Genomic DNA, 144,179 nt, shown 5'->3' on the forward strand with positions numbered 1-144,179 from the left:
CAATGTGCCTGTTGTGGAGAGTAGGAAGGGGTTAAAGTAGTAGGCACCCTGGGCAGTAGTGACCATGTAATTTTGGAATTTACAATCTTGGGGAAAGGAGAAACTGTGCATAGTCAGACATATAGATTGGACTTCAGGAAAGCAAATTTTAACAAACTTTGTGACTAGTGGAGTGACTAGTGGAGTGCCTCAAGGGATCTATCCTGGCCCTGTGTTGTTCAACATCTTTATAAATTATTTGGATGAAGGAAACACTTATTAAATTTGCAGATGATACTAAATTGGGAGGGGTAGCAAATATGGTAGAAGACAGAGCCAGGATATAGGATGATCTTGACAGGCTGGAGACTTGGGCTAGAACTAATAAAATACATTTCAACAGAGATAAATGTAAAGTTCTAAATTTAGGTAGGAATATTCAAATGCATAATTATAGGATGGGGGAGACTTGTCTTAGCAGTAGTGTGTGTGAAAAGGATCTTGGGGTCTTAGTAGACCAAACACTGAACATGAGTCAGCAGTATGATGCGCTAGCTAAAAAGGCAAATGCGATCTTGGGCTGTATCAACAGAAGTATAGTGCCCAGATCACACAAAGTGATGGTATTGCTTTACTCTGCTTTGGTTAGGCCTCACCTAGAGTATTGTGTTCAGTTTTGGGCACCACAATTTAAGAAGGATGTAGACAAGCTGGAACGTGTCCAGAGGAGGGCAGCAAAGATGGTGAGGGGTCAGGAGACCAAGTCCTATGAGGAAAGGTTGAAGGAGCTGGGTGTGTTTAGCCTGAAGAGGAGAAGACTGAGAGGGGATATGAGAACCATCTTCAAGTACCTGAAGGGCTGTCACATAGAGGAGGGTGCCGAGTTGTTTTCTGTTGCTCCAGAAGGTTGGACCAGAACCAATGGGTTAAAATTAAATCAAAAGAGTTTCCCTCTAGACATTAGGAAGAATTTTCTAACAGTTAGAGCAGTTCCTCAGTGGAACAGGCTTCCTTGGGAGGTGGTAAGCTCTCCTTTCCTGGAGGTTTTTAAGCAGAGGCTAGATGGCCATCTGTCAGTAATGCTGATTCTATGACCTTAGGCAGATGATGAGAGGAAGGGCATCTTGGCCATCTTCTGGGCATGGAATAGGGGTCACTGGGGACGTGGGGGGGAGGTAGTTGTGAATTTCCTGCGTTGTGCAGGGGGTTGGACTAGATGATTCTGGTGGTCCCTTCCAACTCTATGATTTTATGATTATGGAAGGTGATTGCAAGCTGCTTTGAGACTCCTTACAGTAGAAAAAACGCAGAATATAAAAACCAACTTTTCTTCTTCTTCTTCACCTCCCCCATGTCCATGCGATTAACTATTCATACTTAATAGTACTGTACAGTATAATTAGTTAGCTTTTCATGCATACACATTCTCACAGTGTGATGGCACTCCTCCTCCATTCCATGTATTCTCATTGATCTAAATTTACATGACTGGTAACTTGACATGGACATATGAGGGCGTAATATTATTTCTCCTTTGTTAGGATTGCCATTTTTGGCTATGGGTTTCCCTGGACAAAACATAATAGGCATGACCAGATTAATTTCATCACCCCTGTGGAAGGGGGCAGATGAAAAGGAATGAAGGTAAGACTGAGCACAGAAGAGAAGAGTGGAAGAAAAGGGATGGGCCAATGACAGGAATGTCCTCCTCCCGCCAGACATCCGGAATGAATATCAGTAGCAGATGGGAGGTGTGAGAGAGGGGGCTCAGGAGTGAGTGGCTGCGGATTGGGAGGAGGGATTTTCCCGATAGAAATCTTTCCCTTTTCAGCCTTTTCCATCTATCCTCAGCTATTTATTTTTTTTGCTCCCAGATTTCCATGTTCCACATAGAAGCCCTCCTCATATCTCTGGAAGGGGGAGTTCTGGACTGAGTCTCCAATTTTGAATACTTACTATTAAAAATATAAAAAGGAAACAGATACGCAGTAATTTATCTCAGCGTTGGCCTTTTTCTTTTAGGACTGAAGTCTAAATACATATTTTTATATGATGTTGCAGCCGGACGTAACTCTGAGCTCTGGCTTATGTAGTCATGGAAATCACCACAAGACATTTCAAAATTTAATTTGCACTGATGTTCAGCCTTTACTACATCAACATGATTCATTTGTCTAAATATTGCCTATTATAGAGGACACACGCTCCATAGAGTCACTGCTAACAGGCACTGACATTATGTGCAGCACAATCTTGTAGTCGTTTGGTACAGAGTTAACTCCACATTTGTTGCACCTACAAATGTAGGTGCACGGACCTCGTGTTTTAAGGAAGGCAATTATTTCACTTCTGTTACTTCTTAGAGGTGATTGGTGCTATGAGATTTATGCTTCTGAGTCATGTTCTGTGGGCATTCTTATAGTGCACATTGGCTGTAGGGAGGAAAGGTACAGTGCTCTTTCTTTAAGTTGCCAATAGGGTTTGGGGGGCGAGGTAGGCCTGCTAACCTCCAGGTGGAATCTGGCGATCTCCCAGTGTTACAAAACATCTCCAGACTACAGAGATCAGTTCCTTTGAAGAACAGGACAGGTTTGAAGGGTAGAATCACATCCCCGCCTTCCCCAAACCACACTTTCCCCATGCTTCTCCCCTAAATTTCCAGGAATTTCCCAACCTGGAGTTGGCAAACTGAGATCTTGCCCAAAGGCCCATAAAAACCTGCTTAGATAGCTTTTTACTAAGGATTAGACAAAATTAGAGTGGTAAGGTACCACAACTATTCACTATGATAGATAAAATAAATATCCATATCTAGAGGCAATATACCTCAAAATACCAGATTCTTAGAACATACAACAAGTGACAGGGATATAGCCTTCATCCCTAGCTAACAAACGTATCTAGTGCTAGACAAAATAAAATCTTGGTCCATCTGATCCTACAGAACTTCTAAATTCTTAACTAGCAACTGGTCCTCAGAAGTGAGCCTCATTTTGTTCAGTGGGTCATTCTCCAAGGAAAGTGTTCTTAGAATTGCAGCCTCAGTCTTCTATCAGGCAACATGAGCAAGTAACAGCGGAAGGAGGGACCAGAGAAGGAAAAACATTTCCATAATCAATCTTCTTCCTTGGCTATCTCTTGCACTCTCTGTCCTGTTCCTCCCTCAGGATCTCGAGTTGTAGTAAAACAGTGTAAACAGCAACCCTTTGGAAGTGAGTCATGTGACTGCAGGGGAGGGCTGGGTACAGCAGGAAAAAACTGCCCTCACCAGTGGGCTGTCTTCCACTGTCATTTCTAGATTTTTGAGTATATATCACACACATGCTCTGGGCAACAAACATATTTTATCCTTGTATAGTCTGGATGTAAAAGGGACACTTGGCATCCTCATCCTTAGCCCAAGTGATTTTTCTAGGCTTCATGTGCACTAAAAAGTATCTGTTTTATACCACTAACTCTTCTAATCCCCCCCACCAAGTAATCCTAAGAATTGCATTTTGGTGAGGAACTCAGAATTCTGTGTTAGACATGCCTAATCTCTCCTCACAGAACTGCAATCCCCAAAGTTCCCTGAGAAGAGGAAATAACTTTTGAAAACATTTTAGCCTTCCTTTTCAGTTCAGAATTCTTAGGACTTACTTTGCACTGTGTAAATATAATAAATACAGTAATAGGTGGCAAATAAATAAGTTTACCAGGAGGTTGAAATAAGTAGGTACCCCATACAACAACACACTACAGAACCTCTCATATATTTACATATCATCCCATGTCTCTCATTCACTGCTTGAAGACAGTAATTAAAGATCAAAGGAGAAACAAGGGCAAAAATTATTGCTTTTTACAAATCTGTCATTCAGAGAAAGCTTAGTTTATAAATGTCATGGAAACAAGCTGTTCCCACTTTAAAAAGAAAACACATTACTTTACATTTCCCCATCTTTTAATTTTAATCCTTTTGATACAAAGGTTAAACAAAGGCAAACAAGTTTTTAAAAGCAAATGGTTCTATGGTAGCAGGTAATTGTCCTTCAGTTTTCCTGGTAATTGCTTTTTATGAAACATTTCCATTGTTGATCCTTGTACAGACACCCCTACATTGAGTATTAGCCAGACAACACCAATACTAATTTCGTTTTCAAACTTAAGCAGTTTTCTAATTGTGCCAGTAAAAACGTGATCTACCTCGTCCGGTGCCCCTGTGGATTTTTATACGTGGGCAAAACAAGACGCCCCATTCGACTTAGAGTAGGTGAGCATAAATCACGAATTAAAAATCACGTGGCAGAGGCTCCACTTGTTTCCCATTATCAAGAACTACACCATTCTGAAAATGACATACAATTTTTTGTCATTTGGCAGTATAAACCCAAACCTTTCTCTAGGCAAAATATTGATAGAATTCTTTCTCAAGCTGAATCACGCTTCATTTTTCTTTTTAATACAATTATTCCAAATGGATTAAATTCTGCTTCAGATTTAAGTTGTTTTTTGTAATTTTTGTATTTTTTGTAATATCACAGCTATAACTGTAATTGCTAGCTGGCTTGTGTAGTGCTAACAGTTATGCAATTCCTTGCTAAGAGTTAACTGTCCACTCAAGAGTTAAGCAATCAAGAGGTTATATCCCATGCCTGAAAAGGTGAAATTAAGCACCTCCCTTTGAAAAAGTTCAAAGTATAGACTATTCTACGACTCTGCTCAGCTACTAAAGTTGTAGACCTGATTTTAAATACACAGGGGAGGTGGGGTAGGCATAGAATTGCTAGCACTGCCTTGGCAAATGCCAAGAGATTTGTAGGGTTGGAGAGTGTAGAGTTGGAGAGGATGTCACTTACATACGTTGCTCTAGGAATTTCCCTTTATCTCTATGATAAAGATGATAAAGACATGAGGAAAGTCCTAGAGTGTTACTACAGAGGCCATATTCTGGCCATTTTTTTCTCCTGCTGCTCAGTCTCTCAAGGGAAGGGGATTGGGGCTGAGGACAGGGGTTTACCCACCATGTGTGAGCAAATGGAAAGCCTAGATTGGCAAAATATATACAGAAAGCAGCTCTTGCTCCACGTCTCTCAAATTCACCAGTCACCATGCCTTAATAGGGAACATAAAATCATGAATGTGGGAGACATCTAATCAAAATTTAAACGATGAGTCTGAAGAAAACAAAACATTTAAAACAACAACATATGGATGCTAGTATGGTTAGGAAGCGTAAATCTCAATGGTAGGGAAAAGTTTAATCAGGGCAAGATATTTGTATAAAAATAAAAAGGTATCAAAATTGCTTCATTCACCTGGATTATAATTTTTTTAGAACAAATAGTTAGCATTGTAGAAAATGTAAAGGATAGTATCTGATCCTTACAGATTCAGTAAAAGGAAATAGTACTAATGTATACATCTATAAAGCTTTCACAATTAATTAGGGAACGGAAGAATATTTATGTGATAGAGGCTAACCTGAGATGCTGAGCCAAGTTTAGCTGGTTGAGTACAGTTGAAAAGTGAGAGTTCTCTAAGGCAAAGACCTTGAAACCCTATATAAAGTTCATGGAGTATGAAGCAAGTTGGATTATTCTACTTGGTCTACTTGACACAACGGGTGCACTAAATACCTCTTGTGTGTCTTGCTCCAGTTGGATACCCACCGTCTATTTCTCTTGAATTTTTCTCTCTGCCCCATATGAACAATCTTGTGTGTATGTAAGGTACCATTAAGTTGCAGCTGACTTATGGTGACCCCAGCAAGAGGCTTTTAAATTAAGTGAGAAGCAGAGGTGGTTTGCCATTGCCTTCCTCTGCAGTGTCTTCCATGGCGGTCTCCCTTCCAAGTACTGACCCTGCTTAGCTTCTGAGATCTGACAAGATCAGGCTGTACCATGCTGTATTCCTTCCCAAACAATCTTGTACATCACAACATTTCATTCAAATGAACTTTCTTCAAATTATAAGACAGAGATAACAAGGCAACAGACTACTTTCTTCAGACCAACATCTTCAGAGAATACAAAGCAACAGGCTCCCTTTTTCCTGGAACTCATGAGGAGGTCCGGGCAGCCCCAGCATGAGTAGATGAGCATGGTGGTTTGAGTGTGTATATACTTGTGTATCCTTCTCTTCTCATATGTCATTTGTTATTCCATACATGCATGAAGTAAACTAAAATTACATGTTTTTTTCACTCATTTCTTAGCTAAAAGATCTGTCAGTTTATGACAAAGACTGCATACATACTATATGCTAAATAATATTAACTCATTAATAGTACATTCCTAAACAGAGTTGTGTGTATGCGTCTGTGTCTGTTATGTGCCATCAAATCATTTCAGATTTACAGTGATCCTATGAATTAACAATCTCCAAAACATCCTATCATTAACAGCCTTGCTCAGGTCTTGCAAACTGAGGGCCGTGGCTTCCTTGATTGAGTACATAGTCTATTAACTAGTAACAACATGTGCAGGACATAAAAACTGTCCATAAGGTAAATGATGTATTATTCTTTGTTCTTTGGCAATATAAACCACAGCCCTTCCACAGAATTGACATGCATAAACTACTCCTACAAGAGGCCTGGTTTATACATTTGCTTCAGACTGTCCATCCTGCTGGGTTAAATGTAGTCTTAGATTTGAGCTGCTTTATATAATTATAGGAATAGCTACTATTCTTGATAATGTTGGTATCACTTTAATGCTGTTACTAACCTTTTCAATTTCTGTATTGGTTGCACCTGTTGTTACTAGTTAATAGTCTATGTATTATGACTTTTAGTTAGGCAGCCTACGCTAAAAGCGATGCAGTAGAAATGGACTCTTAAGGAGTTTCCAAGAAAAAAAACATGGAAAACATTGTATGTATTACTATTTTCTACTGTTTATATTTACATTGTATGAATTGGCATAAGAAGAATGAGGATAGATTTAACTGTAGAGGTACTTTATTTAGGTTACTTGAGGATCAAGTAACTGATGAAGCTAACAGCGTAAACGGAGTATAGCTTTCATCCGGAGAGCCCTTCTTCTTGATCTACCTCTTGCTGGGGGTCTTCTGGAGACTATATGTACCTGACCTTCTTGGCTTTTTTTGTCCTTTGACAGAAGACTATCTATCCCTTTACAACATAAAAACAGACTTACCTCAGGTTCACTTTCACCTCCGTTGGGGGTTGGGTTTTTGCGCTATTGCACTCATTATCTGTATATTATATGTAATTTGCTTTCTTGTCACATTGATTGTCATCCATTGTGAATATAGCTCATAAGACTTTATAGCCTAGTGTTGTTTTGTTTGGATAACTTGATAGCTTGCACAACACTGATTTGTTTGATTTTATCTAACTAGGCATTTCTAGGCATATAATCACAATAGCATGTACCTCATTCAGTTGAATGGATTAGGGATATTGGGCTGGACCCAATAATTCCCTTCCACTAAGTAAGGGGTAGGAGAGCCAGGTCTTTTGCTTCAGTGGGAGACCTCCCACCTCTGCTGGCTTTTTTCACTACCACTCAGCTGAGCAGCAGGAGTAAGGGAGGAGCAAGAAATGGAGGCTGATCAGTGTCAGGGCAATGCAATAACATCATTTCTGGGTCAACCAGAAGTGATATCATCATATTGCTGGCAACACTGTAGCATTTGGCTAAAACTCTATGGTTAAACCATAGAGTTCTGACTGAATGCTAGAGTGTTACCGCCGATGTGATGATGTCACTACTGGTTGCACCGTCCATAGAGTTTTGGCTGAACGCTAGGGCATCATCGGTGATGCAATGTCACTTCCAGTCTTGCTGGAAGTTATGTTGCTGGCAAAAGCCCTCTTCTGACTGGTAAGTCTCTTGCCAGTTGCCAGCGTAATGATGGCAACCCTAGTGAGGGGTCTGGCTCTAGATGAAGAAGTTTTGCTCCACTGGAGGAAGACACCTCATTTAGCAGAAAGAAGTTACTGGATCCACCCAATGGTATGTGGACCTTGAGAACTTGGGATAAGTATTAAGGTTTAAATAAGTTCTGTTGACTCATGAAACATACAATATATTTGGATGCCAAGACACTGTTGGTAAATGGGGACTTTCTCTTACACGAACATAAATATATGCTAATCTTGCTTCCCCATTCCCCATATGAACACACGAGGAGGATTTTAAAAGGACTAATATAATATACATCAGCGCCTCCTTCAATTTCTGATAAACAACTATTGTCTCAATCTAGGATAATATATGGCATGCGCATATTTGGAGCTTAGGAGCAAGAACGTAAAGGCCTATAGCAACAACTACCAGCACCATTTGTAAAATACACTCACACTCATGTAAAGTGACTGGTCAGTTCATCTCTGCAAGCTGCCATATGTAAAATGGAAATTTAAGATTCTGAATGGACATGCAGACTTGACACACATGGCCAAGAGATTGTGCAAACAGGCTGGAATCCCATGGCTAGTTACTCATGTGTAAAACTATTAAGATCAGTTGGAGTGACTGTGTGTAAATAAGCGCAGGATTGCTGCCAAAGAAAATTAAGCCCATTCTTCTAAATCAATGAATATTGCATGTGAATCTTTTTTCCTGTTTGAAGAATGTATGTATTGAGTTCTTACTGAATAATAATATAGCATAAACTCTTATAATAACGAAGTCATTTTCACCATTTGAGGAAACAGTATTAAGAATTAGGAATGTTGAAATCAAAGTGCAGAAATTAACCCTTTTATTATATTGTATACGGTAGTAGTAAAGTTTGTTGGAAGTGCATGAATAAAAAGTTAATTACAGGAGGAACAATCTATATAGCAATAATAGGTGCATTCACTGTGCATCTGAAAGAAAAAAGAGTTTTCACTCATTTTGGCCTAAAACTTTGTGTTCAGGTTTCCAGAATTCTGACATCAGAACCCAGATAACACTGATTAGAACCATAAGGCTTTACAATAAAAGCTAAAATATTGACCATATGATGGCAAAGAAGTCTTTATTTTCTGGTTAACTTATTCTCTTCTAGCTACTCTCTGATGAAGTGGGTGGTGCTGTAGAGGAGGACCTCCTTCTCCTGGACAATGACCTGGATCGCTCTGCGCTATAGGTCACATGCTTGTCATAGTTTTGTATCTGAGCTTCAAGGAAATCCCTTTGTTGCTGGCTGATTGTCTGGCTAATCAGTCCTGGGAGAGCTTGAATGCTACCAATTAATGTTTCCAGTTTTGTTTCCAGGGTGACGATCCTCTTCTCAAAATCTTCGCTTCTTTCGTTTAAGTCAGAAATCATATCATACATGATGTTTTGTGTCTGAAAAAAGGAAAACAGAAAAGAATGGAGCAAAAATGGACCCTTTCTGCTGCTTTTCAAACATTTTAGTCATCTCTTTTGAACCCCATACAATGACAAAATACAGAGGGAGAGTGGTAGAAAGCAGCCTGTTCCTTCAAGGGAGTTTATTCCAGGTGACATTACATCGGGATATCTTAGTGGACCTCTTCCAAATATCAAAGCAAATGGTGATCAGGAGTGCTCACAATGTTCTTCTGTAATATATGTATTACAGGAGTGGTCAGAATGTTCTTCTGTAATATATGTACTGATGGTATGTATGTATATTATTTCATATAGTTTTATTACATGTGATTTGCAGAAATCTACAAGTTATATGTGCATATAAATATGTGTATGTGTGTATATATATATGTATAAAATTGTTGCTAGCTGCCTGCAAAATAGGTTTTCTTAATACAATCATCCCTCATTTGAACTACTTCCATTCATTTCAACAATTTTGCTAGTTGCCACACCTTGGCTATCCAAATTGTAATACTTAACCTAGTTGTTAACCTAATAGCAGTTGCCTGCTATTACTATCATTGCTGCAGTAAGCATTTCTTGCACTGTTGTCATATATTTAAATTTAACATAATCATCCAACAACCCTAAGAAAACTTAGAATCTAGTCAATTTCTTCCAATGCTTTTCTCCAAACATTCTTAATCAGAGCAACTCTATCATGTATGTTTAAATTCTGTTCTTTGTGAGTAGCACTTCCAACAATGACATACATCACTGTTGTGTATCTGATTCAATCTAGTGGAGTTAGATACCACTGAATTACCTTTGATCTCGAACCTAACACTGCATTCCTGAGCGGAAAGCCTGCACCAGGCTTAGGAGGGAATGCAGCGGCACTGCCTCCTAAGGAGGTTTCGGCCTTGCCGAAACCTCTGCCTGGCCCCAAAAATCTGTGCAACCCTTTGCACGGGAGATAGGTCACCTAAAAGATGGCATATGTCAGCCTGAAAAAAAGGGGGCGTTCCCAAGCCTTAAGGCTCAGAAGGCCGCCTAACAGTGGCCCTGCCCCCAGGCTAGCGCCATGACGCCCCGGGAACGCCCCTTGGGATGACAATGTGGCCTTTGCTGGCGTCTGGACGCCGGCGGAAGACTCCATTGGCGTCCGGGCCCGGTGCTGCTGTGGCAGCAGCCGACAACCAGCATCTGGGCCTGCACGCTGGCGCTGGGGCCACAAACGCTGGCGTATGCTGCCTGGATGCCGGCGCTGTGGGCCCTTGCGCCGGTGTAGGCCTTCGCCGGCCTCCTGAGGCCTTTCGTCCTGGCTGCCAGCGTGGCTCAGGAATGCACTGTTTGAGGTTATTCAGATGTGGTCATTTTACGAAAGCACATAAACCCATTGATGCCCCTTGTTAGATGCTACACCAACCTTTGCCAAGTCCACCAAAGTGTTTGCCTGATCATTCAGTTTCCTCTGTTCCATTTTAACACTTCTTAATCTAAAAGATGAAAATTCAAGTTAGATAACTGCTTTTGCCAGCTCAACAAATTTTCATACAGCATGCATCTAGACAGATAACTGCATGAACAATGTCTTGAGTACTTTGTGTACAGTTGTAATTGCTTATGTGTCTGGTACAATGGAAAGCATGCTTCCTTAACACCGCAAAAAAGAAAGAGAGAGCAAGGAAATGTGATGTCCCCGAGACTACTAATTGCCATGGTTAACGCTGAATTCAAAGTGGGAGATAAGGATTTATTCATAGTGTATGAAAGAAAAGCCAAAACATTCCTTAAAGCTCCAGTATCGTGGCAAGTAGGCATAGGAAATAATGAACAACAATGAGCTCTTATTCTTATTGCCTTAATTAAAAGTCTTTCTTATGCCTACAAGATTAGATACAGGTATAAGCCCTCTTCAGTCTGAAATGGATTTGGTTAGGAGGCGTTTGAACCTGATGAAAATACAGTGATAAGTGAGTTCCTTGTTAATTTTTTAAAATGTTGTATCTGACCAGCAGCTAAATAAAAGAGCTTACTTGTTAATATTACTACCCTTAATGTTGCTGACTTGGCATTTATTACCGTGAATATTTAAAATTTGCATGCACAAAACCGGCTTCTTAATTGGTTTTAGTTGGACTGTTTATCTGTCCGTGATTAAACTAGAACACTCGGAAGAATCACATATGTATACTATAAAAGAGACTCATGGGTATATTCTTCCCCTGAAGCCTAAGAAATTCCAGTTGTGCTAATTAGCAGAGCATAATAAGAGAAGGGAAAACAAGATGAGTTTTTTTAAAACATTGTAATAAGAAAAATTTAAAGCCTTTGTTTACAAGCTTGTACCCAACTACCGGTAGTCTCACTTCGTGAGACCCGGACTGGTTTTCTCCGCATTCAAAACATATAAAGACAGCAATGTCTCTAATCTCTAATATCAATGATAGAAAAAAAAAGCCTTCTACAAACTGTGAATGGACCAAACAAAATGGTTGTCATTTTAAAAAGTGTATTTTTAATGCATAAAGTAGCCCAGAACTCCACAATATTTCCAATATTCAGACACTAGGTCAGGTGCAAGTAGTCTTTCCCATTCATTTTAATGGAGGAGGTTAACTCTACAGGGGACAACCTTTGATTTTGTGCCTCCATTGAAGTGAATGTGAAGCCCTTGCACGTAAGGCCACTTGGTGCGCCCATTGGGAATCCACACCCACAACTGCTTGTCTCCCTTGTGACAGCAGTCTATCACCAGAAAGCCATAAAGGCAATAAAGGCAGCTGTGTGTCCAAACCAGCAGTTTTTGGCACAAGGGATTGTATCCTACCAGTCATTTAGACCTTCCCTGTGCACACTTTCCTTTCACAATCCCCTTTGATCTCTGAAAAGCTGGTGCTGGATATTGTTCAATACAGAGGAAGGATTGCACAAAGTCAACCACTCTATTTTGCTCCTCTGCACTGCAGGTTCAAACCCAAGTGGCTTTTTGTCCATGTGGGTCTTTGGATCCCCAGAACCAGTCTTGTTCTGGCAGTCCTCCATTGAAGTGAATGTGGCGCCCTTGCAGGTAAGGTCACTTGGTGTACACATTGGAAATCCACACCCACAATGTATTACTAATAATGGTGTGAGGAACTGATGAAGTCCATAACACATCCCATTTGTCACTAGTTAGAGGACCTCTGACATGAAAATCTGTACCTCACTAAATAGGTACAATGTGTGACTGGACAGAAATCCAACATTGCCACAACCACAACCACAACTCTTTTTTTGGACTCTTTTTTAAAAAAGTGCATTCTGAATGTGCACCATTGTAGTTGTGCAATACTTTCGCCAAAGGTTCTTTGCAAATTTCTAATAAATTTCACAATGCCAGAAAGCAGCTGCTTCTTGATTCAACCTTGTGTCCTACCCCTTTCAGCACGCTGCATTATATGTATCAGAATGCAAGAAGTGGAACTGAACATATGAATGGGGTCACAAATGCAGCATTATTTTAGTTGGGGTGGGTAATCTCCAGACCGCAATTACAGGAAGAAGAAAAATGTATATATACGAAGCGTGAATCATTATTCTGAGGGATTATGAGGAACAGCAATGAAATGAAATATAACAGGAGTGCTGATTTGGCCATATCCTTAGGCTCTTTAGAAAATTGATTTGCCTATACAAACATTTGAAAGAATTTAATAGCAGGATCATCAGTTATCCTTGGAAGACTGAAAGCCAATCAGTGACATACTGGGCTCAGAACTTTTTCTTTCTTTTCTCATAAGCATTTTTTGAGAGCCACAGTCAGAAATAGCAGCCGGGCGAGTATTTGACAATGATATAAAATGACAAAAGTAAAGGGGATTATTCTTTAGACCATACAGTTACGTGCAATCTGTACAAAAATAGTTTTTCAAAAAGTGCTAAACATCTAGTTTTGACTGTAACAGTATACTTTGGTGGACTAATCCTGAAATGTTGATCTGTGCATGGAAACATTTTCAGAAATGGATCCATTTTTCTGGGCATCTCTGGGCAGGTGACTATCATCTTCTACAACACTAGTAACTTGTCTGGAGTGTGGGTAACTGAATCTAGGCACCCTTTCCCCCTTTAGCCCCAAAGAACAAGCAACCAGCACAAGGGAGAGAAGCAACCAGCACCAGTTCATTGTATGGATAATTTATTCTGCAATGGGCAAAGGAGAAAGTCCTTTTATACCACAGGTAGGGTTATCCTAACTTCTCCCTGAATTTTGATTTCTGCATCACCTAATCATGCACTGGAATGCTAATGAATTAGTAATTCCTAATTTTTACATTTCTGGTCTTTGTTAAGATAATTGCATGTGTCCAGTTTGTAGGGCTTCTTTTTAAACACATTTATGATGTGCTCCATTGCATACATATTGCATATACAATATTGATTATATCACATGACAAAAGCAAACCTTGCTTTTGTTGCATGACCACACTGGGCCTCCATTGTGATTTAACTAACACACATGAATTAAATCACAGTATAAAAAAGGGAATCCTGATATAATTCACATCAGCTGGAATGCATCAATAACCTGTAAAGAAAAAAGGGCACTGACTGAAAATTCTATCAGTTCTGAAATTAATTTTAGATATTCACCAAGTAGAATCAGAAATGATATGGAGCAGAACACAGGGCAGAGCAAATCAACCAAACAAAAACAGAATGGAATGAGGAAATCCACTCATCTCTATTAGGCAGGTCATTTCTCCAAAAGAGAGCCTCTGGATTGGGTTCCTGGTATTCTATTGCCTGTTTAAAAGTAAAACATTTTGCCTGGGATCCAATCAGCTATGTGTGTGTACAGGGCATTCATTGAAACTGTAACAAAAGAAAAGGATTTGCTAATGCTGTGCATGCATTAAAGTATAGTGCATGGTCAGCAATAACTACTGACTTGGAAACCCTTCTGTGTGGGGGGGTGGGGGAGTTAGGTAGACAGCTATGGACTTGGAATTTCTCCTGCCCTTCCATAGGGAAAGGGGCACCGCTGTGCTCACCTGCTCCCCCATAGAGAGCTCATGTTGCCATCAATGATGCTTCCGTTGGGGCTCTGAAGTGAGGCATTCTTATTCTTTTGCTTCAAAGGAGTATGTGTCTACACTTTAAATTAAAGTATATGCCGCACACAGCATATACTTTAATTTAAAAAGATTCCCCTCACATTGTATGGGAGAGAGATGAGGGGTGATAGTTGTCTTGATGAAGAGGAGAGTACTGTGTTTCATTGAACACTTTTATCTTGACCTTAAGTAATCCCATTTGAAGAGGGGAGAGGATGAAACCAACAAAGCTTTCCCCTTGTTCTCTGCATTTAGTTCAGCTACTTTTCCAATGCAACATCTGGAGAAGATGCTTGTATAGGTAAATGTCAGATAGGATTTTCAGGCATTGCAAAGCAAAACACGAAAGAGGCTTTTAGAGGAGTCATGTTGCAACAAAGACCAAAGTGATTCTTAAAGCCCCGCAAAGTGTAACATCTACTGGAGCATAAGCTTTAATGGGCTAGGTGCCACTCACAAACGGCTTCTGATGTTGACCATGAAACTACTAGACCATGGTGCTACAAGAAATATGATAATCTTCAAAGTTTTCAACACTTTTTAAAACTTTCAGACGAGGTAAGGGCAAAGGATAGAACATAGAAAAAGCAGGATTACACACCATCAGCAATCAAGCCAGAAACCACACCTCCAGACCAGGCAAGAGTATAATACTAGAAATGAGTGTGCTACAATTGCAATGGATGCTCCAAAATTGCTCCCAATTAGCGATTTTAAAATCCAGAGCAACAGTTGGGGAGAAACGAGAAGAAATGTAATTTTGATTCTCAGGTATAAATGCGCTAGTGATAGAGACAATACCAGAGAAAAGGACAAGAGTAGATGTAGCCAGGGATTTGGCCATTTTAACTTCTAATTATAGCTGCTTGCATTGCATTGGATGCTGTTTTGGAAGACGCCCCAGTTTTCAGACCTGGCTTTTGGGAGGTGCATGTGGGACTGCAGTGAGAAGTGAGCTAAAAAGGTATTAACATACATCTGTACACAGCCCTTTGCGCCCTGGTCTGTACTTTCTGATTTTCATAACTATAGACTTACATAGTCTGCATGGGGTTTGATTCAGACTAAATCCTAATATTCAGGTTTAATTCGTTTGTGTGCGTGTGTATACTATGCTCATAGATGATCCACTTTGTCAAATACCACTGATTTTCTGCTGACCTTTCTATTTTGGAAATGTACATTGAGGGAAAAAAGTATTTGATCCCCTGCTAAATTTGCCCGTTTGCCCTCTGACGAAGAAATGACCAGTCCATAATTTTAATGATAGGTTTATTGTAGCTGTGAGAGACAAAATAACAACAGGAAAACCCCCAGAAACCCAGAAGACAAACGTCAGAGATTGATGTGCATTATAATGAGTGAAATAAGTATTTGATCCCCTATCAACCAGCCAGATTAGGGTTAGGGTTAGGGTTTGGCTGTCGACAGAAGCAATCAATCCATCAGATTCTAAACTAGCCACCATGACCAAGACCAAAGAGCTGTCCAAGGATGTCATGGACAAGATTGTAGACCTGCACAAGGCTGGACTGGGCTACAAGACTATTGCCAAGCAGCTTGGTGAGAAGGTGACAACTCTAACCCTAACCCTAACTGTCAACCTCCCTCGGTCTGGGGCTCCATGCAAGATCTCATCTCGTGGAGTTGCAATGATCATGAGAACGGTGATGAAACAGCCCAGAACTACACGGGGGAACTTGTCAATGATCTCAGGGCAGCTGGGACCATAGTCACCATGAAAACAGTTGGTAACACACTACGCCGTGAAGGACTGAGATCTTGCAGAGCCCGCAAGGTCCCCTTGCTCAAGACAGCACATGTACAGGCCCGTCTGCAGTTTGCCAATGCACATCTGAATGACCCAGAGGAGAACTGGGTGAAAGTGTTGTGGTCAGATGAGACCAAAATTGAGCTCTTTGGCATCAATTCAACTCGCCGTGTTTGGAGGAGGAGGAATGCTGCCTACGACCCCAAGAACACCATCCCCACTGTCAAACATGGAGGGGGACATATTATGCTTTGGGGGTGTTTTTCTGCTAAGGGGACAGGACACCTTCACCGCATTGAAGGGACGATGGACGGGACCATGTATCGTCAAATCTTGGGTGAGCACCTCCTTCCCTCAGCCAGGGCATTGAAAATGGGTAGAGGATGGGTATTCCAGCATGACAATGACCCAAAACACATGGCCAAGGCAACAAAGGAGTGGCTCAAGAAGAAGCACATTAAGGTCCTGGAGTGGCCTAGCCAGTCTCCAGACCTTAATCCCATCGAAAATCTGTGGAGGGAGCTGAAGGTTCGAGTAGCTACACATCAGCCTCGAAATCTTACTGACTTGGAGAGGATCTGCAAAGAGGAGTGGGACAAAATACCTCCTGAGATGTGTGCAAACCTGGTGGCCACCTACAAGAAAAGTCTGACCTCTGTAATTGCCAACAAGGGTTTTGCCACCAAGTACTAAGTCATCTTTTGCAAAGGGATCAAATACTTATTTCACTCATTATAATGCACATCAATCTCTGACCTTTGTCTTCTGGGTTTCTGGGGGTTTTCCTGTTGTTATTCTGTCTCTCGCAGCTACAATAGACCTACCATTAAAATTATGGACTGGTCATTTCTTCGTCAGAGGGCAAACGGGCAAATTCAGCAGGGGATCAAATACTTTTTTCCCTCACTGTATGTTGATGAAGAGACATCTGTTAGTATTCTTTGGGAAATATAAATAAGCAGTGGATATGACTTGGCAAAGGCAAATGTTTTATAAATTGATCATTTCTTAGCTGCAGCAGTCAGATTAAGAATGAGACTGGCCAGATCTTTCTCTTTAAATTAAGAAATATTGGTGCTCTAATTCCTTCCTTATGAACTTCACTTATCACAGAAGAAACTCATGACTTTGGATCGCAGTTCCACAGTAGCAACCAGACTATTGAAATTCACAAATAAAGGATCCATTTGTTGCATGCAGACAGTGGAAAATTCTGCAAATTTGAAAGGAACAGCCCACACAACTTACTTCCGAGCTCTATTTTCATTGATGAAATAAAAAGACAAAACAAAAGAAAAGAAACTGTAAAATAGACTAAAACAAATCAACACAAGGGGTGATCGTCATGTGAATGCAATGGGCTCCATTGGGTAGCTTGCAGTTCACACGTTTTCCCCATAGAGTTCTGTGGGATAGTGATTAATAAAATTTGAATCCAACTCAGATGTAAGATAATGCAGCAGTATCAGTTTATATCAGTAAATTATCATCTTCTGTACCACATTTTACAATTTCAGAAAGTAGCCAGTGTCTTCTCATACAACCTTGATGCAAACATGCAGTGAAATATCCACACGAAGTTCTACCCCATCTTGCTTTTCATATATGGGTGGATTAGAGAGCCATGAAAAATTAACAGGATCGTCAAATGGACCGCATGATTGGTATGAACAACCTGTTTCTTCCTAACTTGCTAGCAAGTGGGCTAATACTGAAGCTTTAAAAAGGAAATAAGGGAATTTAAAGGAAAACAATTAATGTGAATGAAGAATATATTGTCATTTGATAAAAAAGAAATACATTGGACTCAGTAATATATAAATTGAAAATAAACATTAGTGTTTTGAAGTTACCAACCGAGTATGATTGGATATAGACATGGGGCAGTTTCCCATTTTATCAGTATACAGAATCTAATTTTACCCATTCATTTGACTCTGAGTAAACTGATTTCAGACAAAGGAAAAGCCATCAGTAAAAGTGAATGCTGACAAGGCATGATAAAGAAAGATGACTACCATGGGGATGGCTTTACTGAGTTTCTTGTTCAACAGCAGATGCAGAATAAAGATCTGTAACCTTATGCAGCACTTTTTCAGATTAATAGTGTAAAGCACCACCACTTATTTTCAGAAAAAATCCCTACCAAACAAATAAACAAACAGATCCAAATATACTATTAAAAAAGTTCAAAATATTTCTAACAGGGAGCACCTAGAAAGTAATGTTAGTAAGCAAACTAAGCCAGTGTGGTGTAGTGGTTAAAGAGCGGTGGACTCTAATCTGGTGAACCGGGTTGGTTTCCCCACTCCTACACATGAAGCCAGCTGCGTGACCTTGGGCTAGTCACAGTACTCTCTGAACTCTCTCACCTACCTCACAAGGTGTCTGTTGTGGGGAGAGGAAGGGAAGGAGACTGTAAGCCGGTTTGATTCTTCCTTAAGTGGTAGAGAAAGTCGGCATATAAAACCAACTCTTCCTCTTCTTAAAAGGCACATAGCCTAACTTAAATGAGAACCATCAAATGACAGTCACCAGTCGCTTGCCTATCAGTATAACTTTGGTATCTATTATCAGGCAGGGGAGCTTCTACCCTGACACCAACAGAGATAATGAACTGTGGAGACTGATTATGTGACAGCCCATGACAGATGCTACCTAAACCTAAACCATGTCCATTCAGAAGTAAGCCTCACTGAAGTCAATGGATCTTATTTCCTACCAGACGCATTTAAGACTGCATCTTTAGGCTATCATGTAAATTATATATGTGAATCTAACACAAATGTATTACTTTCTACAATTCAAACACAAAGACCCACCCTCCAAACTGGCAAAGTAAATGCAATTTACAATATGTAAATGGGGGGGGGGGACTTAACACACTACTTTTTGTGGAATTTCCTCCCAAAGCTTGTTTTATATTGCTATTTTCCATAGTCAACTGCATTTAAATTCACAGCTTTGCTGAAGTCAGGTCAGACATGCATTGATCTTATATTCACTGTGGATATTCAATTTTATAATATGTAATAATTAATTAAGTAGGAAGGGAACCGCACTGCAACCACTTCAAATCAATAGGAGGAAAAAAGAATCACGAGTCATCTGTGATCTTTCTTTCCCCACTCTTAGCCTAATGTGACTTCAGATCCCTGTAGTTAGTTCTAGAAGTTCCATATGTATCTTTGAATCCACACATCTCTACACAGGGAATGTCTGTAAGTCCCACTAGACATAACACACCAAAAAGTGTCAAAAGAAGGAAGTGATAGAGAAATAGTATGAGTAACTCACATTTCTCCCTTAACCACTTGTTTCAGTGCCCTCTTAGGGTCAGATTCGAGGTGATGCTGTCCTCAGGTCTGCCACAGAGATGCCACCACCACTTTAAAGCCTAAAATGGGTGGGGGGAGGTTTAAAATGCTGCGAGGGATTGGGTCCACAGAGCAGCAGGACTAGGCACTTTTGTGTCATCCCCCCCAGGGGCCTTTTCAAGTGCCAAAACAGCACTTGCAGCATTTTCAAACTGCCCATTTTAGGCATTAAAATAGCGGAGGCGTCCCCATGGCAAACACAAGAATGCCATCACATCTCGTTTGGCCCTTAGTCCATCTCTTGGATATTCTCGATATATTTCTGACAACAGCACCTTACATCAACTCTGGGTCAAGCTAGATGTGAGGGAAGAAATCCATTAGAACCTCCCATAGTTTTAAAAATGCTTGTAAGCAGCCTCATGCAACTGCTTTCTTTTTTCAAAGAAATGTGAAGAGTTACTGAAGGAAGGAGTATTTAATGCTTTCCTCCCATTTTTCTACCATTTTAATAGTTTCTCCCAATGCTGCTGTTCACTTTTCTGTTTCTTTTCCCTATCTCAGTCCTGGCCCTGGCCTGGTGGAACGGTCTCTCCAGTGAGACCAGGGCCCTACGGGATCTGGCACAGTTCCACAGGCCCTGTAAGACCGAGATGTTCCGCCAGGCCTATGGGAGAGGGCAGCAACGGTTTCCATCATAGCTGGCCTCCCTTCCCCTTCTTTCCACTTCATGTGAGTTCTCTGTTGGGGATAGGCTTGCCAACTGCCTGGTGGGGGTGGCCAAATGCCCGCCAATCCACCAGGCTGCCCGCCGACCACCTGAGGGTTGGCAGGCAAAAGACAGCCAGGGGGAGGGGGAGGCGCACGATGTGCATGCATGTGACCCACATGATGCACTGGTCTCGCTTCCGGGTTTACCTGGAAGCATCGCGGACGCTCCAGCAACTTCCACAGAAACTCTATGAAAACCACGCCCCCACAAAGCTCCCACTGGTGGAGCAAGGGACCTGGCAACCCTAGTTGGGGACCCTGATTGCTTTTCCCCCGGGCTCGGCATAGACCTGTGTGCTGATAAAGGGGCACCCATTTGATTTTATCATTAGAAATACTTTATTTTAAATTTGAATTTGAAATTAATTTCTATATTTGCTGTGTTATTGTATTATGTTTTAATGGATGTTAGCTGCTTTGAGCCCGGCCTTGGCCGGGATAGAGAGTGGGATATAAATCTAAATAAATAAACATGTGCGGCACTTGCAGCAGGTTTTTTTTTCTTGCAAAGCTGCAATTAGCTTTGAAGGGACAATTTAAATTATTGAAGAAGCATGAGAGGAAAGAGTTAAGCACCCCAGTGACACTCTCAACAACCCTTCCTAGTTCTTCAAATCAGCCACGTGGAGCTGCCAATTAGCTTTTTAAAAATTGCAGGTCATTCTAATCATGGATTTTCGTGTCATCTCTAGTACGATCCTCAATGAAGGCTACATGTTGACTTAAAATTCCTGCCTGGGACTGTTTAAAAACAATACACACTGTTTATGTTTTAGTTTCAATCCAGATTCTAGTATTATGGTGTAGTCCCAAGCAGGACAACAACCATAGGTCCCCCTATCCTATATAGGGTTGCCAACCTCCAGGTACTAGCTGGAGATCTCCCGCTATTACAACTGATCTCCAGCCGATCAGTTCACCTGGAGAAAACGGCCTCTTTGGCAATTGGACTCTATGGCATTGAAGTCGCTCCCGTCCCCAAACCCCACCCTCCTCAGGCTCTGCACCCAAAATCTCCTGCCAATGGTGAAGAGGGACCTGATATCCCTAATCCTATATGACCCTGGGTTCTGTCCTTTTATTCTCTTGCTGTCCCTTCCACCCACCCTGAGGTCTCTCGGCTTGCTACACAGCAGGCAGGCGGAGGGGCGAGTCTTCTAGTGGTTCCTGCCTGCCACCAGTTTCCTATGGCCCAAAGTTCTGCCTTAACAAACACTGGACACTGGCTGCTCTGCAAAGGAAATCCTGAGGAATCTACCTTGTCCCTATTTATTCACAGATTCTGCAATTCATGATTATTCAACATAACTTGATAAATATTCTTTTACTTTGTGATATGCCACAATGAAGCAAATTATTCTTTTACCACCTTTTTACTAAGCATAACATGTAGACATACTATTCATGTGTAATTGAACTAATATGTCCTGAGCCACGGCCAGATGGCCCTGGCTCAGACCTTCTCCACCCCTCCCCATTTACCAGCCTGCTGCCAAGGGGGGGGGGAGATCCGGGTAGCAGCCCCAGAGCTCCCACTGATGCCTTCCCAGCAAGCGAGAAATGTCGCTTCAAAGCCCTCTCGCCGCTCAACAGCTGAGAGGCGGTGAGAGGGAGGAAGGAGAGGAGGACGCGCCCGATGCCAGAGCATGCGCACAGGCAGGGGAAGACGCCCGGGCCTCGGAAGGCCTTTTATGGACTTGGGGTGGGACTAGGGAGGTTGGAGAAGGGAGAAGCTTGAGAGGGGACAGGCTGACTGCTCTATAAAAAGGGCAGTTGCGTGGAGGCTGAGGAAGATTGCAAGGGTTGTGGCTCCACGCAGCCTGCAGCCAGGGGACTAGCCTGTTTGAGGCAAAAATAGCGGCTAGTACTATTCTGAGGCTGAGGAAGGGCTGGGGCAAGGCCCTGGGGGGACTAGAGAAGGGCAGGAGGGGCGGCGGAAAAGGGGGCGCCTCAGTACACAATCATTGCAATATGAACTGATTACAATATTTTGCTAAAACTGGCATGTTGTTAGAATCCTTGTTTTCAAAATTGTATTAATTTTAATTTAATTTTAATAATGAAATCTTTAGTAATTAAATATCAAATTTATTTGCCTCATAACAAAGGACTACTGCATGATAGCAAATAAAATAAGTTATTCCTTAGACATTCCTAAAGCTTTCTAGAAAATTCTAATTAATTAATAATGGTGCACATAATGAAATACACAAACTGAAGATATACATGGAAATTGTTTCGGGTCATTACTGTGTTTGCTTTTCTGGTATGGCATTAGGAATCTAGGATTCTCAGTGAAACGAAACTACCCTACCCGAAGAAACTCATGTTGTTTTCAAGTTTGGGAGCTGCTAGCTGGGTATAGTGTGTGCTCGTGTTTTTCCTAGATTCTATGGGTTTCTTGAGCGATGGCATTTCTCCCTTCCAGCTGGATCCTTGCAAGCACAGAATGCTTTCACCCAGTCACCTTTGGAGACAAGTCACAGAGAGCTGCAGTTCTCTTTCCTTCCTTCCTTTTTCGGGGTAGCATAAGTGTTCTGGGACTAGAATGACAGCCCCCAGAGAGGAATGCCAGCTCCAGAACACTTATGCTACTCCCAGGAAACATCATTCCACTCTGGGGGCAGTCACTCCAGTCCCAGACTACCAATTCTAGTCTCAGGGACAATAATTCCATTCTGGGGGCTGTCATTCCATTCCCAGAGCACTGACTCCAGTTTTAGGGACTATAATTCCAGTCTGGGGGCTGTTATTCCAATCCCAGAGCAGTTTATCTGGGCCTAGGGACCATAATTCTGTGCTGGAAAATTCCAGGTCTAGGGTAGGTTTCTTGAAAGTAGGGTTGCCAGGTCCCTCTTCGCTACCAGTGGGAGGTTTTTGGAGTGGAGCCTGAGGAAGTAAGGATTAGGGGAGGAACTTCAATGCCAATTGCCAAAGCCGCCATTTTCTCCAGGTGAACTGATCTCTATCGGCTGGAGATCAGTTGTAATAGCTGGAGATCTCCAGCTAGTACCTGGAGGTTGGCAACCCTACTTGAAAGCCATTTCACATTTTCATTACAACTTTTGTGTGCTGTAATGCCATTGATTCATAGGGTTGCCATGAGTCGGAAGAGACTTGAAGGCACTTCACTCGAGTTCACACACTGTAGTTCAATGGAACCCATGCAAGTCAACTGGTATCCCTGGCTCTCATTATATCTAATGGGCCTTCAAGCCTCTCCCATTGTTCCCAGTAGGCATTCCTGACATTTGTTTGAGTACATTTCCATAATGGCAGACTGACAGAAACAGATGGGAGGGAAGGCATTTTTACTTCGTGAAAGGAAATAAACAGGCCACAACAAGGAAGGATGGCAAATGCAAAGTTTTCAGTGGAAAGATAAGAAATGTTTATTGTCAGTCTGTCACTTTAAGAATAGGAAAATGCAGACCTTTCTTTTTTAATGCCATGACTGGCCAGAGTTATCCTGCTAGGCTGCTTTGACCACCATTTTAGCAATCAGTGGAGAGAACAGAGTCTGTGCCAAGAAGCATTTACTTCGGGGTCTGTAAAATTGACCTCCTTCATCCAATTCATTTGAAACTTGGGGGTGCATCTTTAGATTAGAGGGGGGAGAATGTTCTGTGCAAATTTGGTGACTTATCTTTATAGACAGCTGCCCCAGACACTCATATATATTCCCCATTGAAAATAATGGTCCCAAACTCTGAAACCATACAGATTTGAATCCCGAACCAGTAATATCCTATCCAAAAAATAAGCAATCACAGTAAAAATCCCTCCCCCCTGCTGGAATCTGAAGTTATAATGATTTTTCCCCTGGTGCACACCCCCATTAACATTGATATGTGTGCTATATAATGTGATATACTTTAGCAAAGAGAATCCATTCTCAAGAGATCAATTCTGAATAAGGGGTGTGGATTGCACTTAAAAGATAGGGAGTAGGAATGTGTGAAATTGGTCCCTTTAATTCAAGGCAATTTTGCACTTATGTACCCCAACATTTCAAATATTCACAGAAACTCCATGCAGTTTTTTGGGTTGTCTTTACTTACAATGAACATGAAGCCAATGCACACTGGAATGCATCTGAATGCACATCAAATGAAAACGGTAACCTTTGCTTTCAATGGAATGCACATGCAGAGGCACATCTTGGTACACATTCAGACAGCAATATTTTTTTCCTTGACAGAAAGCAGATTAGGTAGAATCAAACAGATGGTAGATTTGGGATTGCTGCCCTACCAGAAGAACTAGGATATCTGTGATGGAAATCAACCCTGATTGATTACTTCAGTATTCCTAATTGGGAGAAAAAAGACATACCAAAATTGTACTTACTGATGAATAGCTTGCAAGAATTTGCGCTGATGTTTCCTTACTTTTGCATGGTCTATCTTTTTTACCAGCTTTGTATTTTTATAAATTAACCATGTTTCCCTGAGTACATTGGCAGCTGCATTTTTCACCTGTTTGACAAAAGAAAACACCGGGCTGACTACAATAGCATTAAATCCCTTTGAGTCTTCTTTGGCACACTGTGTCTATTATAAATATTTATAATAATGACTGCTCCTGAGATCGAATGCTGTAGAAAGCTAATGCAATGATAGCATAACCATCTCTGTTCTCTGCCTCTACTTGGTACATTCCTTAGCAACTACCAATATTCAACACCGTAGGGAGCCATGAGATCTATACATTTATGGCTGCGATGCAATAGCTCTGACGCTTACACACACACACCCTGGTTCACTCCTATGCAGAAATTTCCCCTTTCTATTATGCTGTCATCGATCAGTGTCCCTTCATAGATGAAATGTCAAGATGTAGTTGGATGATTAGTTCATGTTCAATTTGTATTTGCAGAGAAAAATAACTGTACGCAATTAGAAGTATAACTGGAATGCTGAATATACAATAATGAGACTTCTTTTCATCAACTTTTTAATCTCAAAAGGTGATTCATCACATCATTCCAGAGACAGTAAATTTCTCCTATTTGTTACAAATTAAATCTCTCTCATTAACATATTGAGGGACTATAGGAAAGTTGGTCAACCGAAGAAAAAACAGCCAGATTAAACTGGCATGTGATGGTACGTGTACTTGAGTCTAATTCATTTCCAGTTTATTTTCACCATGCTACTCTAGAACAAATCATCAACTCTGTTACCAATTGACCAAATATTCAAAGATGATGTTAAGTTTGAACATTGGTTATGGAATCCTAAACATAGTTACACCCTTCTAAACCTGTTGACTTAAATGGATTTAGAAGGGTGTAACTCTGTTTAGGATTGCATTGTAAAATTACTCAAGACTCAGTGTCCTTTGCTAAATTAATTATTAAACTTATTCATGTTCAAAGAAGAAAATGGAGCAGTATAGAACACAAAAAAGTCAACAGGTATCACTTACTCTTTTAGTTAGCTGGGTATCCATCATGAAATTATGCACATGTTTTTCAGCTTTGGTAAGTTCTAATTTCCTTGCAACCACAGCTACCACCAGTGCAGTGCACCCAGCACCCTGAAAAATATGAATTAAACAAACCCTGAAGTGCTACAATATATCTTTCAAGAATGGACCTGGCATTGACAAAATATAAACAGAAATCAGGTTAGCTCCCAGGTGTGAAAATGTTACACAGTACATCACTTTAATTAAAAAGTACTTAATACGGGGACTACCATAGTTGGTGTTAATCAGGGGTTTACTGGTATAATGGCACCCTCCCCGTCACTCCCCATCTGCAATTCTTCCTTCTAGAACAGGGCTGTAACCAGCCTTCCTCACTAGGTGGAGTTGCCATATTTCCAGGAGGGATTTAAAGAAATAAATGGTAAAACACTTATTTACTCATAACTATTTAACAGAAAAAGAACCTATTTAACTATTTAAGAGTTAATTATTAATAACCATTTAACAGAAAAACCTGACCTGAATAGCCCAGGCTAGCTTGATCCTGTCAGATCTTGGATGCTAAGCAGTGTCAGCCTTAGCCAATATTTTGATGAGAGCCAACCAAGGAATACACAGAGGCAGGCAATGGCAAACCACCTCTGAATGTCTCTTGGCTTGAAAATCCTATAGGATTTGCCATAAATCTGCTACAAATTGATGGCAACGCTCCCCCCCCCAAACAGACATGTTTATACCCAAACAGACATGTTAACACCAAACCTTAGAGTCTATGTGTATTTTCTCTGAACATGGTGAACATCAGCAACATGTAAGCTGAATAAGTACGTCTACTTTTAAATTCAAAAATAATCTAACCACCTTTAAGCAACTTGCTATACTTAGTATTAAAAAGGGGGATTTTTAAAGGTCACTTAAGTGTGATAAAAGTATCTTGAAAAATCCACCATGAGGCAGAAGATATCTTGGGTGGACAGAGCTGGAGAAGTCAGCTGGGTGGGGTCTGGAGCACCAGGGGTCTGAATACCAGCTGCCACTGGCTACATAAACTACCCCAGAAACATTCATGTTATAAAAACATCTCATTCTTCAAATGGAAGAAGCCACATCTACCTTCGGATTTTTTAGCTGAGGTGAATCACAACAGGTGCACCTACTACCCTATCCTAGCAATATCTCTGTGCCACATTCCTAGCAGGAAGCACAGGAGCAGAAAATCTTCTTGCTGCAGTGGTTCTGCAGGGTATTCATTTCTCTTCAGTTCAGTTTCATCTCCTAGCTGCACTGAGAAACCCTTAGCAGCGTGCAACTGAGAAACCCTTAGCAGCGTGCCACTACTTCAAGGTATGAATGTTTCTTCCTGAGGCAGAACAGGACAGGACTGGAGATTACAAAAATGCTGATGAGAGAGAAAGAAGCAGGACTTCAAGGCCCAGCAGGAGAACAACACAGGAACTGGTATTATGGTAGAAGAAGTTGATGTATGGGTTATTGGTATCCAGCCGTATGTTAACTACGCAATCTTATTGAAATCAGTGTGCTTAAACTGGAGTAAGCTTACATAGGGTTGCACTGTAGAGCTGGAAAAAGAGCACAACATTTTAAATATACAAGAACCTCTGCTATGTATCTTTATTTATTAAAAACTAACAAATGACTGTCAATATCTTAGAGATTAGGGTTTTTCAGGTTTCTCTACTAGGCATTAAGGCAAATTATGGACATTAGAACAAGTTGCATTATTAATAGCAATGTTAAAAACAGCATTTAACATTTACACTACAGCAATAATGAACCTAATTGAGCCAATTCATAATACTTGATCACTGTGTCTGCTAAGAAAGTACAATTATATTAGGAACAAATGCAATAAAAGTCGCAGCCTGTTTAAACTTTATCTTTGGACTTTAATAAAACTCTTACCTTAAATCTAATTAAGCCACGAAAGGTGAAATACAGTGTAATTTGCTCTTTCCACTACCCACAGGGGAAAGGCTGACATTCTGTAAGTAATAGTTTACTAGAATTATACATTAAACTTTTTCTCAAATTAATACTTTCTATTATACTACATTAGCATCCCTTCAAATACTTCTAAAGACGGATATTTGGCATGTTCTTCACAATGCATTTGTGAACTCTTATTTTGCAAACTTAATTCAACACATTAATAATTAATAATAATTTGACCTAAGATGAAGAATTTGTTGGTCCCATTGATTGGGTTGAACAACTGCTTAATTCATGCTAGTTGTGGAAAATGCCCATTATATGTAGAATGAAAATGTGCATTAGTGGTCACCTATTTTAAAACAATAACCTGATGCACAATAAAGATAGGGTCTATAATCCTGTGAGGCTAAAATATGGTTGGTCTCTCCAACAGTGTGTTGTGGCAAAACCATCCAAATTTCATGGTTCTTGATACTTATTTCTAATTTAGATCATGGCCAAGCCTGGTACTTGCACTGCCTAGGGGACAAGTAGGGATGTCATCTTCCCATTGATGGCAGGAGATCTTCCACAGCTTCCTGCCACTGCTTCCTGCTCTGCTCAGCTGGGTGGTGGGAGGAAAACGTCTGTTGAAATGGGGGGGGGGAATCAGCATTCTGACATGATGATGCAACTTCTGACATGACCCAGAAGTAATGTCATCACACTGGATGGTGCCCTAGCATTTGCCCCAAACTCTATGATTAAACCATATCTGGCAATCCTAAATGACAACGGAAGGAAAGAATATGAACAACGGGTGATAGACATTTGCTCTCAATTCATGGCACCCCAAAAGGCTAAACAAAATAAGTGGGTTTAGCCAAGAGGCCACTACCTAAGAGTGTCCCTATGTAGATCCCTTCATCCTCAGATAAGGGCCCAGCATTGGATAAGAAGCAAGTAGATTGAGGCCATGAGAAAGCATGGGTGCAAAAGAGAGGATGAATGCTTCTTGATGACTGATGCCCAGGAGTATTGTTAACATCATGAAATTTGTGAAAGGCTTAGACCAGGAAGTTATGGATAAACTGTTGAAAGAATGGTGGGTGGATGGAATAGCATCATCTTTGAAAACCTACCCATGTCCACCCTTACTAACATTCCATAATTGGTACCAAAAAAAAAAATGCACAGAGAATTGCATATCAATATATATAATTCTCAACATGACCTCCTCTGTGGACACCCCCACCAAGAGTGTTGCACTCTATGAATAACAACCTCTTGGTGGTCCCCGGCCCAAGGAGTGTGCGGCTATCCTCGACAAGGGACAGGGCTTTCTTGGTCCTAGCCCTGGCCTGGTGGAATTCCCTTCCCAGTAATGTCAGGACTCTGCTGGACCTTAAAGAGGTCTGCATGGCTTGCAAGTAGGGTTGCCAACCTTCAGGTACTTCAGGTACAATGTGATTGTAAAATATACCACAGACTACGAACTGAATTTAGCTGAGCTCTGCCAGCATAAGCTACAATTTGTATTTGTCTTGGAACTTTGTTCTAATGTTATATTTGTTGTGTTAGAAGTGGTTCTGTTTCTAATGTTCTAATACATTATTCTCACTGCAAGTTTTGCATTGTGATTTTCCTGAATTGGATATTTTTGTTTAAGTGCTATATTTTGAATTCCACAACCTTCAGGTACTATCTGGAGATCTGGTAGGTTTTATGTTGGAGGATATCATATGGTTGTAGCACAGGATGCTCCAGCTCCTGTTATGCTTTTGAAAATTTTAGTTTGATTCTGGAGTGGAGAAAGATTAGGGAAAGTGCTGGTAGTGCCAATAAGCTGCACTATCTAGATGATTTTCTTGTTTGTCAGAGAAGCAGCAACTCACAAATATAGAGAATAGCTAGGTGAGTTCCATGTACTGGCAGCTGAGTTGGGGGTTCCATTAGTCTTTGAAAAAATAAAAGGTCCAGTGTCGTCACCGCTCTTTGGGAACTATAAATCAATACTCAGCAAGAGTTTCATCTGTTGCCTGCAGGCAAGCTAAGTGCTATGAAAGAACTGGTTAATGGACTCTGTAAAGCCAAGAAGACCATGTTCAAAAGATTTGAGGTCTTATGGAAGATATGAATATTGCATGTCAGGTTGTAGCCCCCAGAAAAGACTTTTGTGGTAGCTATGTGCTGCTACTAAGGATGCACATCTTTCTCATCATGACTTTGTGGGTCAGTGAAAGCAGACTGAGACACCACATCTGGTTGGAAATCTTGGCTCAATACAGTAGGTCTTATTACAGAAGTAGGAAAGATTGATGGAGGTCAATTCCAGCTGCGGTTAGATTAGGACTGCCAGCTCTGGGTTGGGAAGTACCTGGAGATTTTGGGGGTGGAGCCTGAGGAGGGTGGGATTTGGAAAGGGGAGGGACTCAAATGGTGTATAACGCCATACAGCCCACCTTCCAAAGTAGCCCTTTTCTCCAGGTGAACTGATCTCTGTTGCCTGGAGAGCAGTTGTAATCCCAGGAGATCTCCAGCCCCCCTCCCCCACAGAGGTTGGCAGCTCTAGGTCAGATGTTGAGATGGTTTAGGGGTCTTTTTATAGGGAGAATGGTGCACCCAAACAAGAAAACAAGCAGAATGTGAGATCCTGAAAGATCTGCTATTTCCCACAGTCGCAGCAATGTACATTTGTCCGCGGATGCGTAAATAATGTGAGCCGACACCAGAGCTGGGATAATAAAAGGGCCAACTTTATTTAATCATTCAATAGGGATCTGCAGCGCACAAAACCAAAATATCCCCAATAACTGACTGCAGTGCGGGCCATTGTGGGGATGCTGAAGAGTCAGGCCTCCTCTTGCTTTTGCATCCCCGCTCTAAGGGCGAGACCCACCCTGGCTCTGAGCTCCGAGCCGTCACATGTGGTACGGCTCCCGCTCTTCCTTGCCAAGCCTTTTTAGTGCTCGAGGGAGGTGTGCCGCGTCCAATCCACCCTAGCCGCGAGGTCTATAGGTAAAGGATAGCGGCACCCCTCAAGGAGTTCCTGTCCCAGTTCCCTGCCAGGCACCGAGGCCCCAGTCCTGGTTTGAGGGTTACTCCTTCATCTTCCCAAGTGATGCCTCAGGGTGCTCACCGGAGTTGTAAAATGAACCATGAAGCCACCTTTCTCCCGCACTGCTCCCGCATGCTACCTACCACTTTCAGAGCAGGGTAGGCGAAAAAACCCCTTCGGCTAGTTGCCAATGGTGCCTGGGGGGTAAAAAATTCCTACCCGGCCCCCAGACGGGCGACCAGCTTACGCCTACTCTGAAACACGGAGAGGGAGGGTGGGATGTCTGCTCCGTCCGCTTCCAAAAGAGGGAGGAAATTTCCACCCCGGCGCTCTTAAGCCCTTTCCCCCAGGCCCGCCCTCTTCCCCACGTCAGGCAAAGATGCAAGAGGACTGGCTCTCCTTTCGCGCCCGCAGACAAAATGCGCCCCTCCCCTCAATTCTTTGAATGTGGGGAGGGGGCGGTCTTGTCCGCGGATGCGTAAATAATGTGAGCCGACACCAGAGCTGGGATAATAAAAGGGCCAACTTTATTTAATCATTCAATAGGGATCTGCAGCGCACAAAACCAAAATATCCCCAATAACTGACTGCAGTGCGGGCCATTGTGGGGATGCTGAAGAGTCAGGCCTCCTCTTGCTTTTGCATCCCCGCTCTAAGGGCGAGACCCACCCTGGCTCTGAGCTCCGAGCCGTCACATGTGGTACGGCTCCCGCTCTTCCTTGCCAAGCCTTTTTAGTGCTCGAGGGAGGTGTGCCGCGTCCAATCCACCCTAGCCGCGAGGTCTATAGGTAAAGGATAGCGGCACCCCTCAAGGAGTTCCTGTCCCAGTTCCCTGCCAGGCACCGAGGCCCCAGTCCTGGTTTGAGGGTTACTCCTTCATCTTCCCAAGTGATGCCTCAGGGTGCTCACCGGAGTTGTAAAATGAACCATGAAGCCACCTTTCTCCCGCACTGCTCCCGCCACGGGGGCGGATCAGCCCAATGCTTGGTCCGCCCCCAGCCCCCACTTGCGCTCTAGGCTGCCAGGAGGCCCCGCTGCAGATCCCTCAAGAAGATGTCATAGCCCGCATCTGAAAGATGGACCCCATCAGGTCTGTATAGGTGTGGAAAGCAATGCTTGATTTCCGGATGCGCAATATGCAAGCCATCCCCCGAGACTACTGCACGCCGTATTTCACCATTCACCTTTGCCCGAGCCCTTTCCAGGTGCCCTGGGGCCAATGCGCCCTTCCAGACCCGTCTCTGGAGCATGTCTGACCAAACCAACCGTACGCCGGGCACCAGGGCCCTCAGGTGCTCAAAATCCGCCAGGGCTTGCAAAACAATAGACTTTCCAGGCCGCTTTCCCATGTCATTCTCGCCCAAGTGGATGACGATTACTTGAGGTGGGTGAGACGCCTTCAGGTGATCGTGGAGGGTTGGCAGTAACTGTTCCCACTGCATGCCCCTTCTGCCCAGCCATGCAATCAGCATCGTTTCGCTTAAACCCAGCTGCGTGCCGAAACCCCCTGTGGCTGCCCTGCGGCTAGCCCAAAAGATAATGCTGTGGCCACAGATGAGCACCCGCCTCCTCCTGCGCTGGCAGCCTGTAAAGACAAAATGTCAGTGTGCCGGCAAAGAGGATCCCTGCCCCGGACCCACTCCTTGTAGCTGTGCCACCGCGACCAAAGGCCTGACATAAGACCTGAAGGCTGCTGATCGCCACCTGCCAACTGCCTTAACCATTTCATCCCCATGTCCCAGAGTGGCCGCTGTGGAGGCAGCCCCAATGCGAAATGAGTGAGTACCAAAAAGGTGAGGGGGGGCTCCCAGGCTGGCTAAAACTCTCTTCACCACCGCCCAGAACTGGTACCTAGTAAGTGGCTTGCCATCGGCATGCTGGAAAAAAGGCCCAGATCCCTGTCCCCGTGTTGCAACATAGCTCTGCACGGCTTGCACGGGGCAAATGGCCACTGATGCACAGGGGTACAATTGAAATACCACTCCCTTACCCTTCTGATCAGTCTTAGATGCTCGGAGCGTGACCGCCAAACCCGTGGCCGTTACGGAAACATCCCGCATATGCAGTGCCCTGCCTGATCGATCCCACTTGGACCGCACTAACATTTCACTAATCCGCAGGGCCCCAAAGAAGGCCAGGAGGGCAGTTGCACGATACAGTTTGACCTCGAAAGCTGAGGCGCAGTGCGCTTCTAGGCCCAGCGACAGGCCTGCTAGCAACTCAGGGGACACAGGGGCCCTGGCATCTGGCTTCCTTGGCTTTTCTCTGGCCCACCCCTCTAGCATCCTCCGCACCCTAAAGTCGCCTGTCGTGTCTGCCTTCCCGGCTGCCTTTGCGTAGAATGCCAAAGCTGACAGGCGGCCAGATATAGTGGAAACCGTGTACCCTGTGTCGTGCAGCTGGACGCAGTACTGCATGAGGTGGTCCACCGGTATAGGCCAAGCCAGCTGTAGCTGCTCCTTCCCCCTAAACTCCTCAAAAGCCCGGAAACTCCTGGCATAGCCATTCCGAGTACGCGGAGCCAAAGAGTTGTTTATGGCACGCCAGGCCTCACCCCTCCAAGACTCCACAGTGCCACGGGCATCTCCTCTGGTGATTCCTGGGCTAGAGGGGCCAGGCTCCTGAAGCGCTCTATCTGAAAACGGGATAGTGCATCAGCGCAATTATTTGTTATTCCAGGAACATGGCGAGCTGAAAAGAGGATGTTATATTTGAGGCACTGTAGTACAAAAGCCCGCACCAAAGACATGACTCTAGGGGAGCGGGAGGACAGTGTGTTAACGATGTGGACCACAGCCTGATTGTCACACCAGAAATGCACTGAATGATTGGCTAGAGCCTCCGGCCAGATGTGAACTGCCACAACCATTGGGAAAAATTCTAGGAAAGTGAGGTCCCGTATTATGTCACTGGCCTTCCATTCTGCTGGCCACCGCTCGGCACACCACCTGCCCCGGAAGTAAACGCCAAACCCATGGGCCCCCGCTGCATCAGAGTGCACCTGAAGTTCTGCCTCGAGCAAAAGGTCTTCCCTCCAGAAAGATACCCCATTGTAACTTTCCAGAAAATGGGCCCACATGCAAAGGTCCTGCCGCATGGCAGAAGTGACCCGTATCCTATGGTGGGCGGCCCACACGCCGGCCATGGCCCGGCAGAGGCGACGCAAAAAGGCACGCCCCGGCGTGACTACCCTGCATGCAAAATTCAAATGTCCCACCAAGGATTGGAGCTCATGCAGCGTGACTTTCCTTGCCCGCTTAGCCTTAAGCACGAGGCCCCGTAGCTCAGCAAGCTTTTGGACTGGCAGCCTCGAAAGCTGGCCCACGGTATCCAGTTCGATACCTAGATAGGTCAGTTTGGTGGATGGGCCCTCAGTCTTTTCGTGGGCCAGGGGCACTCCCAGCCCCTGGCACAATGTATGAAATCGCTGCATGAGCTCCAAACACTTCTGCGAATCGGGGGGGCCGGCAAAAAGGAAGTCATCTAGATAATGTGTTACACCTGATAGACCAGAAAGCACCCTAACTGCCCACTCCAGCATGGAGCTGAATTTCTCAAATGCTGCGCATGATATGGAACAGCCCATAGGCAATGCCTTGTCAAAATAGAATTTGCCTTGAAATGAGAAACCTAGGAGATCGAAGTCAAGTGGATGGACGGGGAGGAGGCGGAATGCAGACTTAATGTCGCACTTCCCCAACAGTGCACCCTCTCCAAAATTGCGTATCAAACGCACTGCATTATCAAAGGATGAATATTTGACCGAACAAAGCTCCTGGGGAATGGCATCATTCACCGATCCGCCCTTTGGGAATGATAGATGATGTATCAGCCTAAACTCCCCAGGAGCCTTCTTTGGGACTATACCCAGTGGTGAAATACGCAGGTTTTTTAGGGGCAAGTCACTGAACGGGCCTGCTACTCTGCCTTCCTTGACTTCCTTATCAATTTTCGTTTTAACTATACCCTCCATCCCAGTTAATGACTTCAGGTTCCTGGCCATGCTATGAGCCCTAGGGCCCACCGCTGGGATCCGAAAACCATATGTAAAACCATCCAGCAAATACCGTGCGTCTAAGTCCCTCGGGTAGGCAGCTAAAAGGCGCCGGAGTTCGAGAACTTTAATTGGACTGGGCGCCTTTTGGAGCAGCACCTGTGGCAGTTCCCCCACCTCCTTTCTGACCCCAGCCCCGGTCCCCTCGACCCCACCTATTGGGTCGGCCCTTGGGGCAGGAAGTGACGGGGTGGGGTTCCCTACAGATGGGGCATTCATGTCTGTATCTGCAGGGGCGATGATCACAGCGGCCGGTGGAACTGAAATCCCAGCAGAGCAAGCGGGGTTGAACCGCCTGGCCCCCAGGGGGCCTAGAGCTCGGAGCGCGATCGATGAGGTGTCCGCTGTGGGACCTCTCACCCTGCACAGCCCTTGCAGGCATCATGCACTGCATCCACAATTCACCCTGCGGGACATCCCAAGCAAGTGCCGGATTACGAGCCGCTCGCAGTCTGAAATTCTCATCGTACTGGAGCCAAGCCTGGCCCGTGAACTCGCTATAAGCACGATTAATGATGTCCAGATACTTGACCAAGGCCAAGGCCCTGGATGGCTGTTCACGCACAATCACCCCCTGGTAGATAAGGTAACCTACCAGCCAGTTGGGCCAAGTGCGGTCCACTTTCCTCCTCCGCCACTTATCGTCATCTCTATGCCCTTCCTTGTCTCTCCCTTTTGGCTCCTCATCCCCATTCAGGAGTGAAAACATATCCACATATTCCCCTCTAAGTATTTTGTCTGTGAGGGCCTGGGGAAGGTGGGATCCCAAAGGAAGCCCCATCTCCCCATGTGCCATCAACTGAGGTTGAGGGCCCTGGCCAAGCGTAGCTGCAGCAGTAGGCTGCCCAGCCACTGTAGCGGGCCCTGTGGCTCCCCCGTCACTGGCATTCCCCTGCTCCAGCGTATCCATACGCCCTGCAATGTCATCCATACGTCCTGCAATCACGGACACAATCTGGTAAATGGATTCTAAATCATGAGCCCCCTGTGGTGAGGCCCCACCCCGAGCAGGCGGCCTCCCTTGCCCCACGATTCCTTGCACCCCACTCACTCCTTGAAAAGCACCGCCCCGCTTCCCTTTCCGGGCGGTCGTGCTTCTGGCTTGGATGTGCCGGGCCACGTGGCCAGCAGCCTGCCCCTCCAGCACTTTCAGCGTAGGCTTACGTGCCCTTTTAGACCTTATGGCCTGTGAGGGCTGTGTGCCTTTCCTTGATCCCATGGCTGGTAAGGCCAGAGGTTGAGGGGTCAGAGAAGGAATGCAGGGGCTTCCGATTCAAAAACGTGCGCGAAGCAGGAGCAGATGCTGCAGCCGACAAAAGTTTCTGTTCTAAAACGTGCGTGAGTGAGAAACAAAAGCTAAGCCACCAGCCCCTTAACAATGGGGGCAGTAGGACCCTGTTGCCGGGCAGCCCGTCCGCAACCCGGCTTCCTAAACAGGACAAAGGATATGACCCTTAAAAGCAGAGGAAACAAAAGGAGCGAAGCAGCGTGCGGACAGCGGGAGCTGCTGATACCCTCCGTGCACAAGCAGATGCTTGCCACCCCCTTGGGAGGACTGTACTAACGGATGCCCCCCCCCCGCCTTTCTCCCTCGCTCGGATACTTAGCCACGTGTCCGGGTGTGAGTTCCTCTGTTCCTCCGACTGCCTGTCTGCTCCGTCCGCTTCCAAAAGAGGGAGGAAATTTCCACCCCGGCGCTCTTAAGCCCTTTCCCCCAGGCCCGCCCTCTTCCCCACGTCAGGCAAAGATGCAAGAGGACTGGCTCTCCTTTCGCGCCCGCAGACAAAATGCGCCCCTCCCCTCAATTCTTTGAATGTGGGGAGGGGGCGGTCATTGGTTGAGATGCTGAGTAATTCTGGTATGACATTGCTGCACTAGTGTGTGTGTAAAGTGCCGTCAAGTCGCAGCCGACTTATGGCAAACCCTTTTGGGGTTTTCATGGCAAGAGACTAACAGAGGTGGTTTGCCAGTGCCTTCCTCTGCACACCAACCCTGGTGTTCCTTGGTGGTCTCCCATCCAAATACAAACCAGGGCTGACCCTGCTTAGCTTCTGAGATCTGACAAGATCAGGCTAGCCTGGGCCATCCAGGTCAGGGCGCTGCACTAGTACAGGTGGTGAATATATAGATGTCATGGTTGTAAGAGTTATGAGACTGGTCAAGGTGTTTGTTTCAAACTTTTATAGATTTAAAAAAAAACATTATGTTTGTGGCATATTTAGTGGCGGCCCTACATTTTTGAGACCCTGAAGCTTGACCCTGAAGCTTATGGGGCCCCTTCGTAACCAGCAACAATAGAGCAACATCCAACAAGGTCCAAAGGGTCTTGCTGCCCTTGCAAGGACCTCATGGCCCAAATGGCAGAGAACAGGGTGGTGAGGTGGAGTCCTTGAAAATGGGCCATACAGTGAGCCCCTTCCCACCAGCAACAAGGTCTGGGTAACTGCTCTTATCTTCTTCAGTGGGGTGGTTCTATGGCAGATGTATTGGCTCATTCTCTAACAGAGAGGCAGAAGGTCATCAGAGGGGGCTCGTTAGGATAAAGAGGCGAAAATCTGATTTTAGGTGTTAAAATGCACAAGCAAGCCGTGTACAGCCTGGATTGAGAATTCAGATGTCTTTTTATGGTTCCAGTTGGCTCTAGCCTAAGGTCTGAGCTACAGAACTTTAAAGCCGTGCACCAACGAAGGGTTCAAGGATCCAGCTGCCAAAATGTAAGCTATTAATAGATTCTGGCAAGCTCAGCAAGCCCATACAGCTGGGGGTTTGGGAGCTGCAAGCCCCTGAGAAAATGTTGAAATTTGACCAATTACAGGGACATTTTGAGGCCATATTGAATGAGTATTGGACCATATTCTAAGGTCAACATTAAGTACCTCAACCCATTGGCTTATGATTCTATCACTGAAATAGCCTTATTTTAATAACAAACACTTTTAAAAACTCTATTGATTTTGTTGAAAAATTCACTCATAAAAAAAAAAATGCTCCTTCAGTGCCCCTCCAGGATTAGTGGCCCTGAAGCTTAAGCTTCATTAGATTCACAGTAGATCTGCCACTGGGCATATCAACTGCCAGGACTGGATAATAGCCAATGCCTTGTCTCATGCCCAGGTAGAAAGGTTTAAGGAACTGGCCTCACCTGCAATCAGGGAACCAGGGGTGAAGCCCAGCTTCTGGAATCCTTAGTGTAGGGAGGCATATAGAGCAACTGAAGCATTTCTTAGCACCTGGCACAAAAATGTTCTACATTTGAACTGTTAGGGCTTTTCAGCACTTTATATTCTAAGTAGGGCCTGAAGATATCTGGCCTCTTCTGATTGATAGATGTACTTTTTAGTGAGTTTGAGATATAAGGTGGTGGCTGCTAAAGCCACTGAGACATTTTCCACAAAGGCAAAAGGCTTGGCAAACATGACAGCTGATTTTAGAGTGAGGAGGGTGTTTAGGGGATGATCAAGAGAACTGCCTTTTAATGAGAATAGAAGGGACCTTTATACCTGGAATTATGGGTACCTTTTCAAGCAGCTTTAGGATTCTCTATAATTCAGTCTGAGGCTGTCCTGTTACCTTCTTCAGTGCTTTTAGCATGGAGGTGGCATTTTGAATATTTAAGTTATTAGCCCAGTCCAAGTGAGACAGCATATTCAGAGATTTGCAGTATAATGGTATGCAGACTGGGAACCAGAAGGTTGTAGTAGGGTTAAGATATTCAAAGATAGACCAGAAATGGCAGAGCCTATCTGGTTGGAATATTAGGACATGAAGCACATGAGACAGTAGTTTCATATTTGTTATTTTGACAATAGGAGGTTTGCAACTGACCCAAGCATTGTCTGTAAAACATTTTGGATATCCTATCTTTAAGAATGGGGCAGATTCTACAGTGGCAAGTTAGGGTTTCAGCTCACTTACCAACCAATGTGCAAGGAGAAAGTGGAAAGGGAGTTACATCAAAACACAGAAGTGACGCCACTTCTGGGCAACCTCCAAATCTCTATGGTTTTTCACCTAGGCTGTCTTCCTCTTGTGGCAGATATAGTGTGGATTGCTATAACATAAGTAGGGGCAATTGGCACACACACCGAGGCATCTAATAATGAATGCAGCATGCATTGTTTTTCATTATTGAAAAGACAGTATCCAGATTGATTTTCAAGCAGAAAAGTGTGCTGCAAGCATACTAATCATAAACAGGATGAACCTTCTTTCCCACTGTTCACTGTATGAGCAGAGCTGTCATATCTGAAAACACCGATTTCCTGTGAAGAAGTGCAGTGCAAGAGAACTAGACACGCACACTCAAGTATTTTCCCTGCTGTATGAGGATATATAACTAATATGCTTAGTATCTGCAAGTGCTCATGTCTGTTTAAAAGAGGTAGCAAGTCCATAAGACATCATATCCTACAAAGACATTTATAAGATTACATACCAGTTAAGTACTGTGGGCAATCATTGTAAATAATATAATATACAGTATAAATGAACAAAAACATTATATACATGTTTCACAAGTTTAATTGGCAAAGAAGGTATGTTCCTCATGAAAGAAACTGCTAATTGCTACGTTAATTGAGCCTCTAGGTCCACAGGATCTTCTGCCACAGCTGGAATAATGCTCAACGTTTGACGTCTAAGATTAAGTTATTTCGCCTCCTCCTTGACCACCCAACTTAAAGACGATGCAAGAAAGCCTTGTCAAGAAGGCCTCATAATAACCACCACAATTTTCCTGCAGCAACAAAGCTGGAGGTGTTAAATTGCCTTCCAATACTCCCCGCCAAGAAATCACAGAGAACCCTTGAAATGTACATTTCTTTCTATAGTAATTCTCTTACTCTTAAAATCTATGCCATGAAAAAGGAACGTTAAGCCAGTATAGTTTTACAACCTGCTATCAGTCAGTTTCCTTTACTTTCTAGCTTGCCAAAAAACGTAAAAGGGAGCATAATTCCAGAACACCTTTCCCTTTATCTTTCATTGTGTTTAATCAATTGTATCTTTAATCTCAGGGCAACATCTTTGCAGGAACAGGGACAGTGTGGAATAGCAATATACAATACAATAGAAGTCATCCAACAGGAATAATCTCTGTACACTAGAGATGCTTCCAGGATCACCAAGTCTGGCAGCAAACTGGGAAACTGTGAGTTTTCTCTATGGTTAATAGGTACAAATGGGTGGAGCAGCACAGCAGAATGGAACTCATAAAGTCCATGAGAATATGAGTGCAGACACAGCCTCTGTAGTAGGGTTGCCAACCTTCAGGTACTAGCTGGAGATTTCCTGCTATTACAACTGATCACCAGCTGATAGAGATCAGTTCACCTGGAGAAAATGGCAGCTTTGGCAATTGGGCTCTATGTCATTGAAGTCCCTCCCCTCCTCAAACCCTGCCCTCCTCAGGCTCTGCCCCAAAAACCTCCCATTGGTGGCATTGAGGGACCTGGCAACCCTACTCTCTAGACATCGTATGTTATTTTTTTCCAAGGGGGTCTCACTAGAGCTCTGGTGGTCAGGTTATCTTGGCCTCATTATTCACTACTCATTTTGTAGGCTTAATCAACCTAACAACCCCAAGAATTAAAAAGGAACAGAGGCTTTGTATGCCACAAAAGGGAGATGTGATTGTTCTTACCATTTATATATTGGGATAAGCCCAGCCTTAACTGGCTCCTGTAACTGGAGAAGATATGGCTTGATTGGACCTCAGTGAGAGGTCTGTTTGGCCCGCCTAGTACTCCTCTGATAGCTAAGAAACAGCTTTATAAACACTGGCCAGGTCATTTAGTGGGCATGCCAGAAGAGATGGTCGTGGGGAGAAGATATGCAAAAACGTTTTGCCAACAGAGTCAGACATTTGAAAATTTAAGGGTGGATTACACTACCACAACACACACAACAGAAGCTGGTCTTCCTGAATAAGTATCATTTGCCTTGTAAAAAAGGTATTTATTGTTGTTGTTGTTTTTAAAAAAATTAAATTTCACTCTTATATCACGCCCGCCCCTACAAAAGCCGGGACTTATATGCAAAATAAAATACCTTATAAACCCTGTATACCCTTAGGTCCAACCAAGTCCAACTAAGTGACTTGTATTCTTTACTTTCCTAACCTAGATTCAAGACCAGTAGCACCTTAGAGACCAACAAAATTTTCAGGATATACGCCTTTGAGAGTCAAAGCTCCCTTCGTCAGATACAAGTAGGAATGGTGATCCCTGAGTTCTTACATCCTAGTCTGAAGGTGGGAGGGAAGATACAAGGAAAGGAGTCAGGATTCAGAGGTACAATGCAAAATGTAATCAGCATGATTAGGGCAGGGGAGAAATGCTTAGGGACAGAAAATTAGCATCTTTAGTGAGATAAGAATCCTAAGTCCCAACTGGGATATACAGATGCTAATTTTCTGTCCCTAAACATTTCTCCCCTGCTCTAATCAAGCTGATGGCATTTTGCATTGTATCTCTGCATCCCTATTCCCACCCCTCCCACCTTTAGGCTGGGATGTAAGGATTCAGGGATCTCCATTCCTACTTGTATCTGGCGAAGGGAGCTTTAACTCAAAAGCTCATACCCCAAAAATCTTGTTGTAGGCTCCAAGGTGCTACTGGACTCAGGTGCTACTGTTCTTGTTGTAGGCTCTCAAGTGCTACTGGACTCAGGTGCTACTGTGCTACTGCAGACCAACACAGCTACCCTCTGAAACTCTCCTTTGCAAAGTTATGTTTTCATCCATTAAATAGGGATGGATCAGGGCCAGAGCAAATATTAAATATTTTTATTTTCTGAAAAGGCTTAAAATAATTAAACTCTGGTTCATGATAAATGTGATTTAAACAACTGTCAATCCTTCGTTAATGTTCAGAAGAAGAGGTTCAGAATTACCACCCAAATTATTTTTGAACTCCTTTGCTCCTCCCTTCCTAAAGCAATCTGGAGGATGTACTTTCACAGAGGCTCACCCTTTTCCAACAAATGATTATAAGCTATAGTTGGCACTTCAATGACTAATTAACCTTTTGGAGAAAAGGAAGCCTTTGTTAAAATGTCACAAAGTTCACAATGAATAGAAGAGGCATCTTGAGATATCTTGTGCAATGACTAGGAGCCCTTTAAAAATGTATAATATTCAAATCAAGATGGAAACTTTGGCTAAGATACCAGTTTGTCCCCTTGTCACACTGCTAGACAACCACCATTCTTAAATCTACACAAATACAGTGGGATGGATTCAAAGAACCATGAGACAAAGGAAAGGCTTGTGTAAGAGTTCGCTCAGTGTGCGAATGAGTATGTGTTACAGCAGTTTGCATGCTTCTGGCTTCATGATACATTGCATGGGGAGATCTTGGCAGATGTTCGAACATCTGCTTCATATGCGCAAGTTCCCAAATTCAACCCCTGGCATCTTCATTTTTTAAAAAAGGATCAGGTATGAGTTGGCATGAAAGACTTCTACCTGAGACCCTGTAAAGCCACTGAGTAGATATGCCTGGAAGACCAATAGTATGTTTCATTATAATGCAGCTTCATGCGTTCTTAAGCTCTTGCACGTGTGGAATGTATTTGGATTTCAATTTTTCTTTTGGTCTAGCACACAAAGGAGGGAGAGGAAGAAGAAGAGTTGTTTTTTATATGCCGACTTTCTCTACCACTTAAGGAAGAATCAAACCGGCTTACAATCATCTTCCCTTCCCCTCCCCACAACAGACGCCCTGTGAGGTAGGTGGGGCTGAGAGCTCAAAGAGAACTGTGACTAGCCCAAGGTCACCCAGCTGGCTTCATGTGTAGGAGTGGGGAAACCAACCCAGTTCACCAGATTAGAGTCCACCACTCCAAACTACTGCTCTCAACCACTACAGCATGGTGGCTCTCCATATCCTGAAAGTCTTTGACTTTCATATCCTGCAAGTCTTATTGGTCTTTAGGTGCTACTAGACTTGTATCTAACAACCCTAAAGAAGGCAGAAGACCAGTTGCAGAGCCAAGGAGAGAGCCCTTTGGGCCTGCAAGAGCAAGGGAGGAGCAGCCAGGAAGAAGGACAACCAGTACTGGCCTACTGGGGAGCAAAGGACGTCTCTGAGGTAAAGGTCTCCTCCTCAAGAAAGGGCCTTCTCAGGAGTAGGAGCAGGGAAACAGGAAAGAGGAGCTGGGAGTGGCCAGGAGAAGAGGGATAAAAAAGGAGCTATGGTCAGTCAGGTCTAGGACCTTTGCTGGGCTACAGAGTACCAAGCTTCCTGGATATTTGGAAGGTGACATTCCTGGAACTGAGAGAAGTCAGGAGGAACTTTTCCCACTTGACCCAATTGCACCAGTTCACTCTGGCAGTATGGATGCAGAGGCCAGGATAGGAGCTTAAGGAGCTTGCAGAGGGACTCAGGCCAGGAAAGTAGACAATAGCATCTTGGTGTGAGCAAGTAGAGACAATGAGAGGTAATGTGGCCAGGCTACAGAGGGTTGCCAACCTCCAGGTTGTGGCTGGCGATCTCCTGCTATTACATCTGATCTCCAGGTGACAGAGATCAATTCACCTGGAGAAAAATGGCCGCTTTGGAAGGTGGTCTCTATGGCATTATGTTTCACTGAAGTCCCTTCCTCCCCCAACCCCACCCTCCTCAGGCTCCACCCCAAAAATCTCCAGCTATTCTCAAACCAGAGCTGGCAACCCTAAGGCTACAGGATGGCATTTAATTCCTAAGAAGATGGCATCTCCATAGAGAGATGTGGCCCCTAGCCCGGGGGGCATCACAACTCCATTTCAAATTTCTGCAATTCCTAGTCTTATTACATTGCTTGTTAGATGTATCGTCCTGTTGATTGCATTGATTTACACTGTGTAATGCACCTTGAGTCTCAGTGAGAAAGGTGGACTATAAAAAATGTAAATAAATAAGCTGCACCCTTCTGGTCCCGCAAAATTATCTATGGAAGCCTACTGCTTAGGTGTATGACTGCTGTTGTCATAAAAAGTTCTTCTATACTTTCCTGTGCCTGAGAGAAGGCAGCTGCCCCATTTCATGCTCATTTCCCTCAGGATCCACATTTGGGAGAAACTGAGCCTGCTAGGTAGAAATATAGCTCCACTATAAAATGCCAGTGCTCTGTATAAAATTAAATACGTATAAGAATTTAAATAGGCATTCCATTTATTTAAAGATCTACTGAGGGAGTCACTTTAGAAATAAGTAATGAGCGATGGCTCTATCCAAAAACAGATTTCAGAACAAGTAGCACGGTGCCACATAGAAAGCTCTTAAATAGCATTTGTTACTACTACTTTTTAAAGTAGAAGTGAAGCAAAGTTGTTACTCAGCCTTATCCGGTTAAACTCATAATTAGGGTTGTGCATATCGATATACTGAACTGAAAATAAACCCAAAATTAGTTGTTTTGGCAATATTCGGGTTTTGGCTTGACCAAATACCAAAACCTGGGAATCTGCCCAAAGACGAATAGGCGATTCCTGAAAAAGCTGAATAAGTATTTGGCTTTTTCAGGTTCAGCTATTCACCTTTGCTCAGATGCACGGATCTGTGCTTTCACCCATTTTTCTATCTTTTTTTTCTGGTTTTGTTAGGGCCCCTTAGTTGAGGCCCTTTTGAGCTAGGGGTGATGTAATTGGAGCCAACTTGACCACCCAGGCAGTGGGCTGATTTACAATTAAAAGATGGGGCTCACCCAGTCCCGTCCAGAGGGATATACCCTCCAACTAAAAAACAGCCGCTTCTACAGCTAGTTATTGGGCTTCTGAAGAAGACTCCTCACCCGCATGGATGAGCAATCTCCTTAACAAGAGCTGCCTTAGTCATGACTTCGTCTGACTCTGATATCACCCCCCTCTATGAAAACCTGCTCTCAAACTGAAGGCTGCCCCAAGTAGAGGCTTCTTTCCCCACACAGTGACCATCTCTTGAAATCAGATTTTTGATGACTATAATAAGACTGTTCACAGGATGTCATTTGCCACCAATGCATTTAAGCCTTTTCCCTCTGTTTGGAAGCTAATTTGCATGGACATCATGCTATGCACCCCAGACACAAAGGAAGCCCCCAGACTTTGAGGCGCCAGCCTGCCAATCAGCTCTTTCCACCAGTCCTTGGCAACGCTGAACTTCTGAGCCTGAAAACCGATGGACAGCTCAGCTCGCAAATGTCTGGAGGATGGGGGCAACCCCTTTGCAGGCCCATAAAATTGGACTCCCTGTCCCAACGTTCACCAAACTTCAGTGACCATTTAAGAAGAGTCCCTAGCAACCATGCTGCAAATTTGGTGACTCTACCTCCAAAAATGCCCCTTCAGGAGCTTCAAAAATAATCCCCATAGACTATAATAGGCCCAAATATTTTTGGTAAACCTAAAAATAAGCTGAATAAGCATATTCAGCTTATTTCTGGTTTACTGAAAAAAATCAGGTCCAATAAACCTGAACCCAAAATTTACCTTTTTTTTTTTTGCACAACCCTACTCATAATGGCAGGTTGCCAAAGTTGGTATATTATGTTGTATATTATACATACTTTTAAGTATGAAAATCAAGAATATTTATTGTTGTTTTGTCTGCCTTTTGGTTTTTTCTGCCCCTGGCAATTAGCACAAATATGTCAGGGAGATATCAGAGAAAGCATCCTTTTAGTTGGCCATATGCTAGAGAAAGAGGTAGCAAGCATGTCTAACATATAGGGTTGCCAGGTCCCCCCTCTCGATCGGCGGGAGGTTTTAGGGGGTGGGGGTGGGACAATCACGCTTGCAGCTGCGCTCATGCAATTACATCACTTCCGAATTTACCCCCAGAAGCGCCACATTGCCGAGGGTGCTTTAGCACTCAAGCAGCCATGGCAATGTCCCGCTTCCGGAGGTAAACCTGAAAGTGATGTAATTGCATTGCACACAGCTGTGCGCTTGCACAATTGCCACTCCAGAGCAGCCGGGTGGATTGGTGGCCAATTGCCCGCTGAAACCACCTACCTGGCAACCCTACAAACATAGCTTCATTGGCTACATAGAACAATGGAAGGTGGGAACAGACTTGTTTTCCATTCTAGTTACAGCTGAATCATGATATTTAGCTGTATATGCATTTGGACCTTGCCGACTAACAGAAAAGGTTACAAAATTATAAGAATAATTCCACAACAGACCAAATATTAAAGTTCCATATACATACATTGAAGCATAACCTAATTTTTACCTTATTTCCATCAGGGCATATAATATTTCTCATAACAGCAATGAACAACACGGAAAAGCACTACCACATATAAACATTTACATAACTAGATTATAAAATATACTTTCACAACAATCAAACTAAATCACAACCAAAACACAGTGAAAATAAAAGATATAAATATCAATCCCCGCAAAAGTCTTACACTGGCAGTAATAGAGCAATAATTTAAAATCTCAGAAACTGAAAATCCCGAAAGGAAAATGGCCTCATAGGATAACTCACTCTAGTTCCTGAGGTAAGATTCTTCTCCAATAAGGGCTGCTTCTCAGCTGGAAGTTAAATATCATCATTCTTATTGAAACCTGAATCACTGCCCAATCTGGGAACTGATTAACTTTTGCTCAATTCCTTATTCTCTGTGGCCATAAGTAACATCTTTGATGCAAGATTCTAAGCTTCTGGGTATTTTTAACATTGTTCTATATTTTTGCCAGAATTATGAGGTATTTTGCCGGGAGTGATATTTAACAATGCTCACAAAATCCTCCTCTGCTAATTTCTCCCAAGATATTGGGTTTCCATATTACCAGAAGGATTTACTGAAGTGGAACCCATAATGTTGAAATCCAGGATTCTTCCAGACTTGTGTTTCCAGAATGCATGCAATAAAAAGAAGTAAACATAAAAAATTAAGTCCTCCCAAAACTTTTAAGTTTTACTTTTTTACTAATTATATTTAAAATAATTGTTTAAAATAATTATTTTTAACAAACAAAATCAAAAGAAATGTTTCAAAAGTAGGGATAACCAGATTCACTCAGTTCTAGCCTGACTGGGATTTGTTCTATCCAGAGGTTTGTTCTGATGTTCTTCTAATGGGTTTCGGTTGAACTTCTTGGAGCAGAACTCAGGGTGTAAGAAGAGGACATTCTTACTCTTTCCTCAAAGAAACTGGGGTCCAATAAAGAAACCATTCGAGATTAATTTGTGTGTGTGTGTGTGTGTGCTAAGGAAGCTTTTTAAAAGGTTTTTTTTTTTTGACATGCTAAAGGGCAAGGTTCATTCTGAAGGAGTTTTTTAATTTTTGGTTCTGGAGGTGTGCAATTGCATGTCTCTGTAACACACCCCTGCCCAAACAGAATCCCCTCAATAACAGTCTTTTAAGTAGTAAAAAACATTAAAAAAAACTTTTTGGCACACAAAGTACTAGCTTTGTAGGAGTTCTTATTGCCATAGGCTGGGATGGTCAAAAGAAAAGACCCTTGCTAAGGTCTATAGTAAAATAAATAATTCAGACATGAACAAATTGCAAGAAAAAGGGATACACTCAGTGGGCTGTCCATATACCCCACCTGGGACAATTTTTTCTGACATCATTGAGATAAAATATCATATCTTACTGGGGAAAATTATCAAGTTTAATTTGTTTCAGAAATGGACGGGAGCTCACGAACAATAAAACCATTAACCCCTCTGCTACAGGTACAATCAATAAAATCGACTAAAAGGCCTGGCAAACAATACTCCATTACATATCTTCTAAACAGAGACAGGGGTGTATCTGGAAATCCCTGAACCAAAAATTAACCTGAAAATGCCTTTTCAGGGCAGTTTGTGGTTTCCAGAATGACTAATGGCATTAATGAAGTGCAACCTTTAATTTTTTATTGGGGGGGGGGGTCCAGGCCTTGCCTTTTCTCAATAGTGTTCTTTTTCTTCAAATGTACTGATTTCCCAGGCAGCAGGAGACAGCTCCCGGGGAGAGATCAGGTGAGTGCTCCCAGTAGCCAATCACAGGAGTCCAGGCTTGGAGACCAGTGAAGTCCTTGTTCTAATTGGACTTCTAATAAGCAGTGGGTGGGAGTAGGAGGGTAATTGATGAAGTGAAGATATGGTGCACAGCAAGTGGATGGCTGATCGCAAACACAAATACATGCTCTTGCCTCCTCCCACGACAGTGCAAATGGGGGAATGTGTTTGCACATGCTAAGTGAAGGCCAAGGTACACATTATGCTTTACATGAGTTGCTCCTAGGGACTGACAACCATATAGCAGCTGCCAGTCCCCAATGGTAACTCCTGTGTAAAAGCACCATGGAACCTGATCTGGATCAGGTCAACACACAGGGGGAGAAGGAGATCCTGCCTTCCCCCCCCCCCACACACACACACACCACGCTAGACAGCCAGTGTGGTATGGTGGTCAAGAGTGGTGGTTTGGAGCAGTGGACTCTGATCTGGAGAACCGGGTTTGACTCCCCACTCTGCCACATGAGTGGCGGAGGCTAATCTGGTGAACTGGATTTGTTTCCCCACTCCTCCACATGAAGCCAGCTGGGTGACCTTGGGCTAGTCACACTCTCTCAGCTCCACCTACCTCACAGGGTGTTTGTTGTAGGGAGGGGAAGGAAAGGTGATTGTAAGCCTGTTTGATTTTTCCTTAAGTGGTAGAGAAAGTCGGCATATAAAAACCAACTCAGCATCATCATCATCATCACCATCATTTTCTGGAGCCAAAACAGCTTAGGGTGGGATGATGGGAGATGTCCTTCGTCCTGTTGGGCAAGCTGCATGTGTATGGAATGGTTGCACATGCAGCCACCTGACCAAGCAAAGAATGTCTCCCTCCACACCCCGTCTGCCCACCTGGCTGAGTTAGGAATGTTTTGCTTGTGCTGAATGTCATTTGAGTGCAGCCTGGAAGAATCACTCCTCACTCCCACTCTTTCCCCCCTCAGGTGCTGCTGTCATCAAACACATACTCTCACACACAGTGCTTGGGGCCACGGCCACCAGACTATCAGGGCTGCTTTCCTCCGCCTCCACCTCCTGAGCCATGTCAGTTGTCCCAAAGGGAGTGCAGCCCACTCATTATGTGCTCCTAGGAGCCTGCTTGCCAGCCTACCTTTCTTTTTCCCAGTGTCGGGCAGGCTGTGCTGCCTCTGATGTTGCAGGTGGGGCATTAACCACAAGGGAGAACTGCAACATGGCCCTAAGCCACCCATGAGACCAATGCTGGACAATTAAGCCCTGGGCTGGTTAGGTCCTTCCTTTCCTTTTAAAATTTAAGCTAGCATAGGAAGCACAACATGGTATTCCCACCCCCCCAGAAAACAAAGGAGACTAGGATGGTGGGGGCACCTGTTTCAGGGGTCCATAAACCTGGTCCACTTTATCCAATTCTCTTCAAACTTGGGCAATCTTTAGTCTATAGGGAGGACTGCCTAAGATGTTGCTATCATCTTTTAAAAAGATGAATGCTGAATGCTGGATTGATTCCCATATAGGAAAGAATGCTTCTAAAATCTGAGAAGCGGGGGATAGAAAGGAATCCTGGAATGGTAACAAGACACCCAGAAATCTAGGATAACAACAACAACGTTCTCCTGAATCCCAAATCTTAAATTAAAATGGAATTTCTTCCGGTGCCTATCCCTACTCACTTCATCTAGTAGTATGTTCCAAAATGTAGGTACAACCAAGAAGAGGGGTGGGCTAGAGAAGAGGACAAATAGTTATGGGGGAGGGATTGTCCTTCAACTATGTAGGTCCAAGGTTGTGAAAGGATTTGAAAAGCACCTGAAGTTTAGAAACAACAGGTAACAAATGGCGGCGTTTAAGCACAGGTGAGATATGTTATGCTAGCTACCCCTTATAACAAACCGGGCCACAGTATTTTGGACTACTTGAAGTTCGATACAGAGGAAGAACAAGTTAAAGTCTGCCAAATCAAATGGACGGAGAACTTAAATGAAACGATAACGATAGAAGAATGGGAACAGATCTTTCGGAAAAATTCTAAGTTTACTTTGTCAAAGTATTCAGGAAAATTGCCTTAAGATTCTGCACAGATGGTATATAACTCCTAGCGATATTCAGAATATGAACAGCAAATCTTCGAGACTCTGTTGGAAATGTCATAAAATCAGAGGCACTTTTTTCCACTGTTGGTGGACATGTGAAACCATGCAGAAATATTGGAAAAAAATTCATAAGAACCTCCAAGGCATCGTAGGACAGAGCATAAAATATGATCCCAAACTCTTTCTTCTGAATAAATCACCAGATACCATGAATGAGGACCAACAGATCGTATTAAAATATCTTGTAACAGCGGCAAGAGAAGTCCTGGCATCACTTTTGAAAACAAATAAGATCCCAAAACTTCAAACATGGATAGATAAGTCCCTAGAATATATTACTGTGGCACAATTAACAGAATAAATGAAACATAATACACGAGAACAGAATCATGAGAGATGGAAATCCTTTTATGAATATATTAAAAGCACCAGATAAAAGATCTAGTCAAATCAAATTACTATTATGTTAAGAAAATATGGAAGACGGTATTATAAAAAGGGGTAGAGATAGTTAGATGCCAACAAAATGATATGTAAATAATATTATCTTCCCTTTCCCTATTTTTCCCTCTGTATATCTACTTATTAATAAAAAAAAATTCAATTAAAAAAAAGAGAAGAAATCCAAGTTGTCTTAAACGGCATTCTCACATAAAGCACATGAGAGTAATCCAACAGCAAGGTTACAAAAATATGTATCAGTGTGGTGGCCAGCCCAATCCTAAGGGGGGGGGGGCACAGCCACGCCGCCACCACAGAGGCCTCCTGGCCTGAAACAAGGAAAATAAAAAGACTCAAAAATTAGAAAATATAAAATTTGCCCATTGAGTTAAGCGAGGCTATGCCAGCTATTTAGCTGTTGTAGCCCCACTGCAGCATAAAGGGGCGTTCTCAGCGTAAAGGGGGTTAGGAAGCTGCCTAAAGGCAGCTCTGCCTTCAGGAACGCCTCCCAGGACGCCAGATTGAGGAGAAATGCTAGGATGATGCTGGTGGGAAGGATGTGTGTCCCAGGGCCGAGCTGCCATGTCACTCCCCAGAGCCAGCGTAAGTCACTCTTTCCCAGCGTCCATGCCAGTTTGCACAGCACAACTGTTTGCACAGCACAACTGGATCGAAGGAAGCAAATTAGTAGGTTAGGGAATAAGTTCAGTTACATGCAACACAGAAGTTTCTGTTGCTTTTCCTTGGCTGGACACCTTTAAACCATTTAACAGCTTTTGTATTTGCTTTTTCTATTTTGAATAAAGGTTTTAAAACTCTGCCATGGTGCTTAGCATCACCACCACCACTCTGGTTTTGGGGTTCCTTCAGATAAAGGAGAAGCTGCCAAGGAAATTAAGAAAAAGGAGGTAGAATCATAGAATTATAGAGTTGGAAGGGACCACCAGGGTCATCAAATCCAACCCCCTGCACAATGCAGGAAATTCACAACTACCACCCCCCCACACACACCCCTAGTGACCAGAAGATGGCCTAGATGCCCTCCCTCTCATCATCTGCCCAAGGTCACAGAATCAGCATTGCTGACAGATGGCCATCCAACCTCTTCTTAAAAACCTCCATGAAAGGAGAGCTTACCACCTCCTGAGGAAGCCCATTCCACTGAGGAACCACTCCAACTGTTAGAAAATTCTTCCTAATGTCTAGATGGACACTCTTTTGGTTTAATTTCAACTTGTTGGTTCTGGTCCGGCCTTCTTGGGCAACAGAAAACCACTCAGCACCATCCTCTATATGACAGCCCCTCAAATACTTGAACATGGTTATCATATCCCTTCTCAGTCTTCTCCTCTTCAGGCTAAACATATCCAGCTCCTTCAACCTTTCCTCATATGAAAGGATATTTTTGTTTAACTCTATAAATTAGTAATTATGAATGTATTAATTATTATATATGAATACCCTTTTACACTTTTTTGTATTTTTATTCTTTAATGTTTTTCTTTTTTTTCTTTCTTTTTTATTGTATTTGTTTTTATGCTTTGTTCAAAAAATTTAATAAAAAATTATAAAAGAACCTTTCCTCATAGGACTTGGTCTCCAGACCCCTCACCATCTTTGTTGCCCTCCTCTGGACACGTTCCAGCTTGCTACATCTTTCTTAAATTGTGGGGCCCAAAACTGAACACAGTACTCTAGGTGAGGTCTAACCAGAATTGAACACAGTACTCTAGGTGAGGTCTAACCAGGTGCGCTGGTCAACGAGCCCAAATCAGAGTGGTAGCAGAGAAGTCCATCCAGGGGTTAATTAGGAAGGGCGGAAGAGAAGGAGAGGGGTGAAGAGTGCTGCTGACTCTACCAATCTTCAGCAGATTCCTCTCCCCAAGTACCCTGCTTCGACTTCAAGAGATCTTTTGGGGCCTTTGCAAAACTCTGCTCTCTCTGATGAGGAATTTATAATCCACATTAGGAGTCCCATTGTTTAATCCCACCATAATTTTACTAGCCAGAAAGGGTTAGATCTAATAAGGTTGAGGTAGCCTAACAACAAGAATTCTGTCAACATCCATCAACAATGTCAATCCATATAAAATTGACTAGTAGGCTCTTCTAATACCTCAGGGACTGGACTCATGTTAACATAAAATAAACCATGCTGGATCAGGCCAAGGCCCAACAAGTCCAGCAGTCTGTTCACACAGTGGCCAACAGGTGCCTCTAGGAAGCCCACAAACAAGACAACTGCAGCAGCAGCATCCTGCCTGTGTTCCACAGCACCCAATATAATAGGCATACTCCTCTGATACTGTAGAGAATAGGTATGCATCATGACTAATATTCATTTTGACTAGTAGCCATGGATAGCCCTCTCCTCCATGAACATGTCCACTCCCCTCTTAAAGCCTTCCTTGTTTGTTTGTTTGTTTGCTTATTGCATTTCTATCCTGCCCTCATTTCCAGCAAGCTGGGCTCAGAGCTGGTCACAACAAGATCAAAATAATAAAACATATATTAAAACATGCTTTAAAATCATTCTTCATTATACATTAAAACAAGATGGCATTCCTTTTGTTTGCAGCCACTAAACAGGCCTGGTCAACAGTGGACCCCCACAAATCAAGTTGGGGAGGATGGGGAGACCAGCAAACGATGAAAGTGGAAAAGACTTTCTGCTGCCCTCAGGTGTAGGCCTGGTGGGACAGTTCTGTTTTGGTCCCGCAGGGCCCTGGTGCTACTTGGAAGACTGTTCCACCTGGCCCTTGTCGAAGACAACAGCACACTCTGCGGCCTTGGGACCACCAGTAAATTGTTGTTCCTTAAGTGTAAAGCTCTCTGGTGGTATACAGAGGCAGTCCTGTAAGTACGAAGGTCCCAGACTGTGTAAGGCTTTAAAGGTAAAAACCACACCTTTAACCTGATCTGATGCTACAGCTGGAGCCAGTGCAGTTGTTTCAGCACTGGTGTTATGTGCTCTCGCAGTGAGCCCCCCCCCCCGAAAGGAGCCTCGCTGTGGAATTTTGCACCAGCTGGAGCCTCCTGTTCAGTCCCAAGGGCAGCCCCACGTAGAGCGAGTTAAGTAGTCTAGCCTAGAGGTGACCGTTGCATGGATCACTGTGGCTAGATCAGGGCGGGAGAGATAACGCACCAGCTGCTGGGCCCGGCCGAGATGAAAAAAGGCCACCTTGACCACGGCTGTGACCTGGACCTCCATAGATAAGGAGTCATCCAGAATCAAACCCAAGCTCTTGACGGCAGACAAAGGTGTTAAACTCACACCGTTAGTTGGCAGCCATCACCACATCCTGGGGCAGGGAGTTCCGCAATTTAACTATGCGTTGTGTGAAGGAATACTTCCTTTTATCTGTTTTGAATCTCTCACCCTCCAGCTTCAGCAGATGACTTCCCATTCTAGTATTATGAGAGTTATTATGTATTATGTTCAGTGGGTGGCATCCAAGTTGTAGTGAATGACAGATATTTATTAGTGAATAAAATCACAGGATGCCATGGGACTGCCTGCTGATGCCTCCTCAGATGAGAAGGAGATGGAAACTGGCCCCAGCCCTCAGATGCTGCAGGAAGACCTGCCAGACAAGGGAGAGTTTTCATCAGGCACAGAGGGATAGTCTCAGGATGAGGCCAGTACACCACACCCTCCGTCCCACAGCCTGGGACCAGAAGCAGCAGCCCACAGCTGCCAGTCTCACCCCTAGGGTTGCTATAGATCTCTTGGAACGCCAGAAAAGGCAGGCCCAGAGAGAAGTGCAGGACCACCACTGTAATGTGCGGTTGGCAGCTCAGCACCCATCAACCTCTGCCTGCAAGCTTGAGTCACCACCACAGGATCAGGGCTGACAGCCATGTAGGCTGCGCACCCAGTGATGAGTTGCACCTGTCCCTGGATGACTCAGCAGGTTGATGAGTTGCACTTGATCCTGAAAGAAGGGTTTTCCTGATCAAAGTAGCCAGGAAAGGGTGAACCAGTGTGGAAGCAACCCTTGTGTACTTGCCTTTGGGTTCCTGGCTTGGTCAAGATCTCAGTATGTTTGACCTTCTGGACTGTGACCTGGCTTGTGATCTTTGGATTTGCCTTACTGGTTTTGACACTTGGACTTCTGAACACATGTGATTTGACCCCTGGACAGTGTTTTGACTATGTTTGTTGTCTCTTGACTCAGGTGCCTGCCTGAACATGGACTCAGGAACCTCACAGGTAGGGCCTGAATCATCATCAATGACAAGGTCAAATCTAGGTGTTATCGGGTTACAACAGAGGGTTTTCCCACGGTGTTGAAACTGCTCTGAACACATGAACACATGAAGCTGCCTTATACTGAATCAGACTCTTGGACTATCAAAGTCAGTATTGTCTACTCAGACCGGAAGCTCTCCAGGGTCTCAGGTAGAGGTCTTTCACATCACCTACTTGGCCAGTCCCTTTAACTGGAGATGCCGGGGATTGAACCTGGGGCCTTCTGCATGCCAAGCAGATGCTCTACAAACTGAGCCACAGTAGTGTGTGTGTGTGTGTAGGACTATTCCTGATACCAGCCTCCTATACCCCTAGATTAGTAGTATAACCCTCAGTCTGCTCAAAGGGCCACAAGAAAAGGCTGCAGGTACCATTTTCTTCCCCAAGAGCCCAATCATCTGAAGGCGCACAAACCAGTCTAATCACTAGGAGCTATATCAAAATTGATTCTCAGCACTAAAAAGCATTATGTGTTTAAGGTTTAAAATGCATACGGAAAACAAAACAAATGAATTGCTGTGCTAAGCTACTCCATCAAACAAAGCATCACTTTTCCATCACAGAGCCACCAGATGCCTGAGGGAAATTCACAAGCAGAAGAGGATGATGCTAAAATGTTGCTTGTCCTCAATGCATATGAGTTTCAGGCATTCATCTTTTAGTGTGGAGATTTCACTTCTCGCTGTCATTTTTCATATCCACAAATAGATGTACTTTCCAGGTTCTTATCTAATACTTTCAGAGAATTATTGATGATGGTAAGCATCATAATGATTGTGGCAACAGATGCCTTACGAAGCTGACCTATACCATCTACCATCCAGTACTGTCCACTCCATCAAAGCAGCAGTTTTCTCTAGAGTCCCAGATGTTCCCAGCCCTGCTCCATGATGGCTTTTTAACTGTAATTTCCAGAGGTGAAGTGGGAAACACTATACTCGCAAAAGTACGTGTGTTCTGCTGCCTCAAGTGCTCTGGCCCCATTATGGAAGGTTACTGATATAAAGACACACTTCAATTTATTTTTGTAAAACTAATAAAGCAAGTTTAGCATAGCAGCTAAGAACTAAGGAATGAATTGGAAAGTCCTCAGTTCAAATCTCACCTCGGCTATTAACTGCATAAGCGATCATAGGCAAGCCACCTCTCTCAGCCTCAACTCCCCACTTCTAATATGGGAATAGTGAAACTCCCCTACTTTATAAAGTATTGTAAGGATAGGGTTGCCAACAAACCAGGAGAAAAATGTCCTGTCTCTGTAATTGAGGCTTAATAGCAGGTGATCTTATTTGCCACCATTCCATGAAAAGCTTCAGCTTTCTATTTCCACATATTAAGCCTCTATTAAATTAAGGTCTCGGCCTGGGCACCATTGGCATGTTGATGTCCCTTCCAGAAGTGACGTCATCATGTTGCTAATGATGGTAAAGGCTATTTTTACCATAGAGCTTTGCCCAAATACCACAGCGTCTCCCACATCGTCAGCAATGTGATGACGTTCCTCCCCAAAGTGACAAGTGACGTCAATGAGCTGACAGCAACCAGGCCAAGGCCTCAATTTACGGCTGGTAAGATCCCCCACCGGCTGGCTGAACAGCGCTGGGGGGAGGGGGCCCAAAGTGGGAGATCTCCTGGGCATCGTGGGGGCCTGGAATCCCTAGCTATTCCGAGTACTATGTAAGCAACACCATTAGTGCATTAAGAGAGCAAAATAAAGAGGGAAGCCACTATAGCAACTTTATAGATGACTACGGTAAGTCTTGGAGAAACAAATCTAGGTCTGATATTTCAATAGCATTTTTTCCCAAACAAAATGACAAACTTCACTACTACCACAGGAGACACAAGTGCAGTAGTCCAATATGTGATATTAATGGCAGTTATTTAATGCTCAGAAGGGCAGCCAGTTTAACTTGGTTTGCATGCAGGGTTGCCAACCTCCAGGTACTAGCTGGAGATATCCTGCTATTACAACTGATCTCCAGCCAATAGAGATCGGTTCACCTGGAGAAAATGGCCTCTTTGGCAATTGGACTATATGGCATTGAAGTCTCTCCCCTCCCCAAACCCCGCCCTCTGCAGTCTCCGCCCCAAAAACCTCTCACTGGTGGCGAAGAAGGACCTGGCAACCCTATTTGCATAGGTATAGTAACAGCGCTCCTTCAGTTTCCTTCAGAAGTAAATCTATGCAGTTCCTGCTAGGAAGCTTACAGTGCAGAGTCCTAAACAGAGCTGCACCCTTCTAAGCCCACTGACTTCAATAGGCTTAGAAGGGTGTAACTCTGCTTAATATTGCCGTTAAGAGTTTCAGCCCACATAACATACAACTGATAGAAAATTTCATGAAAAATTTTATATTAATAACACGCGATCCATTCACAAACCATTCTGAAAATGAATTAAACTCACAAGAAATGTGGAAATGAAAGCTATTATTTCAATTAAATTAGAAACCAGAGCCACTCACCATTATTCCAGTAAGCAAGCAGACTCCCTTCCCACAGTATGTATTAGGTACCATATCACCATATCCAATTGAAAGAAAAGTTATTGAAATCAACCACATTGCTCCAAGGAAGTTGCTAGTAACATCCTGTTGATCATGATACCTGAAAAAATATATAATTACTTTATTAGCAGTGCTTTTCTTAGTATCTTTTCCCCTTTATATTTGAACAAAATGCTTACATGCACATGCAGCAAGGGGATTCTTGCATCCTGTTATGTCCGCAGATCTGCAGGCATCTGCCTGCCAAATACACCCTTGTTGCTGTCAAGGTTGAAAACACTGTTTATCTATTGGAGAGGAGAGGGAAAACTGGACCTTGGATTACATAGAAATCAAAACATGAGAATTTACCTCTGCCTAATTAATTTCAGCTTCATCTGTAATTTGTATAGTTTTTCCAGTTAACTGTAAACAAAATTCATGTCATCATTTAAACCACAAGGAATACAATGGGCGGAATAGATCAGGGAAGTTAACAAAGGACATCTCACAGAACTATTGCTGGTATTAATGTAGCCAGCCCAAACAATAGCAATTTCTAAAACACACACACACACACACACACAAAATATATTTTACATTAGGCCACACTAACAGCACAATTACTACATCAGTTCTGCACATTTCACTTGAGAAAATATCTTAATTATCAGTGGTCTTTAGACGGTATTAGCAACATACCATTTTGTGGCTTTTTTCCTCAGCCATAAGGCAAGGCAGTGCCAGAAACAATTCATTATAAATTATTCTAAATTACTCAACATTAATGTACTAATGTTGGGTCCAAATGTGCCCTCACAAACACTCCTGCTCTGGGGGAAGTAATAATCCCCTCCAATGCCTTAGACAACCTGGACTACATTTCCCAGAGTGCCAGAAAGAACATCCAAGGAGACAGGGCTAATGGAGAGGTGGGGAGAAAACAGATTCTCTTCTCAGTGAACTCCCTACCTAATCTGGGAAAGGAGATAAAATGAAGATGATTTATAACAAATATAAAAAATATGTAAGTTTTTTAAAATGAAAATAAAGTTTTTCGGTATGCATGTCCCTAATATATGCTTAATTAATTTCTTACTAATTACCACATTAGTACATAAAATTAAGCATATGCTTAATTTTTAAAACCTGAAACAGAACCTGTACACTTTGGAGCGGAACAGTGAGTTTGATTTGGCACTATGAAATCTCTAACAGTTGCCCACAACTCAGTGAATCTAATTTCTTTAGCTAAATTGGACTATAGCTCAGTTTATATATGTTTCCTTTTACATGCTCCTGAAAAACTGTAAAGTCCAGACATCTCAAGATATCCTAAGTGAAATCCTATTAATATGGTTGCCAGATCCCTCTTCACCACCAGAGGGAGATTTTTGGAGCGGAGCCTGAGGAGAGCAGGGTTTGGGGAGGGGAGGGACTTCAATGCCATAGAGTCTAATTGCCAAAGCGGCCATTTTTCTCCAGGTGATCTGATCTCTATCGGCTGGAGATCAGTTGAATTAGCAAGAAATCTCCTGCTACTACCTGGCAGTTGGCAACCCTACCTATTAAACTGAAAAGAATGTCCAATGGACTGGGATCTAAGCTTAAACTAGGGATGCCTCTTTTGAACTACAGAAGAATTCGGTTAACTCTACAATGGAGGAATAGAACAGTGGAGACACAGCATCTTTCATCTTTGTTAGCTTTATGCAAATTCAAACACAGATGAGACAACAGGCTTCATTCAAAATACCTACTGTTAAGCTTTAATAGTTAATGAAATGTTATGACAGCTGCAGAGGTAGGCTTGGCTTTTAAATTCTCTATTGAATCTTCTGAACAAGCAGAACAGGCAGTTGTATATATATGCTTCAGCACATAATGTGGGTCAGCTTTATTACAAGGAACACCTCAGGCAAGTTAGAAAACTTCAGTATGAAATCAGATCTTGTCTGTTGCCTCGTGGCCAAGGCTAGTAATGATACAGCCAATTGCAATGATGATTTGACAATAGCAAAACATACATAAGGCCACCTGGTAATTTCAACATGGGCCATTCAGCAGAGATCAGGTAGTCTTCTCAAGACATTGCTATGTAAATATAATGGGTTGGAAGTGATTCTGGTCTGATACAAATCTTCTTATGTAGTTCATACACCTAACCATATGCAAAGTCTAGATGGTACCACATCTCAACCGGCGGCATTCCTAAAGGCAAAGCACCTACTTGAAACAAACATGCTTTAAAAACGGTAAGAAATCAATTAATATAATATTGTATCAGCTGCACATTGAGCTGTAACAAAAGTCTGAACTACAAATGCCTATATTTTGTAATAGTTATCTGTCCAATAGTAAATTGAGAAAAAAGACATACTTTCCAGGGGTCAGAATGGAGTACAGGAACCGAAAGACATGTAGCAAATATCTGTGTTCTTTCCTTTAGCAGTAATTAGGATGTAACCCATAATAATTAATAAAAACAGACCGTACAGAATGCATTCTATTGGGTGTTACAGTTGGTCTCTTTCCTCATAAAAAGTAGTTTTGTGCCACCTTAAATATTAACAAATTTATTGCAGCATACAGAATTACTGGAGTAGGGCGTATGTGGTTCTGTTTCACCTCATTCTGTCTTTAGAAAAGCCTTTGAAAACCAGTTAGGCCAAGAGGGACTAACTGGTTCACTTTATGCCAATAAAGGTATTGACTGATTGACTGAGGAACTGGTTCACCTGGCAGAGATGGGGCAGAGTGAGAAAAAGCTTATTTGGCAGCAAGCTAGTAGCAGCTTAGTTCCATCTGGACTAAGCTTGTCTTCCTTGCCTGGCTGGGCAGGGCCAGAGTTGTGCTGTTGGGCATGAGCCAAACAGTAAACGCCAATGATATCTTGGTTTTTAGCCTGGGGCCTTTATTAGATAGGACCAGCCCAAGAGCTATTTGTTTAAAAATATATATTTCAATAGAAATTGAGCTCAATATGAAAAATCCCTGTCTTTGGAACTCAAAAGAAACCTGAAGAGAAAATCTAAATGAGAATGCCTATGTAGGTACAAAGTTCTATACCGGGGGGGTGAAGATTATAATGCATATTGGCCCTTGACTGTCAACAAATATATATACTCCAACACTTCACAAATGAAAACAGGGATGTTCCTGGGGATGAATAGGTGAGATTAAGGGTGTATTCAGGTACTGTGGTCTGGCAGATAATGGTAGGCCAACATAATCCATACTCAAATATGCTTCAAGCATAAAGCAGGTGCTAAAACTGCAGGCAACCATATCTCTAGAACACAAAATACTGAGGCAAGTCAAATACTAGGGTTGCCAACCTCCAGGTACTAGCTGGAGATCTCCTGCTATTACAACCGATCTCCAGCTGATAGAGATCAGTTCACCTGGAGAAAATGGCCGGTTTGGCAATTGGACTCAATGGCATTGAAGTCCCTCCCCTCCCCAAACCCCGCTCTCCTCAGGCTTCGCCTCAAAAACCTCCCGCCAGTGGTGAAGAGGGACCTGGCAACCCTATCAAATACATATATGCATTAGGCCACACGTTCAGGACAATGTTCCAATTTTGCAGTTGAATAACACTGAAGCACACAAGATCAGTCACTACTAGGGTTGCTGGTTGGAAAACTGCTGGAGATTTGGGGGTGGTGCCTGGGAATGGCAGGATTTGGGGAGGGGAGGGGGGACCTCAGCAGGGTAAAGTGCCGTAGAGTACACACTCGAAGGAGAAGAAGAGTTGGTTTTTATATGCCAACTTTCTCTCCCACTTAAGGAAGACTCAAACTGGCTTACAATCACTTTCCCTTCCCCACAACAGACACCCTGTGAGGTAGGTGAGGCTGAGAGAGCTCTATCAGAGCTGTGACTTGCCCAAGGTCACCCAGCTGGCTTCATGCATGGGAATAGGGAAACCAACCCAGTTCACCAGATTAGCCTCCGCCGCTCATGTGGAGGAGTGGGGAATCAAACCCGGTTCTCCAGAACAGAGTCCACCGCTCTAAAGCAGCCATTTGCTTCTGAACTGATCTCTGTCATCAGTTGTAATTGTAGGAGATTTCCAACACACACACACACACACACACACACACCCTGGGAGGTTGACAGCTACATTTGTAGTGTGGATTTCTTAGGTAGAAATAATTTCTACTTCTGAACATATGCAGAGAATTTTCCCTTCATCACTAAGCAACTCCCCCCACCCTGAATAAGTAAAGTCAACAGTGATTGAATATTTCCCTTGCAGATTTCATCTTCAGCACTTTTCTAAATACAGACTGCCTGACCAGCAAGCTACATGAAAAGAACTCATCTAGTCATGTACAGAACAATCCAATCCATTCATTTCCCCTCCATCTACTCGAAGCACTTCAGTAGCAGAGGTCTCCCTCCAAGTTCTTCCTGTTCCTTGTGACTGGAAGTGACAGCCCCGGACTTAACCAGGGCTGCTTTGAGGCCAGGGGGCTTGGGGATGAGGGGAAGGGGGTGCTTGCTCGCTTCCCTTGCAGTGGCTGGCAGGTGATGCCTTGCGAGCCCTGGCTCCAAATCGGGGACAATAAGCCTTGCTTGTGATGCATAATCAGGGCCGTAGGTAAATATACTGCACGCACAAGAAAAATAAAATAAATGTAGAGTTGTTGCTTTAAATCAGGATGATTTGCGGGTGGGATTCTCCCACGCCAGACAACACTCTGAAAAACAGAATGTCCCTACTGAAATGGATGTGTTGGAGAGTATACACTCAACGTACTTAAATTCCACAGAAGCATTTTAATGTTTAACACAAATCTATTACTTGGTAACTGGAATAAAAAAAGATTCTGCTCCTTCTCATGCTGAAATTAGTGGTTCTGCCACTGGCTTCAATAAGGATGGAATCACTCATAAAAGTCCTGGTGATTTATATTTTGCAAGGCAATTGTCCAGATTCCTTTGCTGTCCTAGGCTGGTAGAAGAAACTGTAACTGAAGTGCTCCTTGCCCTAATATGGCTCAAATACTCATACTCTGACTCTCAGCATTATTTTTGTTCACAATAGTGTCTGTATTGAGTGATGTATCCCACTTAGATGGTTACAATAGCTGCCTGTTATCTGAACACAATTGCTACCCATCAGTTCTGCCCTGACAGCTGTTTCACATTCATCTTAATGCCAACAAGTAAAAAAGAATTAAATGTTACATCCTTGCTACTTTGTGTAGAGTTGCCTGTTTCAGTTTAGCCCATTCAACACTGATAATCTCTTTTTTTTAAAAAAAATCCACAACCTGGCACTTTACTCTCCTAAATAACACAAACAAAACTTATTATGGGGATTAATATTCTGAAATAATGAAGGAAAGGGTTTTCAGAAACATTTTCAAACCAGCCTGATCTTACTAAAGTATAGTCCTGTTAAACATTATACAGTTTGACTAACAATAGCTAAAACTACACCGCCCACTAAATCTGAAGCTTGTCAATTTGACACTGAGTGGAGTAACTAGCTATTAGACATATCCCAAAATAATAAATCTTCTGTCTTTTTGTTAAGTCCGCGTGGGGAGGACACACGAGGTCGAGACGGAGTTCCAACAACAACACAGCTTTATTGATTTCAGCAATAACAGATGGAACTGGGGAACTAGACAACCTGGCCCTGCTTATATGCTCCCCTGGTCCCAGGTGGCCGCTCCCCCCCTGATCCGTGATAGGGGGAAAACAACCCCCAGGTCACCAATAGCATGACCTGGCTTAGGGCCAATAGGATGTGTTGGCTGTGGCCAATCATGCGAGCAGGGCTTAGGATCCTTCGCCCGGGACTCAAGCTCCTGGGCTTCCTTCGCTATGGTCTTAACTGATGCCCATACATTACACCCCTCCCCCCTAAGTCCAGACACTCACGAGCACACAAAGTCTTTCAGGTGGCGGGGTCGTGTTCGTAACCGCTGCGAGCTACGCGGTACCGGAACTGGTGTTGTGGGTGGTGGGGCCGCGTCTGTGGCAGCAGTCGGCCCGGGTTCGCAGGAGGTGGGAGAAACGGCTTCCAGGAGCTCTCTGTGCATGCCGGCAGACAGGCGCTCCTCGCTCGGCTCGCTCTCCCCTGGTGCGGCTTGTTCCGGTACTCTGGGAAGCTCTGGAGCTTCTGTGGCAGTGGCGCGGTCGGGCTCGTCAGCCAGTCGGCGGCGCAGCTGATCGATGTGTCGCCGGAGGACTCGACCCTCGGGGGTGGCAACCCGGTAGGATACTGGGCCGGTTGCGTCCTGCACGGTAGCCGGAATCCAGGCTGGGCCCATTCCATAGTTACGGGCATAGACGGGGGCATCCTGCTCTACGACCCGTGGGGTTGCTGGTTCTTCTTGGTGGCGAGGGCGTTCTGGCGCAAGGTCGGGGTGTAGCCGGTCAAGTGGCGTTTTTGGCCGGCGGCCCATGAGGAGCTCCGCGGGGCTTTTTCCGGTGGTGGAGTTGGGCGTGGTGTGCTGGTACAGGAGGAATTCTGCCAGCCCCCTGTCCCAGTCGTTGCGCTCAATGCGCCGCATCGCTTCCTTGGTCGTGCGGACCATTCTCTCTGCCTGTCCGTTAGTGGCAGGGTGGAACGGGGCCGAGGTCGTGTGGCGGATTCCATTTTTGGCCAGGAACTCTTGGAACTCCGCGGACGTAAATTGGGCCCCATTGTCGGAGACCACCGTGTCTGGCAACCCATGGGTGGCAAAAAGCTTCCGCAGTTCTCGAACCACCACTCGCGAGGTCATAGAGCATACATCAGAAACCTCCAGCCACTTGGAGTAGGAGTTCACCACGATCAGGAAAGTTTTGCCCTGGAACGGGCCGGCAAAGTCGATGTGGAGGCGGGACCAGGGCTTGTGGGTGGACTCCCAATGGTGGGTCGGGGCTCGCGGCATCTCGGGCCGCGACTCTTGGCACGGCTGGCAGCGGCTCACCCACTCTTCCACAGCAGCGTCTATGCCCGGCCACCACACATAGCTCCTCGCCAGGGCCTTCATGCGCACTATGCCTGGGTGGCAGGCATGCAGGGCGTCCAGGACCTTGGTGCGCAGTTTGGCTGGAACCACGACGCGGTTCCCCCAGAGCAGACACCCCTTGTTCAGCGAGAGTTCATGCTGCCGCGTGAAAAAGGGCTTGAATTCGCCCTCCGGCCTGGCCGCCGGCCACCCCTTCCCCACCCAGTTCAAAACGCGGGCGAGGGTGCGGTCCTTCGCAGTGTGAGCCGCAATGTCCGAGGCATGCAAAGGCGGTTCAGGCAGGGTCTCCAGCAGCATGACGTTGTAGGCCGGGGACGGGTCCGGGTCGGAGTCCTTGAGCGGCAAACGGCTGAGTGCGTCGGCGTTCGCGATGCTGGACCCGGGGCGGTGTAGTAGCCGGAAGTCGTAGGCGTTGAGAAAAATCGACCACCGGAGCATGCGGGGGGACAGGATTTGTGGTGTCTGACAATCCGGCACGAACAACCCCAAAAGTGGCTTGTGGTCGGTGATGATGGAGAAGGGGCGGCCATAAACGTAGTCGTGGAACTTCTTCACGCCGGCCACGACGGCAAGCGCCTCCCGGTCGATTTGCGCGTAGTTCCTCTCTGCAGTGGAGAGGGTCCGGGAGTAGAAGGCAATTGGGGCCTCCCGACCGCCTGGCAGCTGGTGGCTCAGAACCGCTCCGACACCGTAGGGCGAGGCATCGCATGTTAACACAACGGGAAGCTTCTCATCAAAATGGACGAGCAAGCTGGAGGGAGACAGGAGGGCTTTGGTAGCCTCGAACGCCCGTTGATGCGACTTACCCCACGCCCACGGGGAGGATTTGTCCAAGAGCCGGTGGAGCGGCTCGGCAACCGACGCCTTGTTAGGGAGGAAGGCGTGGTAAAAGTTCAGCAGGCCGAGGAACGACTGGAGCTCCTGTTTGCTTTGGGGCGGCGGGGCGTTGTGGATCGCCTTGATCTTGTCGGGCGTGGGATGGATGCCCTCTGCGTCGATCAAGTAGCCCAGGAACTCCACCTGCGGCAGGCCCAGCTGGCACTTCTCTCGCTTGACCGTCAACCCGGCATCTCGGAAACAGCGGAGCACCCGGCGGACGCGATCCAGGAGCTCGTCCTCGGAGCTTGCGGCAATCAAGACATCATCGAAGTACGGGACGACACCAGGCAAGCCCTTCAGGAGGTCTTCCATCAAATTCTGGAAGATGCCCGGGGCCGTGCTGACCCCGAACTGTAGGCGCGTCACCCGGAAGGCACCCCGGTGAGTGACAATCGTCTGCGCCTTGGCCGACTCGGGGTCCACGGGCAGCTGCTGATAAACCTGAGCGAGGTCCAGTTTGGCAAACACCTGACCCCCAGCAAGGGAGGCCAGGAGGTGGCTGACAACGGGCACGGGGTAGGCGTGCGGCCGCAGCGCAGTATTAATAGTACATTTGTAGTCCGCGCAGATGCGGACGTCCCCGTTGGGCTTGAGCGGCGTCACAATTGGGGTCTCCCAGGGGGCGTTGGGGACCGGTACCAGTACCCCCTGAGCGACGAGACGGTCAAGCTCCGCGTCGATCCGGGGCTTGAGGGCGAAGGGGACGCGGCGAGGCTTGAGGCGGATGGGCGCAGCGGCGGGGTCGACGTGCAGGCGGACCGGCGGCCCCTTGTAGCACCCCAATGGGCCCTTCCACACGTCCTCGAACTCCGCCCAAACGTAGTCGAGGGCGGCCTGGCTGATGTGGTGGATGCCGCCGATGTGAAGGCCGAGCGCCGGAAACCAGTCGAGGCCCAGGAGGCTCGCGCGAGGCCCCTCGACCACGATGAGGCGGAGGCGCCCGGAACGGGCCCGGAATTGAACGGGCACGCGGGCCTCCCCCCGGACCGGCACCCGGCGCCGCTGATAGTCCCAAATGGTGACGCGGGATGGTCGCAGCTCGGGGAGGGAGGCAGAGCGACGGCCCAGGTCGCGGTACGTGTCCATCGATATAATGGAGAGAGCCGACCCGGAGTCCACTTCCATCTCGCAAGGCGCACCGCCGATCTTGACGACGATGGCGACCTTGTCTGCCCCGTGCACCTTGTGGAGGGAGACGCTGTGCAGCTTGGTATCGCGGCGACCCCGGCGGCCGCTGGTGGGCTCGTCAGCGTCCAAGTCGTGGGTGGGGCGCGGGGCGTTGTCTTTCCTAGCTGGGCGCGAGGACCGACCCTTCGGTGCCGAGCGACAGACTTTGGCAATGTGGCCGACCCTGCCGCAAGCCCGGCAAGATGCGTCGCGGAACCGGCAGGAGCGGCGGTCGTGTCGCTCGCCACAGCTCGCGCAAGGTCGGTCTGTGGTGCCCCGAGCCCGGCGCCCCCGAGAGGCCCCGCGGTCGCTCAGTTTGTGAGCCTCGTCCTCGTCGCTGGAGGCTGCGTCGCTGGCGCTCTCGTGGTGGACTGGAACCGGATCGCGGGGAATTGGTGTGGCCCGGTCACCCAGACGCCCGGGCCGGGCGGAGGATTCGGCCGCGGTGGCTTCCTCGATGGCTGCGGTCAGCATGAGGTCCTTCTTGGCGAGGAGCCGGCGCCGCAACTTGTCGCTCAGCAGGCCAAACACGAAGCGGTCGCACAGCCGGTCGTTGAGGTCTGGGAACTCGCAGGAACGGGCGGCCGTGCGTAGAGCGGCGATGTATGCAGCTGCAGATTCCCCTGGCCCCTGGTCCCGCAGGTGAAACGCCAAGCGGCGAGTGGCCCGAGTTGGCTGGGGGTTGAAATGGCTCCCCAGCGCCACCATGATCACCGGAAATGGCGTCGCCTCCAGTTCGGCGGGAGCCAGCAGGGACTGAGCGAGGTCGAAAGTCTGGGCCCCGCACACGCTGAGGAAGGCGGAGCGCTTCTTCCCAACATCGGTGATATCGTTGGCATCGAGGTAGAAGGCCAGCCGGCTCGCGTAGCTCTTCCAGCCGCCCGGTTTGGTGGGGTCGAATTCTTCCAGAGACCCCCGGGTAGCCATGTCAGCGAAGTGTTGCGTCTCAGGTGTGTCGTAGTGAATTCAGCAAGGGCAAGCCGGACTGCCTACCGGGCACCGTGAAGTCGCGGCGACTCACAGGAGATTTCAGCGAGAGTGATTTCGGTAGCAAGCCGGACTGCCTACCAGCCTTCGTCGCCACTGTTAAGTCCGCGTGGGGAGGACACACGAGGTCGAGACGGAGTTCCAACAACAACACAGCTTTATTGATTTCAGCAATAACAGATGGAACTGGGGAACTAGACAACCTGGCCCTGCTTATATGCTCCCCTGGTCCCAGGTGGCCGCTCCCCCCCTGATCCGTGATAGGGGGAAAACAACCCCCAGGTCACCAATAGCATGACCTGGCTTAGGGCCAATAGGATGTGTTGGCTGTGGCCAATCATGCGAGCAGGGCTTAGGATCCTTCGCCCGGGACTCAAGCTCCTGGGCTTCCTTCGCTATGGTCTTAACTGATGCCCATACATTACACTTTTCATTCCTAATTTTAAATAACAGGTAGTGTAGGGTGGCTTATCCCTACCATCACCACAATACACTGAAGATTTTGTACTTTGCCTTTAATTTGTCCTGTTTTTAAATGAAAAAAGCAAAAACATAACAAATTTGAAGGACTGTCTGATGTAAACCTCACTAAACACAAATCTTTGACTGTTGTCAAAGAGCTTTAGATCTGTGAAAGGGCTTTAGATCTGGCACCTTGATGTCCAATTCTTGGAAATGTTGCATATGCTCCCTGTTAGGTGAGAAAGCAGTTGCGTTCCTCTCTTATTTACCATGCAGATATCACCACCTGTAATCCAAGCACTCTGCATGGATGACTTGTGCAAATGAGTGGGGATCATGTGGTATCTTCATGGTGCAGTGGGAAGGATACGATTGTTCCTTCACCATGCAAATATTCTCACCAGTTCAGTGAATGTGTAAAGTGGGTAGGTGCCATTAGGATAAGAATAAGAAGAGTTTGTTTTTATATGCTGACTTTCTCTACCACTTAAGGCAGAATCAAACCGGCTTACAATCACCTTCACTTCCCCTCCCCACAACAGACACTCTGGGAGGTCGGTGGGGCTGAGAGAGTGTGACTTGCCCAAGGTCACCCAGCTGGCTTCATGTGTAGGAGTGGGGAAACAAATCCAGTTCACCAGGTTAGCATCTGCCACTCATGTGGAGGAGTGGGGAATCAAACCCGTTTCTCCAGATCAAAGTCCACTACTCCAAACCACCGCTCTTAATCACTACACCACGCTGGCACTCTGGCTATGAATGTAAAGCAAAACAAGCAAAATATCAGAACAACACTAGATGCTAAAAAGGCATCCCTGATATGTAAACTAATATACAGCATTTCTAAATAAACTGAAAAAACTAACCAGGAGTGGAATAATCATGTTATATGAGATATTATTCAAAGACTGGATTCTTTATTGGAGCCCAGTCTGCAATGTTCACAAAGGAAATGTACAGGATCATTAATCACAAGTACAAACTGCAGTTTTGTATGCCACCATTCAATCCATACTAGGAAGGTTTTCAGTGGCATTCCACACTGCTTTGATCTCATGTCATACTATTAAAACAGCCTATTCAATCCAGGCAGAGGACAAAAGAGCAATGATTTTTCTGTGGAATACATAAATTTTGGACTTTAGGCACAGAATCACCTTTATGTTCTGTACTATTATGCTTCGTTTTCCATAGCAAGGAGATTTACAATTCAGTGTTAAGTAGAAACAAACCCTTCTAAGTCCATTGAAGTCAAGAGCCAAATTTACTGAGACACAAAGAGATCTGTAACTGGATCTTCCCAGCATTTTAGAGAGACAAACGGCAGCTACACAGGATCCCAGTTCACACTGGAAGCAGGAAGTACGGCTGCGATACTGAAGTATTGGGGGATAGGGACAAGCATGATAACTGTTGTATTATTTACCAATTGTTTTGCCACCTCCTCTTAACTACCTAAAAACAGGTCTGGAGAAAAATGTCCTGTCCCTTTAATAAAGGCTCAATATTTGGAAAAGAGCAGGTGAACCTTTTCATGGCATGAAAGTAAATATCACTTGGCAAATGACACCCCATTAAGCCTCTGCTAAAGAGACAGGATATTTTTTTCTCCAGGTAGATAGCAACTTTAAAAAATCTCTTTACCTGACACTAGTCATGCCAGGATTTGCTCAGGCTTCCCCCCCCCCAATAATACCAAAGTTTTTCTGCATCTGCTGCTCTGCATCTTTTCACTTAATGTTTAAGCAGAGGTTTCTGTGTAGCAGGTTGTTTTTCTCCAGGTTGCCAGGTGCCCCCTGGCAACCAGTGGGAGGTGGGGGGGGGTCTTACTGGTAGCTGGGAGGCCTAGCCTGGTGTTTCAGCAATATCACTTCTGGCGCGCACCGGAGTGGTGTCATCGCATCGGCCCCACCATGGGGATGCTTTGGTATTTAGGCAAAAGCTCTATGGTTCAACCCGTTTTCCCATAGTTATTTTTGCTTAAATCCTAGTGTTCTGCATTGCTGGTGATGCAATGACGTCCATGTTGCTGGCAGACGTCACTGAGATGATAGGCTAGGCCTCCCCTGCTGCCAGTAAGTTTTTCTGCTGGCTAGCTGATTGGTGGTGGGGGATCCCTGCCCCTGGCAAGGGACCTGGCAACGCTATTTTTCTCCCAAGTCTTCAACCCTTGACAGTATTGAATTTAGTTCCATTAGCAAAAGTTTATACAATTTATTTTTTGACGGAAGAGGGAGAGGGGGAAGTCAATTTATTGTTAATTTGGTAGTACTAGTTGTTTTTTAGTATTATTGCTATTCTTTAATACTGGATATTGTTTTGTATGTTGATGTGTCAAATAAGAAAATAAAAAAAATATTTAAAAAAAGATAATGTGCTAATGAGGGTGTGGTATGTTAATGTGGAACCATTGTATCCTGAAGTGATCTGTTAGTGATCAGCTGCTGGTGAAATGTCAGGAAAGAAAATACCAAGACCACGGTCACACAGCCCAGATAACCTACAAGAACAAATGTCCATAGTAATAATGCAGTCCTAAACATATTGAGTATCTCCCAACAACATGCAATAATATAATTTTAAGATTTTGTCTGCACTAGCAGCTGAGTTAGAAGCAACAGGCAGGCAGCCAGAATTGGCAGGCGTGCTACTGCACATGCATGCATACATGCCTTTCCTGGTTTCTTGAGCCACAGGAATTTTGTTCCCCTAGTTCTTCCGTCTTGCAAGCTAAAGATAGCTAAACTGCAGTCAGTGTGAGACCTTCATACAGATATTTTGCCTTGCCAATACAGAAATAATATTTTAAAGCTTGAAGAGAAACCAAGAACTTCCCAAGAACCTGTGATGATTGAAAATGACCTAAGGACTAAACCTATACATTGAATCTTCAGTCTGGTTTGTTCCAGCCAGATTGTTGTAATATACATTGTATACAGTAGGATAGATTGTTTAGGTTGTTAGTTTCAGTTAGTGTATAGTTGTGACTTGATGTTATATGTTGTAGCGATTTATATAAATATTTGCACTTTGTATCGCTCCTGTGCTGATTTCCAAACCCTCCAGGTACATGCACAGTGGTGTCTTTTTTCTTTCCAACCTCCAGGTAGTAGCAGAAGATCTCCTGCTATTACAACTAATCTCCAGCTGATAGGGATCAGTTCCTCTGGAGAAAATAGCCACCTTTGGCCATTGGACTCTATGACATTGAAACCCCTCTCCTCCTCAAACCCCGCCCTCATCAGGCTCCGCCCCCCCAAAACCTCCCGACGATAGTGAAGAGGGACCTGGCAACCCTACGTCTAGGTGATACCAGCGATCTCTAGAGAGGCATGATATCACTTCTGGGTTGTCCAAGGCATCAGGCTGTCACTGACAGTCGGTCCTCCTATGTTCCCATCCCCCAGTCTTCTACTAGTTGCCCAGCAACCCTGAACTAAGCAGGTTTAGAAAAATATTTCAGACATTCTATGTCAGAATTGTATGTTGTCTGGAAGAAAGCTTGATTAGCAGTGCATTCCTAAAAAGACCCTTCAAAGTCCTTTGAAGTCAGTGGGCTTAGAGGAATGTTTAGGGCTGCCGTGTAATCTAGTTACTTGTATAACTAGTGCATGGCATTTATTTACATGTTCCCTGACGTACAGGATACTTTATATGTCACAAACCCACATTGTTAAAAAATCATATTTACAAAGGAATGAACCTCTGGAGAACAAGTTCAAGTACATTAGGTCTTTCGTGGTTTCAAAGCAAAGTAAGCACGGATCAGTAAATTAACTTAAATATATTTTGTCCAATTTGGGGAAAAACATTTTTCCCTGTTGTTCCTTAAAAAGGAACTTCTGGACAAATCATTAATTCCTGTTCTCAAATATAAAAGATTAGCAAACCCCTCCTTCCTGAGCCAGGAAAGCCACATTCTCTTGCTTAGCGGTCTTGACTTTCAGGCAAGCACTGTCATGAGAAGTAAGAAAAGACCCTGAGCTTCTCAGGAGTGACTCCTTGGAAGTGCTACCTGTTGAACCATTCTCCTAACTGAATACAGCATTATAAAAATTATTTAGAACATTTATCTGTTATGTCTTCAGAGACCTGCTTGAGGTAGCTCATAAGTAAAAACAATACACAGATAAAATAATAAAAACAACAAACAAAAATGTCAACATAAAACCAGGCATAAACAAAGAATGAAGGAGGCAGTTTTGGGATGGATGATGGCTAACAAACTGAAACTTAATCCCAACAAAACATTGGAACCACCCATCCACTCCAGTACTCCAGAGACCCTGTTTCAGGTGCCCCCACCATCTGAGTCTAGATGGCACTAATACTTTGGAACTTCACAGGGAGATTCATCTTTCTCTATTATTGTCTCCAACAAGTGGGTGAAGACTTTTTTGTTTTGTTTGGTATACTCCCAATAATTGTTAATGGCCCCCCTCCTTGCTTGTGCTGTTATGTGTGTTTGTGAGTTTATATGTTTTTACTGAATTGTTTATTTTATAAATTATGTTAAATGCTTTTTTTAATGTAAAATTTTTTAATGTTTTGATGTTTGCCACCTTCAGGACCCACCCCCCACCCCACAGTTTCATGAACAAAAGGGCTCCCTCTGATTTTTAAAAAGATGCTTCCTGCATCTGCTGTTGACTGCATGGAACAAGAGTTGGCCCAGGGAAGCTCAGACACAACTGACCAAAAAATAGCATGTAGTTTGACCCTGAGAGTTACCTCTTTTCCAGGACTGAAGGAACAAGGGGTTCAAGAAGAGGTCCAAGCTTCTTGAGCATCTTTAAATAAATTGTTTTATCTATTCTCTTATGCAAATATATCCATATTTCTGTACAGAAGCCTGATAATGCATGATATTCTTTGATTGGAGTACATTTCAGTCAATCTCTAATGTACTAAAATTACAGGGAAAATTCCGTCTGATGTAATGGTATATTGTTCCTTTTTAAAATGGAAAAATCATAAATCTTTTAGGTCAATTAAATATCCCAGTAAGAAAAACAGAACGTCAAGCTTTAGCCTAACTATACTTTTAACATATATTGTGGATAATACAGGAGTGCCATATTTACCTTGAGTCTTTTAAAGAAATAAGTTTTAAAATGTTTTCATTTTTTAAAATCCCACATAAGCTTTCAATCCCCATGTAAAATGACACCTGAAAGCAGTCAGATAGCTATTCAAGCTCTCATGTTAGAGTGCTCCAAATAACCTTGTATTTTAAAGTGTTCTGGAATCTTATTATCCACCTCACTACAATGAATTGGCATCATGGTTGTAACATTCTGATAGTGTAGAAGTCGACAGGATTAGACAGGAGAAACTCTGCATTGGGTTGTACTGCAAGCCAGCTTTACTGCTAGAATGCTAGTGTGTTGTATCTTCCTTCCATCTCCTGCCACTATAGTTACAAAGGTTTCCCCTATGCAACTGGGGCCGACTGGCCACTTAGTTTACAGGGAAAGTTCCCAGTGGACCACTACCATGAAAAGCCACTGCCAGCACTGCAGATCTGAACCCCAGTAGTTCTGGCAGCACTGTAGGGACCACTCAGTTACCTGGCCAGTAACGCCTAGGGATGGGACCTAGGGATCCCAAGGTGGGACCCAGGATTACTGCTCCTCTCCAGACAACAGAGATCCATTCCCCTGGAGAAAATGGATGCATTGGAGGGTGGACTCTATGGTGTTGAACCCCACAGAGGTCACTGTCCTCCCCAGGCTCCATCCCCATATCTCCAGGAGTTTCCCAACCTGGATCTGGCAACCCTACCCCCCATCCCCCACCGATGGCCAGGGGGACCGGCAACCCTACATGAGTGTAGGTTCACACATTGTTGCCTCCACAGGAAATTGGAGGATGTTCTGCCTGGCTTGCTCCTGGGCCATTTGAACTTCCCAGTCCAGTCCTGCATGCAAGAGCTACACCTGCACAGAAATTTCTAACCCTTTCCCACCGCCCATAGCAAAAAACCAGTGATTCGAAGGCTAGTTTTATCCCATTTTTTTGCTTACACAGATCACTAATGACTTGACTCTGAGGACTCTGCATAAGCACAGAGTTTGTGCAGCACAGGTCTTACAGTTGTTGTGGAGTAATGTCTGAAATTGTCAGAGGATTGCCAGGATGTTGGGTACTGTGTTATTTCACTGTCTTTTTAAAAATGTATGATATCTTTTCCAAGATTTTTTCACCAGAGAACAGCTCTGAGAGCTGGCAAAAGGCAATTGGGCAGCACAGCCAAATCATTATAGCTGGAACTTTTCAGCATCAAGCCCATTAGATTTTCATTTTGCTACGGTTAGTGTAATTGATTCATCTACTGAACCATACCACACAATAAATTATGAAATAGGGATCACTTTGCAATTCTTTGCAACTACTGCCAAAACCACTTCATCAGCATCTGTGTTTTGGAACCATAAAGTTGTGTGACTACCATGAACAGAAGTACTGTAATGGTGGTCATCATGAAGACTGATTTGAGGTCTGAAAGTACTTAATCCAGCCGCACAAAGACTGGCAGCAGATACTTGAGTTGTCAGTGTAGGATTCCTGTGATTTTCTGTTGTATTTACGAATTCAGATGTATAGACTTGTCGTTGGCCCATCACTATATTCCTCGATGGGAATTATCATTAAAATATTGTCCCTAGTCTTCAACTCAATGGAATGAACATGCATGGAAGTTTTTCTTATTTTGGTCAATAGTTATTTTATTTTTGAATTTCTTTTAAGTGTTAGAGATGGTCCTGTTGTAGTTATATCCTCTTTTGCTGAGATTTTCTTCCTGTCCCATCCGTAAAGGGTACTTTGCTCAACATCTAACTATTTATACATGAATTATTTTATTATAAGGCCACATTATTCACATAGTGTACTGTGCTCTTGTACTCTGATAAAATCCCAGGCATTCATGTTACAAATCCCTTTATAATAAGCAGATGTGACAAATTAATTATGTCAGCAGGCCTGCAGCCACCAGACTTGCTAGATATGCAACTAGGCGAAAGAGCAGAGAAGGTAACTTGAGCATCTGCTTTGAAGCAGATGTCATTGTTAGAAAGCAAATATAATTTAGAGCTGGACAGTTGCCTTTAAGAACCTCTACGCATAACATGTGCCTAGTGCTTGGGCATGCCGAGAGGAAGCAGCAGAATTAATGTCAAGATTTTGCAAGCCAAGTAAACCATCAATGCCAGCATTTAGTTCTATACTGACCAATAAACATACTGAGTATGTAATATCCTGGAAAGATGGATGCAAGGCAAACAGAAAACTGTGTTTCTATAGAGAAGCACACCATTTGGGACAAAATGCTACTATTTATGTCTTCTATAGCCCTTTTTCAGTGTACATTGTATACTGCAGATCATTTTTCATCTATTTATCCTCACAGAAATCCTGAGGTAGATTAGGATGATTTCCCAAGGCCATTTCTAGAATTTTATGGCTGTGCAGGGATCATAACCTACATGACCATATGAGGAATAACCATGTCCTTCATGAATGGGCTCATACTTACTCAGTGCTACTTTTTTTTAAAAAAAGGGTTGTAACCACAGCATATAGCTCCTTTATTAAGAATCTGCATTATTAAAGCAAATCATGTCCTCTATCCAGCCAAGCATTACCATATATTTAATTCCACACTTGACCACAGGGTGTGAATTTAAAAAAAAAAACACTCACAAGGAAAGGGGGCTTTTTACCAGGAACCCCAGGTCAGTAGAAAACTCTGAAAAGTTAAAAAAAATGTAGGGCTTTAAAAACTCAAAACAGTCGAAACACAGTCTATGCATTCTCAGATTACATGAGGGGGAAAAACTTTATGTAGCATCTTGGGTTGTCAGAGATATCCAAAATAGAATCCAATATTGATAGGGCAGAGGAGCAGTAGGGAAAGAAAAGGGTAAGAAGAAATATTCTCCCTGCCCCTGAGATAAAAGATGGAAAATAGGGTCAGAATGAAAAAAATTTTTTACTCTCATCAGGCCCACCTTTTGCAGCCATCTTTGGCAGACGGAGAGCAACAGATGCTTAGACAGTGCCAGCAGTCACACTCTCTCAGCCCCAAGCATGGCAGGAAATGTGGGATTAGTCCCATCTTTCCAGCCATCTTTAAGGCTGTCTGAACTGTCCCAGCAGCTGCATTCTGACGGAAAGGGGGAAACAGATTGTTCTTAACTTGCCCAAAGGATGGCTGCAAAAGTCACCTTTGCAGTCATTCCTGGGCAAGTTAAAAACAATCTATGATATTTCGTTGTAAAGCAACCCTTTATCTATCAAGACTGCCACTGGCTCTCCTACTGCAAGTAGATATTTTTCTCCCATTCCTGCTATTTAAGATCTGTTGTTAATAGAAAACACCAGGCACTGCATATTGGCATAGGCAAAACACATATTCTAACACTGTATATAGAATATTTTATATCCTGTTCATCTGATTTAATTTTGATATGTGGCTCTCTTATGCAAAATGTGCAATAAAAAAAAGAAGACGATTTAACATGGAGCGAATGTGCAATTTGTCATTTTAAAAAAATCAGATGCAGCTGTTTGGTAAATTGCTACTGAATTCAAGAAATATCTGAAAATGCAGTAAATTGATTCATATGTTTGCTGAACTACAACCCATAGGCAAGAAAATATTACTTTTTGTAACATTCAAAGCTTCCTTAACTGTCTCAGCCTTTTCTAGTTATGAGAGATAGTGACTTGCTGTGGTTTTTCAAAGGTCTCTTATCTGCTGATGCCTGTATGCTTGAAGAATAGTACATTTACTGAACAGTGAGTTGTCTTTTAGCCATGAGACTCCCATTAACCTTATGTTCAGCTGTGTGGTGAACCCTTCACAATGCTTTGAAATTTGCCTCTTATGACTCTTCTTTCCTCCTCTTATCACAATGAGCAAAATATTCTCAGCTGGAATAAGAATGCAATAAAATGACTTCAATTTGTTCAGAAAACCTAGATGCAAGACATTTCTTCCTCCAAGAAGTTAAAATAGTTTCTAAAATAACTAGGAATTGAATAAAATTTGGTCATGCCATAGTTCTATAATCTCTTCCTAAACAAATATACTTAGAAATAGGAATATGCAAACCATTCAGGAAAACCAGAATATACCAAAATATCAGTTTCTAGATTTGCTTATAAAACAGACTTGGAGCGTGGAAGCATTAGTTGTAAACCCACATAGTTTTTGATTTTTTTTCCAAATGCTTAAGGGATAATCATCACCTTAAGCATTTGAAAAAAAATTCAAAAACTATATGGGTTTACAACTAAAAGTATATCACCCATATCTTGCTGGAAAGAATACCAGCTTATTATTCCGATATTGTAGACGGGGAGCTGAGGTTATGAGAAAGTGGCTCGTTCATGGAAGCTACAAGACTTGAGCACAGGGTCTTCTAAATTACAGGATATGCTCTTAGCTACTATGCTACATCAGCTCCCTCTGTTCTAGACTGAAGGGCCTGAAGTCACGTAGTAAGACATGGGTGCCTTTTGGTAATAGAGAGAGGAAGGCAACAATATTTTTCCCTACTTTGCTGTTAGTTCGGGCTATCAGTTGTCAAACAGAGAGAGAGTATGACGGCAGGAACATGGGGGGGGGAGATACCTGGAAGTGACATCACATAACCAACCTGATGTCAATGCAACACTCTAGGATTCAGACAAAAATTTATGGTAAACCATAGAATTTTGCCTGACTCCTAGAGCATCACTTTGGTGTCACACCGGAGATATGATGTCACTTCCAGGTATTTGGTGGAAGGGAATTGATGCCAATCATACAACACCACTTTTAAAAACATTTTCCCCCTTCCAGCCCTCAGCTGGCAGCAAGCAACATAGAAGAGGCTGGGATTGTGAGACCTGGTCTCCCTTGTTGTTGGCCCCACTGCAGGGAAGGGTGTGTACCCATGAGAGAGAGAGAAAGAATTCATTTATTTGTTTAGCCATAGGCCGTTACAAAATATCCTTAAATATGTACAAAAAGCTTAAAAAGGGATAAAATTGCATCAATATACATTTCCTGGATAAAAACTATTTCATACAGAATCTCTATTAAAACAAATATCGCACTCATTTGCTTTCCTATACAAAATTTTTCTTAATAGCGTGAAGAGCTCTAATCTTCCTAGCCGCAATGGCAAATTGAGACATTCTGAAGGTGACATGTGAATCAGAGTCAGAGAGTAAAAAAAACAATTTATCAATTTCAGAACAAAAATTTACTCCCTTCAAAATTCTATCCAAGAATTTGGCTCTAGGCTCACTATACAACGGACATGACAGCACATAATGAAAAATATCTGAAATCTTAGGGAGGTGAAAGCCACCCTAAGGATCTGAGATGTGAGGTTAACCAAATAGAAAGATCTAAGATGGTCTTTCTTGTAGTTATGGAACCAGGGGGAAAATTTATACTCTCGGATTGTTACTTTGTCAATTAAGGCATCCATCCTAAACACCCAATCACCCAGTAAAGATTTATCAGAAGCAGCATCTAAAAGATCATCAGGTTTAGAGTAGCGATAGTAAATGTTATTAAGGTGACTCTGACAGGTGTGTACCCATCAAGATGATTTGCCCATGAAGTCTTATTGGCTTTTAGACAGCCTGAGGGGAGTTGGCTGACTGAAGCTTTAGCTTGCAGTGGGGAGTTTGTCAGCCAGTTCACACTAACACAAAGGTATCTTCACCTGTCCTTGCCAGTTAATCCATATTAACATATATGCCATTAACCTTAAAACTGTAATAACAGCACTGAATTTTAATAAAGCTTATTTATATAAATATACTTTTTAATATAGCAGAACCTGTCAGGAAAAGATATCTCTGTATGTATTTAGAAAACGTATCACTTGCTTTTCAACAAAATTTCCCAACGTGAGTTACAAAACGTAATAAAAAATTAGAACCATTCTGAAATAGTCTTCAAGGCTATCTTATGTAAAGTATACTGCAGTAGTCCAAAAGAGAGGCCTCCAGGGACCAAATCCTTTGTTTCCAGAAGGGTCACACTTTGACTTTTGGCAAAAACCGAAGAAGTGTGCTATTATCCACTGCTTTTTCCTGACTTTTGAAAGAAGTCCTAGACCACCCTCAATAAAATCCTGATATCTTAGGAGGAGTTTGCAACAAAGTCACACTTCCGCTCTCTCTCTCTCTGCCTCTCCCAGCAAAAAATAATTAGGTGGTGAAGGCAGTTTCATAATTGATCCCTAGACTGGCCCTGCAGTTTGACTGATTTGTTTCATTCCAAAAGCATCTGAAACTGATCACCATAGCCATCTCAATCACTTTTGCTGGAAAAAGATGATTTGAAGAAGGACTATTATTTCTCAGATCCCAGGAATCAAAGAATTTCCCCCCAGAAGAGGCCTTACAGCTTCTATTGTAGTTGATGGTAGTTCTTTTATCAGCAAAGTGTTTACTGTGCTACGAAGACTGTAAGTTGTTATATCAGCTAGATAAGGAGTTCTAAGATGGACCTTTTTTATAAGATTGTACCATGGGGTGAATTTCGTATAGGCAACTGAATGGGTGTCAATTAAGGTGTCTCCTTTGTAGACCCAACCAAGTAGGTTGGAGCTGCTCCCTGTGGGCTGAAGCAAATCTTCTAGGATGGTATAGTGGAGAATGGCGTTTTCACGGAAATCAGAGATTTAGCAATAGGTGGAAACTATATTTACTAAATGAATTGGGGTTTTTTTGTTCATATTTTTTTCACTATTTTTAAAATGGCTAGCTGACTCGGGCTTTGATCAAATGAACATCAAGTTCTGTCCTCATTAAGGCCGCTAATGTTTCTTTTGGCAATGCCAAAATACGTCACAGAATCATATTTTGGATAGTTTCCAAGTTAGATAGAATTGGCTTTTTCCAGTCCCCAACTTCGACGCCATACAGTAAATGAGAGATGATTTGCTGATAAAGAGTTTTAGTATTGGGTCTATAAGGAATTCTCCCCTGATCTAACAGAATCTCATAATAGCTGCTATAACCTTTAAAGCTGAGGACTTAATAATTGAAAGATGGGCATTCCAATTCAAGGTTTCACTAAAGGTTATGGCCAAATATTTAAACATTTTACACTGCTCAATCGGAACACTATGTACATTCCAAAGAAACTTTTTTGGTCTTTTCCTAAAAATCACTAGTTAGTTTTTGCATAATTGATTATTAAGGTTGCTAGGTCCCTTTTCACCACCAGTGGGAGGTTTTTAGGGCAGAGCCTAAGGAGGACGGGGTTTGGGGAGGGGTGGAACTTCAATGCCATAGAGTCCAATTGCCAAAGCGGCCATTTTCTCCAGGTGAACTGAACTCTATTGGCTGGAGACCAGTTGTAATAGCAGGAGATCCCCAGCTAGTACCTGGAGTTTGGCAACCCTATTGATTATGAGTTTTTCTTCTTTACAGTAGTTGCCCAGGCTATAAGGAGCCTTTTTAATCTGACTCTAGCGAGGGAGATTAAGGCCATAGATTGGAAGTTTTTGTTGACCTACAGAGGGGGGAACAAACACTGGGCCTGTTAGCCTCAGTACAATGTCCTTTATATACAAATTTAAAAGAAGGGGCGCTAAAACACACCCCTGCTTTACTCCCTTTCCTGTTGGAATTTCATTTGTTAGGGAGCTTGAGATGCCCACTCTAATTTTTGTGTATATATCTGAACGTAACTCTCTTAAAAGGAATAGCAATCTTTTAGCAATATTAGTCTTAGCCACTTTTTTCTTCCATAGTCGGTCTCTATCAATAGAGTCGAAGGCCTTGGCTAGATCAACAAAGATTACATACAGTGCCCTTGTTGGCCCATTCATACCTGAGTAGGTTAGCTGATAAAGTGTTTGACAATTATCTAATGTGCCTTGGCCTCTCCTAAAACCTGCTTGGTGGGGATATAACATCTGGTTGTCAGTTAGCCAATCCTCTAGCTTCTGCAAAAGATATTTTCCATAAAGTTTTGATGCTGGATCAAGAAGACTAATTGGACAGTAATTGTTAGGATCAACTTTATCCCCATAAACTTTCTGTCCTTGTGCTCAGTTGTGATTAAGGTTGCCAACCTCCAGGTGGTAGCTGGAGATCTCCTGCTATTACAACTGATCTCCAGCCGATAGAGATCAGTTCACCCGGAGAAAATGGCTGCTTTGGCAATTGGACTCTATGGCATTGAAGTCCCTCCCCTCCCCTCCCCAAACCTACCCTTTTCAGGCTCTGCCCCAAAAGCCTCCCGCCAGTGGCAAAGAGGGATCCGGCAACCCTAATTGTTATCCTAGTGTATATTATTCAGTGGCAGCACTTCGGTAAAGAAATTTGAGCATGCTCTTTGCTGTTGTTTTGTATACCAACATTTCAGGTGGCTATTTTCTTTTGCAAATTGAAATGACAATTTAATAAATTACTCTATACTTATTTATGGACTCAGTTCCTGAATTGTAAATATTTAAACAGCAAAAGAAATAATGGTTTCATCTAATTAACATTGACATTTAAGCTCCTGAAATAAAAGCTAGAATAAAACAAAATTATTTGACCATTCTTTGCATTGGTACAGTCATAAATCAAGGTGATAACAGGCAAAGTTTGATCACTATTATAATGCATTTTTATGGCTAGTTTTACAACACTGAAGAAATGTGACCACAAGTAATGTTTCAATTTCAACCAAGTCAAAAGAAAATGAGAGATACTGGTTTTAGTACATAGTGAGTGTAAAGAATGAATATTTCCCTTGTACTGTTTTCTGTTGTTGTTTTGCTAAATTAGTTCCCCCCCCCCCCAGCAAACCATGAAAATTGGTTTGCTTTATTTTAATTTCAAATTGATTCCATCAATCATACTGGAAGATCATTACAATAGACAACAGTTCTTACCATATATTAAAAGTACAATGCTCAGGGCTCTAATTAGTACTCGCTGTTCTAAGCAATGGGCAACAAAGGCATTCATTTAGAATGCAACTCTTGGGAACACTGAAAGGATCAGAAGAAAGGAAGCAAAAGGACACCAATCCAAAATTCCCTGTGGTATGAGGTCAGATGATTATACTAGATACAAACAATGGTAACTTTTTGTGATTTAAGCCACTGATTTTACTCTTTGATGAAAATGCCATCTTAACTTCTTTTCAATCCAATGGCCCTCCTGATGAATATATTATTGGTCTTTATGTCATAAAGGAAGCAATATGTAACTTGTTCATAGAGCACATCTATCTTGTTGGTTACTCATACACAGTTTAAGGAGTTGTTACATATAGTATCTAAATGGAAACATTAATGTGCAGTGACTTTTACTTCATACATTTAAAAAGATCCATGTGTGCAGGTACACAGAAGAACATATACCACCAACATCAGTGCATAGTAAAGGTAGAAAATGTTATGGCTTGTAGTGCTTGGAAGGTCAATAAAATTAGGATTACTCTTTCGGTTCTTGTAGGTTATCCAGGCTCTGTGACCGTGGTCTTGGTATTTTCTTTCCTGATGTTTCGCCAGCAGCTGTGGCAGGCATCTTCAGAGGAGTAACACTGAAGGACAGGATTACTCTTTGTTTATGAGCCTTAACAGCAGTGGCCAGCCAATTTTGCTAGTCACCTTCATTTTCACAGATTTGCTTCTCTGACTTTTGTCTGTTTCCTTCTTTTCCTCCTGTGCTGAGGTCAGGAGAAGACATAAACGAGCATGCTCCCTGTGGCTTCTGATAACAATTCAAGATCAAAAATATTTTAAAATAAGTAAACAGTGATGTACCTTGTGAAGATTTCTAACTATGTTTTGCTGCAATTCACCTTTTAAATCTTGACTAATTATTACCTTGAAGTCAAAGCCAGTGACAATGATTTAGCATGTCAGTTTTGCGAGACATATAGCTTTAGGGGAAGATTTGCAGGAAATTAGGCGTGCAACTGCAATTAATGTGAGAATATAAGTTAAGAATCTGATTCCCCTAGTATGCTGCTAAATCAATCTTTTACTATTCAGTAAATTCATAATCATATATTGTGACAGGTCCGAATCTTCCCCCATGTGATTATTCACATGGAAGTGGTAAAATGTAGGATATTAATTTCCCTCAAGTACTGTTCAGTTAGCTATATATACAGCTTGATATTGCCTTCAAAACTACTGAACTTGCATACTGAAAGTCTGTCAATTCAAACCTTAGTCTGGTTCAGCTGCAAGGCTGTACCATTTGCATAATACCATAGAACACTGATCAATTTACAGAATAATCAATTAAAACCAGTCACAAATGATACAGCCATCCCGTCACATACATTCAATACATTTTGCCATTCTTCATGTATTTACATCACTCCATGGTGCTCAAAAATGGGCTAGTGTTTGGATCACATATTAGCGAAGGGCAATGGTACAATTGATAGGGTTGCCAGGTCCCTCTTCACCACCGACGGGAGGTTTTTGGGGTAGAGCCTGAGGAGGGTGGGGTTTGGCGACTTCAATGACAAAGAGTCCAATTGCCAAAGCGGCCATTTTCTCCAGGTGAACTGATCTTTATTGGCTGGAGATCAGTTGTAATAGCAGGAGATGGTTGTCATGGCATAGGATTTGGCCTGTGACTCAGGTTCTAGGGCTCATTCTCAGTATTTCTGGTGGCAGGCTGAAATCTCAGGGCCGTCTCACACACTTCATGGTTTAATACCACTATGTATGCCTGTTTGTACCAACCGCTACAGATATAAACAGGAGATGGGAGGTAATAATCGGGCACTAACAACTCATCTACATAGTACATTTAGTGCATAGTTAATTTCCATGGTGTGTGTGTGGGGATGGGGAGGTGAGTAGCTATACTTGAACACTCACCAGTAGGGTTGCCAACTGCCAGGTAGTAGCAGAAGATTTCCTGCTAATTCAACTGATCTCCAGCCGATAGAGATCAGATCACCTGGAGAAAAATGGCCGCTTTGGCAATTGAACTCTATGGCAAAATACTATTAAAGCCACCAGGATTTCCTTAAATCAACTCAAGCAATTTTTCTACGTGAAGGGGAATCAGTGTGTTCCTGCAGTGATCAAAATCCTGAATTTGAAAATATTCCCCCAACTTCTGTTTGGTGTTCCCTTATGGCTTAGAACTCTTAATCAAGAAGTGGAGAACATCCAAGCCATATTCCTTAGACAAATATTGGGGATACCTAAATGTGTTTCATATTTTACAATTTGTCTTGAAACCGGGCAAAACTTGATTGCCACCAAAGCCTGGATTCAAACAATAAGATATTGGCTCAAATTATACTTTCAAACTGAGCTAGGTTCCCTTTTACATATTTTGAAAAGTGAACTTCATTATTTCTCATGGGACATATTGATTAAATCTAGACTCTGCCAAATTGGAATTGATTTAGATAATCTTGCTCTGGCCAATGAATCTTACATCTTTAAAAGAATCAAGCAACGTCTCCTTGATGTAGAATTGCAGAATTTTAATCCAGCTCTTCCCCACATCTGTTCTCCGGCGGCCCTAGGCCATAATAATGGATCTGGTAAAATGGCTAGGTATCTAGATAACCTAGAGATACCTTCTCATCGCCGCGCTTTTCTATTAGCTAGGGTTAACACATTCCCATCTAGGATGCTCTTAGGCAGATACCTTCAGATCCCTAGACACGAATGCCTATGCACGTGCGGTTTAAATTTGTTGGATACAATTGACCACATCCTTTTAGATTGCCCCTTCTATGTGACTTTGCGGGATAAACTGTTATTTACTTTGCTCCAGTACAAGAGTTACAGGAATAATGAAGTGAAATGCAAATTTCTTTTGAGTGATCATGATCCTAAAATTACGGCTACCGTGGCTGAATTTCTTACAGGAGTTCTTAAAGAACAAGAAAAGATTTATTAACCTGACTTGTAACTTATATTTATTGCCCTTTGGAGGTATATTGTTGTTGTTTTTTATCTCTGTCTTTTGGTATGCCAATAAAGGTTAATGAAATGAAATGAACTCTATGGCATTGAAGTCCCTCCCCTCCCCAAACCCTGCCCTCCTCAGGCTCCACCCCAAAAATCTCCAGCCGGTGGCGAAGAGGGACCTGGCAACCCTACTCACCAGCTTGACTCATGTCCTGTTCACTGGTTGCAAGCAGGGAGCCAATTGTTCAATGAGTTGTTTGGACATGTCTGAATTAATTTGTATGTATCTGTTCGATTGATTATGACTATTTCCCTCTGCCTCTCTCCCCCCTCCCCATCTGCCACCAACTCTGATTTTTTAAAAGGGACATAGTCAATGGAAAAACAAATTCCACTTGACATTTTGGAGTTGAGGCTTACAACTTAGTGCTTCTGTTTGTCTTCAATGTGTGCTCATAAATCTAGCTAATATCACAATCAATTCTTGCAATTACGTCTTGTACAGAAACCACTATATGCACAGGCACAAAAAGTAATCTTGCCCAAGCCAGTCATTTAAAGGATGCATCTAACTCTGCAGGTGCACAAAGGCTATGAACAGCAAATGATTCTATGCTTTATGCAAGTTGATTTAATTACAAGAACAACCATGCATTTGACAAATGTTGCACTGACTAAGCAGCTACTGTGCAGGCACAAAGATGGTAATGGCTTGTGATAGGACTTTGCCAGAAAATCTTGAGGTGACTCAATGAAGCATTCATATTGTGTGTAATCAAACAAGGTTCACCTCATGCTCGTGTACACGTTGAAGTTTGCGGCAGGCCTAGTGGTAAATAGTCCATCTCTTCAGAGCCACACAATACTGACAACACACTTGCAGATTTCATAAGGCAAAATTCTTACTTGTGTACAGAGCCAGTGTGATGTAGTGGTTAAGAGTGGTGAACTCTAATCTGGGGAACTGGGTTGGTTTCCCCACTCCTACAAGAGGCCTGTTGGGTAACTTTGGGCTAGTTACAGTTTTCTCCGAACTCTTTTAGCGTCACCTACCTCACAAGATAGCTGTTGTGGGGAGAGGAAGGATAGGCAGTTGTAAGCCAGTTTGAGTCTCCTTAAAAGGTAGAGAAAATTGGGGCACAAAAACCAACTCTTCTTCTTCTTCCATGATGATAGTTATTCAACCTGATATCGCTAGGTTGTGCCCCCATAACACTGGCTCTGCCTGGCCTTGGAATGCTGGGGACCTGGTAACTGCCATTTTCAGGTCATTTTTCAAGAGTTAATTAGATATATTTATAAAGACTTTTAAAAGCCACAACTGCAGAATATTCAATTGTGGTACATCATTAGAATTTGACTGGTGCAGCAAAGTTGAGTAAGGTTTCAGAAATGTATTTAAGATTTCCATTGAAAGCAACCTTAATAGTGCATAGCTTTGGCTGGATTATTCCTAGGCCCACAGCAACATTACTGGCTCCTGGTGTCATTTTCACTGCAATTCTTTTGTTACCAAATACTGCATGACAACCTTTTGAAATCCTCATAAGACATTTTATTTCGTTTATAATACTGAATAAATCACCATTTTCTATTTGTGAAAAGATATGTCAGGCAACTTGATTAGAAGAACTGAAAATTCCTTTTTGTAAATTGAGTTTCTGTATTTTGTTCTATATTCTGTTCTGCTTTAACTGAAAAACCTTCATCCATTTTTACTGGTATGTTCATATAGTCAGCATCTTTATCACATTGAAAACTGAATCTATCATCACTGGGTACATTCTGTCTAGTGTCCCAGTAAACTGTCCATCATGCCTCTAACCAACATTTCACTTTAATTCAAAATAATTTCCCCCAGAAAATATTGAAATTTCCATATGGTGGCTAAAATCCACTAACATCTATGAACCAGCAGTTCTGTTGTATGTTTCCCCATTATTGTGGACCATTACATTAATATCTCTATATAGCACAACTGAACTATTAGGACTATAAAGCATAACAATAATGACAAGTTATCATCAAATTATGTTAATGTCCTAAATAAACTATAAGAAAATGCAGAAAGACTCTGATGACTAAAATACCAGTTTAAGAAAAAAGTAGAATGCATTCTCTTTAGCATCTTGGGATGTTATAGTAACCTCCAGGTACTAGGTAGAGATCTCCCGCTATTACAACTGATCTCCAGCCAATAGAGATCAGTTCGCCTGGAGAAAACGGCCGCTTTGGAAATTGTACTCTATGGTATTGAAGTCCCTTCCCTCCCCAAACCCCGCTTTCCTCAGGCTCCGCCCCAAAAACCTCCAGCAGGTGGCAAAGAGGGACCTGGCAACCCTATATAGTAAGGTAATTCACTTACAGTGCATCAGAAGAAAGAAATGAAAGAAACAGGAAAACAAATGACACAACACACACAAAAAATGACCACTCAGAGAAAGGCAGTGTAGCATAGAGCTCAGGGAAGCAGTGTACTTTAGTAACTAGACTACTAAGGATAGTGTTGATAGTTATAAGAAGAATATAGCTAGGCCATGTATATGTTTTTAAAAGCAAAGACTTACCTTTCACAAGCTCTGACAGTCCATGCAGCAATTATCCATAAGGAGATACTAAAAACCAAGAGTACAGTTCCCGGACATATTGTCATTAGAGTCTTCATAACAAAACGAGTATTGAAGTTTATCTTATTTAGTGCTCCAATGCTTCTGGATGAGGCATCAGTGAAAAGTTTGCTATGCAAAAGCATAACTCTGGCAATAAGATATAGTCTTAAGAACATGGGTATGGATAAAATAATATCCACATCAGCTATCGTTGTAGATGGGGTATAGGAGAAGGCAAGCCGGGCTGTCCATGTGAATGTATAGTTGCCAGGGATAGGATGTATAGCACACACTAAGATTTCCAAGCAGATGAAGAAAATACGCTCATAAGTCATGGCTATTCTCCAGTCATCGGCTCCATTGTCCACCATAAACAACTGCAAAAGCAATGCAGAAGGTCAATATTAGTGAAATATTAGGACTTTTTAGACAAAAAAAGTATCAGTAATACATAAAATACGTAAAAGTATCAGTAAAACATAAAATGTAAAACATTTACAGTGCAATCCTAAGAACACTTTCCTGGGAGTAAGCCCCATTGAGTAGACTTCAGTAGGATTCAGAGTATACCTGCTTAGGATTGTATTGTAAATACAGTATGTGTTTTCAAATGTTACACAAACCACAGTTTACAAGTGAAGCTGTCGTAAGTTGAAATGAAAATGAAATATTGGGCTTCTTTTTTTAGCCAAATGAAGTTTCATACATCACTTGCACTAATGTTAAAAACCTCTTTCAGTGTTACAGTGAGGGGGAAAAGTATTTGATCCCCTGCTAAATTTGCCCGTTTGCCCTCTGACGAAGAAATGACCAATCCATAATTTTAATGGTAGGTTTATTGTAGCTGTGAGAGACAGAATAACAACAGGAAAAACCCCAGAAACCCAGAAGACAAACGTCAGAGATTGATGTGCATTATAATGAGTGAAATAAGTATTTGATCCCCTATCAACTAGCCAGATTAGGGTTAGGGTTCTGCTGTCGACAGAAGCAATCAATCCATCAGATTCCAAACTAGCCACCATGACCAAGACCAAAGAGCTGTCCAAGGATGTCAGGGACAAGATTGTAGACCTGCACAAGGCTGGACTGGGCTACAAGACTATTGCCAAGCAGCTTGGTGAGAAGGTGACAACCCTAACCCTAACCCTAACTGTCAACCTCCCTCGGTCTGGGGCTCCATGCAAGATCTCATCTCGTGGAGTTGCAATGATCATGAGAACGGTGATGAAGCAGCCCAGAACTACACGGGGGCAACTTGTCAATGATCTCAGGGCAGCTGGGACCATAGTCACCATGAAAACAGTTGGTAACACACTATGCCATGAAGGACTGAGATCTTGCAGAGCCCACAAGGTGCCCTTGCTCAAAACAGCACGTGTACAGGCCCGCCTGCAGTTTGCCAATGCACATCTGAATGACCCAGAGGAGAACTGGATGAAAGTGTTGTGGTCAGATGAGACCAAAATCGAGGTCTTTGGCATCAACTCAACTCGCCGTGTTTGGAGGAGGAGGAACGTTGCCTATGACCCCAAGAACACCATCCCCACCATCCAACATGGAGGGGGACATATTCTGCTTTGGGGGTGTTTTTCTGCTAAGGGGACAGGACACCTTCACCGCATCGAAGGGACGATCGACGGGACCATGTATCGGCAAATCTTGGGTGAGCACCTCCTTCCCTCAGCCAGGGCATTGAAAATGGGTCGAGGATGGGTATTCCAGCATGACAATGACCCAAAACACACGGCCAAGGCAACAAAGGAGTGGCTCAAGAAGAAGCACATTAAGGTCCTGGCGTGGCCTAGCCAGTCTCCAGACCTTAATCCCATCGAAAATCTGTGGAGGGAGCTGAAGGTTCGAGTAGCTACACATCAGCCTCGAAATCTTACTGACTTGGAGAGGATCTGCAAAGAGGAGTGGGACAAAATACCTCCTGAGATGTGTGCAAACCTGGTGGCCACCTACAAGAAATGTCTGACCTCTGTAATGGCCAACAAGGGTTTTGCTACCGAGTACTAAGTCATCTTTTGCAAAGAGATCAAATACTTATTTCACTCATTATAATGCACATCAATCCCTGACTTTTGTCTTCTGGGTTTCTGGGGGTTTTCCTGTTGTTATTCTGTCTCTCACAGCTACAATAGACCTACCATTAAAATTATGGACTGGTCATTTCTTCGTCAGAGGGCAAACGGGCAAATTCAGCAGGGGATCAAATACTTTCCCCCCTCACTGTAATTACTGATTTAAATCTTACTCTCACTAAGGTCTAGACAATGAATAATGGCAATAAGTATTCAAATCATAGGGCTGGATCCAAAAAATCACAAGGGGAAGGAAGACACCAGATTGAAACTTTCATTCAGAGATTTCACACTATCCCAGCCTGAACTGAACAAGGACTTGGGGCTTTTATCTCACTATGAGTGTCATCTCTGCAAAATCTGGCTCTCCATTCATGACAGTTGTTAAGTAGTTTGGCACAACTGGTGAATAGTCTGTATTTTTCTTGATTCCACTAGAATTTGATGCAATTACATTTCACCCTATAAGTCCTGGATTTCATGGACCATTGAATCTCCTCCTGTTTGTCTACAATAAAATTACTGCATAGTGAGAATGTACTCACCACATCTGAAGAAGTGAGTTTTAGTCCATGAAATTTAATGATGAAATAAACTTTAGTTAAGGTTGGTGAACACTTACAATAATCAAAGTAGATCTATAACCGTAAATTTACTACCACACTGTGCAATTGTACATATTTCTTCCCTTTTATTTTGTATATGTATAACATGAAGCAGTGCTTATTTTCTTCAGCAAAACAAAGTGAGGGTGTCCAGGGTCAAGCGCCTGTAGGGTTGCCAGGCCCATCTTCACCAATGGTGGGAGGTTTTTGGGGTGGAGCCTGAGGAGGGCAGGGTTTGGGAAGGGGAAGGACTTCAATGCTGTAGAGTCCAATTGCCAAAGTGGCCATTTTCTCCAGGTGAACTGATCTCTATCAGCTGGAGATCAGTTGTAATAGCAGGAGATCTCCAGCTAGTACCTGGAGGTTGGCAACCCTAAGTGCCTGCCTGGAAGCCATCTGACCTGGGACACCTGACCTCAGAGTAACTTGCAGGGGGCATAGTTCAGGACTGCTCAGTATCTCTGGGCAGGTGCCCAGCACTGGGGCATGAAAGCACGTGCTGACTGTAAATCACAGTGAGCCCTAAGCCATTTTAGACATGCTTTGTAGCCAGGACAATTTTATACAGCTACTATATACTCTTTAAAGGTGAAGAAATTTTTTAATTCGTAAACTGCTTTATAATGACAGTTAGCAGAGCAGGTCTGCGAGGATACTTCCAATGTAAAGCAATACACTGACAGCTTAATGTTCTCTAGCAACACAAGCACGGCTAACTTGAGTAGAAATGAATGCGTTTGCAGCAGTACCTGTTGTGTGCATAGATATATGGACATAACAACATAAATGCAGTAAGCAATGTTGGCATAAGTAAATCAATCATATTAATGAACACTTCTGAGGTTGCTCAAATGAAAACTTTACCAGCAAATTAACTCGATGCTAGCTGCCTGTCCTAGAAGTTAATATCTTCATGTCTTGCACGGTGTCATGCAATTATTTTTTTTGTCACTGCAAAGCCAGGGGCGAAGGTTTAGAACCTTTCTCCTGGCATTTAGTTTTCTATGTTCAGGGACTTTTTTAAAAAAATGTAGGAATATTTAGTCATGTGAGCAGTTTGAAACAGTACAGCCCAGACATAGATTGGCCATATCAGTGAGAATTAGGGTATAGTTTTAAAAGCTGCACGGAAATGAATGGAGTTCACATAACAGACATTAAAATTTAATCTTAAGAATCTCTTGAACAAAAAAAATGTTATTTAACTGCTTAGCAAAGAAAAATGAGATTTTAAAAAATCTTTAGCATCTCAGTACAGGATATGAATCATGAGGACATAACCATTTATATTTTATTAGGACAAGAATTCCATCATTCTTATTAGGTCAGATAAAACACACATGCTCCCTCTGTTAGTTTTAATATAATGCCTTAAGTTCCATCATAGTAGCAAGCTGCATATTCAATTATTCTGAATTAATAGAATATAATTAGAATCAACTAATATCATGTATTCATCATGCATCTGTAAAGTGGCATCTCTCCAATGAAAACTTATTTGTGACTCAGTAAACTTAGCAGCTCTAAGAGTCTTTGCTGCAGCAGTCTTAAAAGGCTACCTCTCTGGGATTCAGAATTATGAGCTCCCACTCAATAACACTGATTAAAATCAGAACAACACACATAACTACATGCTGAAGGACTAGGGGGAAATCTGCTCTTGTATCACACCTGGCTGCATGTTTATAGTGTATGTTAAATGATAACTTATCTGTCTTGAACAATTTTGAGCATGTTCCTTTAGTGCTAAAGATACCAAAGAAGGGCAAGAGGGAAAAATGCAGGCCTCAAAAGGAGCTGGGTTATATTTATTTTTGTGAAGTTTTATGAAAGAAGGGGATGGGGACTTCTAATGTCTGCTTAATTAGGTAGCTCTGCACAACCTTATGGTAGCTGACTTAAACTGAATCTCAGAGGGTAGCGAGCAACTTCCACTTAAAATGATGGAAAGCTGTAAGCCTGGAAGAGATTATAGCATTTGACTCTGTTGGCAAAGGCTGATAACGATGTATTTTTTTACATCTATTTTTTACATTTACAAGTAAAGCTTCTACAGCCATTTTTTTAATCTAACCTGTACTGTTATATTGTGTCTTGTGATTTACAAAACACTCTCACAACAGCTTATGGTGGAAAGGGTGGTTTCCTGGACAGAGTGTTGGATGTGAACTTGCATGTATTAGGTTTCAATCCTGTCTCATCTACATACTTAAATAGTCTTTTATGCATGGGCTGGATCTCCCTGCTTGGACCTGGGTTCATTGCACTTTAAAATAACCTGGGTTGCGAGAAACTGTATGCATTGGCTTGAATGATCAGGGACGAAACTGTGTGCCAGTCGAACTATGAATACAGAAAAACAGTCTCCCAAGCTCAAATCAAGTCCCACCCCTTTAAACGCTGCTCCTTAATTGGCTTACTTTGCATTGCTCCACGTGAGAGAAGATTTCCTTTTCCCCCAGACCCAACTGCCACATAAAAAAGCATTTTAAGAACAAAAAACGGAGCTACCTGAAAGAAGAGGGGGGAGAAATCCAAGCCTCGTTTTAAAAAAGCCTTTCTTTTGCTCAGAAAGAGCTCCGAGGTAGCAGGAAGCACTTGAATCCCCGCCTCTTTACACACTGCTTTGTAATTGGCTGTGAGAGAAGCCAATCTTCTGTTTTCCCCTCTGCATGCTGCTTTGAAGAGGGGGGTGGAAAAGGGTGGGGCGTGATGGCGAGGGGAAGCTCAACCGAGAACAGAGTATGTATGCTCTGTGACTCTGGAATGAGCCAGGATGAACGGTTTAATTCGAGCCAGAAGAGGAATGGGAAAAGCCAGATTTGTTTTGCATTGAAACAGCATTGAGCTTCCAAGGAATGAGGTGTCGTGCATACTGAAAAATTTGATCCTGGCTGAAATGGGGAATAAAGGAGGTTAAAGTGACCATGCATCAATGACCAATGAGTAGCCCTCGCCAAGCCATTCAGTCTCACAGCTTCCATTACCCATCTATAAAATGGGAATGTATGATAATTATATTATGGGAGTAACACACTTAAACTGGTGGTAACACACTTACTGATAATGCTTATTGTCTTTGATCTAGATACATGCAAGCAGAGTGTTTCTAACTGAATGGATCCTTGCTGCTTCCTCTTCAAGCTGCAGCCTTCTGTACAGCTCAAAAACAAATCATTCCTGGGGACTGGGGGACCCATAAGAATGGCATAGGAAGTGTTGTGTTTCTGCTAGAAAGGAGGCTGTAGCTGAAAGGAGGACTTGATGGAATTCAGTATCCAATCTTATATAACACAAATCATTTTCACAAGGTTGGGGGGGAAAGGGCCATTTGTTCTTTTTGAAAGGAGATTCTTTGAAATGTTGATACTTGCAACAATACTTTTAAAATACTGGTACTTATACTATGATGCTTTAAAAGGTACTCAAGTAACTTCTACAAGAAATTGACAATGATAATTTAAAAAGAGCCACTGTAGTTTATATCTGAGACTATTGGAGAAATTCAACAAGTTGTCTTGAACCTTCCATAACCAGTACTATTTTTCTTTAACCACATAATTGTTTAATAGATTCATTCCTTGCCTTTGTACAATTGGAACACAATGTCATTTTCAATCATAATTAAAAAGATAATAAACAACACATTAAAAGACAAAAAAATCAATAAAATCACTAAAACCACATTAATACTGAATCTGATAAGATTATGCAGCAGGCAGTGGGATGGAGGGCAGTCAATAAAAACTAATAAAAGGCTGGGGGGGGACAGCATTTTACTTGGTACCAAGACCTCAGAAGTCTTGGTGACAGGAAAATTGACATGGGGAGAGCTTCTGCAATTTAGGTGCCACAACAAACTATGTCCTGTTCCTAACAGCCATCTACCTCACCTCAGAAAGTACTAACAGCTTAACTGCTGGGCCTGTGTATATAGGATGAGTCCACAAACCATTCAAGGCTTTGTAGATAATATCAAGCACCTTTCATTGCACACATAAGCAAACAGAAGCTGTACATTAATCCTAAAAGTCAATCAGTCAACATTATGATCAAGAGACCAGTCAACATCAATTTAACAGCACAGTTTATATACAAATGTAAAATTAATATACGGAGATTAAAATCCATAGCTTTATTGTGCTGTAATTAATTATACATAAAAGTTATTCTCTGCTTTCTTATGGACAAAGTCTCAGCACAGAATTTGGCCACTTTAAAGGAGGTCTCATTGGAGCAATCTGCAAGGAGGAGATATGCGTAGAATTTTTCAGATCTTCCTGGGAACCTGGGTAGAGGCGAGATATGTGGACCAGATGTCCTCATAAAATGGACAATATAATAAGACATGTTCCACTGTTTTGACTGTTGACAGTAGGGGATATGCAAGTATTTATCTTCCAGTAGCGCTGAGGACAGGCAATTAAAATGAGCTACGGTGAAAGCTCTGCAGTATTTGGAGAATAATCCAGAAGTATGAACTGCACTGGTATTTAATTTAAGAAATTTTTATCAATATGAATATCCATACTGCTAAAAGAAGCATACTGCTAAAAGAAGTTCAGGTATTGCACAGTTCTTGTTCTCAAGGCTTAAGAACTCCCTTTAGCTGTGTCCTGTAGGCTGAAAGATCAAGTACTGCACAGTTTCTTGGAGCTTTGAAAATCAGTATTTGGGAGCTTTTGAGCAGCTCTTTTCTCAGTCTTCAGGTCCTGGACAAAAATTAGATGAAATCTGAGAGGCAATTGAAAACAATAGGACAATTATAAAGTGCATCAGTGCACATGTGCCAATCTTATGAAAATCTTATGAAACCTCTTTCTGACTATATGTTACTCTTCCTACACACTTGACACTGAGAGACACTGTCCTTCAGTGTTACTACTCTGAAGATGCCTGCCACAGTTGTGGACGAAACATCAGGAAAGAAAATTCCAAGACCACGGTTACACAGCCCGGATAACCTACAAGAACCAATGAACTCTGACCGTGAAAGCCTTCGACAATATCTTATGAAAAAGGCTAGAACTCTGGGAAAACATTAGCTTTATTTGTTGAGTCTGACAAAACTTCTATATCAATACAATTCCAAATCAAGCTAAGGATAGTTTACCCATAACTATACTTGAATTTCTATATGTTTAAATCTAAATTTATATGAAAATAACATAATCTTATTTTGCTTCAAATTATATATAGTTTTCAAGTGTAGGAACATATTATAAAAATACATTTTATATTAATTGAACAACTAACATGGTGTAAATGGTTCTCTACACAAAACTTTCTATTCTGTATGAAAGCAGTCCAATGCCGTCCACAAGTATGAGCTTACAGAAACAAACAAATGTGAGAACATCCAGGAATACGAGTCATATGCACAAATAAAATGAAGATGCAATAAATAAATTTTATACTTTACACTTTGTTCCTTATAAGTCCTGTAGAAATCATAAATGATGATGTTTTTGTGCCCTTTTACAAAGTATAGTTCATCACAGCTCAATTATTTCCAGAAAATAATTAACTATATTTGATGGCAAAACAACTCTTTTCAGTGTAATTCTAACCATGTGAAAAGTGCCTCTGCCCTCATGTCACATTATTGCTTACAATACAAAATAGCACTGGGTGCTTTATTTTTCATAACAGGAAGGCTGCAATGCATTATTTGTAATTATGTGTTCAACCTGTGATTCTGAATTAAAATCGAGTGAAGTTGCTGTGAACTCTTTGACATCCTAAAGCCCTGCTCAAATTTCTCTCCCAGTCTGTAACTGGATCCTGTCAGTATTCTCCATTTCCTGTCTTGAACTGTAGTATAATATTAATGTGTAGCGTTCAACACTATTAGTTAGCTTCAGACTCAACCCATCCAGCGTAGCTCAAAAGGATGAGGGTAAAAATGTCCTTAGATGCTGGATGCCCTTCATCACATGAGTCTGTGACAGCAACTGTCAGCCGCTGGTGGTAAATCAAATATCAAGCTAAAGTATCAATCATTCTGCTTTTATGACTGCACTGGGAACAGCAGTAATTACAACTTGTTCAGTCTTCTGTTTTCAAATCTGACAAATACTTAAGGATGGTTCACACAAAACATTCTGTTCTCTTTGCAAGCAGTCCAACTGTCCACAAGTATGAGCTTAAATGAATAAGTAGCACAACGCACTGACTGGCTGACCAGCAGGCAGAGATTTCAGTGGTGTTTCTTTTCTGGCTCCCGCAGTTACGTGAGTTGCTACTGGCTACATGCCATTATCATAAATTTCCATGTTAAATTGTTCACATAAATGCCTAAAATTGAGTTATTTGGGATTTACTGGGATTTACATTCTATTAAAGATAGAATACTCCTCCTCAGATTATACAGAACTGAAGTGCTGTGCTCTTGTATTTTTTTAGTCCATCTATCATATTAGTGGAGTTACATTTTTAATGTTCCCTTCTCCCAGTATTATACTGTAAGATGGCACATGGAGACCACTCCTTTCATGGCATGGTTCAGACCGAATGAAAAACCATGGTTTGTTGCTTTGTGAATAAGCCTGGCGGAGTCCACAGACTCCCTTTTTTCTAGCCTTGGCCATCCTCATCCCATCACACATAGCCCAACAATTAAACTTCTGCTTCCATGACAAGCCATAGGTTATTACAATTTGCCTTCTTCCCTCCAACCTGGGATTTTAATCTCCAGTTTCATCAGCCTGAAACATGCCTGTGTCTAACAATACAATTTCCGTCTTGGAGATGACTGTATGTTCAGATTCCTATTTGGATTTAAAACCGCTGTGTGCTTAAAAAACTATGAGTTACTACTAATAATGTTTTAAAAATAAAATATTCAACATTGTACGCTGTTTATGTTGCCTGTATCTTAAATCCCATTTATCAATTTCAGTTCATTTGGGATTGTAACAAAAATAATCAGGATTTATGTGTACAATAATTTGGGAGAAATTTAGCTAGGTAAATTTTTAAAATATAGCTTTAAGAAATTAATAGTTAAATTTCTGTGATCCGCCTACTAAATCTGCCATGTTATTTCGTTCATAATTATCATAAATGGCCAGGTGAAATTCATGCATTACAATTTTAATCATTTCTTCATTTTAATATTAATAACATATTACAAGTAACAGGTAATCTAATTATGATCCACTGCAAGCCCAGGTCCTTAAGGTCTGCCTGATGTGGGAGTAAATTATAAGAAATGTCTCAAGTTTCAGCATCTGAAACCTTCTGTAAGGTGAGCAAGCAGAGGAAAAAAGGTCTTATTCTACATTAATCTACTGGTTTGAGGTAAGCCCAGAGGGCAAGGGACATTGTGAGGGTGCCATTTATCAGTTGTAAGGCATTAATAACAGTGTATTGTCTGGGAACAAAACAGCATGATTCCAGGTGGCATAAACATCTGCCAGTTTCTCTTGTGGGATACTGTTTGGTCCCTCCACCCCTGCTTTTGTTTTTAGAACCAAGGATTTCTCATCAAACAAGGAAATAACATTAATTCCAAGAGATACCTGTTGCTGAGTTACCGATTCTATAAGTAGCTACAACTCTTTCCACCAACATTAAAGATTACTGCCCTGAACCAGAAAAAAACTATATTTGCAACAGAGTAGTTCCACCATATAGGGTGTTTTTTTTGTTTTTGTAAATCCAAGTTTTAAAGCCCTGTTTTGAACTGTATACTGTCTTTTGACCCATTAATGTCAGTTATTTTTTCCTATGTGCATTGCGGACCATGCACACATATTGCTTATTTTTATTTCTTTATATTGCCTTGTACTGGGCACCATCCCAGATCTCTCTGTTCCCCAACTCACACAACGGCAAATTGTTCCCACAATTGCAGAGGCTTTCTTCCCTCAAACACTGAACAGATACTAACAGCTTACTTGCTCTGCATTCAATTTAAGTTATATTAGCACAGACTAACAAGAAACAGTGTTTAATTCTGAATGTAAAACTTGAGGTAAACTAGTGACAGGTGATAAAAATATATTATGTTCAGAGTAAAAAATTTTTTAATTGACATTGGTTGTTGCTAGGCAGTGGAATCAGAAAGCCACCCCTAAGATACATGATTGGATATCAAAAATAAAAGAGGTCTAAATTTTAGTGAAGTTAACTGCTTACCAAAATAATAATGCTATTAATAGTGTAGACCTTTTATGGACAAGAACGATTCAAAGAACAGAGATGTCCATTTTTTAAGAAGATATAGTTTTGAAAACTGGCCTCAGTCCTTCAGTTCTGGAGGAGGAGAGTTGAGTGGTTGTGATTGGGGAGAAACTGCTATTTTGTTCATTTTGTTCATTCCTCCATCCCAGAAATTCCTCATGGAATTTCCAGAAAGCTTATCAATCTTAATTCCAATTTAATATAGATTCTAATAAGAGGCGCATGAAACAGAATTCCAAATTTGAAATGTATTGTGGTTTGCCATAACATTGTACAACAGGAATAGAAAGTTTTCCAGTAGTGCAATAAAGGGCTTTCCTAGCTGACTCAGGACAATACTACTATCGACATAGTAAACCTGGTTTTACACCATGTGAGGCTAGATGAGTGGGTGTGAAGACTTTTTTGTTTTGTTTGGCATTCCCTCACTAACTCTTATTAGCCCTCCACCCTTTGTGTGTTTTATGACTTTATATATTTTATGTCATTATATTATGTTTCATTTTATTAGTTTCATATACATGTGTGTGTGTCTTAAATGCTTTTTAATGTCTCAATTTTTTTGAAGTTCTCCACCTTGGAGATCCTGAATTGAGTGGAAAGACAGCATAGAAATGTGTTAAGGAAGCTCCAATTTCTACCTTCCATCTTGTCTTGAATGAGTCAGTAACTATTAGTTGAATCAGCAGTATGTCATTGGCTTAAAAACTTAGGGAATTCTTATGAATTTTGCTTACCCTACACACAAACAATGGAGTGGTTTTTTAAAATTGGTTTATCTATCATACTAGTTTATACATCTTACTTTGTTCTATGCTTAACAATTTCTGTCTCAAGGGACTATTGATCCTAACAGATTTTAATCTTACCTCAATGGCTCATGAGATATAGGTGATAACATTTAGAATCCAGCAAGAAACTTGGGAACATTTTTAGTTTATATACTTGTTGTCAATAAGAGGTGGCTGATATGTGATTACTTGAAGGCCATTCTTGAAGTGCTCTATCTTGCCTCTATTCTTTTACCTTGTGCAGGTAAAGCTGTGTGGTTAAACTGTACACAGACCTACATAGTTGTGATAATCCACCATCAACTATGCTTTGCATGTTACCTAGATCCTTCAATCTGGTGCTTACTCAGGATCTTGCCATAGCTCAGGATCTTGCCATTGCTGCAACAGGCAAATATGCTCAATGGAGAATGAAATATTGATGACCAACAAGGTTCACAACATGCAGTTTTCTGGGTCTACTATTCTGGTTGAACAACAAATAACTAGAAGTCCTGTTCATCAACACTATCTAGTGACAAGATTAGATCCCTACTGGTAGGATTTGACTCTTACAGTTAGAAAAAAATAATTGGAAACACATTATACAGGAGCATCAGCATATACATGAACTCCCTGTTGCATTTTTTTACCTTAAAGAAACCAAGGCAATTTGTACCAAAAATGCCTTTTTCAGTTTCCCAGATCTGTAAAACTGTTTCATATCTAAAAGCTCTCTTTAATACAAAAAATCCATTCTCTGCCACCAAACTATTTTACATGATAAAAAGTATGAATCACACCAAAGGGAAATCATAGAACAATAAGTTAGCAATTTGACTGTGAAGATCTAACATCAATATGGTTTTCAGCACTGAACATCTCTACTGTACTCTTCAGATTTGGTGCAATTCATATTATTCTTGAAAAATTGCTACCCCTTCTTGTTCTTCCAAAAATATCAAGAGTCAAATTACTGAAAGCTTTGTATAAAATATTATGTAATATATACAAATGATCAGAACCAAAAGCCCCTTCTTAAATACAATACATAAAACCTAAGGGCCTAAGCTGAAGCAAACTTCCTTGGAAGCAAGTCCTAATGAGTCATTTGGTGTTTCATTTGGTAATCTCAGTGTCATTTGGTAAACTCAGCTGCCCATTGCACATTAATGCATATGAGAAAGAATGGATAGCCCACTTCTTCACTGTGCAATAGTGTTGGGAGATAACAATGGGAAGAGAATGCTTGTCTCTTTCTTCCCCCATAAACTGTCCTCCCTCTGCCCAGAGTTATAGATTTAAATTTTATTTTTGACTCTAGAACACCATGCAAAAGAAAATGTCTGGCAGGGGTGAAACAGCAGGTGGAGCTAAGCATCGTTCCCCTTGCCCCATCTCTTCTCCAGATTGCCGCTCCTGATTCTACTTTTCAGACAAGAAGCAGATTGTCACGATTGTCTCGCATATATTAATGTGTATTGTGTGGTTTATTCCTGGCTTTCTAGTTTTGCTTAACACATTCTCACCCCATTCTTCTTTCACCCCATTTCCTCCTCTTTCCCTTTAGCCTCACATCAACTTAAGTCTAGGTGGCGATAAAGTGAGTGCCCAAGATCATCCAGCGAGTTTCAAGGCAGAGCAAGGATTTTAAGCCAAGTCACTGCAGTTCTAGTGTGACACTTTAACCACCTCACTGCACTCTTAGAACTGCCGACTTAAGTTTCTTTCTTTTTTTTTAAATGAAAAGTTACATCACAAACATTTTAAACTGATAATTAACAGGCACATGCTTCAACATGTACATCAGCACTTTCCCTTATCCTTTCCACAGCCCCTTCCCCCATCCATTCATTGAGATCTGGGAACCACTAACTGAGTATTCTGTGCTGTGGAATGGCCACAGGCAGAAGCAAAGAACGGCAAAAGCCTATGTGCCTTCAGAAGCACTTTAGGCTTGCGCTTAAATACTCTGGATCAATGTCAGCATCCTAGCATACATCAGAGTCTTTGTACAATCCAGAATACCCTGTATATCAAAAAATAGTCTATTTGGTGCTGTTATTTTGAACCAACAATCCTTTTTCACATGGGTAGAATCCCATCCATTGTTACATTGAATCTTTTAAGGCTATTTCATAGTAATGTGCATGGCAGATGCCTGTTTTTTATCATGGCATAACCCCACATATAATACAGCAGAAAACTGGGGCAGTGTGGCTCCCCAAAGCCTATTCTGCACAATTAAAGTGTATTCATCTTGCATATTAGGGGTACATTCTGAGTGCAAGTAGCATAACTGTAGTGAACCCATAACTGTAACTATGGAGCATCCTCCAGTTCCAGATGACAAACATAAATTAAATGTAAAGCAAAATTTGAACATTCATGGTGAAGGTGACATCTGAATAATCCATTTACTTTTTGGTTGTACATGTGCAAATTAGAAGAAGAATGCTAATCAAATGAATTATTTACATGTAAATAATTATTTATATGTAAAACCAGAACAATCACCTCCTATCAAAGGCAAATGTTTATTAGCAAGCTGTTTAATTACCGAACCTGGGTTTTTAATCAAGAGGAAGGTTCTTAGTGTGAATTCAATGTGGATAAACATTCATAAAGGCTCTGTCCCTGTGGCAGTGGAGAACTGGGAACACTGGAACATGTCCTTCTTAGGTGTAGTTATAATGAGAACCGGGTGAAGATTCTAGGCCCTCTTCGATGACAGCTCATCCCAAAGTTCCAGACAATCTCATTCAGCAGCCTCATATAAATACTGAATAGCATGGATGACAAAGTGAATCCCTGTGGTATTTCACAAAACAAGAGATCAACCCATTGATTTTGCCCTTTTGGCAGAAATTCATTGGGTTTGGTCTGACAAAGACCAAAACCACTGAAGAGCTGGTCCTCTAACACCAACTCCATATTCCAACCAATGAATATGGAATTGTCAGCCGTATCAAAGGCCTCTGACAGCTCTAACAGTATCAACAGAGATTATTGCAGCCTGTCTACTTTAAATTGGTGATCATCTGCCATAAAGCCCAAGCCATCTCATTTCCAAACCCAGACCTGAAACATGACTGAAATGGGCTGATCTGTCATCCAGGAACCCCTGGAGGCTTCCCCCCCAAAAAACAGCAGATTGGGCTGTAATTGGCTACCTCATCTTTAACCAATGAAGGTTGTTCGTGCTGAGGTATAGTAACTGCTTCCTTCAAAGGTCTAGGAAAACCCCTCAGTCAATGAGGCATTAACAATTGTAAATGTTAATGTTCCAATACCTTTTCCTGGAAAGATTTTAAAAGCCAGGATGGGCACAGTTCCAAAGCACAGAAGGCAGTTCTCACTCCTCAGCATCCACCAGCAAACTCAACTTGAATCTGTCAACAGAAAAAGGACATGCAGATGCATCTGCTACCTTGGGTACTGGATCTACTCTCAGCTTGACCCACAAATAAGAGTGGATGAGTGATATTCTATCAACAAAAAATCTTGCAAAACCATCACAGATAGGGGCCAGATTTACGTCATTAGCTAGGTCAGGCTTAGGTGTTATCAATTAATGAACCACCTTGTACAGCTGAGCTGGGCAAGTTTCAGCTGACTCAATGGTGGTGGAGAAAAACTCTTTGCCACCATCACTGCCACCTCATAAGCCTACAAATGGGCTCAATAGAGTGCTCTGTCTGATTCATCCCAAGTCTTCCGTCAGCAGCACTCCAGTTATCTCCCAATCTACTGGATATCCCACAGTAGGTAAGGATGCCTCTTAGCCCCCCCACCCAGATTGTTCAATCTCTATATAGATAATACATCTTCTAATTTTCCTGAGTCCACCCATCTGCCTAAATTGGCCAAGTTCAGTGTTTTTAACCTTCATTATGCAGATGATGTGGTTCTTCTTTCCTATATTGAAGAGGGACTCCAAATATCATTAAGAATTTTCTCACATTACTGTTCTAAGAAGGGTTTATTACCTATAAGAAGTCTAAAGTTACAGTCTTCTCTAAGAAAAGGGAAATTCCCTCTTTTTAGCTGGCTCTTGGATGGTCTTATGCTTAATCAGGTCAAGGAACGTAGGTATTTGGGTGTCTTGTTTGAATCTAATTTATCTTGGAATACTCACCAAGCTTTAGCATCCAAAAAGGTCAGACTTAGTGCAGGAGAACTTTTAAATTTATTTTATTCTAAAGGCAGTCCCTGCTCCTTGAAAATATGCTTTGTAATTGGCTGTAGCGCTTACTGTGAGAAAAACATAACCCTCCTCCCAGCTCCCCTTTCCTGCACTTTGGCTTATGCATGGAAATGGGGACGATTTGACTCAGGCTGATCTAAGAGGAGATTGAAGAATCACGTTTGTCCTTGTTCTTTAGGTAAAATCAATACCTCTTTTCATATTCTTTTTGAGAGGATCTTGGAGGATCTTACAGCATCTTTTATTACTCCTCATCTAGCTTACCATTCTGAATTTTCAGTCTCAGATGCTTTGGATTTTTTTTGTGATACTTGAATCTGTCAATAAAACTTTAGCAGTAGCCAATTTTTTTAAAAAATCCTTTCATCCTTTAAGTTATGGCTATTTCTGCTTCTCAAAAGCATTGTCTCATGGAGCTTTGATGACAGAAATGAAAGAATATCCCACAGTTCTCTTGTAAACCATGGAGTGGGGCAGAGGCTACCACAGTGTGGGGGAGGATGCTGAGGTACAATCTTGTTGATGGCCTCAGGCTACCCATTTTTCAATGCAGCTACAAGAATCTCCACAGAGTTACTGGGTGGGATCACAGAATTTCCGCAGAGCCACCTGGAATCCAACAGGATCCATTTGTCTCTGAGGATGGACGATTCTAAAATATCTACTGCCTCTGAAGGGATGAGATAGCAAGCTCATTCATGCCTTCAGAAGGCCAACCATTACAAGGGCTAAACTTTCATTACTCTAACTAGATCACCAGAAAGCTGCTTGTTACAGAAAAGAAGGTCCAACTTTTCTATGAGTTGGGCCCATGACAAGCTGAAACAGTCCTATGACTGTCATGGTGACCATGAAGTCCTGAACTTGGGCTTGACAAGGCATCTGTTGCAGGTATACTGACATTTCCTTGAGATTCTCAACACCAAATTCATCTCTGTCAGCTCAGCTAGGCCAACAAGCTGACTGTAAACCAAAAGGATCCCTAATTGGGATCTTGGCACCCACTGCAAAGTACATACAATCAAAGCTGGCCTCTCTCAGCAATAGATGTCTACTAACATAGACTCACAGAAAAGAACTGCAACTTCCTACCCCATCCTCCAGTTCAAAGTTAACGAGGGACTTCATACCCAACTGGGATCAATTGTGCCAGACTAACAATATTGGATTCATCCAACCAGGTTTTAGTCAAGTAGGCCAGACCCACCTGTTCCTCATATAAAAGGTCAGATATTACAGATATGTTATTTTTCAGAGACCTGGCATTGCTCATCAGTGACAAAGTGAAACCAAACAATAGAGTCTCCCCACTACATTTCCTCAGATGGGACAGAAATTCAACATGCAATGAGTACCATCAATACCTGCTGTTTCGTGCATATCGCGCACATCTTAAAACATTAAAACTATAATACAGTTGACTTGTTTAGGCATTGCTAACAAGTAATAGTTATTTACCTCCAATGAGTTGCTCTGAAATAAATCCACCTCTTCCTAATGCTTATCTGAGGAGGGAAAGCAGCATGGTGTAGCCCGATCTAATCAGATCTTGGAAACTAAGCAAGGTCAGTACTTGGATGGGACACCACCAAGGGAGACTCTGCAGAGAAAGGTAATGGAAAACCATCTCTGCTTCCCATTTGCCTTGAAAGCCCCTTGCTTGGATTGTCATAAGTCAGTTACGACTCGACATCACTTACGTACATACCCACATTTATAGTTTGATGCATGGGCCATAGCTCAGTGGCAAAAGGTATGCTTTGCCATATAAAATCCCATTCATCACCATGTTATGTTGAAGAAATAACCATGTCTGACTTCCTGAAAAGCCACTAAAACTCTGCTGTGGTGGAGGCACTGTTGACCTGACTCACTATGAGACAAATATCCTCACTGGTCTTCCTACCACAGACCGTTTAGAGCATTGTAATTATCTTTCTCTGAAACCTGACTCAAACTGAGTTACAATGATAATAAAAACAATATACAATTAAAAACATTAAAACTAACAAGCAGATCTAACAGTTAAAAGACTGTTACTGAATACATGTGACTGGTTTAATGAAGCATCAGAACCATTACCAAGTTGTGGGTAAATCATACCCCTTTTATAGAATTATAGTAGATTTCCATAAAATTAGTGATCTGGCTACAATACAGTATGAAACAGTGCCACTTGTGTTGCATGTTCATAATCAGAAGACCAGTTTCTCCCCCTTTAACTTGAACACAATGACATTGGATGTCATACAGTTTAAGATTTGCTAAGCCTATACAGATAAGTAATCAACGTGCCTCAACTGTTAAAAAGACTTCGTACCTAAAGCATACTTCCCAAGATGTGATGAGATTTGCATTCACATGTACCTGCAGCCATATGTTTATAACATGGAAGGAATAATTCATTAATTCTATACAAATAGTGTATTATCACAGAAAATACTGCCTGCATATTTTGCTCTGCATTAGCTCTGTTCTTATTACTCCGGCTATATTTTGTTTGGAAGCACTGGATTATGTTTTCAAATAGACCCTGCTTACCTTCTATGCTCAAAAAAGGGAGAAAAGGTATTACTCTATAAGGAAACATTATTTTATTCACAATAGTTTGCTTTTGGAAAAATGAAGTTTTTAACATGACATTAAAAAAGGCAGCAGTTCCACATTAGGCTTTTCTTCCTTGTCAGCATGTGTTTCTAGATATTCTTACTGAAGCAAAATGTATACCTCCCTCTGTTGGCCTAAAGCATGATCTTCATATTATGTAAAGTGCCTCAGGTAAAACATGTCCCTGTGTTAACTACTGAAACTCTGAAAATACATGATTTCCCCCCTAAAAGCGTATCTCAAGTATTTACAATGGCACTTCTTTGAAAATCAAAACAACTTCAAAGAGTTGCGCAACACTCCAAGGATCACATTTTGACAGAGATGCTATTTGGAAGAAAGTATCTGTTGCCAAATATTCTAAAAATATTTATTGGAGGTGAAAAATAATTAGTTTTAGAAATGGATTTAGAACATTAAGACTAGGCTGTGCAGAGTTATCAGTTTTTCACTTAATGTCACCCAACATAGAATAACACAGGTGATAGAACTGGAGAAATCGTGTGAACTGAATTAGCCATATACAACAAAACTAAACAACTTCTCAGAAACAGGTCTCACTGAGTTCAGTGGGGTTTATGTCTTAGTAAGAGCAGCTTTGCCCTGACCTGGATGGGACAGGCTAGCCTGATCTCGTCAGATCTCAGAAGCTAAGCAGGGTCGACCCTGGTTAGTAATTGGATGGGAGATCACCAAAGAATACCAGGATCACTATACAAAGGAAGGCACTGGAAAACCACCTCTGTTAGTCTCTTGCCTTGGAAACCCTACGGGGTCGCCATAAGTCGGCTGCGACTTGACGGCACTTTACACACACACACAAGAGCAGCTTCACAGTGTAATCATAAACAGACTTATATCTTTCTAAGCCCATTTTCGTCAGTGGGGTTAGAAGGGTGTAATTATGCTTAGAATGGTTCTGCTAAACTTCTAAGGGAGTGGTAATCACCTTTTAAATCCATTCAAAAAAAAAGTAGTCCTTCTCATCTATACATATCTCACATCCTTTTCCTTTATGCCTGGCCAGATTATGCCGTCAGAAAATGCAACCTGTGTGCAACATATGTTCATTAAAAAGATTCATTTGTGTCTATTCAAGCAACTTAAAATTCAAGTAATTTGAAAAGATCACCACATATTTTTACTACATATTTACTTATGCATGTATTTGGGGGAGGAAAGTTTAAATTGCTCAATGGAGAATAGACAAGGCTTTTGATATTTAGAGCTGTCCACAGTGCTGAAAAGAAAAGCCTGCACACTGTGAAGTTGATGGTTTTCATCTTTCTGTTACAAAAATTGAGCTTTCATATATATCTAGATAAACATGCTTTATCTGAGCTCCACCAGGATTGCATGCATGCTCCTTTACAATTAACTGGATTGTTAAAGTCTTCAACGAAGATAATTAAGTTTGGATAGTACTCATGTGGGCTTACATACCACCTTGAAAATACTCATTGTCAATGCTTAGAATGATATCACAGAAGTATTTGAACTTGCTATCAGTAAGATCTTTGATGAGCATGATACCAGGAAACCCATGGGGGGATTACTTAATGGATGACTTGCAAGATTTTCTGGAAACAGATGTTGCTTTCATTATTTATAACAAAATAAAACAGATGATATCTGGTAATTTCACAATGCACGATTACTTCCTTTAAAAATAAAACAACGTACTGCAACATAAATAGAGAAGTCATTTCCTGTTGTAACCTCATGTTAATTAAACCTTTTTCAGAGCTAACCTAGATAAAAGTAAAAGTAGAAACACATAGGCCACTTTGTCTTAAAATACAATGGATTGTCAAGGAACCGTCATGCCATCAATTCAAAGCAGAATCTGCATTATTGCACATGTAAGATTTCCCCCCAGATAGACTTATTATTTTAATATCAAAGAAAATAAATAAAAGCTATATAAAGCTAGTTACAATGTATTGAAGATCGCTGTAAATGAGCCTAGAAGTAGTTACAGAACTGTAACTTCAAGATAACTTTTATTGCATAAAATGTGTTTTAAAAATCAACAAGCAATAGTGTTAAGTTGCATTTCCCAACATCTTATTAGGTTCAAACACTATAATGTTCTGCTGCACTGAATTAAGTGGAAGACACTGATTAGCTGTAGACAAAACTCATTTTAAAACGCACTACTCTATCAAATGAATGTTTACTTTGACGTATCTTCTACTGTCTTCAGTGAGGTTTGTTACCAGGTTAAGTAAGCATAAGGACATAGATTCATTTTGGTTTCATTTGCCTCATCTTTATTCCTAAATAAAACTGTTCTATGCAATTGCTATACATGAACATTATGTCTAAAGGAATCTAGACTATGTTATTCAGATGTGCTCTGTCACTTAAGTTCATTTGGCAGTAAAACTTTGCTCATCTCCTTTTGTAACAAATAGTCTTTTTATTTACAGTAATGAAACTACATGATATTACTGTAATTCAAAAAATATTGCTGATTTACTGAAAATTAGTGTTTGAAAAGGTATTTTCATTACAAATACATTACAAATTCCAAGGGGAAAAGATACAAAAATTAAAAATCAATGGTAAATCATGTTTTTAAAATCATGTTTTTACATAAGTATTCCTACTGTTTCCATTTTTAAAAAATTAATGAACACATTCAGATTTCCCCCCACAAAAATCCTTTTAATAAGTCTTTTTATGTAAATAATGTATCTATCTGTTCAGGCTATTTCACAGGTTAGGTCAATCTACTTTATGACCTTGAACCAAAACCCATATATACTTCCTATATGAAAATACCAGCCTATTGCACATGGTGATATTTCCGTCCATGAATACATTACGTGTAAACATGCTGGAAAATTCTTAGTTTTTAAAATATATTCATTATTATCTTGACCACAGGATTTCTTTAATGTGTTTTTTAAATCACAATATTATATAGTAGAAGGCACCCTTCATATTTGACATTTTCCCTCCATGAAAATATGGCCCCATGACTGCAATCCTATGCACACTTACCTTGAAATAAATACCACTGAAATCAGTGGGACTTACTTCCAAGTAAACATGAATTCAAGAACAAAAGCATATACACTATCACTTCTGAAGTGTAAAGGTCTACTTCATCACAAGCAAAGGAGATGGGAAGCCACATTTCATAATTTATATATATAAATTATTCAGAGAGTATCTCCATAAACAAACAAAAATACACACACACCTCTCACCTGGAATCAAGAATGAACGTGTTCTTAGCTATTACAGTATTCTGATTGGTCGTTCTCAGAGGACTACAAACATTATAGACAATGATTAATTAAATACCAACCAGTATTTTCTTGGAGTTCTTTTTAAAAACTTTCAAAAATGGTCAGGTCTGCATTTGTATGTTAGACATTTAGCAAAGCACAACCAAGGTGACTGATGCCTCCACAGTGAATCATGTGATCCAGTGAGAGCATATGGATTAGCATAGCATGCAGTTATTGGAGAAGGACAGGCATTATAGCTCCCTCTCATTTACATTAATAAATCGCCTGTAAGGCAAGCAAAGCATAACTAGTACACGCAGACTACTGTTTCCAGGCATTGCAAACAACAATACAGGATGTAAGCAGTTTCATTGTTATATATTTAGTAAGAATGCATCAGCGCAGTCTGCTTAATTTCACAGAAATGTCCTTGAAGCACAGGTAGCAGCAAGCCTCAGATTGTTAAGTGGAACGTACCTGAATTTCTCTTGCGTGGTATACAATAATCAGACCAAGCAGAATGATTGTAGAGAGGCTAATAAGGCATTTTAGGGCTAATGAATACAGCGATTCCTGCAACAGAAAAATAGACACTTTTTACATTGATTTTTTAGTCCTTCATCCCAGCCAGCTCAGAGGGGAATACAGGCTATCTGTTGCAAGAAAAAATGCCAGTAGTCTAAAAGCAAACAAACAAAAAAAATCAAAAGTGGAAACTCCTCGTAGCAGATGAACTCAGTGCTAGAATGCTTAAGAGCCCGCCAAAGCAATGGGAAGTGTAAGAGTCAGCCTACAAAGTTACTTGCCAGCCTAGCAAAAGAGAGCATGTATTTTTTTTTAAATTGTACAGATCTAAAAGGTTGTGTGTAAGCTTGTGGGAAGGACCAAAATCCCCAGTACAAGGTATTTAAACAGTTGACTTTTTAAGTCATTTTACCAAGTTGTTATCTCATTCAGCCTGTATAATAAAGCGGCAAATTTAGCATACAGCTGTAGCTAGAAGCTGTAAGTGCAGACATGCCAGACGCTCTAACAGTGGAAGTGTATGCCGGGCATCTTAGCGACGGAGACATCCTTAGCATTCATATAGGGATAACTGGGGGAAACCTTAGGTTCACCTTGATCGCTTGTACAAGTGGGGATTTTTTTTTTTTTTGCGACCCTGGCACAGAGTAACGGGTGGAAAAGGCATTCTTGAACATCTGCAAGTGAGCAAGGCTGCGATCCACCCCCAACCAGTGGGACAGAAGAGCTAGTAGGTGAGAATCAAGCCATTCTCACCCACCGGCCAGAGAAGCCGCAAGGCTGCCCGGGCGGATCCAGCAGAGAAAAAGAGAAATCTGTGGCCGTTTATGCACGGGAGGTTTTGCAGCTCTGTAGATGCACATTTTCCCTATCCCAATCCTCAAAACTCTGCAAGGGGGCTTATTGGCCGTTTGTGCCGGGCAGGTTTCGCCTTGGATTTGCCCCTCTGCAGATACACATTTCCCCCCCATCTGAATTCTCCAGACTGTACAGGAGCACTTGTTGTTGAGTTTTCAGAACTGGCCGGGGGGGAAACGCGCATCCTAAAGATCAGCAAGCCCAAGACAAAACCTCCCGCGCCTAAAGGGCCAAGTGTTGAGTTTCGAGCCCCTGGACGGGGAAAACGGGCGTCTCCGGGGCGGCAAACCAACTTTCCGACGGGCGCAGGCTCCGGCTGGCAAGAAGCGTCGGGGAGCCAGTTCTGTGCCCCGCCTGGGGACGGGGACGGGCGGGGAGAGGGGGCGCGGGGGGGGGGGTCCGAGGCCCCGGGGGTACCTTGGTGTAGGCGCCCCAGGACAGCTCGGTCTCGATGACCATGACCACGATGCCGAACATGCCGAAGATGAGGGCGTAGTCGCTGAGGCGCTTGCGCTTCTCGAAGAGCGCCCGGCGGTGGCCCAACTTGTAGCCGATGTTCTGGTTCTTCTTCTTGCTCGACTTGCCGCCGTTGGTCTGGCTGCCGCCGCCGGCCGAGCCGTGCAGCGCCAAGTTGTTGGAGTTGTTGTGCTCGGGCTTGGCCACCACGATCTCCGGGCCGGCGGCGGCGGCGGCGGCGGCGGCCGAGGCGCTGGGGCTGGCGGGGGGCGGCGGCGGCTGGAGCGGCTGCGACTCGGCGTCCAGCTCGTGGAGGTTCCTGCGGGACGAGCTGAGGTTGCTGAGCGGCCGCATGACGCCGCCGTTGTACCTGCAGCTGCTCATGGCGATCGCCGCGAAGGGGTTGCCGTTGCTCTCCCGCCGCTGCTGCTGCTGGAGGGGGCCGCCGCTGCCGCTGCCGCTGCCGCTGCTGTGCGGGCTGCCCGCTTGCTGCTGCTGCTGCTGCTGCTGGCTATGGCACTGGTGGGAGTGGGAGTGGGAGTGGTGGGGCTGGGCGGCGTGGTGGGGCTGCCTGGCCGAACTGGCATGGCTGGAAGGGGTCAGCTCGCTCACGCTGAGCTGGCTGCCCTGGCGGGAGGAGGCGGCCGAGCCCGAGAGCGGCGACGAGCGCGTCCGGAAGGCACCCGCCAGCGGCGACGAAGTGCGGAGCAGCAGCGGCACGTTATCGCCCGCGCCCGCCGCAGCCCCGTAGAAGGCGCAGTGGTTGCACGGGAGGCAGGGGCTGGACTGCTGCTGCTGCTGCTGCGCCGCCGCCTTCTCGTGGCCGGCTGGCGGGGGCTGGTAATGCGGGTGTGGGCGCTGCTGCTGCTGCTGCTGCTGCTCGGAGCAGAAGCCCGGCTGGCACTGCAATGGTGTTTCCATGTCAGGGCTGTTAAAGCCGCAGGAGGGCCAGGCGCTGGTGCGCCCTGCGCAATGCGTGCTGGTCGGCGGAGGGGAGTCCTGTTGCCGCCACGACGGGCCCATCGCGGCTCCCGTAGAATCCAGCTGGCGAGTCCGATTGGTCGGGCGCACCAAAACAAGGGGCATCACGTCACCTGCAGGGAGGGAGGGAGACGCGGCGTGAGAAGAAGAGCGCGCGCAGGGGGAGGGGCCGCGCGAGAGAATCCCAGGAGCGGCGCGTGCCGCCGGGGCCAGTGACGCCGAGCCCCAGTGGGCGCGCGCCGCTTCGCCTCCCTCCTCCTCCCCCCACCACCACCCGCGCTCCTCTCTGTCTGCCCGGGGGGGGGGATCCCTCCTGCCACCGCCAGACACTCGCTGCGGTGCAGCCGCGGAGGGAGGCGGAGGGGGCTGTCCCCAGCACCACCCGCTGCTGGCTACGAGCGCCGCTCCGTCAGGTAAGGGTTATTCCGCTCCCCCTACCCTCAATCTGGGCGCCTCCGGAGAGTATAAAGCGGGGTTTTCCCCCTTCCAGTAATTACTCAGTCAATTGCCTAAAACCTTTTTGCCCATTAATAGATATCTTCCCCCCCCCCCCGGGACGTGAGAGTGGGGAACCTCATAGTGGCAGCTCTTAAACCCCGATAAAAAATAATAATAAAAGGACTAAATATGAATATAGCGTTGCACCGGTATGTGCAGAACATGAAGCCGCCCCAGGGCATTTCTGCAAAGTGTGACTGTGACGTGCATGCCACCGGTCGGGGCGGCTTCGCAGTGGCCCGCATGAATTAACGTCTCTCGCTAAGATGACCCCGATCGATCCTTCCCTCCACGGACCCAAACCCCGTGACATTAAACCCCATCCCGGCCGGCGACCGAAAAGGCACGGACGGCTTGCGCGACGCTGGCCGCTGGTGCAAACAGGTGTCGAGGTGACGTCATTGGGGGGGTGACCCTTTCCAAAGGACGGCGGCTCGCAATCCTCGAAGCGCCGAGTCGTGCCCCGCCGGCCCCTGGAGCGTCACGTTCCGAGGAGGCCATGAAAAACGTCGCCGTCCTCAAAGGACTTGCTCCGGAGCGCTCCCATTGGGAACGCCCAGGAGCGCTCCGGAGGACGAGGCTGGGGGACTGCGGCCGGGCGAGAGCGCCGGCGGGGGCTCGGAGGAGGATTCCCGGCTCCCAACGAAGGGAAATCCCCGCCTGTCGCTCCTCCCCCTGTTGGCTGGAGGAGGCAGGCGAAGGCTGGGCCGCGGGGAAGGAGGCGGGGGGGGTTCTTTAACCCTTGAAGGGCGGGCGGGCGCTGCCAAGGGCGAGGGGGCCGGGAGGGTGACCTTGGCGGGGCCCTAGCTAGGGCCCCGCCAAGGTCACCCTCCCGGCCCCCTCGCCCTTGGCAGCGCCCGCCCGCCCTTCAAGGGTTAAAGAATCCCCCCCGCCTCCTCGCCCGTGGTTCAGCCTTCGCCCGCCTGCTCCCGCCAACAGGCCATTGGCGCGGGGAAGCCCCGGCTGGCGCAGGGAGGGAGGGAGGGGGAGGCGAGCGGCTGGGCTGCGGGCGGGGGTTCCCCGGCCCCGGGTGCGCGCGCCGCCCGCTCACCTCGACGCTTCCTCCGGAACATGGCCCGGGGGGGGGGCGGCGCCTCCTGCGGCCCGTGGCGTCTTCGGCTGCCCCGCGGGGAGCGGTGCAACCCGGGCCAATCCCTGCCGCTCGCCGCGCTGGCCCTGGGCTTTCCCTTCGCTTCCCGCGGCGGGGTTCTGCAAGGCAGACAGACGCACACACACACACACACACATGATCGTCCTCGGCGTTGCCTCGGGCAGCGCCGCGGAGGCGGCCGCGAAAGACACCGAGAGAGAAAAGAGGGCTTCGGCCGTTGATGCCCGGGGGATTTTTCGCCTTGGGTTCGCCGCTCTCTAGATGCGCCGCTCTCCCCCCCCCATCTGAATTCTCAACACTCTGCATGCGGGGCTGATTGCTCAGTTTTTAGAATTTGGATGGGGGGGGGGAATGGGCATCTTAAGAGTGGCGAATGCAAGGCAAAACCTCCCATGCAGACATGGCCTTGGGGAGCCTTTCTGAGGCCGCGTGAGACAGCAAGAGAGAGGTGTGAGGGGTCAATCCGTCCATAACAATTACAAGTGAGAGAAAAGGGCCAGAGTCCAGGAGCACCTTAAAGACTAACAAAAATATTTCCTGGCAGGGTGTGAGCCACAGCTCACTTCTTCAGATACAGCTAGAATGTGAATCCATCTGTCTTTAATTCCCAGTGGGTCGCCGTGTTAGTCTGTCTGCAGTAGTAGAAAAGGGCCAGAGTCCAGCAGCACCTTAACGACTAACAAAAATATTTCCTGGCAGGGTAGGAGCTTCCGTGAGCCACAGGCTCACTTCTTCAGATGCAGCTATCTGTCTTTAAGTAGAGGAGAGTGAATTCAGACAAGCATTAGTATGTAAATGTTAACAGTATGTAAATGTGAATAGCAGGCGTGATGGGATGAGGGGTAGTCTGCAGAAGAGTCTGTGATGTCCAGGGCAGAGATGGGTGTGGAGAAATGAGCATTGGTAATGAGCCATGAATGCAAGGTGAATTAATTACAAGTGAGTTCCAGCTAACCTTTATTTTAAAGAGATACAAGCCAAGCGCTGATCTCTCTCGCCCTCTCTCTCTCTTTCTCCCCCCCCCCCCAATTTTACATATCGGACTAAGAAACAGTGCTGTAAACGGTGCAGTACAAAAACTTTTTGCTCAGGGATGTATTCTGGGACTGGAGGTTTAGGAAAATACAAAGCACATTCATTTATCCCAGGCTTGCATTTCATATTTCCGGTTCTCCTCTAGTTTTTTTACAATTCTTGGTATATGGGGATTACAAAGGGAAATAAATAAATGACGACTGGGCTCAATACATTCTGTAAATATTTGATCTATGAGTTTCTGCTCACAACTGGTGCACTTTAGTGGATATTCTGGCAAGATAAAGAATGGCGCCCATTGAAAAGTGGCTGAATATCATTGGCTTGATCTTATTCTGCTAGGCGACAACGTAGTGCTATATCAGTAAGACACAGGCACTCTTTGTTTCGTGCATTGTTTTGTATGGACATCTATATTACACATGTAAAAGTATACATCACACCTCCCTGTTTACATTGCCTTCTCTGGATAAAATGAGACTACGGCCATTTATTCATGGAAGGTTTTGCATTAGATTTGCCACTCTATAGATGCACATTTTCCCCATCTGAATTCTCAAAACTCTGCATCCGTGGTACCAAAGGACTGCACTCCAATAAGACTAAAAAGGATATGTAAAACTTTAATAAATGAGGGAGCTCAACTCAGTTCATAAAATGCTCCTTCCCATTTGTGCAACCAGCCTGGATTCATACAACCAAGCTGTAAATGCCCACTCCTTTAACTCTTGCAGTCTAGTACAAACAAGTTCTCAGCATGTGACCAAAGTTAAGAATACAGCTGTTCTCTTGACTCCTTGAAGGCGCCATGTGTCCTACACATTAGTGCTACTCAAATGATGGATCTGAAATGGAAAATCTCATTCAGAATCCACAGGATTAGGTAAATTTACGCCCCTTGGTAAATACTTTCCATTTCCATTTTCAACCTTTCTTCTTTCAGTTTTAAAATTGAGTTCTGTCATTAGTGTATGTGTATTTTGGGGTGCTGAAAATGTCAATGGGAGATTTTTAGCTTCGTTTTAAAAAATCTGCTGGTGGAGATGACCAAATAATCAAAAGATTTGTATGACAGGGACACTCCTAATGGGTCATCAGATGCCAAACAGTGAAACAAGATCATTGTCATTAAGTAATTGAATTTCTGACTTGGATCCAGTTTCCTGACATTCTATTCTGCAGCAACCCTAAAGTTGATCACCTGCTACCATTTTGTCTTTATTTCCACCCCTTTGAAATGAATAATTCATTTAAACGGATCCCAAAGAGAATATAACATGTCTGCTGAACAAATTCTTTTTTAACTTAACAGAAAGAAAACCTCTTAAAACCCAAAAGTGATTCTTATAGTACAGCTATGCTGTTTGTAACACTGATCATTAAACTGGCAATCATATTTCCATTATGCTGATTTCCTCTGAATTGTTAAAGAACATACAGAAACAACTTTCTTAGAAGGATGTCTGCAAATCCAAATTAATCTTGCAAGAATTTATTTGAATTCTGTGCCTTTTAATTGTGTAGGTGGGTTATATATTTTGCAGTGTGATCATAAGAAGAGTTATATTCTACCCATAGATTTAAATGGATTTAGAAGTGTGTAACTCTGCTTAGGGCTGTTAACCAAGTTGTTCTTAAAGAATCTTAAAACATGATTTGTTGTTTCTGTCTGATCAATATTTTGGCGTGACTGAAAATGAACCAGAATATTCTGCTCACACAGATGTTACAATGCTGAAAGTAGCTTTGAAAGTAGTTCACAAACACCCATTACAAGGTTAATGTAATAACCTGAAAATCAGGATTCTTTTAGCTTAAATGGATTTCTACAGTGTAGGGTATTAATGATTTATAATGCAATCTTGATGGGTATTAGTCTGAATTTTAAATATCTTTATATTTGAAACAGAAAGTTTTGAAAAAAAATTGTGGTTTTTAAATACCTTTAATTTATATTTGAATCAGAACATCACTTTATTTGGTGAATAATCTAAAACTCATGGTATTGCATAATAAATATTTAGAAATTATGTTGTGAGTTTTACAGTTCTATCATGCCAACCTTCTCGCACAATTAACAATACACAAATATTTTTAAAATGTATTTCTTTTATTTTAGAAATTATATTATCAAAATCAATTATATACTAACCAAGAAGAAAAATAACTTCATTGTTTGGACTGGACTCTGGACTGGTCTGTGGTGTAGAGTGGTTCAGCATGTCTGATCTGAAGCTAATCCTTGTAAATCAGATCTGCACCATAAACAGTTCTACAGAATGCTGAAAGGTCAATGTGTATTGAATATAACAACAGGATCAGTGTTACTCTCCTGAAATGATTAATAAACCCTAAAATTTATTAATTTCCACAATCTGCTTCTGTTTTACTTTCAGTGAAATGAAACTTTAGAATTGTAATCAGTTTCAACTGATACTTTGCATAATTGGATCTTATTTACAGGGTTTTGTTAGCACATGCAACTTTCCTGTCTTGGCCTCTGTTCTGTTTTAACAGTTTTCCTGAGATTTGGGAATAGGCATGTTGTTGCGGTACATGTCAAACTCAGTTAGTTCTCCCTAGGAAAGCCTTCATTTAAATTGAATATCAAACACGTTGGCAGCTACAATTTCATGTATAAGCTATGGACATCTTATTACTTCAAACATGTTTCTAACTACTGGAGTATTGTGCACTATTGCATGAGAACTTATTAAGCCAATAACAATGGAATATGCCGATACTTAACACGTAACATTTTCTAATCTGTCCAGCATATTACTGTCCATAGTCCTCAAATTATGGAAGTAATTTTAATTCTATAGTTATTGGCTGGCATCCTCTAACTATGTGATTCTTTATCCCCCCAAAACTTTGGGCATATGTTTCTTGAACAGGAGTACAGCCTCATGTCACATGACAGACCACTTTTAAAACTGAAAGGATGTTCCAAAGGCATTTGTGAAATGGCAAAGTGGTTTATCATTCAAGGAAAATTAATAAAAAATATCCTACTGGGCAAGCAAGGCAAAGCCCTTAAGAATCATGTAAATAGGTTTTTGTACCTCAGGCATGATTTTACTTCCAAACTACAAGAATAAGATACAAGAATAAGATAGAGTTATGGAGTCAGGTATCAGAAATACGGCAGTTAGGAGAAGAACTTACCACTCTTTCTGGCAATAGTCAATGAAAGCTAGATTCGCAAACAACCCATTGCTTGTCCATGTCAGCATCTTATTTTATGTTCTACAATTTAAAAAACACACACTTATGATAGTATTTATTTATAGTACATTAAAAAGATACTTAATATATTTGCTAGTATTTACAGCAGTATCATTTATCCATTGATCCTTTTGCTTCATTTGTTCCCCATTATTCTCATCTCCTCCATTTCATTGTCTCAACAACCCTGAGAGGTAGGTTAGGCTGAAAGTGTGTGACTGAACCAATGTCACCCAGCAAGCTTCCACGGCAGAGTAGGAATTCAAGCCTTGATTTTCCAGGTCCTAGTCCAACTTTCTAACCACTGCAACCACATTGGTGCCACCAGTGTATTTCGCACCTGCTTGCTTCACAAGGCCTGGGGATAAATCCAAAGGGGATGGAACAGGGGGGGGGGGGGAAACAGTTTTGGATTGCTCCCAGCCATCTAACTTACTCCCAGCCATCTAACTTACTAGCAAAGCACAGAATGTCTCCCAGATAGCCACCTCACAGCTGCGCATTCTTGACTTAGCCAAGAAGACTTAGTCTTAGACACAGACTTCCTTATGTCTCTTGGAAATCTCTCCCTTTCTATGGCAAGTGAAACAAAACAACACCCCTTCCATAACACAAAAAGCAGATCCTAGCTTTGCTTGATGCACAAGGTCCTTCAGAAGTGTCCAAGAAGTTTGACTTTTGTGTCTGAAAGGGCTGTGGTCAGCAGGGGAAGACCTGGGGGTGGGGGGGCTGCTTAACTTGTTCCCTACATGCCATTCAAAGTTGCTCCTGTGGGGGAAGAATCCTGAGTGTATGATTCTGAGCAGAAAAACAGCTGCGAGGGAAAAAATTAAGAGCCTTAAAAAGTTAGAGAAATATTAATTGAAGCTGTGTAATGTCTAGTTTGGCCCCCAAACTCTTAATAAGATAATATCCAACAACTGTCAACTTTACCTGCTAAGGGTAGACTCTGAAAGGTAACACATACAAGTACTAACCTGTAAAAATGTCTGGCTTTCAGACAATCTCTAATAACCGGCAGCAGACTTTACAAAGATCATGAAAAATCTTCCTAAAAAACAAAAACAAAAACAACACACAGGTTGAAGACATGCAGGTCAACACATCTTCCACAAATACTGTTAATATGTCAGATAGCAAATACAAGACAACTGAACTTTGTAATCACAGTATGCTGTATATCTAATACAGTAAATATCCAGTGACAAACCTGTTTATGAAACAAAGAACCCTTTGAGATCTGGAATGACATGGACAAGATCACCTTCTGAACTGTGGGTGAACATATCTTTCTATGTGATCAGCTCCTTCTAACCTTTCAGTCCTTATCATAAAAGGAAACCTGTACAACACCTTTTAAAGGTTTCCTTTGGCATGAAAATCTATAGCTGTATTGCAGACAAAGAGCAATGGATAAAACAGAGACCCTGACAATGTGGGTCGTTACTACAGTTACTACTAGTTAATCATAGAACTAGTTCTGAATATGCCTCCTGGATGCATATTGTTAAATCCACAGATTAAGGACATGTACAGAGGAGGGTGATTGTCTCCAGGTTTGCAGAAAGATCTAAAACTGTAAAACAATAAAAGGAGGGGATTAAAAAAAAGATTAAAAATACTGAGATCTCACAGGGCTTTCTCACAAGATCTCTGCAGCCATTTTGAATACTGGAGGAAAATTGGCAAAATAAGACATTGGCAGGCAGACAAGACAAGGCAAGGAGGAAGACGGGGTGGGTGGAAGGAAGAGAAGGAAGGAAATTGAGCAAAGGGGAGGAATAGGACTGGAGGGAGTCAATAAAAAGGAAGAACAGAACAAAAAACAAGGGAAAGTGGTAGATGGAAGGATGAGTCAGTAGGCGGGAAGGAGGACAGGAAAAGGAGTGAAGCTGTGGGAGCTCTGATGAGGAGGGAAGGAGGGGAAATGGAGACAGATTGGGAAGGATAGAATCACAGAATCATAGAGTTGGAAGGGGCCATACAGACCATCTAATCCAAATCCCTGCTCAATACAGGATCATCTTAGAGCATCCCCTACAAGTGTTTGTCTAGCCGCTGCTTAAAGACTGCCAGTAAGGGGGAGCTCACCACCTCCCTAGGTAGCCAATTTCACTGTTGAACAACTCTTACTGTAAACAAAAAAAATCCTAATATCCAGCCAGTACCTTTCCACATGTAATTTAAACCCATTATTGTGTGTCCTATCCTCTGCTGCCAACAGGAACAACATCCTGCCCTCATCTAAGTAACAGCCCTTCAAATTAAGTATTTGAGCAATCATGTCCCCCCCCCCTTCTCTAGACTAAACATTCCCAATGTTGAACAGTTGGGGGGGATGAGGTTGCCCCATGAGTCCTCACAGGCACCCCACTTGTCTACTTTCTATTTGAAAGGTACAGACTGAAATCCTAAGAACACATCTATGGAAGTAAGCCTCATTAAATAAAATGGGTAGGCCTGTTTAGGATTAATCTCACACTTAGATAAAGTACTTCTTTTGTTACCCATGGCAGAGTTTGGCAAGGGCTTTCCTACACAATCTGGGAATAAGTTTAGATCCCTGTGTTGTCACTGAGGCATCTAGAATTCACACTCAGTTAATGAAGGTGGCCAGCTAATGAAGCTGCCTTATACTGAATCAGACCCTTGGTCCATAAAAGTCAGTATTGTATACTCAGACCAGCAGCGGCTCTCCAGGGTCTCAGGCAGAGGTCTTTCACATCACCTACTTGCCTAGTCCCTTTAACTGGAGATGCTAGGGATTGAGCCTGGGACCTTCTACATGCCAAGCAGATACTCTACCACTGAGCCACAGCCCCTCCCCAAGACAAGACTTCTGGAAAAGTTCAGGGGAAAAAGAAATCAGAGCCAATATTAACCTAGAGTTTGATTTAAAAACAACAACAAGCCAGCAGAAGCTTGCAGTTACACTATATTAATAACAGTGCCAATGGTCATTGCTGAGAAGGGATGGATAATTTTTTAAAAATATTTATTTATTTTATTAAACTTATAATACACCTTCCCAAGCAGAAAACCATGTACAAAACTGAGAAATGTTACAATTCTGCCAGCATCCTATTTTTAGGAGCTCAGCACCCAAGTTGCTATGACATTGGCAGTCTGGGCTGGAACTATTAAACTTCCAAAAGGTTTTCCAAAGGGCAGTGAATAAAAATGTAAATTGCCTTTGAAAGCATGTTTGCATTTCCAGGGCCATTTGGATCTTTCAGAACTCCTAGAAGGCAGAGGACAGACAGGGCAACATATATGAGCCCTTGTGTAACAAAGCTAGAGTGTTCTCATTTGGCAAGTACACTAGATAGAGCATTTCCTGTTGGTCAATTAATTCAGCGTTCTGCTCTGTTAGAGCCAAGTCTCCTCTCCCAAACATGGAGAGGGCTTCAATGACATTCATAAAACCATTTAACACAGTTCTATATAAATTCAAAAGTCTGCATGCTCAGGTGCCATATGAAGTTGGTCTGCATTTTTAAAAATTAACATTTTCCAATCGGAAGTGTGATAATATCTTTAACGTATATACTGCGTTCTGTATTAAAGACTGCACTCTTCTGCTTCGGTAACATTACATAACACTATACAGTTATTCAAATAGGGCTACATAACAGTCAGTGGACTGATCATCTTCAGGCTGTGATTCACCAGTGCTCTTGCGGTGGTTTGAGAGTTGTGCTTAGGAGCACTCCTAAGCTGGTCTACTCAGAAGGAAGTCTCATTTCATTGAATGGAGCTTACTCCCAGGACAGTTTTCTTAAAATTGCTACCAAGCAGTTTCAATACATTACATTTTTAGCTTTCTGCAACTGTAGGACATACTCAACCCTGAATGTGGACCTCAAATATATATTCACTTGCCACAATTCTGGCACTAGAATCAACATCCATAAAATCAACTGGAGAGAATTTCATCCATAAAAACAGTTTTATGTATATGGGCTGGCAATTTTGATTCACTAAAAGTTTTATAGCCTCATTTTTCATAATTTAATGCCAAGGGTCTTCTTAAAATAGACACTCTCTCTCTCTCTCTCTCTCTCTCTCTCTCTCTGTCTCTCTCTCTGTCTCTCTGTCTCTCTCTCTCTTTTTCTCTCTCTCTTTCTATTCCAGTTTTTTTTTCCTGTTCTGCTTTTGGAAGAAAGAATGTAGCCTGGGGGAAACCCTGAAAGAGTCCTATTCCCCAGTAATGATCAGGAAAAATTGTTGGAAAAAGATATGAAATATTTTGTCTTCAATAACAAAGTAACAATCTACAGAATACTATTTCAAACAATTTTGGTAAAGTTTCCTTTCAGTTAAAGAACACACTATTGAAGGCATGCTATTTAAAATCAACATTATAGATTGATGCACACTTGAATATAGTCTGTTTCTGAGCTGTGAGTGTGTGTGTGTGTTAAGTGCCATCAAGTCGCTTCCAACTCATGGCGACCCTATGAATGAAAGTCCTCCAAAATGTCCTATCTTTGACAGCCTTGCTCAGATCTTGCAAATTGAAGGCTGTGGCTTCCTTTATTGAGTCAATCCGTCTCTTGTTGGGTCTTCCTCTTTTCCTGCTGTGAGTACCTTGTTTGAAGTGACTTGAAGAGGCCTAAGTATGTTGTGCTATTATAACAGTTGTTATTTACCACTCTAAACCCTAAGGTTTTAATAAATTTTAGGATCAGATCTTAGGACTGAACCTCTGGCATGGCTATGGTCTGTTCAAAGCTTTATGCTTTAGATGTGACAGTTACCTTTTCTGCACTATGTCTTGGATCTGGCATTGCATAAGATTGCATGCAAAGTAGAGTATTCAAGTTGTAATGTACCAAGTGTGCCTATTCATTTACCAAAAGACAACTTCAATGTAAGGTAGTGTTGCCATTAAATAATGAATTGATATATTCAATCTCATCCTGTCTCTTGGTTGTCAGTTCCACATAAAATTATTTGGAAGAACAAAGCCTTCAATGTTCTGGATAAGTGGCGGGCCTGTCAGCTTCAAGAGATGCAGCTGTGAAATGATTGCCAGTTTAGAAGTATTTTCCAGCATTTGCTTGTGCTCATTACTAATTCAATGGAGTCACTTTAGCTCTGGCAAGTTGTTGCATGGTTCCAGAGGAGAATAGCTTTTGAATAATTTGTGGCATCATACCAACTTCTACATTTTTTTAAAGTTAGATTTTTAGTACTTGGAATGTAAATATAGAGGTGCACCGTCGGTTTAATGGAACATGTTTTTTTAAAGTCGATGCATGAAAGGTTCAGCTAAATTTGCTCATAAAAAGAATGCCTGAGATGATGCTCCTCTTGTCTACCTCCAAATGGCTTTTAAAGCTGCTAAGAAAAAAAAAAAAACGTCAGAGGTCTTCATAGGAAGAGAAGAAATTCATCTGAAGAAAAGAAAGCTGTTTTTCCCCCTACCCACAGTTGTCTGTTTTGTTAAAGGTAGTGATTTAATTCTGCTCTTTATTAATTTTATTTTTGAGCTCCATTAAGGATGATGTATATGTATTGAGGCTGAAAATATGTGAATGCTGCTAACCAGAGGCCATCAAGTAAAAGCACTTATTCAAAAAGCAAACCACATAATGTAGCTCATATATATAATTCACTATTTAATCAACACTACCATAAATTCCAGTTGAAATAGGGAACAACCAAATGAAGTTACGCACTATGACCATACTGTAACGTATACTAAGAATATCAGATATATGGATGAATCTGTTGCTTACCGGTAAGTTGTTCTTAATAATGCTGCATAATCCCCCATTTTATACATTTGTTGTACATCAAAATAAATATTTACATATTTATGTACGTTCCTACTACTTTTAACACATACACAAGGATTTTATACTAATCTAGATGGAAGTAGGCTGTGGTGTTCAGTCTTGAGGTAAATATGGTGAATGTTATCAGTAAGGTTAAATGTTTTCAGAAATTTTGAGAGATATGTACTAATATTTTATCTATTTGTGGGTAAATTTAGAATCTGAGCCTAAAGTGATACGTAAGCCTAATGCGATGGCATTCTTATTTAAATGTTTTCCCACATTCTGTGTAGCAGGGTATGACCCTGGTTGGTGATTCATACTCGTAATCCATGTCCCCAGTTGTCTAATCCCAGTACTCTCTTTTCAGAGGCTGCTAGACCAAAACATTCTTTCAAAAAGTCGAATCCCCATATTTTCATACCATCAGTTACCATATTGTTGATCAGGAGATCAAAATCTCAAATGTGCATTGTATGGATCTTCTTTTATACATCTCATAATTGGAAAGCTAGATATAAATATGCAGGCTAACAGTTATTTAATACTAAAATGTTGCTTTATTACTAACAAGTAACATTAAATGCAGTGCACACAGCCTCCAATTGTCTTTTTGCCTTTGCCCTTTTGTGGGCAGTAGGGGAAATTTTTACCCATCTATTCTGTTTCTGCGTGTTTACAAATAGCATAATAATATTTAAACCAAGTTGGACCATGCCTATACAACACAACAACGAATCTTCCACATACAGTCTGAAGGGGACATCATGAAGATGTAGATATGTATTTTTACAGAGTGATTGAGGACTAACAGATGAAAAAATGCACTCCAGGAATTTCCCAAGCCAGAGCTGGCAACCATATTTCTAAGGAGTGTTGCTTTTGGGTGCCGCTTTTATGCAGCATCTACCACAAATTGTTCTTTCATAATTGTCCTTTAAAATATTTAGGGAGAATTTTTCATGCGGTCTTATCTCTACTGTTCTTCACAGTTGCTTCTTATACTGGTAAGATGAGGAATGGTTAAGTGGCAGTTATAGAACAATTTTTTGTTAAAGGAGGGAAGGGAAATAAAATCATGTTTCCCTAAAAACGATGGAAAATAATGCATTTGACATCTTACCTGAACACCCAAAAGAAAAAAAAATAATGTGAGAAATCAGCACACTGAACTTCAATAACATTTCCTGATTCTTTACTTTCTCAGGATGCATATCTGTGTTCAGTAGTCTCCCAGTTTTATTGTATACTTTATCATACCGCTTAGGAAGAGACAAGAGGGATATTTTGGGTTTTGAAACGGCTTTGTGCCATGTTTATGAGGAAAATGCAAAAAAAAAAAGTTCTTTCATCTAAGTGTGCCATCGTGTGTAAAGCACAATACTGCAGATGATTTACTGAAGCTTGCTTTTGGCTTTTGTATTGCAAGGGAAGCTGGCAACTATTACACTAGAGGAATATAGCTCATCTCGTTCCCTTTCACATTGAGGCGCCAGTTGCCATGTCAGAATATATTTCTCTTCAACTCTGCATAATTCTACTAAAACACTCTGGAAGTAGCTTTTATTCCATTTGAGTCTGTCTTGGGTGAATGCAGCATCTTTGTTAAAGAAACATTAACCTTGTTTAGCCATTGCTCAGTGGAAAATATGTGCTGTCCAATCTGACGATGTCAGGTTCTAGTTCCAGTAGTTCAGAGAATTTCCAATTGAAAAATCTCAGGTAGAAAGAACTAAGATCCACGGCCAGTTGAAATAGACAACACTGGAACAGATTGACCAATGGTCTGCCTGGTATAAGGCAGCTTCCTGTTTCATGTCACATTTGTGATTTGCCTTGAAGCAGAATATGCACTCCATTTTTCTCTATTCCTTTCAAAATTTTGGATGGCCTCAGCTGCCCTGTTTATTTTTATGTTTATAGAATGCATGATAAAGCCTTTTCCTGTCTCTAACAGTTTGTCAACTCTACTATAATGTTAAGAACATAAGAAGAGCCCTGCTGGATCAGACCAGTGGTCCATCTAGTCCAGCATCCTGTCTCACTCTGGCCAACCAGTTCTCTGGAGGGTCAGCAACAGGCCGTAGAGGCCAAGGCCTTCCCCTGATGTTACCTCTTAGCACTGGGATTCAGAGTTCCTCAGAATGTGGAGGTTCCCTTCAGTCACCATGGATATTAGCCAGTGATAGATGTATCTCCATGAATCGATCTAATCTCCTTTTAAAGCCGTCTATGCCTGTGGCCATCACTGCATCCTCTGGCAGTGAATTCCCCATTTTAATCACACTCTGTGTCAAGATGTATTTCCTTTTGTCTGTCCCAAAATCTCCTGCCCATGAGCTTCATTGGATGCCCTTGAGTTCTAGTATTTTGGGAGAGGGAGAAAAGGTTCTCTTTGTAAACTCTCCCCCCACCCGGAAGTAGGCTGTGGTGTTCAGTTCAGTCTTGAGGTAAATATGGTGAATGTTATCAGTAAGGTTAAATGTTTTCAGAAATTTTGAGAGATATGTGCTAATATTTTATCTATTTGTGGGTAAATTTAGAATCTGAGCCTAAAGTGATACGTAAGCCTAATGCGATGGCATTCTTATTTAAAGATTTTCCTACATTCAGTGTAGCAGGGTATGACCATGGTTGGTGATTCATTCTCGTAATCCATGTCCCCAGTTGTCTAATCCCAATACTCTCTTTTCAGAGGCTGCTAGACCAAAAAATTCTTTCAAAAAGTCGAATCCCCATATTTTCATACCATCAGTTACCATATTGTTGATCAGGAGATCAAAATCTCAAATGTGCATTGTATGGATCTTCTTTTATACATCTCATAATTGGAAAGCTAAATATAAATATGCAGGCTAACAGTTATTTAATACTAAAATGTTGCTTTATTACTAACAAGTAACATTAAATGCAGTGCACACAGCCTCCAATTGTCTTTTTGCCTTTGCCCTTTTGTGGGCAGTAGGGGAAAGTTTTACCCATCTATTCTGTTTCTGCGTGTTTTCAAATAGCATAAAAATATTTAAACCAAGTTGGACCATGCCTATACAACACAACAAAGGTTCTCTTTGTAAACTCTCTCCACCCCATGCATAATTTTATAAATCACAATCCTGTCCCCACTGAGTAATCTCTTTTCTAAACTGAAAAGTCCCAGACTCTTCAGCCTTTCCTCATAGGGAAGGTGCTCCAACCCTCTAATCATCTTCGTTGCCCTCTTCTGTACTTTTTCCAGCTCTACAATGTCCTTTTTGAGATACTGTGACCAGAACTGTACACTATACTCCAAATGCGGCAGCACCATACAGGGGTATAATATCTGCCATTTTATTTTCAATCCCTTTCCTAATAATCCCTAACATAGAGTTTGCCCTTTTCACTGCTGCAGCACGCTGGGTTGACACTTTCATTGAGCTATCTATTATGAGCCCAACTTCTTTCATCTCAGTCTCAGCAAATTCACACCCCATTAGCCTACACTAAAGTTGCAATTTTTTGTCCCAGTGTTCATCACCTTACATTTGCCAATGTTGAACTTCATTTGCCACATTGTCACTCACTCAACCAATTTGTGGAGATCCTCCTGGAGCTCTTCACAGTCATCTTTGGTTTTCACCATCCTGAATAATTTTGTGTCATCTGCAAACTTGGCCACTATGCTACTCACCCCTAGTTCCAGATCATTTATGAACAAATTAACTAGTACCGGTCCCAATACTGATCCTTCTGGGACCCCACTGCTTACTTCCCCCCATTGTGACAACTGTCCATTTATTCCTACTCTTTGCTTCTAGTCATTTAACCAATTTTCAATCCATTAGAGAACCTGCCTTCTTATCCCATGACTGCTAAGTTTACTCATGAGTGTTTTGTGAGGTACCTGGTCAAAAGCCTTTTGAAAGTCCAAATATATAATGTCTACTGGTCACCATTGTCAACATGTGTGTTCACTTTCTCAAAGAACTCCAAAAGGTTGGTGAGACAGGATTTCCATTTGCAGAAGTCATGCCAATTTTCCCTCAAGAGGCTTTGTTCCTGTATGTGTCTAATCATTCTTTCTTTTATTATAGTTTCTACTAATTTGCCTCAGACAAATTTTAGACTGACTGGCCTATAATTTCCTGGTTCCCCTCTGGACCCCTCTTAAAAAATTGGTATAACATTTGCTACTATCCAGTCTTCTGGTAGAAGAACAAGAGTTGGCTTTTATACTCTGCTTTTCTCTATCTTAAGGAGTCCCAAAGCAGCTTATAATCGCAATCCCTTCCTCTCCCCACAACCACCTTGTGAGATAGATGAGGTGGAGAGAGTTCTAAGAGAACTATGACTGGCCCAATGTCACAAAGCAGGCTTCATGTGGGGAGTGGGGAATAAAACCCGGTTCTCCAGATTAAAGTCTGCTGCTCTTAACCGCTGTACCACAGCTGCTGAATTTAGTGATAGGTTGCTTATATGGGTTAGTAGATCAACTAGCTCACATTTGAGTTCCTGAAGAACTCTTGGGTGTATGCCATAAGGACCTGGAGACTTATCAGTTTTTAATGTCCTCAATAGGTCTAGAACTTCATCTCTCATCACCTCAATTTGACTTAGTTCTTCAGACTCCCTTCCTGAAAATAATGGCTGTGGGATAGATGCATGCTCCGCACTTTCCACAGTTAATCACAGAAGCAAAATATTCATTGAGCTTCTCTACCATTTCACACACATGAACACACATGAAGCTGCCTTATACCGAATCATACCCTTGGTCCATCAAAGTCAGTATTGTCTACTCAGACCGGCAGCAGCTCTCCAGGGTCTCAGGCAGAGGTCTTTCCCATCACCTGCTCGCCTAGTCCCTTTAACTGGAGATGCCGGGGATTGAACCTGGGACCTTCTGCATGCCAAGCAGATGTTCTACCACTGAGCCACAGCCCCTCCCCATCTTCCTTTAGCAATTCCCCATCTTCCTTTAGCAATCTTCTTATTCCTTGGTCATCCAAAGGCCCAACTGTTTCTCTGGCTGGTTTCTTGCTCCAGATATATTTAAATAATTGTTTACTCTTTGTCTTGATGCTTTTAGCAACCTGCTCCTCTTATTGTTGTATAAGAACCTCTAAGAATTTGTCCAGGTGACAGAGGTGCACCTCTGGGAGGGAGTGTTTTACAGCAGCCAGTTCCTGCAGTCCAGGTGGGCACTCCTTCCTGTACCAACCAATGGTCCAAAACCTTTAAAAAGAACAATAGCTGTTGCCATCGCTGTAATTTAAAGAGGAGACAGAGGGCAACTAAGACTTCCAATTCTCTGTTAGAGGCTGCCAAAGATACATGTTCAATTCTTTCATAAGAGAGTTTTTAAAAAGTCTTGGAATTCTCAATCTGTAAGCCTAACCAAAGCGTGGCACAGATTGCCAGAGGATGAAGGCACGGTTTGATATTGAAAAAGTAAATGTTGTTTATTATAAAAAGCAAAAAGGAAATGTACACAACACTGAAAAAAAAATAAAAAGCCAAACATTTATGAAAATATCAAAAAATGATGACAATAGACTAACACAAACATCCCTGTCGCTTGTAGCTAGATTTTCTCTAGGCAGGTTCAAAGCTTACTTTCAAATAGTTCTGTGCTCTTAGGTCATAGTCTAAACCTTATTTTCTCCAACTTGAAAGAGTTTCAGCCAAGTTGGCTGCTACCTTAGAGAGTTTCAAACATTCCTACTAGCCATCTTCCTCACCAGTCCCATTCTAGTGTGCTTCTCCTTTTCTAAAGAGAAAGCCAAATTTATGTGTTTCAGAAGGATCGAAATCCTATGTTTTGAGAGGCTGTAGGTCATTTTTAGCCAATGGGAGAGTCATAGAAAACAAGGGTAAAGTATCTGTGATAGGTAACAACATCAGGTTGATAGCTAGCGGTGATTTTCTCGTCCATATAGGAAAGGAAAAGCCCTTCCAGCTAAGCTTCATATACACTCACTTAGCCATTAATTAGACCAGGGAAGGATCCCCAGGGCACATTCACATTCATCGGTAAACACATGTCATTCATCGGTAAACCAATGTCAAAGAGAGGAGGGGGAGGCTAACTTCAAAATGAGACTGAACAACTTGACTAAATTTATAATGGCACTTAAGAAAAGCAATATAAAATAAAACAAACTTTTCAATAGTAAAAGTTCACAGTTTCATCACAATCTACCTCCTCTTTCGGCATTGATTTGTCAGTTCAGGTGGAGAGAAGGCAATAGGCTGTGTTTAATAGGGATAAGTATATAGAATGAAGTTAATTGAAATTCAGTCCAAGCACACCCTGTTGTTTATCTTTGGAAGGGTTAATCCAAATGAAATTTCTTCTTGACTCTGGAAAGTATTTGTGGCGATGCCACAGTATCTGCAATAGGACTCCCAGTTTACTGAAATTACAGCAAACATGTGGCAGACAGGTGCATTGTCCAATCAGAACACTTAGGCACATTGTCCAATCAGAACACTTAGGCCAAGTCAGTCCCTCCTTTCCTCCAATCCTGCTCTTCCCAGGCTCTGTCCCCAAATGTCCAAGAATTTCCCTACCTGGAGTTGGTAATCCTAGGGCTGCCATGCTGTTGGGACAGGGCAGTCAGAGATCCATACCAGAAGCAAGGGATTCGTGAACTGTATCAGATTTATGTAAGTAAGAAACTTTTGACTGAGCATCTGAGATCTCTCCTCTGGTCATCTAAAAGCCATTATACAGCTGTGTGTGTGTGTGTGTGTATGTGTGTGTGTGTATGTGTGTGAAGTGCCGTCAAGTCGCTTCCAACTCATGGCGACCCTATGAATGAAAGTCCTCCAAAATGTCCTATCTTTGACAGCCTTGCTCAGATCTTGCAAATTGAAGGCTGTGGCTTCCTTTATTGAGTCAATCCATCTCTTGTTGGGTCTTCCTCTTTTCCTGCTGCCGTCAACTTTTCCTAGCAGGACTGTCTTTTTCAGTGACTCTTGTCGTCTCATGACGTGACCAAAATATGATAGCCTCAGTTTAGTCATTTTAGCTTCTAGGGTCAGTTCAGGCTTGATTTGATCTATAACCCACTGATTTGTTTTTTTGGCAGTCCACGGAATCCGTAACACTCTCCTCCAACACCACATTTCAAAGGAATCTATTTTCTTCCTATCAGCTTTCTTCACTGTCCAGCTTTCACACCCATACATAGTAATAGGGAATATGATGGCATGAATTAATCCAGTCTTGGTGGCCAGTGACACATTCTTACACTTCAGAATATTTTCTAGCTCCTTCATGGCTGCCCTTCCCAGTCTCAATCTCCTTCTGATTTCTTGGCTGCAGTCTCCCTTTTGGTTGATGGTGGAGCCAAGGAATAGAAAGTCTTGAACAATTTCCATTTCCTCATTGTCAGCCTTAAAGTTGTGTAATTCTCCTGTAGTCATTACTTTTGTTTTCTTGATGTTCAGCTGTAGTCTTCTTTGGCACTTTCTCTTTTAACTTTCAGCAGCTATGTGTACAGCAGGGGAATCAAAAAAATTGCTTCATCACTCCACATGGCTGCAAATGATGTGAGGGGAAAGTAAGGGGTTTAGGCTTCACTCCCATGTTTTTTTGCCAGCCAAAATGGCTGCAAGGGGCTATGGTTTGCCCCTTCCTTGGGCTCCACATATCTGGGATCATGGCACTGCTCTGTTATTTTATTTTATGCTGGCCAATGGCCGTAACAATAAATGTAATGTAATTTCTGGGATTATGTAATCAAGGACACATGGAGCCCAGACAAGGGGCAAACAGGGTTCCCCATAGTTGTTTTGACTGACAGAAATGGCACCAGAAGGAAGCCTGAAGCTCCTCCTTTCCTCTCGCTGGTTTTGGAGCTGCCCAGAGTGATGGAACAGTTTCTTAAATTCAGTCCCTGTATGTATGTGTCACTGAGAGTTGGGTTGGAGAATCCCCTTACTCAACTCATGCCATATGTGTTGTTTAGATTTGAGTATATGTCAAAATACAAAAAAAAAATCAAAGCTTGATTTCTTTTCTTTTTTTAAAAAAAGTCTGAGAACTGCAGAGATTTTTGACCTGTATTCTCTTATGTCTGAGGCAGAATTGAGATGTTTTTGACGTGGTCAGGCTAGTAACACTTTCCATACTAGTAACCTAGTATGTGGACTCTTAACATTTTGCACATCTGCATTGAAGCCTCAGTAATGCTTCTGAGGTATAGGCTTGAGATTTCGAGGGAGTCTGATATTTCAGACTTCCGACTCTTGTTGGAGCCTTTAGTTTTTTTCTAACCAAATTGAGACCTGAAGAAACCTTGAGCACTCTTGACATTCATGCTGTAGAAAGCTGAGCAGCAATGAATCCTTCAACAGCCTTTTTGTCGTCTTCTAAATAAATTCAATTCCTTCAAAATATAGTTTGAAAGGATTCTTCCTTGCACACAAGTTCCCCAGGTGCCATAACACCCATGTAAGACTGGTATTGATTCACAAATGAATTTGGAACAGACTAATTTGGAATGTTTGGATCTTCTTGTTAATCATTGGGAGGCAATTAAATTTCCTGAAGGTCTGAAAAGTTAAGACAGATTAGTGGTTGAATCTAGAATTCAGTTGTTATTTGATTTGCATAGACACTCTCCTTTACTCTGCAGAATGACTGATAAGCTGTAAAACATGATCTGGGAATGACTGGCCTGCCCATCACCTTTAGTTGCACTATGTTAGCCCAGAAAAGTTGGCTTTGGACTAGTCTTTTGTACAAAGAGCGTGGTGGTAGGGATCATATACTTGAAAATAGAGGGAATATAGTTAGATAAACACATGCTGACACTTTTCTGGAACGGAAGACAATACCTTTAGGGTAAAATACGATGTTCAGTGACCAGCAGATAGAAAAGGGTCATACCAGTGCTATAGTCGTATCTGCCTGCCTGCCTGTCTGTCTTCCTTCCCTTGTATTGTCATTTCAACACACTGGACAAGCCCTTGTACCACAGAAATTAAATTAACCATACTACCCTATGGAAGACTTGCATGTGGAAGAAAAATAGTCACTAGAGTTGTTACACAAATACTTACAGAAGAGCTTGCACAAGAGTGAATGCAGTGCTATACTAGGTAGGTTCTGCAACAGTTCTGCTGCCATTTATGCAAGATGAGAACTCTCAGCAAAACCTGGGACTCTCCACCCATTACAGTTGTTAACTAGCTAAGAAAAACTGGTAAAAGGTCTTTTCATTTTTATTGACCTCATTGGGATTTTACATCATTACATTTCACACTGTACTTCCTTCATTTCAAAGCCTTTATTTTTAATATCCCTCCATAAAATATATGCCTGAGAGGATCTGCTTTGTTGTATATTAAGAATTGGGTTCTAGTTAGGGTTGCCAACTTCTTGGGAAAAAATTTCCTGCCCCTTTAACAGAGGCTTAATGTATGGCTATAGATAAACAAAGCTTTTCATGGCATGGAGGTAAATACCATCACCTGGTAAATAATATCCCATTAAGCCTCTATTAAAGGAACACAGTATCCCCCCCCCAGACCTGTTGGCAACCCTAGCTTTAGTCCAGAAAAGATTGTGTTAGTCATTAGGAAACCACAAGAGTCCTCTTAACAAAAGGCTGTGCAAGCTTTTGTGCATGTAAAATATCATAGGATTCTAGTTGCGCTTGCTCACTTGTCTAATATAAGGTATATAACAGTCCTTCTGTAGGCAGAAGATTCTTTACACACATGGAAAGGGTACCTTTGGATTATATATTAGAACAGAATATTATGGGGTTAGTCCAGTCCTTGCCACATCCTCCCCATCTCCCTCCTGTGCATGCTGATCCACTTGCTGTTGGCAGCTGCTCCTCAAATTTACATGGCCCAGCTACTGGCTTACTGGACACTCCCCCCCCAATATAAAATATTATCTTCATTATTTTTTTCAAAGTGTCAAGTATATGAAGAACTGTAGATGCATGCACCAGCTATCTTGGATAATTTCATTTTCAAAAATATCAAAAACAATAAAAAAAAATCCCCCCTCCAGTCCTGTGTACAGCTCATTGCCAGGATGAATTGGAACTAAAGTCATGTTATTTCAATGGGACATCAGCACATAGTTGACTTCACTGGATTGTGGCTCAGACTATTCTTCTTTTTTAGTACAACATCATTCTAAGCAAAGAGATGTGCTTTTTGTTTTTGCATCTGGAAGAAAAGGGAAAAGACAGGAAAAGCAACACATGGACTTATGCCCATCTGATTATGACTTCAGTTTAACAGGAAAGAAAATTAGTTTGTTGAGCGCATGTCTAAGAACAAAATTTGCAGGTTTCCATAATGCAGTATCTTGATTATACATTTTAAAATCCCATAGACTCTAAGCAATTCAAATTTTCTTGCCTGTCCAAGAAAAGGAGAGTTAAATTGTTTAGGTACTTTCAATTAACATTTTTAACTAAAAATAATCTTAATTAGCTATATTAAAATGGTTCATTGTACTGGACTGGCCATTGTTGTAGAGGAGTTACTGAAACACTGAACTTAGGTCCTCCCCTACAGACAAGAGGCTATATAATTAGGAGAGGGTAGAAAAAAAATTATTGTGGGGTTTTCTTTAGGTATATTATTTGTTCCACTTGGGTTCCCATGGCACTGTTCATATTTAGGAAATATTTGTGGGACCGAAGCCTAATTTATACAACATGGTATTCTAATTATAATTACTCTGGAGGAAATCTAGATCATAGCCTGTTATAAAACTGAGGGCGTGGATTTCATTGAATAAGACTTTTTACAAATAATGGGCAAGCATGTAAGTCAATGACCATGGACAACACATTCAAGAAAGCACTGTAATAGTATGCTAATAAACTACACAGTATTATATGGAAGATGAGCACACATTGATGGGGGGAAGCTAGATTATTGCAGTCTCTTTTATTTTAAAGATAAACTGTTATACTATGCATGAGTTCTGAGCATAAAAGCAATATGTATTTTGTGCTCTGTCATTTTTAAGGTTTCTTTTCTGTTTTTCACACAGAGAAAATAATCCATTTCTTTCTGTGCTTAATTGTGTTGGTTGGTGTTAAAAGTGAAAGCAGCCAAATCAGAGTACTGTATTTTGAATATGGCTTTGAAAAGACACAAGTAGACAGCTCAGTGAAATTTGCAGGTCTTAAACAATTTGAGTAAAGCTTCAGAGCTGTGCAGAAAAGAGAAAAAGTCCCCAAACTTTGCGAACTTCAGATGGATAAAGAAATCAAACAATAGAGAAAAGAAACTGGGTTTAGCTGCTAAAATCCAGCCATGCAACTGAGTAGCTGTTTTTAGAATTTTAATTTTCTTTTGCCCCCCCTACCAAGAACCATCTCAGACAAGTCGTCTTCAAAGAAAGTGAAAGCAGATTTAAAATTGTTCTCCAAACTCTCATATAACCCCTCCGTTTATGGGCTGGATTCTCTGTTCACAAAAGTTGATTAAAGGAGTATTGAAATCGATAGGGCTTGTGAGGATTTATACCAGGGGGCAAATCAAACTCTTATGCGTTTCCTCTCAGGAAGCTGCTCCGTATTTTGTAACATATTCCAACTGCAACAGCCATTCTCTGCAGAAAATTTCATATTACTGTCTTGTCATTAAGAGTAGCAGGTTCAGCGGCCCACTCCTTTCTTATTGACCAGCCACTCTTGGGCACCTTAGAGGCTCACTGATATATGGTGGTATGGCGCATCATAGGCACAACCAAGAAAATCCCTAAGGTTCCACAGTATGCTTTGTCTTTACAGACATTTTTTGTTCTCCTACATATCAAACACTTGTATTACTGTAGGACACGACATCCTACAGGAGTTGCTAAAATAGATCCAATAATTGCTGCTTGTTAAAATTTATAATCCTGGTCATAATGCTTACAGATCTGACAAAATCAGTGCCATCACATGTGAATCTGTTTAAATCAGAAAGTATAGTTAATTGGATGCTAGATGTTATGCATAATTGTTTCTACTCATTAAGACTGCAATTGAATGCACCCTTATCTGATTGGACCTTGCCAGCTTTCCCACAGTAGAACTGGATCAGTCCCTGCCTTCCCCTTTCCCCACCAGCAACTCCTGAGAAGCTGGTTCTGGGAGTCATAGGAAGAGTCAAAAGGATTAGGGGTTCTAGTAAGGATAACTAAGATCACACCTACCCCTCCTTTCAGGAGAACATCAGTGGAATATAACCCATTGAATTCAGTATATTGACTACTGAGTTAACATGTATAGAAAGCATTTGTATTGATTTACGTAGGAAATATTGGTGTATGTTTAAATATCCAGTGATGGAAACAGCCACTTTGAGACCGAGTATGGGGGTGATATGAAGAGGGAATCAATGGAGAAAGAGTCGGGTCCACTGATCTCATAATGGTTTCTACTCCAGATTGCTACCACCAGAATGGGTTAACTTCCCTCATCCAAAAGGCCATCTGGCTACTGTTTGCCACTTTAACATGCATAACTTTAGAAAACAATGTCAGTTCATTGGCAGTTTTGTCCTATTTCTCCTGCCCTGTGAATACACCCCCCTCCTCCAGTTGAGACCCCTCAGTAGGGTTCCCCTCTTATTTTGGACTTAGTTGTTTTAATAGGCACCCCCTTGTACAGCCTGTGCCACATAATCTGAAACTTGAGGAGCTCATAAGGCACCGGGCTGAGCCATGGCATTGGAAATTCCCAGGAATTAAGAGGAAGGATGTTGCTGCAAGGAAAGCAGAACCAGAGGAACCTCCCCTGGCTCAGTGGCATATCATGCTCAATGAGAAAAGACTTTTCAACACTGGAGTCATCACCCAATATCTTGACATACCCCAGAGGCGTCTGCCCAGCCCATGGTCATTGCTATTTCATTAACCAACTCCCGGTTTTTCTTCTTCCTTTTTTTTTACTTGAGTCAAGAAGGGCACTCAAGTAATTAATTTGCCCTCCATCCTGTTTCAGGAGTTAAGTTGCCCCACCCAGACTTTTGTGTCCATGCTAGGGTTGCCAAGTTTCCCCTGGCCGCAGATGGGGAGGGGGTGGGGGAATCTTACCAGGCTTAAAATGGGGCCTAGGCCTTGATGGCACCTGTGTGATGATGTCACCTCTGGAAGTGACATCATCATGTCACCAACAACAAGGGAGACACTCTGGTATTTGGGCAAAAACTATGGTAGAAGCTGTTTTTTCCATAGAGTTTTGCCCAAATACCAGAGCATCTCCTTCATCATCACCCGTGTGATGACGTCATTTCTGGAAGTGACATTATCACACTGGTGACATCGAAGCCTACGCCTCATTTTAGTCTGGTTAAGACCCTTGTTGGCCAGCTGGACGGCACCAGGGGAGAAGGTCCAAAGTGGGGGTTTCCTGTCCCCAGTGGGGGTCTGGCTACCCTAGTCCATGCAGATCTAGCTCACTTCAAACTAATGAAAGTATGTTAATCATGTGACCTCACCAAGGTTCTTTGTGCCCTTGCAGATTTGGTTCACAATAGCCTAATCAAGGAATTTTTCCTAATTTTTCCCGCTGAAGTTTGACAGCAGTTAACTTTAAACCAGCCAGTGAGATCTAAAAAACATTTCTTGACCCAATCCAAAGTCGAACTGGTAAAACCTCCATCTACCCTCGGGTCCTTCTGTCCATAAAAGAAGGACTGCTAGACCCAGCAAATGGTTCCTCAGATCTCCAGTCTAGATCTCTTTGGGTCAGAATTCTGGTTTCCTTCTGAGAACCCCTGCTGCACTCCACAGGCTTTTTCTTTTTGCTTTGCCAATTCCTCGCTCTGCTCCTTTGATCTCTACTGCATTTACCCCTGGACCTCTCTAGGCCTCAAGCCCCACATGTAAGGCTGTATGTCCCTTCCTTAAAACTTCCCCATTTCCTCCCTCCTCTCTTTTATAAAGTGTACCTTCTTGTTGGTGTGCGCATGTGTGTGATTACTTAGAGAATCAGTTCTCAAGTACTTAGTGTAGGTTCTTTACATTTTTATTTCTTTTTATTTTAAAGATATTTGTTTGTGTTTACAATTAGGGCTGTTGATTCGGTAAAAACTGAACCGGAAAAATACTGAATAAAAGCAAATTCGGTAAATTTCTAGTTCGGGTATACCGAATCAGCAAAATCCGGGAGGTTGGCAAAGCCAAATTCGCCATTTCTGAATATCTGGCTTTCTGCGGCTCCTGCAGGGGCATTTTTGCAGGTAGAGGTCCCAAAATTCAGGGTAGCGAGAAGGGGCTCTCCTTGCAAAGGGGTCACCCGCATCCTCCTCCATTCAAATGCATTGGCACACTCTTTCCAATGCTTGCTAATGCTCCAATGCTTTCTAATGCTTCCAGACCCCATAACTTCGGACCCCCTAACCCACTCTTCACCAAACATGGAGGTTCTTGCAAGGAGAGTCCCTTCAAGTTACCCTGAAAATTTGGGACCTCTACCTGCAAAAATGCCCCCCCCCCGAGCCACGGAAAGCCACGAATGTGTTTAAATGGCTTTAAAGGGCCGAATTATTCGGGAATCTCGAATTTAAACCTGAATTCCTACCTATACCGGTATAGGGGAATTCGGGGTTTCCTGGGGGGGAAAGGGCCTTTTAAACCCAAATCCGAATTATACCGATTTTTTTTTCAACAGCTCTATTTACAATTATACTCTAACTCTCTTTCTTCATAATCTTATTTTGGAGTACCCCTACTGAGATCCATCCTGGTATACAGTGACTACAAGGTATCGTGTTATTCCTTTCTGGAACCATTTAAATCTAATTTCCCCTTTCTGGGTCCAGTTTATGTAACACTCTTTAGAAACACCTGTTTTGATTCTGGGCAAGCTGTGCTTGCATTTACTGACAGGAAGGAGGTGCACTGTTCTTGAAATGAAGTGTTAGTGTCTCCTTTATTTATAAATTTCTTCAAATTATCATTTCAATAAATTGAATACATGGATGATATGCACACATTATGCTAATGCATTTTCATGTCTTGTGAATCAAATTTCACACAGGAAAGTCTCAAGTGAAGTAGTTCCAAAGCTTCAATTCTGTTTTTTTGTTGAGCTAATATATTGTGAAGATTCTTCTAAATATCTGTATGTTTTAAAAATATTATAGTGGTACTAATTATTATCTATAATAAAGCTATTTGCAGTACTAACTTTTATTGCATGTATTACTGCTCTTTGAATTATTTTTTTGAAACTGACAATTGTCTTTGTAAAATGATCAAATTAAAATGTTATTCTGGCTAATAAAAGCTAATAAAAGCTAATAAAAAGGATCATTATGACAAGTACCACATACAAAACTTTCCTAAAACATACAAAACCTATAGGTGAATTGTTACCGTATTTGTTGCCTGATTAATGAAAATCCTAAACATACAATGGCATCAAAATCATGAGATTTTTATGGCAAATCAGATTATTTTCAGTATTCTTTAACATCGATACTGCAATTAATGAAACATAAGCCGCTCTGTTTGTCCAGACCTGGATAATCCAGACTAGCCTGATCTCATCAGATCTCAGAAGCTAAGCAGGGTTGGCCCTGGTCAGTATTTGGATGGGAGACCACCAAGCAATACCTGAGACACTGCAGAAACAGCAATAGCAAACTACCTTTGAAGTCTCTTGCCTTGAAAACCCTACGAGGTTGCCATAAGTAGGCTGCAATTTGGCAGCAAAACCCCCCAAAAAACCCTGTTTACAGCAATATCCAGTTATAATTTAAAAGTAGTTTTAGTCTGTTTACAGACTAAACGTCTTCAAAATTGGATCTAATAATTCCTTTTTCATATAAGGAGGATGAAAGAAACAATGGATTAGAATGTCTGCATCTTCTGCACCACAGATGCAAAACTTACCCTTGTAAGGGATTTTAGAGAACCGATATTCTCTGATTCATTGTCTTCCTTGCCTTGCTACTACCAGGGCACATCAAATAATTCTCCAAAGAAACTTGTTTGCTTTTAGAAATAAGAACCAAAGTGATAATAACAGGCAAGGTTGTCTTGGATTTGTACGTCTCAGATTCTGATCACATTCTGAAAGTTAACTTCAGAGAGATCAGATGTAGTGGAGAAAAAGCAGAAAGTTCAACAAACATATTGATGTTATAAATCCAGGAATCCTTATCTCGAATAGTCAAGAGATGGTCCCCATGTGGATAATAAAATCTGCACAACAAAGCCAGACAGGGCTACAATATAGTTTCTGCAAACCCAGCGGACCCCCAAGGTTTATAGAAAAATCTTTTTTCCAAAAGATAAAGAAGGGGGTTAACGCTTCCCCATAAGGCATCACGCAAAAACAACAACCTTAAGTTCAGGTGGTATTTTGGGTTACTGTAGCAACCCAAAATAGCGACACTAGAACCCCAGCACAGCAACCAGTAAGTAGTGTGGCTGCCTTTCAGAATATATTTATTTCAGTATTTTTGTCCCAAGGGGAGTTCCAAACAGCTTTTTTAAAAATAACAGAATAATCACAGCAATAAAACAGTTTCAGTGAACAAAATATAATTGAAATAAGCATTAAAAATGAAATACATTGGACTACATTCTCCTCTGGTTCCAGGTCCTGCTTATGCAAGATCACAGGCTAAGAACCAAGAATCCTTTGGTTCTTGCCTTTCAGCTCACAACTCTGGCTGCTCCCAGACGTTTAATACCTCCGCAAGAGAGAAACAGAAGTTCAGGCTAAATATTAAACAGCTGAGCTGGCAGACATGTTCACAAAATTCTACCCCCTTGCTCAAAAGAAGCAGTCAGGAATGAGAATTAGAGAGGAGAGTATGTTAGGGTTGCCAGGAGGTTTTTGGGGTGGAGCCTGAGGAAGGCGGGGTTTGGGGAGGGGAGGGACTTCAATGCCGTAGAGTCCTATTGCCAAAGCGGCCATTTTCTCCAGGGGAACTGATCTCTATCGGCTAGAGATCAGTTGTAATAGCAGGAGATCTTCAGCTAGTACATGGAGGTTGGCAACCTTGGAGTTGAGTTGCCAACCTCCAGGTGCTAGCTGGAGATCTCCTGCTATTACAAGTGATCTCCATCTGATAGAGATCAGTTCACCTGGAGAAAATGGCCACTTTGGCCATTGGACTCTATGGCATTGAAGTCCCTCCCCTCCCCAAACCCCACCCTCCTTAGGCTCCACCCCAAAAACCTCCCACCGGTGGCAAAGAGGGACCTGGCAACCCTACCTGGACTATGTGCACACTGCAAATGGGGAGAGGAGTGCTGATGAGAGGAGAAGGAAGTGGAACCAGAGGCAGCAAAGTGGAAAGAATGGAAAGTGGAGCTGCAGGTGGGGGAGAATGGGTGGAGGTGGGAAAAATGGGAATGGGGGAAATTGGATTTCCCTTCCCTTGAAAGGACTCAGGTCTCCACTTGTCACTAAATGCTCATACTTCAGAGTTAGTGCAGCAAACACAATTTTGTTAGTCTTTGGTACCCATTTGTTGATGTAAGACAATGAACTCTGAGCAACCTTTTAATGTCAAGGATTACTTTCAGTTTCATTTACAGTGGTATCTGAAAATGCCAATCCCAGATCAGTACCTGTCAGAGGTATCCTGTTTAACCTTCACTGGGAAGGTTAATAACTTAATGTTTGATCTTTGTGCTTGTTCTGTAGCTGCAGGGGCAATTTATTACAGTAGTATTTTGTGTGACAGAGTCTGTGATGCTAAATGACCATATCACTTACAGTGTTCTACCCAGTATGACATCTGCTTGTGTCTGTCACCATTCTGCTGCCTTTTTTTGAGCCACTTTTTATGGTAATGGCACGGAGGGTCTTCTTAATTCTTTCATACATTGCACAAGCTTTCCTTAAATTAAAAGAGGTTTCTATTTCTTGGCACAAGCCAGTCCAGAACTGATCTGCATACACTTCGTAGCTGCCTTATCCAATGTGTGTGTGTGTGTGTGTGTTTACTGATGAGTTCCTTGAGTAGTTTTGATGGTTAGAGCTGGCTCATAGCATAAATGCCCCAAGCAGACCCTTGGGATTCCTTAATAGGGGCAGAACATTTGCTCCATGGATCCAAGTTGCAGTGGCAAGGATGGGGGAAGCCTCCTGTGGCAACACCTGTCTCCAGACCTAGGGACTAGGGACTTAAAGTTCACACCCTACAAACTTCTTGATAGACAGACAGACTTCTATTTTTATAATTGAGGTTTTCTTAACCACTTAAGTCTTTTACAGCACATTCCTGAGGTTTCTGGCCAAAACCTCTTAGGAGGCGCCGTGACCTTGCCGGCAGCGTAAGTGCATGTAATCATGGATTTACACGCACTTATGCTGGCGGTGAGGCCAGTCCCGTCGGCGGCTGAGCACCGCGGGTCCGCGCCTCGCCCCTCTGCCAGCGTGGCCTCTCCGTGGCGCAGGCTGGCATTTGGGGGTGGGCCGGGGGGAGGAGCCGTCGGTTAGGCTACTTCCTATCCCATTTTGGCCCTGGCCGCCACAGGCGAGAATGGCGTTGCTGCGCCTGCTTTTGAACAGGTGCAGCCTCGCTGTTTTCAATGCGGCTTTTAGCCCATTGAAAACAAAAGAAGGCTTGAAAAGGCTTTTTTCTTTCCCATGGTGTGCGCAAATCGGCTTAGGAAGAGGAGTGGCTGCTCCTCTTCCCTGCCGACTCTGCACGCCGTCAGCTCAGGAATGAGCTGTTAGTTGTCAATGAGGGCAATGCCTGGACTCAATGTTCACTTGACCGCCCAGCGGTCACATGACCCAGGGGGAGGGAGCACTCTTCCCTCCAGTTCTCTTTCTGCCGCCACGGAGAGAGAACGTGTTAGCTTCTGCTGCAGCAATGGAGTCCATAAAGGCTCCTCTATTCAAGAAATGTGCCACTTGTGGTACAAAAATGGCCAAAACAGACACTCATAAAGAGTGCCTGTTGTGTTTGGGAGAAGGGCATATTTCTGCATCCTGCAAGAGTTGTGCCAAACTCACCGCGAAGGCCCTGAGGGGCGGTTCGACTCGCCTTCTCTCCCACCTCTACAAAGAGTCTCTCTGCCCAGATCCAGCGGTAGGCCCTTCAACCTCATCACAAGGTCAGTCGGTTGAACCCGGGCCCTCGTCCAAACCGTCGAAAATCTCCAAACGGTCAGCGGGAGGGACCTCCAAGTGGGTCAAACCTTCCTTGGTGATCGTCCAACCTGCTAAATTTATCGCACCGCTGGCACAAAATGGCCGCGGTCAGGACTTCTCTCGCCGCTCTTCTCGCTCTAGATCTCCACGCCGCAAGTCGCCTTCACGGTCCCCGAGGTCGAGTCGACGTCGCTCCCAGTCCACCTCACCTCGCTGCCGAACTCAAACCAAGTCTCCTCATATACTCCACTGCCCGGATGCGGGTCCAGTGCCACTTCCTATGATAAAGAGTATTCTTGAAGTGGTTCATCCTTCTTCCTCCAAGAGGGTGGGAAATTTATACAAGATCCGCAGGGAAGGCAGGGAGTTTTTGTACCAACACCCTCCCCCTAATTCAGTGGTGGTAGAGGCGCTCCCTGGTAAATATAGGTCGGGAGCACATTCCTCACCACAGGATAGAGAAGGGAGAAAATTAGATACCCTCGCTAGAAAGATCTACTCTTCTAGTGAGGTGGGGTTACGCATCTCCAATTTCCTAGCGGTTATGGCTAGGTATCAGTACTCCCTGTGGGATGGAGTTTCCCCACAGAGCTTCATCCTTCCCGGTGACCAGAGACCGTCGGCTAGGGCCATCCAGAATAAGGGCATGTCTCTCGCGAGACAACAACTCACAGCGGCGCGCCATGTGGCGGATTCATCTAGTAAGGCCATAGCCTACGCCATTGTAATTTGCCGGCATGCATGGCTCCACCAATCCGCACTTCCATATGACACTCGAGCATGCATAGAAGACCTTCCCTTTGAAGGCACATCCCTGTTAAGTGTCCAAACGGATACATTCCTCGACCGTCTAAAGAAAAATAAAACTAATGCACGTTCTCTGGGAATTGCCCCTCAGGCATCTGAGCCCAAACAAAGGTATTTTGGCCGCCAGATCCCTCAATCTTCCCACCCCTACAGATTCCAGTGGGCCTTTTACCAATATAGCTTCCGCCCCTCATTCCCACGTCCACAACAGGACAGGAAATTCCAGTCTAAGCCTAGAGGCCGCAAAGGACCCAGGGTGTCCCCTGGTGGTTTCAATAAGCCTAAACAGGCATGACTAGAGATTCCAGCATATTTCTTAGACCGGTTGTCTGCCTTCTACAATTGCCTGGGTTTCTGTTACAAATGATGTTTGGGTGTTGAAAATAATAAAGGTTGGATATTTCATCGAATTCGATGCTCTACCCCCTTATCGAGCCCCAGGCCGCTCTACATCACAGGCTCCTGAGCCACTTTTGCAGGAGGTCGACACCCTCCTTTCCAAAGGGCCATTTCTGAAGTCCTTCCCGCTGACCAAGATTGCGGGTTTTACTCTCGTTTTTTTCTTGTAGACAAGAAGGGGGGGGAAGCATGCTATACTGGACCTCCAAGAGCTGAATGAGTTTGTTAAGACCAGAAAGTTTTGCATGCTTTCACTGGCGGAAGTGCTTCCCCTTCTTGACAAAGATACGCGGTTCGTGGTGTTAGATCTCCGCAATGCTTATTTTCACATTGCGATCCATGCTGACTGCAGGCAGTATTTGAGATTTGAGTGCAATGGCAGATGTTATCAGTACAATGTCTTACCCTTCGGGTTGTCTACAGCCCCTAGGACGTTCACTAAATGCCTTGCGGTGGTTGTAGCTCACCTTGCACTTCAGGGTTGTGTAATCTTACCCTACCTCAATGACTGGCTGGTGGTAGGAACTTCACAATCAGGGCTGCTTGCTCAGCTTGATATAATCCTCAAGACCTTCAACAATTTAGGCCTCCTAGTCAACTTCTCTAAATCTAGGCTCGTCCCCTCCCAGATACAAGAATTCATTGGGGCCCATTTGGATGCCACGACAACCAGAGCTTTTCTTCCTACACAAAGGGCCCGTGCAATTCAGTCTATGGTCCTTCGGTTCACCAGGAATAGGTTCCAGACCGCCCTCAAGGTTCAGAAACTGCTGGGCCTTATGGCCTCCACCACGGCTGTGGTAGAGT

General features: G+C 42.7%; 1 protein-coding gene across 2 annotated transcripts; it reads right to left on the minus strand.

The window, feature by feature from the left end:
* Positions 1-8,684: 8,684 nt before the first annotated feature.
* Positions 8,685-111,540, minus strand: KCNN2 (potassium calcium-activated channel subfamily N member 2). Of its 2 annotated transcripts, XM_056848543.1 has the most exons (8): positions 110,416-111,540; positions 109,093-109,188; positions 86,869-87,287; positions 56,896-57,037; positions 25,649-25,759; positions 24,569-24,696; positions 10,687-10,756; positions 8,685-9,269 (listed from the first exon to the last, which is right to left on the minus strand). In XM_056848543.1, exons 1-8 carry the CDS (start codon positions 111,538-111,540, stop codon positions 8,982-8,984), a joined length of 2,379 nt encoding a protein of 792 aa, XP_056704521.1. In that variant the 3' UTR covers positions 8,685-8,981. The 2 variants fall into 2 exon arrangements, with proteins under 2 accessions (XP_056704521.1, XP_056704522.1); XM_056848544.1 differs by lacking the exon at positions 109,093-109,188 and having other exon boundaries at positions 110,416-110,584.
* Positions 111,541-144,179: the final 32,639 nt, after the last annotated feature.

This window comes from Euleptes europaea, chromosome 4 (genome assembly GCF_029931775.1).
Source record: "Euleptes europaea isolate rEulEur1 chromosome 4, rEulEur1.hap1, whole genome shotgun sequence".
Taxonomy (NCBI): domain Eukaryota; kingdom Metazoa; phylum Chordata; class Lepidosauria; order Squamata; family Sphaerodactylidae; genus Euleptes; species Euleptes europaea.

Coding starts and splice junctions, on each gene's coding strand:
- KCNN2 (XM_056848543.1), bottom strand. CDS start 111,540: ATGCCCCTTGTTTTGGTGCGCCCGACCAATCGGACTCGCCAGCTGGAT. Junction 87,288..109,092: donor ACCACGCAAGAGAAATTCAG/GTACGTTCCACT, acceptor TTGCTTTTGCAG/TTGTTTATGGTGGACAATGG. Junction 25,760..56,895: donor GCTTGCTTACTGGAATAATG/GTGAGTGGCTCT, acceptor CATATTTTTCAG/GGTGCTGGGTGCACTGCACT.